This window comes from Puccinia triticina, chromosome 12A, assembly GCF_026914185.1.
Source record: "Puccinia triticina chromosome 12A, complete sequence".
Lineage (NCBI taxonomy): Eukaryota > Fungi > Basidiomycota > Pucciniomycetes > Pucciniales > Pucciniaceae > Puccinia > Puccinia triticina.
In genome coordinates, this window is record NC_070569.1 from 3,688,360 (window position 1) to 3,810,255 (window position 121,896).

The following is a 121,896-nucleotide window of genomic DNA, read 5'->3' on the forward strand; positions in this document are numbered from 1 at the left end:
TCTTTTTTGACCACATGGCACATGATTAATTCACTGCATGAATGCAATTGGAGTTTATCCCTTCTCAGTTTCCCCCCCTGAGGAGCTACAGAAGACACCCCCGGGTGTGCCATATTGCAAAGCAGGATTTTCAATGCATTGGACTTGCAGGTGGGGACAGTGAATAATTGGGTCATGAGAATAGGTCCATAAGTATCTGCACATGAACAGGGTAATGCAGAGGTTGAGCACCAGGAAAAAAAAGTAGTCACTTGATGGCAAGTGACATGACACAGCTTTGTTTTCAGCTCCAACACTGCTCCAATGCTGCTCCTCTCCACCAGCACATCTGGGGCTCACATGATAGGTGTCAGGATCAAAGCACTCAATGTGAAAAAACCAGATGATGCTCATCTTTGGCCCTGGCCCAGCTGATGCTCAGCTTTTACCCTGGCTCAGCTGATGCTCAGTTTTTCCCCTGGCCCAGCTGATGCTCAGCTTTGGAACTGGCCACCTGATTATTGATGCTCAGCCTTGTCCATGGCTCAGCTGATGCTCAGCTTTGGCCCTAGCCTAGCTGATTTTCAGCTCTGGTCCTGTCCAAGCTGATTCCCATCTTTTTTACCTGGCCTGGCTCAGCTGATACTCAGCAAGCTGAGCATCAGCTGGCCAGCTAGCCTAGGACTGGGCCAAAGCTGAGCATCAGCTGGGACAGGGCTAGGAGAAGGCTGAGCAAGGACTGGTACAAAGCTGAGAATCAGCTGCGCCAGGACTAGTACAAAGCTGAGCATCACCTGAGAAAGGAATGGTCAAATGGCTTTATTCCAATTCTGAGAGGAAGCTGCGTGAAAAAGCTGAGTATGAGCTGGGCAGAAAAGCTGAGTATGAGCTGGGTGGCAAAGCTGAGTATCAGCCGGACAGAACTGAGGATCAGTTGGGCTCATCAAAAACTGAACAGGACCTCCTTGGTAAATTTTGGAAGTTGAGGAGATGGTTGGGAGATTGGGGTAGATAGTGGATAGATATTGGATAGATGGTGGGTAGCTGGCTGGAGCTGGTGTAATGTCACTTGTCATCAACTGACTATTTTATTTTCCTGGTGGAGACACCTTCAAGTTGGCATGGATCTGAGCAGGTGAAAACAAGTAACAGTCAATGAAATATTGCCAGAGCCATTAGTGATCACTTGTAGAAATGTTGATATTTTGGAAGCCACATCAAGAAAAGATGGACAGAATGTGGCCAGATAAACCACAGAAGCTTGGGGTATACACTTCAGGAACTGTGTGGTGATGGGTTATAAAGGAGAGGGAGTATGGCAGGCTGACCAGACTTTGAGAACCATCCAAAGAGGTCAGACCACCCAGAGCAGGCAGGGAGTTGTTGCTGTTCTCCATGTTGAATGTTTTTGGGGCTTCTCCAAGAGTTGAAAAGCCTGACAGTGACAGTGAGGCAGACATTATTCACTTCAGACGTTGAGAGAAGAGCATGAGCTGCCTGGCTGTTTGCCTGGCTGTTGCTGTGGAACTCACAAGAGATTCAGATGGTGACAAGTGGAGAAGAGAAAAATTAGTGTCATGCTTGCACCGTTGAAGAGGAGGTGGGCCTTCAATGAAGGTTAACCAATATGGATTTCAGGTTGGGGAAATGATCAAAGACCTGTCGATGATGGGATGTTCTGCAAATGGACCCCTATCATGACAGAGGGTCCTTATTTTCTGAAGGAATGGGTAGAGAATGGTGGCCTTGAATGAAAGAAGCCTGGATGTTGTGAATCAGGCCTGGGAGAAGTGGAATGGGCTACTTTGTTGCTATTCACTTCTTTGGGTTTTCTAAAAATGATTGCTCACAAGTGACTGAAAGATAATGTGAATTAAGGTGTGCAAAAAGCCATCTCTCTGCATGTGTATCATTATGGCATCTGGGCTTTGGTGTGGGTTTTTTCTCACACAGAAGGTTATGTGTTCCCGGATGAATGATGCCAATTTGGTATCCAGATGAAGCGCTTTTCAGGTTGAAGATCAACCACATCTTGGAGACACCAAGAGGGTACAGGTGCCTCCTGTTGATTGACCCGCGGTGACAGTTTATATGGCAGATATGGCTGAATTGGGGGAAGAATATGTACAATTAGATTTTTGGGGGCGGGTTGCTGAATGCAATGTTGCTGGCGCACTGGGCCACACGGGATACAAGTACTGGTTTTCAATTTTTTTGGTGTGGTCAATCATGTGCTTAAAGTTATGTGTTGGATCTGGAAAATTTGTAAACCGCAATGGGTAAGAAGGAATGGTTCCAGGAAGAAAGAATTTCATGGGGATGGAGACCACTGAAGAGATGGGTTGGTGGACGTACAAAAACCACATCTGAACGCCATTGTAAAGGTTCTAGGCATTTCACCAACGGGCACAAGCACTTCTGTGAAATGTGGAGATAATGCTGCCTGAAATACTTCAAAAAGTTAGAGATTTGATTGGGATTGGCATAAACAGTCCATGGAGGGCCTAGAAGAAACAGCTAAGGGGGATGGAGCCGTGAAGATGTTACTGTGATTCATGGGTCCTAAGTAGAACCCAGACACTATATGATTCTGTGCTAGAATGGATGAATGGGAGCTCAGGATGGGTGACCGGTCAGCAGTTTGCATGAAGCTCTTCAAGATCTTTAAACTGGCGAATTTCTGTGGAAAGGAGGCAGAAATGCAATCTGCGCAGGAATCCTGCCACTTGGGAGCGCTTATAGGATCCTAGTTGAGTCTGGGACCATTTGGCAAAGGCTGAACATAGAAAACTTGGAGACTGCGTTTTCAGAGCAGAGTCAAGTGTGAGGCTTGTGAGGAGAGCATTGTGGGCGGGTCCAGGTGAACTGTTGAGGGTGCTGTTGCATCTGATGACACAATATTTCCAATCAACACTGAGAGTAGTTCAGGGCGGGTGGGAAGCTGTAGCCACGGCTGAAGCTGATTACTAAATTCTCAGAGACCTATTTGTGCAAGCAATTGAAGACCAACCTTAGGTGTAGGTGTGAATCTGAGTGGGGTAGAATGCCACCAGAAATCACCGAATGAACAGCTGTGCTGGTTGGGGTGTCTTTTAGGCGAATTTCACCTGAGCTGGGCCAGGAGATAGACTTGTGTGTGATTGTCAGAGTCCACACCAGCATGATTTATTCCCCATCCAATCGGCACACAGGGTCAGAATTGTTTCAGATTGGGATCCGGGGACTGTACTGCTTGCTTGTTATTGATAAGACAAGGAAGGGATCGAAGAGCAATAGGGGGAAGGCACTGCAGAAGTATAGTAGGCTAGCATCGCAAAGAAGCGTGAAGGGCATTGACAGAAATCAGGTGAGCATTGTTGACCGGTTTGGTGAAGTGGGGCTGTCTGATCCTTACAGGAGTTACATGCGCTTTACTGATCATGTTTGGTGGATGGAAGATGATGTTGGATTTGAAATGTGAGTCTGCTTGGCTTCAGAGAGCTGCGGCCCAAATCTTTCATTGCTGTTGCTGTGCTTTTCCACCCTGACGTTCGCGCGAATGTCAGGGTGGACATTTCCGCACAGCAAAATGGTCGCCAGCAGCATACTGTTGATGAGACTGGAAGAGATATCGGCATACATTGTTTCTGTCACAACACATATTTCCGACGAGAGATCCGAGTGGGACCAAACAGTGGTGGCAGGCAATCACTTGTGTTCCGGTAAGCCGTACATCAGTTTGGCGGTAAGGCAGGAACCTGATGTAGGAACATTGGCCGTGTGAAACTGTCTTGAGTGTGTCTGATTTGTCATTGATGTGTTAGTCTGGCGGGCTCAAGCAACACAGTTGGATGAGCTTGCCCATTTGTCATGGGAGTTTTGCCGTTGGCAGGCCAATCTACCCTTACAATATAGTATGCAGACTTGAAACCTACACAAACCAAAGAAGCCCTTCAGCGGCTTGTGCAAGCTGGAGGCAATGAGCCTGTCCTTGGGACTGGGGGAGGTCTAGGGATCCTTGGAGATGCCTGTGCCACTGGGATAGTCACGAGCTGCATTGAGATGATACATGCGTGAGGATGCACCACAACCAAACAGGTAAGCTGCCAGGTCGGATGCGTCCACACAGCAGCTGAAACCCCGCTGAGGTTGGTTGGTAATGTACTGTCATCCTGGTGGATTCTTTTTGCTGCACCTGCCGTACATGACATCTCAGGTCTTGTGTTGCCCTTCAGAAGGCAATATGTAGTTCAATGCACCACTGGCCATTCCCCCAGAGGATGTTGAAAAAGGACCTGGCATACTGGGTGAATTGAGATGTGGGTGGTGGGCTAGCAACCAGAAATGTCTGGGCATCACACAGATTAATGACTGGTCTCAAGGAGAGTACATAATCGCCAAAGCGGGCAGAGGGCAGGCACAGGAAAAACTGATGTCCGCTCCCAATGAAAGGGCAATTGAACGGGGACAGTTTTTTGGCAACAGCCGAAGAGATGCACCTATAGGGCATGCATGAGGTAAAACAGACACACCATTGAGGGCCATGGAATTGAAACAAGGGGCAACAGCCAAATAATTCCACACAGAATGTTGAGAATTTGTGGGGCAATGCTGGGAAGCAGCACAAGGGGACAAAGTTTCCCTTTCTGTGTCTTGTTGAGACCAAGAGCCTGCTCTGAAGACTTTCCGGCTTGGAGGCTCTTCAAACGTGCGGTTGGCGTGTATATGAATGCACTTCAGGTGCCCCTCCTCCCACATGCTTTTTGGCACTTACCTTTGCTCTCGCCTGTCCTATCTAGTGCACCATCAACCCAATGATAGAGGTTTGCGGAAATTTCCATCTTGCCAACGCCATTTCAGGCAATATCTATGGTGACGGTGAAAACATCCATTTGGAGACTTGCATAGCATCTCATCCCTTGCCTCCAGAGATCCCAGCTTCATCTCTCCAACAATATCATATCATCCTCAAGTTGACATCTTCAACCGTTCCCGCAATTCTTCAGGACGCATTCACTCAAGTCTTCTTCTCCGGCCAGCTCTGCCTGCGACCCAACAAAAACTTGACGATCGTTGTTCAGCGGGGCAACTGGCAAATTCACCGTGGCCATTTGCACCTTGCGCTTGAATTCGAGAATAGCCATGCGTTTGGGACCGCGCATGTTGTGAAAATCCACTGGAACGAAGTGGTTGGCTGCGCGCGCTATGTGGAATGTGTTGACCCTGGAATGAAGATGGTGAGCCTCTGACAGTACCAATACGGTTTAGCAATCCGCGAATTTGTCATCTTTGCACGTTAAAATGGCGCCTTAGCTCACATATCTATACTTTACAGTCAAACTGGTGCAGAATCAAACTCACACCAACGCATGGGCAGGCACACGAAACGTTTCAAGATGTGGGACCGGGAGATGTGATCAGGTTTGGGAATTTTGCGGCGAAGGCATCAAATTCAGGAAGTGAATTGGTTGCAATAGTTGTAAGCAGAGATATTGATTCATCGACCAGTGCTTGCTGCGGCTGACATCAAAACCCACTTGAATCACAGGTCGAGTGTGCTGTGAAGCTCTCCAGAAGCGAAAAAACTAGATATGGCTTGAGGAACAACCCACAGGAGCAATTCAACCTCAAGGTGTTGGTGTCAAACTATTGAGGAAAGAAAAAGGGAAGCATGAGGAAAAGTCACTAGGTGCAACACTGGGTTGCTACGCTAACCATAGCGGTTAGCGTAGCGTAGCGCAGCGCAAATGCGCTATTTTTTAGCGTAGCGTTAGCGCAATTGCACGCATATGCGCTAACGCTACGCGCACGCGGTGCGCAGCTATTTTAGCTGATAGCGTAGCGTTAGCGCAGATGCGCGCAATTGCGCTAACGCTACTCATGCAGGGCGCAAAAGAGCGCGCGCTACGCTGAGCTACAGCGCCTTTAGCGGGAAAAAAGGGCTTTTTTTCTGCTAAAAGCGCTGTAGCGCAGCGCAGCGTAGCGACTGTGGCGGCGCGCTAACGCTAACAAAGAATTGGCGCGCTGTTAGCGCAGCGTAGCGGCGCTAACAGCGCGCTAACGCTATGCAAAATAGATGGGCGCTTTTTGCCGCTACGCTAACGCGTAGCGCTGAAATAGCGTAGCGTAGCGTAGCGTAGCGTAGCGACCCAGTGTTGCTAGGTGTACATTAAAAATGGTTTAAGTTAGATCAGTTGTGCAGCAGTTGAACAAGCAACAATCCCTCTCCGCTATCTTATCTCTAAAAAACATTCTGAAATTGATTACATGTTGTGCGGGGAGTGTGATATTCCTACTGTTCATGTTGAGGGGCACGGACTGCTGAAGTCGATGCAAGCAAGACTTTTGGCTTTGCCTGGAAAAATGTCCCACTTGTAATGCTGAACATTCTGAATCAGACTGGGCAATATTGGTCTGAAGAATGAGCATTCCCTTACAAAAGATGGTTGGAGAGGGAAAGATTGAATATTGTAATACCAGCAATAAGCTGTATCAGTTCACAACCGGTCATTGATTGACTATCATGGGAGGCAGGGCAGGCTCATGGGTTGGAAAGGCAATCATTTCCGACAGGTCCGATTGATGGCGCCGGTTGTCTGATTCACAATCCAGCCATATGGATTGGTAAAGTCTGGAGTGCTCTTGTTTGTTGGCTATGTAATTTAATTTCGGATGAAAGGGCTAAGCATGACCTTCACATCAGCCTTTGAGGGTGACACATTTCCCACTCTTCAAGCCCATATAAATTTTAGATACAATTCAGACAGAGATTTCTTTTATGTACAGAAGACTAATGGTTACACGGAGAAGGAACCCCTACGACATGGCTTGAGAATGGATCAGCGTTGAATCAATTCAGGCTGTTGGGTAGAGCGTGGGAGTAGAAAAGGAACGGGCGGGTTTGACGTCTCCCAGTGATGAAGAAAATCAGTGGTGATTGCTTCAGCAATGGCATGACGACTCGGTATATGGATATTGGCCAAGATCCTGTTTGTTGAATGAAAGATGGGTGATAGCAGTTTGACAAGGAGGGTGGATAAATTCCTCCAGATGCTTTCTTTGGGATTGCGGACAGTCGTTGAAGCTTGCGAGATTAACAATATTGCTTGGATAAATGACATACATTCAGTGATTCCGGCAACACGGTAATTCCTTGATGCAATGAAGAGGCCGCGAACTCCTCCAAGAACAAAGTAAACGAGTGGCTGAAGATTCTGCTTCTTTGAATACGTCCGGAGTTGGAGATGGGCATCTGGGGGCCCTTGGGTGATATTTGAAGCGGTGTCGGGAGTTGCCAAGGTCTTCTGAGTTTGGCTGGCTGACCTTGTTTGAAGTGCTCGCTGGTTTGACTTTTTTTTGGCTTGGGACATTGGCGGCTCGCTGTTTGCATGGGTGTGGAGAATCACGTAGGCCATGATGACATCAATGATGACATTCCGAAATTCGTGAAGAACATCAAGGGAATGTGAACGCAGCAAGGTGGGATCTTCTGCGTTGTTGTTGCTGTTGACTTCATCTGCCGTTGTATTGTCAAAGCTTGAGGAGCAACTTTTTTGTTTGTCAAGATACTGGAGAACCTGTACCCCCTGCTTCAATTGGTCATTGGCATTATTAAGAGTGACTGGGGCAGGTTGAAACAGGTTTTCGGCCATGATGTCCACAGATGCGGCGACAAGCTTGGCCCATTTGGTGTAGACGACTGGGGGAAGGTGAAGGAATTGGTGAAGGAAGCGCACCAGGGTAGACTCGGGATGGCTTGTTTTGGTCGCAGTGGGTATAAATGAGCAGGGTGGAAGGGCATTGTCTGCGTTACGAAATGTTGACAAAAGCGGAAAGTCAATAATGTCTGGACAGTTCCACTGTTCATTTTGAGCCGGAGACAAGAACTGGGAAGCTAGTTAGGCTGGAGTGGTTAGTACATTGTTGGGGCGGAGCATACAATATGTGAAACACCCACCAGCCCCACTAATAGATTTGATCCAATTGGCATAGGTACAGGTTGTGCGCTCAAAGCGGAACGGGCTGTTGGCTGGGGGTACTGCCTGCATCGAGCGAGCACATGTCTGAGCCAACGGAGTGAGGGATTTCCAGGTAGCTTGATATTTGTGCCAGTTGGGTTTTGAACCATCGAGTTCCTCGTGAATCTTGACAACCTCTCTTCGTATGTAATCAGACAGGAGTATGGTGAGGGGGCGTTGCCACTGGTGGAGGTCTGGGGGTGGCCGGGAGGGGCCGGGTCTTGTAGGTCAGAAGCAGGCTGAGATTGGTGTTTGTTGGTGTCATTGTGAACCGCGGGGGATTTGTTGGAAGGTGTGATCTGATCAGTTGAGCTTGTTCCTGCCGCAAAGGATGCAGTAGAGCCGGGTGCCGAAGCTGGTTGCATTTCGATTGGATCAGGACAATTGTGAGAGGCAGGTTCGGGGCCTCCGGAAGGCTCAGGGAGAGGTCCAGTCACTGTGATGGTTGGGACGCCATGCATATTGGTTGTGCCGGGTGACGAGAGTGTGGGTCTGTCGGTGTCTGGGGTGGAGGATTTGCTGGTGTAGCCACTGTGGTCTGGATCTCTGGTTTGAGAGATATGGTTGGTTGTGGATTGATCAACGTCACTGCCTGAAGGCGCATTGGGTGTCTTGGCCAGTAGATCAACAGGCTTAATGCAAGCAGACCTCTTTCCATGTTTCCTGGGAGGGTTTTGGTGTGCAGATGAGCGTGAGCTTGAGCTTGACTTTGGTTTTGGAGGCCGGCGGATGCGAATTGCCTCTTCCACAGGCATGACTCCTGTTTCCTCAAATGCTGAAGTTGACCATCAGTTGATGGAGATGATGAACCCTTGAGTGCATTGGTGCTTACCACGTTTGCTGGCGCAAAGCAAAGTTGCAAGATCCTTGGCAAGACGTTTGCAGCTACGTGGGAGTTGGAGGTTAAGGACAATGTTGGCAGCATTGTTGGCGGTAGTAATTGACTGGAGAAACTCTTCAGCTTTTATTTCTTGGATCTCTGTGTCGAGGATGGCTTCTTCGGGTTGGAGAGGAGCAGGTGGCCTAGAATCTCCGGATCGGACGAGAAACTCGGCAAAACTTGGAGCGGGTTGGAAGGGCGGTGGATTGTTTTGATCAAAGGCTTTTTGGGCTGCGTTGGAGGAATTAGTGAGCATTTCAGGTTGGTATCTGGCGACACTCACATATCTCACTTACTAGGGGGTGGGGTGTTGGAGCAGGAGTCATCACTCGGATGGTTGGGATCGCGCGCTGTTGGGGCCGCAGGAAGGCCTGAAGGGTTTGCTACAGGGTTAGGATTCATGACTGGGCTCGCTTTTGGATGGGTGGTTGTCGTTGGTGGAAGTGGGCAAGGGCCAGAGGAGGAGAAGACAAGCTCAGAGGGATTGTTGATGATGGTGGGGGGAATACCTGGATTGGGAACAGTGAAAACGGAGTGTCTTATAAGCCTGTGGCTGGTGTGGGGTCCCTTTCTTGGCTGGTTCCTTTGTGATCAGGGACCATCTTCTGAGGGCTTTGCTGAACTGTTGGTTTGGATAGGTGAAGTCAGCACATGCAAGCTGATCTGCAAGCTAAGCTGATTGCTCTCTGACGCAGCAATCATTTTGCATCAACAACCAAGCAAGCTATGCCTGTGCATGAGTGCCCCAATGCCGTGTGTGTTTATTGCATTGGTGGCATTGAGCGTGTGACTGATTTGTGCCTTGCGCCAAAGTCCGGCAACGGTGGCTAACCAAGACCCCCGGTTGGCGCCACAGTGTCAACCACGGGGGAACCTTCCCAAAAACCCAGCGTGCAGCTGTGTGATGGATGTCCACCCTGACGTTCGCGCGAAAGTCAGGGTGGACATCCATCACACAGAGATCAAAATATTTCTCAACTGGCCCCCTGACCAGTAAAAAGCTCTCAGTTCTTGGGACATATTCCCGGCCAAAACCGTTCCAAGCAGAGCTTCAACTGAGACCACTCTCTCCTTTGGATGCCGGGTGTGAACCATGCACCATGCTCTGCTTCCGGCGTACCTCAGTTTGCTGGAAGGAGGGCATGGTGTACCGGATTTGCAGTCAGATTTCCCTCCTCACAAGCCTTGCCCGGAAAATCGGTGGCATCAGCCCCCACAGTCAGCTCCCCTTTGCCATTGAACTCTCAGGAATCACCAATGAGGGCCAAGGACAGCGCGGCTGATAAATATGTAAACCATTAGACCTGTTAACCCTGCCAGATAGCGTCTGGATCCAGTCGGTGTCTGTAGGAATGCTTGTGGGAGCAGGAGCCGCGGGCCGAGCCAGCAGCATATTCACAGGTCAAGCATAGGACCCTGAGAGGGATGAAAAATCAGGAGCGGTTGAGCTCACAAGGAATCTCTCCCAATTTGACTCGCTGGTGCCTATGAAGGGGTTGCTGGTCGGCTCAACTCCACGTGATCCTCAGACTTCTTGTTCGGATCAAGTGGCAAGCCACAATGGAGACCCCAAAACCTTTTTGTTTATGGAAGTCTCGCATGGAGGGAACCTTCAGTTGGTTAGCTCTCTTGTGATATTGCGCTGGGGCAAGAACAAAATCTTGTGGGTGTGATTGGTGATAATCTGAGGAAGGTCTGTCAAAGTGATCATGATTCACCGGGGGTTTCCAGAGCGAGTGGGATTGCTGGGAAGGTCCTGATTGGGTGTTGTGGTGATGAAGGGAAGGCTGGAGGGGTGTGCAGGAACGCCAGGATGCATGACCGGGTTGTTGCTAATGGGCTGGGATGTTTGGAGCACTTGACAACAGCCACCAAAGGAGCCAACCAGAATTTAGCAATTTAAAAAGGTCAGAAAGATGGGGCTGGGTCAAAAACATATGCTGCGTGTAAAACTGTGACATCTCTGGCAGTAGGCAGAGGCCCCTATTAGGTGAACTCTTCTTGATCAGGGAAGATCTCCATTGATCTTTGCAAGAATGCTGCTGGGGTGAGGACGGGTCATCGCATGCAAGCTGATTGCACTGTGAGACAGCAAGTCTCCATGACAGTTTTGCTTGAGGGGTCAAGTCAGGTCTCCTTGCCACAAGGACGCTCAGACATCGCATGAGTGTTTATGCGTTGAGCGTCTAACACCGTCTTGGCTGGGGATAATGTCCAGGACGTTTGGCAGGCAAAGACACCCTGGTGAGCCAAGACAAGAGGGGTTGGGGGCCACGGGGGAAACACCCCGGAGTTCCCGCAAGCAGCTGTGTGATAGATGTCCACCCTGACGTTCGCGCGAACGTCAGGGTGGACATCACACAGTGTTCATCCACCGTTCAACTCCCATCCCACCCGCACGGTGGATGAGTGACTTGAGACATATCCGGTGCAATACAGCTGGCTCTCCCCGAACCTGGCAGCCCACCATGGTAAGTTCAAGAAACAATCACGCACAGATAATACTACCTTTGCACCAACATATATGCATTGCACGGAAGATCAGCTGCATCAGCCCTCACACCTTTCAGCATCGGTTTGTAAAAACCCAATAATAAATTCCAATCCAGCCCAAAGGAAGGAGTGACCACTGAAACTCATAGCAAGACTAATCTACATGCATTCCTCCGCCAACAGCCTTGTTACCCCTGGCCGTCATACTCCCGCTTGCCGCAGTAGCTCCGTGTCGAGCCAGTGACGCATTCCCAGGCGGAGGATTTGAAGGCGAAGTATAATTACAGAGGCAGAGCTGTTCAAGGCCACGCGCAATCTCTTCAAGGCCGCATGCTGGTGCCTTCGAAATGGTTTGCTGCTCGTATTTACTCAACATTTTCCAATAACTTGGTTTGTAGCAATCAACAGGCAAGCCACGGGGCACACCGAGCAAGCCTTTAGTTCTCTTGAAGTTGCGGGCTGATTGGCCGTAGAGTCGCTCGTTAGTTGAGATTGTCTTGTGATGTTGCGCTTGCACAATGACCATCTTATCAAGGCAGTGGAGGACCAAAGTCAGGTGATTTCTTCGCCAATCCGGGACCAAACTGATAGGGGCATCATTGCCAGGTCCATCCTTGATGTCAGAACCGCACTCCTTCTGTTCCACAGCATGTGCCAATGCCACGTTCTGCTTGAACATTTTGTTGACCATGCCACATCAATTCTCCCTGATCTTGAACATGAGGCCCCAATGTTAATAAACACTCACCAACTGAAGTCATATGTAAATCAGGTGAAAACTGGCAACTTACTCTCTTTCGCCATTGTTGGTATTGCGCCTTGGCGGTGTTCGATGATTTCTTCTTCTTGTAGGATTCAGACCCCAGTTTGTGCAACTCCCAAATCTCGCGCGCCTTTTTCTGAACCCATCGTTTGATTATACTTGGTGCCTGGCCAGCAAGCTCGTCCGAGACCGGCATTGTTCGACGCAGCCATTCAACGGACCTTGCCGCCAGTACATCAATAATCGTGGAGTTCCAAGCGGATGAAGGGCCCCTTTCCCAGTCAAAAGTCACCATGGAAATCCCTGCCAACGCCAGAGCCCTCTCCACATCGGCTTTGGTTTGCAAGTTCAGAGGCTTCAAGCCATTAGGGTTGTTGTCCTTTTGGGAAGCTGGGGTGAATACCGGCAAAACCACATTCTTGCGAATCTCCTTTTCAGCAAGTGAAACGTAGTAATCCTGCTGGGCAATAGTTTTTGAGGACAGAGCCGCCCAAAGACCTTCAAGTTGAGTTATAATAGTGCAAGTCCTCCTTTCAATCCAATACAATTCCTCGAGTTCTTTTGGTGTTGGAGCAGGGGGATAATCTTGAAGCTTTTCCGGACAGCCAAGAAACAACTTCACAAACCCTTGGATACCCCAAGAGTACTTATCGCAATGTTCCGCCAGACCACCTTTCTGAGCAATTCTCGCTGCACGCTGCCGAACTCGCCGCTCGCTCTGCGCCTCTTGCGCAACATTCCTTGCTTTCCTCGCCTCCTCCACCACAAATTTGGGATCCAAGCCAATTTTGTCAGAGTTTTCTGCGGATTTGTTGTTGGTTTGTGCCTGCTCCTCATCTGTGTTGCCCCACGCGTCAGAAAAAATCATACGGGATGAATTTCAGTATGAATCAACTTACCGTCACCATCACCATCAGTCTGCATGCGGTCACCGGCGGCTTGGAATCGCGGAACCAATTGATTGACTAGGCGGGCAATCCATTCCGCATCTTTGTCGGAATTGGACGGTCCGCCGTTGGGGCCAGAAGCAGCCGGAGGGCTTGGACCCGGAGCGTTTGCATTAGGATTTGTCAACATAGGAGACGTTGCTCAAGAAAAAAGATAATGAACTGTGTGTTGAAGCCTTACAAGACTCAGGGGGAACTCCAAGACAGTCAGAGAGGACGAGGGGACCAAGAGGAGTAGAAACTGCAACACAACGGGGGAATTGTTGAAATGTTCTGCAGACAACAAAAGCTCCACCTAAGGTTAAACTCAGGGTGGTACATGGCTGGACCGAGAGAAACGTTTGTCACAGCCTTCATCCCCCCTTCTCCACCAAATCCTCCTCTCCCCTGCACAATCCCCTTTGACAATACAAGTCATTTGTTTTCAGTGAGGCTTTCCCAGCCCTAACTCATTATAAACCAAATCAAGCCCAACATCTCTCTCAGCAATCCAACCAAACAGATCATCACCCCTTTGAACGTGAAACCACTTACTGCAGACCCCAATCCTACTGGACTGATTGTTTCAGTTGCAAATCCAAATGTCCCCGCAATGTTCTTCATCATTGCCGCATGACCTATTATACCTTCACTGTCAATCACAGCGAATGGTTCATGCTTACCCTGAACGAGCCAACAGTTGAGATCAGGATAATTTCTGTACGGATCTTCATTGACCGGTACCTCTTGAAACGGTTTGACCACTATCCAAATTCTGCCTGGGGTGTCATCTGAACGGAAAATCCACTCTATCTCTCCGAATTGCTGACAATTTCCAAGGTAGAACTCAACCAAAGAATTCCCATAGTGATGCTGACTTGAGGAAAACGTCTTCCTATTTAGGGAGATACTTATTACTACGTTCACTTGAGGATTGATCCCATGGTTTGCAGGAGCAACACGCGACTTCCTTTGTGGCCCCGCTTTATGAGCCACGGCACGTTTCCACTTCAAAAACAAAGGCTGATCTAAGCTTGTTTTTGTCGCTTCACTGTCAGATCAATCCTCTGCCAAATGTTTATCAACGGCTGCACCATTCAGTAGGCTTTTGAGTGTTGAGTGCATATGCCATTTGTGAGTCAAAGTCTTTGGTATCTCGTCTATCACATTGGGTGGAAGAGTGAGTAAGTACATGTCATTAAGGTACCACATAGGGAAAAACTAGAGCTCACCCGGATGATGATTTGTAGGAAACTTCTGTAACATCCCATTCACCCGCTCTTTAGCCCGACCGCGGTGGACCAAACCTCCTGATGACCTCAGTGTAATGCTGGGTAAGATGTAAATTTGGCTTACTCAGTTCTGCTGGCCAACCTTCCTGAAGACATTTCCGGTAGAGCAATATCAAATCATCAAGTTCGGAGAGGTCCTTGGTTTTGATCTTGGGTAGCGTCAGGAAATGCGTAATCTGACCTAAAGTGGTGGTTGACTCTAGAAGCTTCAAAATTCGATTTTTGCTTTCCGCTGTCCCTGCCTCCTCAGAAGCTATGACCCACAATGGAATTAGAGCTATTGTATAATAAACTTTGTATAAAATCAGCCATTCTGCTTCCTTCAGGGAACCTTGGCTGGCCGAGCCCAAGTTGCGTGGAACTCAATCAACCCAAGAGGGAACTACTGTGCGAAGAATTGTCCGGTGGACAAAATCAAGTTCTTTGGGTGAAATGCGGGGTTAATCCTTGTCTTGCCCATGGGGGAGAAGTTTCTTTGTGCGGCGGCCACCAGTGATTGTACAGTCACTGCCACCAGGCTCCTCAGACTCGGCAGTTTCCTCGTCTTCACTGTTGGCATACAGTGCTCTCTTGCAGCGGCGTAGGTCGTAGGAGTGCGTGGAAAATGGTTGCAAATCGGACTGAGAGCTTGATCCGGATGGATTCTGATTGGCCGCCAGGATGGGAGGATTAACATTCCTCCGTCTGCGTTTGACACTCATCCCTGGTGCAGAAGTCTCTTGAACCTTGGCAAGTTTTTGTTTCCCTTTCCGCCGTGTTGTGGGCCGGAACACTTCATTGAAAGCAGGCTCCTTGTAGGAGGCGTCGTTCTGCCACTCTTCATCTAATTCTTGCATAGACTTGAGTTGCGCGCCAGCCAACGGTAAGGACATGAATCTGACACTATGATCCTTGAGATCACCAAGCACTAGCGCATGCATCAACTCAATGGAGCAGTGCTCAACCGGCCGCCAGTAGGGTAATTGGTTAAGCACACTCCACCTTGCTCCGTGCTTCTTAGTGTACTTTGTTCTTTCTGTGGCGTTCTGAAGAGTCAACCAATGTGAAGCATGTTGAAGGTGTTCCTCGCTGGTTCGTCTGGGAAACTTGGATGTATCCGTCTCCTCCAAGTTGGTCCTAGGTAACAGACAGAAAGAACAGAAGAAGGTCGCGGCATGACTCCCAAATCCAGCAGTCTTACGGAGGGCTGGAAGGTCTGCAATTAGTGGGAAGATGGCCACTTGGATCTTCCTCCCCGTAGGATGCAGACTTGTTGCTTTGTAGTTTACGCCTTTCCAGAACTCATTCAGCTCATCAACTAAAGGCTGTAAGACATGGTTCAGCTGCTGGAGTTTTGGCTCGGTTGGCCCGGGAATAACCCCAAAAAGAAAGATATTTTCCACCTTGTAACAAGATGTTGCCAGTAGATTCAAGCAAACCATTGTGATTGCTCCCACAGATTTGTGCTTTCCAAGATTCGAGCTACCTTCGGCGTTGAACCAGTCTAGATACAGGCTAAAGACCAAGTTTCCCGAAGTGTGTGTATAGGTCCCGGTACCTTCATTGGCATCTGCGAATTCTCGCCAGACAGAGCCGTGCCACAATGCCCCTACCTTTCACAAAAACTCTATAGGTCAACAATCCCGCTGTGGTCCATAGTTGATAGTACTCTTCACACCAACACATACACATCCTCATTTCCATACCAACAATGCTGTCAGCCACAGAGTACATGTCACAGTACCTTACACGTACCAAGTACCTGCAATTGTTCACATTACATATAGTACATTCCTTTTTACGCCTCTATTACATATGTATATCATTAGATACAAGCTTAAGAATTTACTCCTGTTACACATTACATTACAGATAACCATAGTTAAATACAGTCACCATAATGTACTGTTGTTATGAGAGTTAAGTTACGTGCAACAGTAAGATTACAATACATTGTAATATTACTGTACACGTGAAATACACCAAGACAGGTATCACTCATTTATCCCCTGTTACGCCTCAGTACCTATTTACATAACATATTGGTTATGATATAAATACATAAACAATACATGATGTAATCCAATTCAAAGAGCACTGAATGGAATCAATGATTGGTTATGATCAGCTAGTGTACACAGCTACTGATCCAGGATCAGTACTGATCATTACACTGCCCTGATCATTTCCAATGTTGATCCTCATGAGGATCTGCTTCTCTTGAGCGCTTCCAGTTCCCCCCTGGTCCTGAAGCGCCTCCAAGCGCCTCATGTTCCCTCCTGCTCATTCCCCTCTATATAAACACGCCCCCCAGGACTGTTTATCCCTCAGAATATTATTACAGCAAAGTTTAACCCATACTATAGTTAAACAGTGCTTTCATTCTCACCCATCATTCAATTCAGGAATACTCTCAACTCTTGATTACCCTTACCTTCCTGTAGGTAAAACCACGAACCCAAGTTGAGTTATTCCTTGGATGCCTATTAACACCCTGTGTTGATCTGGATGCGCCTTAATTGAGCAAGCCTCTCAGTCAAGATTACTGATAGAGTGAAACCTTTTACAGGTCTTACCACGAACCCATTGGCCCATCCTAGGCATCTTACACCATCATCTTGATAGTAACAACCCTCTCAGACACGGTTAGTTACCTACAGGCTGACAATTGGGGGTCTGGCCTATTATTTATCCGTGATTCTCACTCCCAAACCGTGATAATCATACTAACATACCTATTTCCTTACCATTTTTACGCCAAAATGTCTTGTTAAAAGACAAATGACAACCATTATCTGTGATTTCAAACCCAACTCCAACCTCCTGAAATTACAGAAATACACGAAGGAAGACCCTAATAACTTTGAAGTCCAAGAACACGTCAGAAAAACCCATACACTGATTGGAGAGGACCAATTCTACACCTGTACCTGGATTACTTACAGTACTCTTTGGATAACTTGTATCTATCATCCTGACGGTACACTTATTGATACTACTGAAGAATCAGAATTTATGTAAGAAGAACAAACTAAACTTGTTAGAAAACCACAACTTACAGCTTTCCCATTTGGATATCCTCCCTTTGACGAGGAATACTGCTCTTATACAGAACATACCTCCTACTCCACGCTTCCCCCCTTCACTTCTGACGGCCCTCCCCCGCAACTTACGCGCAGAAAGAGAAGTCAAATCATTAACTAAATTTCCCGTGATTGTGTCTTAGATTCTCCCTTATTTTCTCATCATTTTCCTAGACTCTTCACCCTGTTTCCTTCTATAAAACCGGAAAAATCCATAAAAAATCATCCTATTGTTGACTATCTCTCTATTTTTTACTGGAAAAATTCTCTTTATTTCGCCAAAACCCATAGAAAGTAAATCATACACACTTGGTTGACTCTACACAGTGAAATTCCAGTGAATTTCATTCATTTTCTCTGCGGAAAACACACCGGAACGCTTGTTCCCCCCAAAAGGAGAATAGATACAAAAATTCTGAGTAGACCAATCGAACCGCAAGGGTCGATTTACACTACTAGGTTTTTTTCGTGAGACTCCAAACTCTACCATTCCTACGGCAGGAAAGCATTTGTACTGCATTCCCACTCGAGAGCGCATTAGGTCGCGGGACTAAGTGGTACTACATACACCGTGCGCATCCTGTGTATACAGGATCTACATAACTCAATTACAGTTCAATTATACTGTACTACTGTATTACCCCGGATCTGCAAGGATCTACAGGGATTTACACGCTAGACGCACTCCACCTAACTCAATTAGAGAGCGCATACAGGCGCATACCTACCGTACATACCCCCCTCGAGCCGCAACCCTCGAGCAGGATCACTTCAACACCTGTAGCTCCTGATCTAGAGCAGCTACAGACGATCTTAGACCGCCGATCAAACCGCGCGAACCTAGCGGATCAGACTAGAAGTGACATACCTAGCCTACAGATCCCAAAAGCGCTGTACAAGCGCATCAATACTTTCCCTCCTCTTGTAGAAACGTTGTTCCAAGAGTTTAAAAGGACCTCCACTCCACGCCGTTTGAGCAATCAACAAACCAAGTTGATACACTTCTGCGCCACCATCTCAGCTTTCATTCAACAAAAATTCAGACCTTTCCATCGACAGGAAAAAATTCCTACACTGATTTTCCGGCAAAATCACTATAACTTTAAAAGTACTCAGAAAATCCAAAATCTGAAAAGTACATCTTTTTCCTTACCCTTTTCCCGTCAGATTGGTATTTTTTTAATACTAATATTTTCGTGTTTTCATTGTGTACAGTGTCCACCAACGTTGACACCCTCACCCCAGAACTTCAATCCCTTGGAGTTACGGACAAAAACACGCAACCCCGTGAGGCTAGAGAGGAAACCACTGATACTAATCAGCGCGCAGATTCCCCAGCCATCTCTGATAAATCTTCAGGTACATTACACCTGAAGAAATTCTCTAAATAAAAACAAAAAATACCTACTGAACCAAATTACTTCTATTATGTCTCCTCCTTCTCTCAGAACTCGAGGTTATAATGGAAGAACCCGCTCATCAGACCCAGGCAGAGGATTTCCACCTGCGTCAGTTCTTCCACCTGCTAAACAACCTGTAGCAGATAAAATTATATACGCTACAAAGAAAGGAAAAACTGAGAATCTATCTTCTCCTAACAGTCTTGACGGAAGAGAAGTTCGAGCGCTACTATTACAGGATGAAAGGCTACAAGACGTGGCTCAAGGACGTGCGCAACCGCAGAAGCCACGCGGCAATAATAGCGCATCTCAAGTATTGCCGGGCGGATTTCCAGGCGATGATAGATCTCAAAGGATTAACATCCACCTTGAAGAGGACGAAGGATTGGAATCCAATGGAGATCAGTTCAGAATCCCTCCTAATCCACCAGCCGTCCCGCAGACGAAACCACTCTCCATTAAGAAGCCCGCCGCGCCGCAGACCAGCTTCAAGACCCCAATCACGCAGGGGGAGAAATGTGAATTCCAGACACCCACGGAATACTGGGCGCAATCAACAATGGCGCAGTCAAATCTACGAAGAAATGATACGCCTGGGCAGATCCCTCCAAGGCACTTATCAACATCTGGAGCAGGGCAAAATAGCCCGCCAAGAGCGTCAGATGGACCTAGATCCTTAAATAGTTCCCACTTTTTTAGTAGTAATAGTAACTCTGGTTCTGAACACGCATCACATGTCCCAGAAATTCTAAATGTTGTTAACAATCCAGATACTCCTTTCAGAACTGCTCTACATGTGTACACAGAGAATCTTAACTTTGTTGTAGAAAGAATTACGCAAAGTAACAAAGAACTGTCATCAGATCTTAAGAAATTGTGCCACAAAGTTACACAGCGTGTAGATGAGCAAGTAAATTCTGAAGATGATGCCTTCACTGTCATCTTGAATAAATTGGAGAGTATGGATAAGAAGCTTGATGAAGCGCCCTCTGCTCTTGAAATATTGAGTACCCAAGTTACTAGATCACTGGCTAGAACTGAAGAACTGGTTGAAGATCAAGAAAATGCCGACCAAGAAATATTACAGAAGTTGAATTTGTTAGAATCACGCTTCAGAACCCTGCAGAATGATACTAAAGATAAAATTACGTCACAATTTACCACATTTGAAGATGTAGTAAACAGGTTTGAGAAACAAACCACGGACACAGCATCAAAACAAGATAAATTGGAAACTATAATTTTACAAGTAATAAATTCTATTAACAATATTGGACACTCATCACCTAATCCCCCGGTGAAAGAGAGCGTGAATAAAGATACCCCACCCCATATGCAGGCCAGCAGCAGTTCAACAAGAGTGAAATCTGACAGAGCACCTAATGTGAACTCCCCACCTCACAAAGCAGAAAATTCAGATTCAGATGATAGTGATGTAGAAATTCCACTACCAACTCCCAACAGAAGAACAACATCTTCTACTCCACGTAATTTTCCAACAAATGAAGAGGACAAAGCCATTCATAAATTAGTATTAGCCAATTTACCCAAAATAAGTGAATGGGCCACATTTTCTGGCAAAGGAGAATATGACCATTACAAATTTATAGAATGGATTGACAGTTTACAGGATGATACAAATGCACCAGATCAAATCATTTGTTCCAAACTTAATTCATTATTTACAGGACCAGCAAACATATGGTACAACAATAGAAAGAAAGAAGTTCAAGGACCAAAAGATTGGGCCTTCTGGAAAGCAGAAATCATTAAGAAATATAGCTCCCCTGAATGGAAAAGAAAAGTTAGAGATGCCTTTAGAAGATCTAAATTTGACGTGTATGGTGAGACTGAACCTTCTGAATGGGTTACCAGCCAAGTTAAAAGGATACAAGCTGTGGAAAGACACTTGGATAACCAATCTATCAATGATAAATTACTGTCTCAACTTGACCCCAAAACTGAGTACAAAATGCGCCTAGCTATCAGAACTAATGATGACACTTCAGAATTCATCAACCAACTTGAAAGTATAGTGAATGTTTGTAAGAAAGACAAAGCTAGAAGCAAAACAAGCAGAAGAGACAATTACAAAGATAAGAGACCTGAGACCAAAGAACCAGCAGCTCCTAAAGAAATTACATGCTATGAATGTGGTAAGACTGGGCATAAGTCTACCAAATGTCCCAAGAAGATCAGCAAGAAGATATCAGTGATTCAGAGTGAAGATAACCAATTACCATCTGACACTATTAGCATTTCCTCAGGAGAATCCCTTCCTAGTGACTCTGATGACTCAGATGATGAATCAGCAAGCAATTCTAATCACGCCATTACATGTAAAGCAGACAGGCTTATATCTAATATTTCCAAGATCCCAGAGGATAAAGCCCCACATAATATTAGGAAGTTACCAGTAGTTAAACCTGACCAAGTAGGTAATATGCACACTACAGGAGGAACCAACACTACTAATATACTATGTAACAAGTATAAACTCAAATGTCTCATTGATGGCGGAGCATTCTGTTCAATAATTAGCCCCAAATTATTAGACACTATTATGCCTGACTGGAAGACCAAGCTATCCCCAGTCAAGAAGGAGAAATTCTACAGCTGCAATAGCAAATTGTCCCCACTAGGTATCATTACTCTAGATATTATTTTCCCTCACACAAGATCTAGTGTACAAATTACAGTTGAGCTAGTAGTAATGGCAGATTTCAAGATGAAATACATTATCCTTGGTAATGATTACATTATTAATTATGGTATTGACGTCATTAACAGTAATGGCAGATACTTTACAATTAATGGAGATCTCTTGACTAAATTTGAACTAGGAATTACAGAAAAATTTACATTAGAGCAACTAGAATGTAATGCTGTGGAAGCCTCAAAATTCTCTAACACCATATCTGACGCCAGAATTTCACCAGATCTGACACCAGAACAAACAGACAAATTAGTCTCATTACTACATAAACATAAATTGGCCTTTGCTACAGCTGATGAACCCTTTGGATGCATTAAAGGACATGAAGTAAGAATCAATCTTAATACTTCCAGACCTTATCCACCAGCTTTGAGAAAAGCCTCCTACCCAGCATCCCCTAGAAGCAGAGAAGCCTTGCAACAACATGTAAATGAATTAGTTAGAGTGAAAGTTCTGCGCAAGGTTGGCGCAAATGAGAATGTGGAAGTTACAACACCTGTAATCATTGCGTGGCATAATGATAAGTCCAGGATGGTTGGTGATTTTAGAGCCCTCAATACCTACACTATTCCTGATAGGTATCCTATGCCCAAGATTAGTGAAGCAATCACGCAACTCAAGAATGCAAAATTTATTACCTGCATGGATGTACTAAAAGGATTTCACCAAAATGTAATTCATGAAGACAGTAGACATTTGTTGTGCATCATATTACATATGGGTATTTATGAATATCTCAGAATGCCCTTTGGAATTAAAAATGCACCATCTCACTTCCAGAGAATGATGGATACTGAATTCCACAGAGAATTACGTGAGGGATGGCTTATAATTTACATTGATGACATTATCATATTCAGCCAAGACTGGGAAGAACACCTCAAGAAGTTGACCATAGTCTTAGAAAGAGTAATTAAAATGAACATGAAAATATCAATGAGTAAATGCCAATTTGGATTTCAAGAACTTAAAGCTCTAGGACATATAGTATCAGGACTCAGTATAGCTATAGACATGAATAAAGTAGCAGCTGTTTTGCTCAAACCTATGCCAACTAACCTGAAGGAAGTACAGTCATTCTTAGGTTTTGCAAGTTACTATAGACAACACATTAAGGATTTTGCAAAAATAAGTGGCCCACTTTACCAACTCAGTAGTCCCAACACTGCCTTTGAGATGACAACTACTAGAGTGGAAGCTTTTAATTTAATGAGAGAAAAACTTACATCAGCACCAATACTGTTCATGCCTGATCCCCATAAACATTACAGATTATATGTAGATGCCAGCATGGAAGGTTTAGGCGCTGCATTACATCAGATACAGGATTTTGAAGTCCCCAGAGAAGGAGTCATATGCTACATTTCACGCACCTTGAAAGACAGTGAGAAAAGATATGGAGCCAGCCAGCTAGAATGTCTTTGTCTGGTATGGGCACTTGAAAAATTGTACTACTATTTGGATGGATGTGACTTTGAAGTCATTACTGATTGCATAGCCCTTAAAAGTCTCTTAGGTATGAAAACTCCCAATAGACATATGCTTATAAGATGGCAAATTGCTATTCAAATCTGGAGAGGAAGCATGACTATTATCCACAGAGCTGGAAATATCCATAAAAATGTGGATGGTCTTAGCAGATGGTCTCTAGAAAATTTACCAGAGAACCCAGCGTGGGACGGAGAAATTGCTGCAAGAATCATGGCTTTATTTCCCCTTGAGAATGATGAAGATAATCCTGCATATGACACTCCTTCAGAAAATTATGATATCCTTGGTTTACATGTATGTGAAATGGAAGAAGAATTCTGGGATGAAATCAGAAAATCCTATGATACCAATAAGAATACTTCTACCATCAAAGAAATACTACAGAGTAAGTATAAGAATATGGATTTAATTAACTCATTAGAAGAACCCTGGGCTACAGCTTTTAGAGAAGACAGATTTTCCCTTCTTGATGGATTACTTTACCATAGAACCAAACATACTAGTGTGGTAGTACTGGTGCAAAGAGAACATATTAATTTATTTCTTAGAGAATGCCATGATAATATCACTGCTAGGCATTTCTCCGTAGAGCACACTACAGAGAGAATAAAGCACATTGCATGGTGGCCAAACTTTAAGAATGAAACCAAGGACTACTGTGAATCTTGTGAAAGGTGCCAAAAAGCCAACAAAGCTACAGGAAAGAGATATGGACTATTACAGGAAATTGAAGAACCTACTGAAAGATGGTCTGTCATTAATATGGATTTTGTTACAGGATTACCTCCTGCAGGACAAGATAACTATAATTCAGTACTAGTGGTAGTAGACAGATTTTCCAAAAGAACCAAATTACTTCCATGTCATAAAGAGAATACAGCCTTTGATATAGCTATGTTGTTTTGGCAAAAGATAATTGCTGATGTAGGATGCCCAAGATACATTATTACAGACAGAGATCCTAAATTTACGTTAGAATTCTGGAGAGGACTTTCTGATCTATGTGGTACACAATTAAAGTTCTCCACAGCTTATCACCCACAGACTGATGGATTAGCTGAAAGGATGATTCAAACTCTTGAAGACATGATCAGAAGATATTGTGCCTATGGATTGGAATTTAAGGACAAAGATAATTATACTCATGATTAGTGCTCACTCTTACCAGCCCTTGAGTTTGCCTACAATTCCAGCAAACACAGCTCTACCAATATTACTCCTTTTGAATTGGAAAGAGGATGGATTCCATGGTTCCCCAAAGACTTAGTTTTATCTAAATCTGTAACAATACATCCTAATGCAGCAGACTTCCATCAAATGATGACTAAGACAGCTAATTACGCAGCAGAATGCATTAAAAAATCCTTTGAATACAACAAAACTAGATGGGACAAGACTCATAAACCTCATCAGTTTAAAGTTGGTGAAGAAGTTCTTATTTCTACATTTAACTTTACCAACCTCACTGGCCCTAAGAAATTGAGAGACTCATTTGTAGGACCATTTGTTATTAAAGCCTTACATGGAAAGAATGCTGTTGAAGTCATACTGACAGGTGAATTAGAAAGAAAACATCCTACTTTTCCTGTTAGTTTAATCAAACCTTACGTGCCTAGTAACAATGAAAATTTCCCTTTAAGGAAAGACAACATTAAAGTTGTAATTCCAAGACTGGAGAAAGAAGTTGTGAAAATAAAGAAGGTTTTACAACACAGAAAAATCAGAAAAAACAATGTGGACATTAAACAATATCTAGTTAGATATAGTGGTTCTAAAGAAGATGAATGGCTCACTACTGACCAAATTCCAGACTCTGAAAAAGTCCTCAGACAATACAGAGCTGATAAAAGAAATCTTTAATTCTTTGATCAGCCTTTTTTGGAGGGAGGAAGTGTCAGCCACAGAGTACATGTCACAGTACCTTACACGTACCAAGTACCTGCAATTGTTCACATTACATATAGTACATTCCTTTTTACGCCTCTATTACATATGTATATCATTAGATACAAGCTTAAGAATTTACTCCTGTTACACATTACATTACAGATAACCATAGTTAAATACAGTCACCATAATGTACTGTTGTTATGAGAGTTAAGTTACGTGCAACAGTAAGATTACAATACATTGTAATATTACTGTACACGTGAAATACACCAAGACAGGTATCACTCATTTATCCCCTGTTACGCCTCAGTACCTATTTACATAACATATTGGTTATGATATAAATACATAAACAATACATGATGTAATCCAATTCAAAGAGCACTGAATGGAATCAATGATTGGTTATGATCAGCTAGTGTACACAGCTACTGATCCAGGATCAGTACTGATCATTACACTGCCCTGATCATTTCCAATGTTGATCCTCATGAGGATCTGCTTCTCTTGAGCGCTTCCAGTTCCCCCCTGGTCCTGAAGCGCCTCCAAGCGCCTCATGTTCCCTCCTGCTCATTCCCCTCTATATAAACACGCCCCCCAGGACTGTTTATCCCTCAGAATATTATTACAGCAAAGTTTAACCCATACTATAGTTAAACAGTGCTTTCATTCTCACCCATCATTCAATTCAGGAATACTCTCAACTCTTGATTACCCTTACCTTCCTGTAGGTAAAACCACGAACCCAAGTTGAGTTATTCCTTGGATGCCTATTAACACCCTGTGTTGATCTGGATGCGCCTTAATTGAGCAAGCCTCTCAGTCAAGATTACTGATAGAGTGAAACCTTTTACAGGTCTTACCACGAACCCATTGGCCCATCCTAGGCATCTTACACCATCATCTTGATAGTAACAACCCTCTCAGACACGGTTAGTTACATACAGGCTGACAAATGCCCCCTGCCCGGATCCAGCTTACTCAGATCCAACTCAAATGGCTACAAGAGATGCAGCAGCTTATTGATAAAGACATGTCAAACGTTGAGTTAGATCCAAAAACCTCGCAGCGCAAGGAGGTTTCCGAATCTGAAGAGTGGGTCAATTGGAATCTTGCGCACAAGTTTCAGGGCCAGCTCATATGCGCCGCGGCTGAGATGAAGATACCTGAAAAGGCTACTCCCGATGTGTTCGCCAGTTGGAATGCAATAAGGAATAGACTTGGGAAAGGTATGCTTTAGTGACCTGCCTTCAAGCATCCTTTCCGTAGAGGTCTAATGGAGAACCGTCCGTTTTTCATTTGCAGGTCCGATCCTCTATGCCAAGCCTCAACAAGGGAGTTCTGACACCGCACGCCCGCAAGAAATATCGTCCGCTGGACCTGGGGGTGCATCCTTATGATCCTGGAGGTACGCTGACTTTGACTGCGCCTCTAGCTCACTTGGCACTGATCCTGACATTCTTTGAGCAAAAGTCAACAGAAACTTTGTTGCACATTCCCAATATTTTCATGTCCTACAACAGCTACAGACCCCCTCACTTCCGAAGTCATTTCTGTTGTGTCTCCTTGTCTCATGTGGTCGTAGCGGTTTGTTGGTTTTGGAGTATCTTGGGCCCGGGACGTAGGCGTATACCACGTTACATACTGCATGATTTGCATAACCTTTGCAATTCATCATGCCTCCACTTCTAAGCTCTGAGCTCCTGCGAGGCTCGTTGATCAGAGGTATGGGTGCGATTGGTGTCACAATGGCCCTGTCAAGCACAAATTGGCCTTGTCACAGCCTTGCACTTCAGATATGCCCACGGATGCACCTCGGGTGGGTCATTGCGCAGCAGCACTTATGTAATTTGGGTACGCAGGTGCCTAGTGATGGCTGTAGAGTGTAGTCTCAGGTCCTCCCGGCAAGGGGTTGAGGTTGTTTGGGAGTGTTATGTGAGAGGCCAGAGGGCTTCATGAAACACTCCAGACAAAAGGCTTACCGACTGCAGTTTGAAATAGCCCTCCTTGCTTACATGATCAAAAATGTCCACCCTGACCTTCGCGCAAACGTCAGGGTGGACATCATGCAGGTGATACACGCATCTCCAGAGCTTCGCTGTTGGGTCCAATTTGGCCCAACAAGACCCCTTTGTAATTTATTTGCTGTACCTCCCCTTCTTTGGGAACCCATTGTTTCCTGCTACAATATTGTTTATTATTGAATACATAAACCTCCATCCTAGTCATCTCACCGCTTGCCTTTCCCCCCTCCTTCCTCTCAGATGCCCTCAATGTCGTCCTCTACAATCCTCTTTGCATCCGGCAAACCGCCATCCACTGTCGCCGGAATCAACAAAATCTATGCAACTCTCCTCCCCGACTCCACATCACCCTGCGCTTGCAGTATCTCCGCCTTTGTCAGAACCCTCCTCCAAATTGACAAAAAAAAAAGGAAGCCCTGTTGGATGTCTGGAAGATTGCTCCCCGCGTACACAACTTCCACATTGGTTCAAACTTACCCAACTCTATCCTCATGCATCCCACAGACCCAATTCCAGATGAAGCCCTTCAAGCCAAATTGGAGAAAGTCCCCCCTGTCTTCCAAGCCATCTTTCTGCAGGACCTCGCCAACTCAAACTTTCCCGGTAGCACCTTCGCCTGGGACCATCCCTGGGATTCCCACTGGAACCAGCTTCTGGCCAAGTTTGTGTTGAAACACTGGAAGCATGCTTATGAGGTGGGAGCTTTGAAGATCTTTTTCGTGGATCCTGCCAAGGCCAACAACCACTCCATTTCCTATGGCCTCATCCATCGTTGGTTTCTTGGTCGGCAAGAGGGGCTTCAAACGGGTCGTTTTGCGCAAGACAGGGACCTGAAAATAAAGGAATCACAAAGGAGAACAAAAATCCAAAGGCAGGTATGTACACATTGGACACTTGTGCTCCCTCTGAACTAACATCCATTAATATTGATGCACTACCTTTCCATTCCAGGTTCAGGCTCACCGTCAAGAAACCCTCTCTACACTTGGTCTGCCCCCTCCACTCGCATCAATTTTTGATAGCATCAAAGCCACCTCCAACACCGAGCACATCCCTCTGCGAACTCTGCTCAAGTCCCCTGTCATGGAGATCGGCATAGTTTGGGTTATTGGCTGAGAAGTTAGATCAGATTTACAAACATAAGAAGACAATAACCAACGGTCGGTGTGGTAGATGGAAAAGTGAAAAATCAAAAGTTTTTTCTCATACCTATATTTACTCACCTTAGGCCTCAAGATACCACCAGAAGGACCTCAGAAATGGATTCTACGGCCAATTTTACCCCTAGTCACCACTGGAAGTGTCACTGGAACCCTGCTGGATTGGAAGTTACACCCTCTTGGACCCTCATGGACACGGCCAGCCCCAGTCATCAACCTGTAACACCCCTCAAGCCACCTTTCCCAGGTATACACATACTCAGCCCAGCCAAACACATACTCTTTTCTATCCCTCTTATCTCTACTGCATATGCAGGGGACCAACCCCATTTCTTCTGTATTTGACATGTCCCCGCTTCATTTATGCACCCCTTGCAGCTGCGTGCAGTCTTCTGACCCCATTCCTGCACTGCTTGCATTAGTCTGACACCACTCATGCACCCCTTGCATGAAGTACCTCTGTATTTGACATTCCCCGCTTTGTTTATGCGCTCCTTGCATTAGTATGACATCATCTTTCATTTCTCACCCCACTTTCTGCCTGTATTTAGTATCTTCCGACACCACTTGTACGCAGCCCACCAGCTATAATCCCTCATCCAGGGTCCCCCTTGTAGCTAAAATCCCTCACATTTGTCTATATAAGGAGCTCTCTCCCCCCCAGTTGTTTTTCCCTCAGCTCAGTATTCCCCAGTTATTTACATACCAACCCTTCACACTTACCATCACCTTCACACATCACTACAACCCTTATATTTGCAAATAAATACTGAACTCACTCTCAAATCTCACATACCTGTCATCAAACAACTTCATCTGGAACTAGACCAGACCTATCACTTGATTAAAACTTGCCAAGCTTAGCTTGGTGGTTCTTGTTATCTGATAGTATAGAAGGGCAGAGTTTGCACCTCCATCATCCCCTTCTCCATTCAGCAAAAGGGTTTCACAACCACTTTTGAGTCTTACAAGGGAGTCCCCAATGTGATAGGATAATCTTGTTTGATCAACAACGTATAACCGATTTCAATCAAAATACCAAAACCTTGTCAACGGATCTCGACTCTGTGCGGCAAAAGGAATCAAATTCATCAACAAATCTATCAAACTCAACAGCATATTCAGTTATTCTGTTGGAAGACTAGTCAACTTTTAGGAACATCCAAAGGACCGATTACAAACCTCTGAAGAGAAAACGTAACCACCAGATCTGAAAAGAGTATCTCAAAGGAAGCAGCCAGTTATAAAACCTCAAGAAGGGCAAGAGTAAGACCTGAAGAATTTGGATAACTAGGATCCTGTTAGAAGGGAACTTCGGAATTGTTTGAAGAAAACAGCTGTTTATAAAACCTCAAGAAGGGCAAGTGTAAGACCTGAAGAATTTGGATAGGCAGAGACTGTTTTAAGAACACTCCCAGAACGGTAAAGTTATTTATATCAATTATTAAAAGAAAACCCCCAATTTGCCCTGGTAAAGAGACCAGAGACCAGATATTATTGTTTCTTTTTCAGAGCATAGTAACAGTTAGCAGCGGACCATCATAATATGAAACTACACGATCAACAAGAATTGACATGAATATAGCATTTGGCGTACCAGATTTTGAAGATACAATTAATTCAAGAACCACTTCGGGGAAAAGACCTTTTACGGGGACTCCGGCCATGATTAGGAATATGAAAACTACAATGTTGGCTCAAACAAAGAAAGAAAGCAAAACAAGATCAGATAATCAATTCAGATATCCGGCTGAAGAAGACTCACCCAACTCAGATGAAACTCAACCAGAAGAAAATACTTCACAAGAAACAATAACACAGTATGGGATCCACAACACTGAAAACATCCAACAACCTAGGTTTCAGCCTCAATATCAACAACAACAACAACCAGAAACCCATCAACAAATACCTTATCAACAACCAATTCATTATTACCAACCACAGCATGCCTATCAACAATCAAATTACCCACCAGGATTTATTGATGACGATGAACTATTCTATGATGGAAATCAATTCTTCACCTTCTTACGGAAATACGAACAGGCAGCAGATTGGTTTGGTTCAACGAAATTTCAAAGAGCCCTTCAGATTGGACGATTCATACGGTCAGAAAAACATGGTTGTGAACTTGAGGATATGGACGGATACAAAGGATGCGACTGGGATACCCTGCAAACTGAAATGATTGAAACCTGGGGTGCATGGGGTGATGAAATGATGTACACCATTGATGATCTTTTTGAGCTGGCGGAACAACAAGCTTAACAAGGAATTATAAACTATCAGCCTTACAGACAATATCTTGAAAAATTCACCACAATCCTCAAGTATTTGGTCAAGAACAAACACATCAACAAAGAAGACGACCCCGGATTATTATTCTTAAGGGCCTTCTCAACTGGGATTCAACAAAGCATCAAGCGTACTCTAGTCAGCAAAGATCAGCTTCCAAAAGCTAAAGATGGAAATAATAAGGCTCCACTATGGGAACATCTGGTTGACGCTGCGGAAACGGAAATGCAACGGATAGAAGAAGGCTGTGAGGAAGAAAACATCCAGGCTTGGGAACTGGCTTCACTGAAACATAGACTGGAAATAACTTCAACCGGTACCTGCAAATATCCACAACCATCCAACCAACTAGAATTTCCAGAAGGTCCAATAACGGAAAATACGGAACCAGAAATTGATTGTGCGGAACCGCCAATAGATTGTGTGGATGCTGTGATGGATTTTATGGAACCTGTTGTGGAAGTCACAGAAACGGATTTGGAAAATCACTCTCAGGAATCAGTTCCCGAAACAACAGCTTTAACAATCCATCTAACAAACCAGAAACCATCAACGTCATACTTCATGGATACCGTAATGGAGCTTAAACACACTGTCATTGAGATACTAGAATTTGACTCCAATGGTGTGAATACGGCTATCAGCGTGAATCAGGAAGAAATCTTGGATCAATCTGTTCAGCAAATCAAAACCTTCAATCATCAACCACATCAACTCAACAACAACTATAAGTCAAAAATTGAAGATTCCCACCTTAGAGAAACAACTCAGCAAGATCCACAATTTCTTTGCTCCCCTGAAATCAGTTGGATTGAACATATTCACAAAATTCAAAGCAAGATTTTCAACAAGCACCTTTTCAAACCTCACTTGGATCAACATGAAGAATTCTTTAACAAACCTTTACCTCAAGAGCCAGGGACCACAGATGCAGACACTGAAGAAAAGGACAACAACCCCATCAGTCTATGCAACCCAAATATCAAGACTCCAGATTTCAAACCAGCAAGTGCACATACTTCAATCAATCCAATTCCAATTCCAATGCCTGCTGAAGAAATTTTCAAGACTCCGCCGGCCCCGGTTCTGCCAGATATTCAATCAAAACCAACTCAGTTGATTAAACTTCAGGAATATAATCTACAAACCAAAGAAGAATTGGAAGAATCAACCAAAAATCTATCTCAACTTCAATCACATAAGAATCAATCTCTTCTTGTATTTTACTTACTCAAGAAGCTCATTTTTCAACCAACTCTCAAGATTCCACCGGATCGCTTTGGACAACTCCAGGAAGCATTCAACCACCCAAGGCTCCTTGTTGGAATTGGTTAAACAATTATCATTTTTTTTCTTTTTCTTTTCTAAATCATAAAAACAAGATATCAGCTCTAAAATTCTCAAAATCTCAGGGCTTAAATCTTTCAAGTTGGTGGAGGAGCCCACATTCTTTCACAACCTACTCTTTCATTACCGTCCTCCCTCCATCACTATCAAAAATCTTACTTGCCCCCCACTCAAAATCTCTTCAATAAATCTATAAAAAAAATAACCCATCAAACAAAATCTACCTCCTAGGCATGAGACTAAACTGTTTAAACAACAAAAAATCTATCATATTAGTCATTTTTTTCAAGTTGGGGGAGGAACTCACTCTTTTATTTATTCATTCTTTTCCCGCCTTCCTCCCTTCACTCTTCTTCTATTTTATTATCATCCTCCATCATTAAGATCAATTCACTCACAATTCAAACTCAAATTCACTTCTTCAGAACTCACACTCTTTTTTTTACCCCCTTTTTTTTCTTGACCTTATACCAACAATGGGAAGTTACTTACGTTACGTTATCCAGCGGGATTTTCGTAACGTAACTTCCCACCGTTACCAGATAACGCGTTATCGTTATCTGGTGAAATATTCCTGCGCTATTTTGGATAACGTAACAGAGGCAAATTTCCGCCTTGATGCCGCAAAAAATAACGCCGATAACGCGCTAACAGCGTTATCTGGCGTAAAAGCACCGTAAAATAGGCAAAAAACTCGCGTTATCCGCACTTTATCCTCCTCAGATTGCGGGGGACAACGTAACAGGTCTAATAAAACAGAAAAAAAATCAAAAAATAACGTAACTAAAACAATGCTGCCGTTAGCACAAGGATAACGGCACCAATTTAGTTACGTTATCCGTTACTTTTTGTTACGGATAACGTAACTTCCCATTGTTGCTTATACTCTGAACTCACTTTCTTGAAGGTTGAGGACAACCTGCTAAGTTGGGGGAGGGGGCTTTCATTTACACATGGGATTCAGATTTTCCAATTTTTTTTCAGCCAGATCAACATAAAACTTGAAGAACAAATATTCTGGTTAATACTATCTACTACAAATATGTGGTCAGGAAACATCTACTCTGGGTTTTCAGTTGCGACTGGGATGGCTCTCTTTTGCAACTCGGATCAGTTTCTATTCACTTGGACGTTGCTTTACTCAAAATTCAATGGACACCAATTTCATAACAGGATACCTGGACCCGGATCAGCTTGGACCTTAATCAGAACGGATCAAACAAAAAGAATCACCAAACTCACCTGCTCGGCGGCGGACAGATTGACTACAAAGTGACAATCTGTATCTGGGAATTGGCGTCGGACTCGACGAGAACGGGAATTCACGGATCATTCGAAGGTATCAATTCAGTGCTTGAAAACGACATACGACACTATAAGCCACCCAGGGACGTACTTGGGTGGTCGCCCCCGCCGTGGAGGCTCTGTTGCGGATCGGGTAGGACGCTAACTTAACTAAGACCCTCTCTTTGTGGAGGGGGGACGCCGTCCCGCAGGGACCCTCCGAAGGAGGGACTTATACACTATGCGCCAGTGCTTGCCCTACTCTTTCTTGTTTTTTTGCTGTTTTCCATTCTATTGCTTGTACCTCCTCAGTTTTGAGGAATAGCATGAAGGTTCCGCTGAGCCAAATGACCCCTTCCTTCTCCTGCATCTTGTAGGATATGTAGCATTATTTTTGGACCTTCTCACCATTTTTTACTGTCATAATAAGACTTTCAAAGTGCTCAGGTTTGATGGCACCACTCCCTGTACTCTGACTGGTGGCTTTACATTACATAAGCAGCCTGCGGATGTATTGCCCATGGAAAACAAGGTAAAAGACCTATTTTGAAGTGAGTGGGACACTTGATTTTTGGCACGCTTGTAGAGAAGAAGCAGGCAGTCATGGCACACTGAACAAGAAAAAAAAAGGTTGAGTGGATCAAATTTGATAGTGTTTCTAAAATAATGCCCTGCCAAATGCCAAAAAGAGTAGGGCGGGTAGGGGGGTATACGGCGCAAGTCCCTCCTTCGGAGGCTCGCTTCGCGAGGGGCGCTCCGCGCCAGCCAGGCTGCACCAGGCCCTCCGAAGAGGGTCTTGTGTTAAATTAGGGTAGGACGCTGGCGCACAGTTCTATGAAAAGGACGGCCGGATTTTTTGTTTTTTTATGAAGATTCAAAGGCTGTAGTACTTAAACAATTGGATATGCGAGAGCGGGTGAGGGGAAAGAAAAGGGACTGGAAAGGGGGATCTTTTATACCTTTCCAGTACCTCAGGGAACCACTCACTCAGACCCCGAACGCGAAACCAAGACTCCTATTCACCCTGACAGCAAGACCCACGGGTCACGGCCAATGATATCGTACAACTACCGAGCTCAGATCGGGCCGAACTGAACCACCTGCAGGGCAAGCGCACGACTCGCCAGCTCAAACGATGGCGTTGGTGGCGGCAAAGCTTAATCTGGCAGCTAAGAAGGCCATACACGACTCGAACCGGTCGTGTATCTCTCCCTGTGACTACCTACTCAACCTGCACAACGGAAACCAAGTTCTCTAATTAAGAGATTGGAGACACTTGGGGCCCAATTATAAACAGGTTTTGGGATAATATTGGGAAAATTTTCAAATAAGTTTGAAAGATCTTTTTGCTAACTTTTTCGGGATTGAAAATCTCAAAACACCCCAAACCACCTCGGGGAGGTGGTTTGGGGAAAAACTGGATTATCAATACTGTTTTGAAAGCGATTACAGCTCAGCAGGCCCGCCATAACACATAAACTTGAGTAAAATGTGTATGGCACATATTTATGTAACGTCTGCCCAGCTGCCCGACCCACATTTTGATCCCCCCAAAGAAAAATCACCGCGATGAATCCTCACAAGGCTCCAATGACCCCTCACGACACACCAAGCAACCCTCCCGACTACAACCGACCCCAGCAGGTTTACCACGAAAATGAAGATGGATCCTGGCCAGTCGCGTTGGATACCCTTCCCCCGCCGCCCAGCCAGTACGGACCAACTCCCCCCCAACAACATTACCCTCGACCTCAGTACCATCAGCCAGGTCCCCAAGCGCAGTTGATCGCAGGCCACCAACCTCAGTACCCGCACCCGCCGGGTTCACATATCCTTCATCCACTCGCTTCCCACCAGCAATATCCCCCTCCTCAACCAGCCCAGGTCCAATATCTTCATCGCGGCCTTGCCTCAAATATGCCGGCGAACGGCCATATCCCACAATTTATGGACATGATACCTGGAAATGGGAATACTCTTCATTCCAGTCTCGCCGCGAATTTCCCGGCTAGCGTTCCGAACCTACGCCCCTCAGTCTTGGGGCAAGTAACCCCCGTTCCACCGCCCGCGACTGCCCCAGCAGCCCTTGAATCGGCGCCCGTTATCTCTGCCGCCCGGGCTCCTAACCAGTACTTGAAGGCGCACGCCAAACGCAAGGCCAACCGCACCGCGGAGGAAGTTAGTCGGGCGGAAGATGCAGCCGCCGTGTAACCCTTGCCCAGAAGATTAAGCAAACGGCCGTCAAGTCGGCCACTGCTGTGAAAAAAGCCGCGCTGAAGCAGGCTCGGGGGGAGTTCCAAGAAGCCCAGTCAGTCGCAAAAAAACCGCGGCACATGTGGTCGGACGCTTCATCCCTTGAGCTCCTACACCTTTACAAGACCATCAAAGATGAGCATACCGAACTCGACAATAAAGTGGCGGGTTTTATGAAATTCGTCAAATATTTTGCGAGTCAAGAATCCGAGAAGCAGCATTTCCCGCTCCTTGCATCTCTAACTCTGGATCAGATGACCTCTCGTTACAAGGCCATCATGGTAATTTACCGGGTAAGCCATTCTCCTCCAGTTGACTGGCTTGTGGTTTTTGCTCTGACACCAAACTGGCTCGCAACACACAGAAAGTCAAAGATATCATTGATCGTTCGGGCAGCGGCGGTTTACATGTGGCCCTGGAATCAGAAGGGCTCGCGGAATCTGTAAGTTAAACATCCTTCCGAATGGGTGACAGATGTGTGTATTTCAAACTGACATGCAACATACGGGTTGATGAAGTTGTGGGACTTTCTGCTGGAAATGCACAGCGGTAATCCAGCCGCCGACGGCTTTGGCCAAGGGGAATTGGGCGACCTCCCGGCTGAGCCCAATTCCGAGACCGGGGATACCGACTGGGATGATGGCAAGGGAGCGCCCATTGCAGAATCGGAAGACGAGGTGGATGTCTTGCCCCCGCCACCAGCTCCAAAGCGCAGGAAACAAGGCAAGAAATTGCGGCCTTCGGACCAACTGACCGCCGCCGAGCAGGCGATGGACTCGGCTACCAGTGATGATGACCTCCGGGATCCCCCAACTGCTACTTCTATGCCGAGGGCGGCGAGTACTACTGCAAAGCCCACATCGACCCCAACCCCGGGCTTGAACCCTAGGAACGGCCGCCCTCCGGCTGAAGGGATTAGCGTGCCGCGCCGCCGGGGCCGGAACGAGGAGGCCCCGAAAAAAACCGACCCCGAGGCGGCCGCCATGAAGGCCATGATGCTCAAGTCTCAGGAAACCGCAAGCACCTGGATGAACGATGAACGGATCCGAATGGAGGCCGCGCGCTTAGAACAGAGGCAGGAGGCCATGGAAGACCGGCGGGCCATGGATGAAAACCGAAGACAAGATCGACGTGACGCCGAAGCGCGGGCAACTCACATGGAGCAGGTCCGCCTCGATGCAATAGAAGAAGCAAAACTAGATCGGAAGGCGGCCGCGGATCTTGCGGAGGCCAAGGAACGTGCAGAGGCGGCAAAGGAACGTTCACGCGAGGCGGAGCGCAAGGCAGATCGAGAGTTGGCCTTGCGGCTCGAGGAGTCCAAAGAACGTCAACGGGAGGCTGACCGCAAGGCCGAGCGAGAAGATGCCAAACTGGAGCGTGCGGAGGACGCCCGGCGGTAGAATGATGATCGGGGACGACAGGAGCAATCACGCCAGGCCTTCGAGGCCACCATGATGGCGGTTATGGGGAACTTGGGTTCAAGGCCCGCCAACTGACTGGGCCAGGACAGTCCTGGATTATCCCTTCACCTTTTTTCTCTCGCTCTTGGTTTTTTTTTTCATCTTGCATCTCGATTGTCTCTAGGTGCAGCCTGATTGTGGCCAATACTATCTAGTGTTTCTGGCAACGGTGGGCCGCTACGCTACACTACGCTACAGGGCCACTTAGCGTTAGCGTAGCGGCAAAAAGCGCCCGCCCATTTTGAGTAGCATTAGCGCGCTGTTAGCGCCGCTACGCTGCGCTACGTTTCAGCGGCGCTAACAGCGCGGCAATCGTTTGTTAGTGTTAGCGCGCCGCTACAGTCACTACGCTACGCTACGCTGCGCTGCGCTACAGCGCTAACGGTGGGCCGCTACGCTACACTACGCTACAGGGCCACTTAGCGTTAGCGTAGCGGCAAAAAGCGCCCGCCCATTTTGAGTAGCGTTAGCGCGCTGTTAGCGCCGCTACGCTGCGCTACGTTTCAGCGGCGCTAACAGCGCGCCAATCGTTTGTTAGTGTTAGCGCGCCGCTACAGTCACTACGCTACGCTACAGCGCTTTTAGCGGAAAAAAAGGCCTTTTTTTCAGCTAAAAGCACTGTGGCGCACCGTAGCGCGCGCTCTTTTGCGCCCTGCATGTGTAGCGTTAGCGCAATTGCGCGCATCTGCGCTAACGCTACGCAAACAGCTAAATTAGCTGCGCACCCTTTGCGTGTAGCGTTAGCGCAGAAAGGCGCAATTCCGCTAACGCTACGCTAAAATTTAGCGGAATTCCGCTACGCTACGGTTAGCGTAGCTGGCCCACCGTTGTTTCTGGGCTTTGATTTACTACTTAGCTTTCTCCTCATGCAAATATTTGTTTGCTTCTTATGAATCCAATTATGATGAAGTATTCACCATGAAAACTTCGATAAAAGTCATTATGCAGTGATCTCTGGGCTCGGACGGCTGATCCATCTGACCCCAGTCTGAATGGCTGGACAGGTTGGATATGCAACAGACGTATGACATGAACCACTTGTTGGCCAATAGATAACACACCCTCAAAAGGGAACTTCCGTGGGCTCCATTGCTCCATCATCCGCAAGACCGGATTCTCACTTCGATATAGCCGCCCCGGGAGCCACTTCTCGCAGCACCAGCAGTTTCATGAGCACGGCGATTGAAAACACAGACCGCCCGGCGGCTTGTTCACCGGTGAGCTTCCCTGGGATAATTCAAGTGTAGTATTATTCTGACTGTCTCGTCATGATGACCATTTGGCCCAACCCCAAGGTAATTTGCCAACAACCACGACGACCAGCATTGGGCCCTGACAACCAAGTCAGACTGGGAGATTGGCGCGTACAAGGAGGTCGTTCAGCCAGCCCGGAGTCCGACTCCACGGAGGACTCACGAGGGAACCGAGTCCTCCATGGCCGTGTTGTTCCAAGGGAGCCAGACCCATATGGTGCGGACGAGGCTTGGCCCGTTGATCCTCATCAGGAACACGAAGGGTTAATACCCCCATTGGATGAAGAGCCAAGTACGTAACATGTTGCTCATCATCATAGGATGATGGCATTGACATCGTGTGGGCCAGCACTGAGCTAATGTGCACCCCTTGTTTGCAGCCGTAGTCAAACGACGTGCACCCAATACCCACCAGGTCGAAGAGATAATGGACTCAATCAGCGAGTTGGCTACTACGGTTGATGAAGACGGTAAGTCTGCTGGGCAGCCGCCTCCTTCCCGCTGGAGACCAATCGATGCGGTTCAGCTGTGAATTTGATACTGATGAGGACGTCTTTTGGCCCCTACGCTTTGCAGGACCTGGACCCAACAAGCGTCCACATGCGCATGCAGCTCAAGAAGTGCCCCCTCAAATACCTGACCGTACGGCTGGCCCCCGCCAGCCAGCGCCCCCTCAAGCCGGCAGGGCCAGGCGCAATGCCCCAGTCAACCAAGCCAGACGTCCAACGGAATATTATGTCAATGGGGTGAGAGTGGCTGAAGGGGATCCCCGCAGGAGAATCAGACCAGGCATGGTTCGGCCGACCAGAGGGCTGACACTGGAAGGGTTCCTCTCGCGCTGTCGGATATGCCCGACCGACTACCACACACGGGCCATACTCAGAGAGAATCGCATTGTAGACTGGCCCTTCTTCCTCCGATCAAATGAGATCTCGCTTTGGGACTTGGGATTGTCCCTTGGTGCCGCCAGGGCCTTATGTCAGGGAGGACTATCATTACGCCGCCAAGCCGCCCGATCCGTGGCTGCTAACGCACCCCAAGCTGCATCTAATCAACATTCCTAGTCTCTTTTGGGAGCTCTCTGATTATAATTACTAAATCTTAAGAGAAATGAAGCACAATGTTGAGAAACCGTGTCTGCACTGATACAATCATTCAGCACAACTCGTCCCTGATCATATCCCTCCGTGTCCACATTGAGGGGATGTGAGTGCCAGGCTCGAGCACTTCGGGCCGAGGATTATCTCGAGGAACGCGTTGTCCATACAAAGCTTCCAGGGCAGTCCGGTCGTCCCAGGCTTGGAGGTAGAGAGCACCGCGGCGGTTGAGTAGGTTGTGTAAAATCATGCAAGCAAAGGTATTGCCCCGCGCGCGAAGTGGCCTTGCTGCTTGGGCAGTTAACAGGATTCTAAATCTGTTTTTCAGTTGTCCAAACAAACATTCAACTACAATCCATGTGGCCGACTGGATATAGTTGAAATCCTGATTTTTTTGAGTCTGTACTGTAGGGTACGGGACTAGGATGCTGACGTTTGCGGGATAGCCCGCATCCCCAATCAACATGGCCCCATCCGGGATCATAGGACCGGCGGGACAGCATGGTAGAAGGCTTTGTCCGAGTTGAGAGCGTCTGAAGACCCGGGTATTGTGCATTGAGCCAGGTCCACCCCCACTGACCTACATGAATCACAAGTATATGTTAGCCACCTGCGCATGCCTGATCAGAGCAAGCATTTTGCTAACGTTACGGAAGTTACCCTCTCCATCTACTACGCACTGGAATACAATCGATGCCCAGCTTTTCCGGTTGATATAGCCTTTCCATTTGTCATGGGGGGGATAGCGAGCGGTATGTGAGTCCCATCAATCGCACCAACAATGTCTGGGATCCCATGTTTGATTCTGAACAATTCCTTGATTGAGTCCCACTGGATGGTGTTGTCCAGGGCCGGCCAGCTATTTAAAAATAAGCAACCAACCAGTAAGCAGGTCATCATTGCTGAAAAGAGGATTTGGAGTACATATCACCACACACCTGACAGACCGATTGCTCAAGACCTTCAGGACTGCGTTGACAAATCTGCTTGATGCCTTGTCCGCGGTCTCTATCCCTATGTTGAAGACGTGTGAGGTGCTGACGTAACTAGCCCCATGTCCGAGCCAATAGAGTCCTACAGCAACTTGGGCTTCAACGGTCAGTGGTTCGCCGCGGCCCAACGGATCTTGCTGCAATTCTCCGCACAGTTCATTGGATAGCCACCAAAAGTCTTCCAAAGAGATTCGAAAGTACTCTACAAAACGGACAGGAGGAATTCGGCCATCGTTCCAAGGCTCCCAGCGTTGAGGTCTCTTAAAAGCGGTGCGCGGGGCTTGGATGTAAATGGATGGATCGGGGGCATGCTGCTGGTGATACCATTGCCAAAGGGCATATATTTGAAGAGGGGTTGAATCAATTGGAGGGGGAATCATTATGTGGTTTGTGGTAGGACGTTGGAGGTTGGTCAGGACAACGGCGCAACCTTTGGTAGTATGAGGCTCAGTTCAGTTGCGCCAGAAATTCAATAGGTGGGTTTATAATTTACACTTGGTTTGAAACAGGTTCAAAACAGTTTTGGCGCCTGTATCTGCACCACCAAGATCATTTTTTTTTATCTCAAACTTATTTGAAAATTTTCCCAATATTATCCCAAAACCTGTTTATAATTGGGCCCCTGATGGGCCCAATTATAAACAAGTTTTGGGATAATATTGGGATTATTTTCAAATAAGTTTGAAAGATCTTTTTGCTAACTTTTTCAGAATTGAAAATCTCAAAACAACCCAAACCACCTCGGGGAGGTGGTTTGGGGAAAACTGGATTACCAATACTGTTTTGAATGTGATTACAGCTCAGCATGCAGATGCCCGCCATACACCTGACCAGTACTTCCCCCCGCCAAAGGCCACAGCATATGTACTCGCGCAAGATACAGCCATCAAGGCTGATTTGCGGGTAATTTAAAAACGGACACCATGGCTGGATAGCCAGGATTCAAGCGCATCTATTGATGCCCGGGACCCCATATTTAGCTCGCAGAATGAGCAAGCTACAGGCTCTTGCACTTGAACCAGTATGTTGCGCGCAAGAATCAGCCTTCAAGGCTGATCCACGGGTATCTATTGACTAGGGAGAGTCGGCAGACACCGGTGGTCAGTTGTCCTGATCCAGGTTGTCCCCCCAAGTTCTTGGGAAGGCTTCTGCCGTCGCTGCCATTGTCTTGGTGCATGCAAGACAGACAACTGTCCAACGGAGAAACCTTTGGTATTGGAGGCTTACGTTCAGTTGCGCCAGAAACTCATCCAGCATGGTGGTGGGTTTATAATTTACACTTGGTTTGAAACAGGTTGGAAACAGTTTTGGCCCCTGTATCTGCACCATTAAGATAACTTTTTTTGATTTCAAACTTATTTGAAAACAATCCCAATATTATCCCAAAACTGGTTTATAATTGGGCCCTCAGGTGTTTGGGTTTGGATCGAACTGCGTAGTGGAGTGTACTGCTAGTGAGTACCCCCCTTGGGGGCTTCAGACAAACGAGCAGTCGCCCAAGGACTAGCTCAACAGGATACAAGATGGTGGCGTCGGTGGCATACAGGCCTGCAGATCAAGGCTTTGTTTGGTTTCAAGTCGGTCAAGGGTCAAGGTCGGCGAAGTCGAGAAGGTGGCGGAAGGTTGACTTATATCCATACCCCCTCCATGGGGTATGGTCGATATCCCGACCCAGAACAAGACATGGCGGGCCAGCGCGGGCAGCGCAGAACACCCGGGCCCAAGGCCCAACCAAGCTTAAGCACTGGGACCCGTCCACAGGCCCCCGATCAAAACTCGAATACCAAAACTTGCGGCTCCAGGCGCGCGCATCCTACCAAAGTGCTGGCGCGACTGCGGCAGCAACTACAGCAGCTCGACGTCGACGGCTGCGGCGCTGCGCGACTGCGCAGCTGCGTACTGCGCACAGCACTTCGACCCCCAGACACTTCAAAAATTTTCCTTCAAGAAAAGTCAGAAAAACAACAAAAAATCAATTTTTTGACCAAAATTCACCCCACTCAGATCCTCAGTCACCGCACCCAGAAGACGTCCGAACGGCCAATTTTGCAAGGATTCCTCATGTCACCCAGTAAAAACTCAAGCCTCAAACTTCCAAACGTCAAGATACAGCACTTTTCCGGTGGAATTGTCTGGGGACAGACAATAAGTTGGGGGAGGATGTGGTAGACAGAAAAGTGAAAAATCAAAAGTTTTTTCTCATACCTATATTTACTCACCTTAGGCCTCAAGATACCACCAGAAGGACCTCAGAAATGGATTCTACGGCCAATTTTACCCCTAGTCACCACTGGAAGTGTCACTGGAACCCTGCTGGATTGGAAGTTACACCCTCTTGGACCCTCATGGACACGGCCAGCCCCAGTCATCAACCTGTAACACCCCTCAAGCCACCTTTCCCAGGTATACACATACTCAGCCCAGCCAAACACATACTCTTTTCTATCCCTCTTATCTCTACTGCATATGCAGGGGACCAACCCCATTTCTTCTGTATTTGACATGTCCCCGCTTCATTTATGCACCCCTTGCAGCTGCATGCAGTCTTCTGACCCCATTCCTGCACTGCTTGCATTAGTCTGACACCACTCATGCACCCCTTGCATGAAGTACCTCTGTATTTGACATTCCCCGCTTTGTTTATGCGCTCCTTGCATTAGTATGACATCATCTTTCATTTCTCACCCCACTTTCTGCCTGTATTTAGTATCTTCCGACACCACTTGTACGCAGCCCACCAGCTATAATCCCTCATCCAGGGTCCCCCTTGTAGCTAAAATCCCTCACATTTGTCTATATAAGGAGCTCTCTCCCCCCCAGTTGTTTTTCCCTCAGCTCAGTATTCCCCAGTTATTTACATACCAACCCTTCACACTTACCATCACCTTCACACATCACTACAACCCTTATATTTGCAAATAACTACTGAACTCACTCTCAAATCTCACATACCTGTCATCAAACAACTTCATCTGGAACTAGACCAGACCTATCACTTGATTAAAACTTGCCAAGCTTAGCTTGGTGGTTCTTGTTATCTGATAGTATAGAAGGGCAGAGTTTGCACCTCCATCATCCCCTTCTCCATTCAGCAAAAGGGTTTCACAACCACTTTTGAGTCTTACATCGGCGGTTTGTACACCAATACAGTCTGGAATCTCGAAGAGCCGATCTTGCCTTGCCCTTGGTGGTCTCATTCAACAATGTTCCACGGAGTCTTCCAATCAACTGCTATGCCACATCATTCTTATCAACATTCAAGGATTCAGAAAGGCAACTTCTCAACCCCCAGGCAGTGGTTGACTTCCATAGTGTAATTGCATGAAAGGTGTGTAATAGTTAATTCCTACTTGAACCATCACATCCCACATGATCCAGCCCACTGCGCATGAGTAGCTGAGCACACTCATATGTCTCGTTTCCTGCAGGTGGCACACTCAACCTACGGTTGCATGAAGTCTGAGAACTCATCAGCAACCTCGCCATAAATGCTGATTGCTGTTTCACTCACATAGCCAATTCACCCTTCCTCCTCTGTACTTGATATATTTTTACCTCCACACTCCCTTGTACATAGTATTGGTACACGTGAACAGGATGCACTTGTCATAATCTGTAGAGGCAATCAATGGCTTGCATCTCACTGGCCGGATTCCAACTGGGTTCCTGCAGAATCAAGCAGTTGTGATTGTCAGCTGCTTACGTGACCTTGTTAGAGAATTTGAGAGTCATACATACCATAATGTACACATTTTGTGCAGACCGTAAATCAATACCTACCCCAGCAGCCTGCAATGATGCCAGAAGAACGTTGCATTGGTCGTCATTTCGAAATCGGTAAAGGTGCTTGTTGCGCCTCTGCAGGGTAAATTCTCCAGTTAGCCAGGTGCAGGGGATGCTTTCTTCTGTCAGAGCTTGTTCAATGCTTGAAATTGAGTGCATCAGCATTGACCAATCGTTTAACGTTGGGGAATCTACTCACATCCGTAGAAAATCCACAAAGCCGGAGAATACTACAGCCTTTGTGCACCAAATACCTTGGACTCCGCTTAGAAACTGGGAAAGATTTTTCACAAGGTGTACAATCTTGCCTGAATCTTGCCACAGCCATGTTGGTTCGCTTGGCATCTCCGATTGGCCAAAAATTGGATGGTTACAAAACTGATGAAGCCGAACTAACTGTTGGAAAAACTCGGCCGGATCCCATCGTTCGCTTGACAACCGTAGCCTGCCGAAATCATCACTAAAGGGTTTATGCAACTCTCAAGCTATTCCCTCCCATTGCGGCGCTTGCTGCACAACGATGGCCCTTTCAATATTAGGTGGCAGACTCAACACTGCGTCCTTTGTTCGCCTCAGGCAGATAGCTTCCATTAGTTTATTTAATGTCTTGATTGCGCCTCAATCCCCAACACTCATAAGCGGAACAAGATGTTGCTTCCACAGCTCTTTTTTGTTCCACGGGGTAATGTTTAACAATTTGATCAAGCTTTGAAGGTTGGTGAGGCGGTTTTGGAATGGTGTTCCGATTAAGCATAGGAAAAACTTAGACCGGAGCTCGTGGATGTACTGGTGCCGTTTTGCGCTCGAGTTCCTGATCAGGCTGACAACATGGGAGCACATAAGTACAATTGAGGTCACATGATGCTCAGCGTATTTGACTCACTGTGCTTCATCCAGAACTATCCGGAACCAACAGAGGTCTAGAGATTCCACTGTGGGCTGGTTCAAATGTAACCTGTTCCCGCTGTCACCAATCATTTTGTAGGTAGTCATCACCACCATAGACGACTGTAGATCTTTTTTGCTGATTTCTGCTCGCTCCCGGCCATGGAATTCTTGGTATGGAATCGCGTTGTGGTGTGCCAAATCTGTTTCAAGTATCAAATTACATAAAGTGATGGTTGAATACATGAGAAGGAGATATATTCTTAGATTTATTATTGCATAATTAGATTCTGAAGGTCATTTAACCCCTAGTCACTCACTTGAACCACTAGGATAGCTCCACTCAGTCAAAACTTATTTTGGTTAAATGGTTTTTCATCCAACATAAGTACATAGTATAGTAGTACATTGGTAGTACATAATATGGTATTAGAGCCAACCACAACTGGGTCATATTTTTTGTGCATATTCAATTAGAGTTAGGGCTAGAACCACAAGTTGGCCATATTTTTATGCATATTCAATTAGACTTAGGGCTAGAACCACAAGTTGGCCGCCTTGTAGATAGACTATATAAGGATCCCTTCCTCCCCCCTCATTTGAATTCAGCATGTGAATAGCAACCACCAACCAACCAGTCACTCATTCATTTAACAGTGTGATCTCAAACATTCACTCACCCAACACCTGTGATCATAATCAGGTTCTTAAATAGCTTGTGTCATTGCACATCATCTGCATTGTTTGATCTAAGTCTGATAGAGACTACTACACATAGTGATCTCTATCAAGGTTTTGCCACAACAATAAATAATTTTTGTTGTCAGAATCCTTGTGACATGTGTAGTACAATAGAGGGAACTGCCACCCGCCCCAAAGGAGTTCTCACATCTGGTGTCCCAACAGTGGCCTACAACCTTCAGAAGATCAACAAGTCAACTGATGAATCCCAGCAACTGACACATAATAGCAACAAACAAGTGAAGGATTCAAATGCGGAGTCTCACCTCAACATAACATTTGAAGATATGATCTCAACTGATGTGATCTTAACAGAGAATGTGATCTCAACCAAGGTGCTCTCAACCAGAATGTGATCTCAACCAAGGTGCTCTCAACCAGAATGTGATCTCAACCAAGGTGCTCTCAACCAGGATGTGCTCTCAACCAAGGTGCTCTCAACCAGAATGTGATCTTAACTAAAGAATGTCAACCGGTACCCCTGGGGCGGTACCTGGTACCGCTTGGCGGGTACCTTTTGCACCCCCCGCGCACCCGCGCAGCGGTCCCGGGTGCGGTACCAGGTACATGGTTTTGGCTTCCAAAGCGGTGTGGTACCCGGATACCGCTCCAAGTACCGCCCAGCTGGTATCAAAGGGGGTGCGGTACCCGGGTACCAAGTACCCCCCAGATCATACCATGGTCCCGCAGCTGGGTAGCCTGTGACATGTGAAATACACAACACTGTCATCAAGCCAGGGCCTGATATCCCTGATCGGTCCATATATCTACATACCTTTCCTTCACCGCTCAACCAATCAGCAACCATGGCGTCCACCCGGAAACGACACAAAACTCAATCCTCGGGGGCATCTTCAGCCCAAGATGATGCGGGAGAAGAAAACGATACAAATCCAGTTAGCACAGAAAACGATACCAATTTATCAACCAGCACCAAGCAACCATCAGTAGAAGCTTCAGGAATCACCGACAAGGAGGAGTTGAGTGAGTGTGACCAAATCTCTTCAATTTATACTAGCGCCCTCTTACAAATGATTCTTTGCATTTAGAACGAGCTCGGAAGGTTGCCAAGAATGGTGTTAGCACGAGCTATAATTCGTACGACGTACCCGTCCTTTCCAATCAATTGGACAAGCACGGCAGGCGCATGATAGCTTATCCTTGCAAAATGTAAGCAATCTGTTTTCATTGGCCATTTTTTGATCTTAATTGACTTTTGGCTTCAGATGTGGAACAAAGATCAATCGTCCGACGTCGGACACCTCTTGCAGCAATCTAAACAAACATGCATCAATCTGCGAACGCAAACTCCGTGAAGCTGAATCCACACAAAAATTGGGTGCTCTAGGAATTAAAGGCACCGGAGACGTGCAACCAAAGGAGGTAAGCTATTTATTTCTTTGTTCTATGTCAGGAAAGTGACTTTCAACATTTCTAGGTTCCCCAACTATGCGCAATATGGTGTGCCGAAGCCGCTCGGCCATTTTCTGCGCTTGTGGATGCTAGCCACAAAGCCATCCTCCATCCAACCGTTGTCAAACATTTACCTTGACCACATGATGTTTCAAGAGATATTCATCTGCTTTACTCGGCAGTACAACACAATTACCGCACTGTTTTGAACGTGAGTTGACTCTTTTTTACTTTTCATTCTTGAGCTTTCTAACATTTTAAATATGTAGGCGCACAAAGGAGCGTTATATCTAGGAGTTGATGTGTGGCAGTCGCCAAACGGATTCGATATCCTGGGCACGGTTATCTACCGATTAACAGAAAGCGATGTTGGTGATATAAAACTTGAGGCTATGCCACTTGATTTTGTTCGCCTTTCTTGTAGCCACACGGGCGAATACTTGGCGAAGACGGTAGCTCTAGTCGTGGAAAAATTTGGGATTCAGGACAAGGTGACCATTTTTCCTTCATCGCCGATGCCTGTTTTTTTTTTGTTTCACTTTATTCAATACTTACAAAACATTTTTATTTTTAGATATGTGGTCTTGTGAGCGACAACGCAAAAAATAACAAAGTCATGGTGAGGGAGCTCAAGAAATTTAAGTGGCCACGGTTTAGAGGCAAGCCGCAATGGGTCCGCTGTTTTGCGCACATCCTCAACTTAATAGTCCAGGCGATTCTGCGGCCGTTTGGAAATAAGAAGCAGAAAAAAACTGGTAATACTGGAGGCTTGTCTCATGCGTATGTTGACTCGGGAGATTCAGAATTGGACGATGATGATGCACAGGCCCAAATCAGAATGTAAGTCTCGCTTTTTTTCCGTGTACTTCCGATTTAACATCTGTTGAATGTTTTCTATGCTACTCTAGTCTCGCCCAGGGCAACTGTGATGATCTTTCTCCCTTAACAGATGAAGCGAGCGATATCGAATCCCTTCATGGACAAGAAGATCCTGAGCATGAGTCACTCAACATTGCCGACATTGAAGAAGCTAGTGAAGAAGATGAAAGTGATACCTATACTACTGATACTTGCAAACTAACACTCGCAAAGGTATAAAAGCTTCACTTTTTTCAATTTCAAACTACATGAATATAAAACTAACTTTTTGGTATAGTTTTGTGCTATTGCTAAGAAATTACGGTTCTCGCCCAATTCAAAAGCCGAGTTTGTCGACACTTGTAAAGAGAAGGAGTGTAAGACTCTGCATAGTGTCGAAAGGGATGTATGTACTCGGTGGAACTCCACATTCTCTCAACTCAACAGCATACTTTGTTGTGAAGCTGCGATGTAAGTACTCTTCTTCGTTCTACTGATGATTTGAATAACTTTTACTGAGTCACTATGATCCTGCATCATCAAAGTATTGAGTGGCAGCGCGATAAGCGACATGGTATTGAGCGTCGATATTACTTGGACCAGTCGGATCTTAACTTAGCGCGTGATTTAGTCCATGTCCTGGGCCTATTCCAGGAATTAACACTTCAAGTATCCACCGCAGGATCGTCTCGCCTCTCAAACATTGTTGTCTACATTGACCAAATTACCGAGCATTTATCAACAGTTATCACTGATCACAATTACCCTCCGGCCCTCAGGAACGCCTGCCGATATGGATTGAAGATCACAAACAAATACTATAGCCTAACTGACTCTTCTCCTCTCTACAGAATATCTATTTGTAAGTAATTTTCTCTTTCTGACTCTCTTTTACTCTGCCTAACAGATCTTTTAAATCTTTACAGTGATGCACCCGTCGTTTAAGGACGAGTACTTCAAGATGGCGAAATGGGAGCCCGAATGGATTTCGGAAGCAATACGCCTGGGCCGGGAGATGTGGGTATCGTTCTACAAGCCCCAACCTCCAACTCCTCCCTCAACTGCTCCAACTTTGACCAAGGTAAGTCAGGTACTTCAATCCAAAAACAATTCTGCACGGCTGATCATTATTTGTTGTATTATTTAGAAGCCCGTGACTAGTATGCTTGCAGGCCTTGGAAGCGCTGCTGCTGCACGAGGGGGAGACTCCTCAACCGATGCATTCGATATGTGGCTCTCTGGAGGACTTATACTGGATGGCAACGAGCCAGTGAATCCTCTCAAGTGGTGGATTGCACAGAAGCGTTCCGGCAACACGCATGGTGGTCTTGTTGATATGGCACTGGATGTTCTGAGTTGTCCAGGTAAGTTGGATATCAGCGAGCTTATTTCGATACAAAAGCTGATTCCTTGATTGTCTTATACATTATAGCAACATCGGTTGATGTTGAACGAGCATTTAGCTTTGGTTGTGATTATGTTGCGGCAAAGCGACACAGACTTACACCCCTCTTGATAAGTACGGGGATGACAGTGGCCTTCTACTCGAAGAAAAATATGATACAAGAAGGTGTCTTGGCCTCGTGGAAACAAGGTATCGGTGAATCAAGGAAGATTGAAAAGAAGTTTAAAAAAAGAAAAGTTATCGTTGTAGATGAGGAATGATGCTTTAAATAAGTAGTTTAGCTATATACAACTTGAATAAGAATTTATGGATGTCTGTGAAGTGAAAAAAAAGACTGGTGGATGCTCACGGAGCAAATACCGGAGGTGGTACCCGCGGTACCGGCTTTAAGTACCGCTGGTACCCACTTTATGTACCGCCGGTACCCGCCAAGCGGTGCCGGGTGCGGTGCCTGGTGCCTTTTTTTTGGGAAAAAGCGGTGCGGTACCCGGGTTCCAACCGGTACCCAGGTCTACTTTGACATTCTTTAATCTTAACCAAGTCACCTTCACCTCCACCTTAAACATCAATGTAACTCCACCTTAACTCCATATTAACCCCATGGGATCATCATCCAGTAAATTTGGTATCAATCATGCTAGACGGATAGATCAAGAGAGCAAGAGTCAATCACACCCATGGGGTCCATCAAGACCTTGAACTGATTCCATAGTTGTGAAGAGGAAAAGGGTCCATCAAGACCTTAAACTGATTCCATAGTTGTGAAGAGGAAAAGGTCCATCATGACCGTAAACTGATTATATAATTGTGTAAAGATTGCCATGTGGACCCGGGTACCCGGGGCGTGTCCGGGTACCTGCACTGTTTTTCTCAGATTTTAGACACCCGTACCCGTACACGGCACCCGTGGGCGGGTACCGGCGGTACTTTTCGCGGGTACCGCGGGTACTTTTTTGCTTTTTTTGATCCAAAACATTTAATTTTCATGTATAACTATCAGAGACCATTGCAGACTATTTATGTTGTAGATACTACCATTTACCTTTGTTTTGTACTGTATATGTATTCTTGAAAACATGATAAGAAAAAAAAGGAGGTGAAATAAGACTTCCACCTCATTGCCACCGCTCACAGTTTAATTTCTTTTTCTTTTTTTCTCTTCCTTAACCCCCTCCTTCCATTTCTTGATGAGACCAGGCTTGATCAAGTTGTTTTTTGAATAGAATGCCACGGACATACCCCTACTGAGGGAGATTGAGTTGAGACGGTGTCGTTTTTGCGATACATAATTGCGGCCAAAAGAAAAAGCACGCTCCACATCCACTGAAGTGGCTAGATCAACAAGGCATGTCAGATTCCAATGATCGTTCCTTAGTAAAGTGAGAGAAAGAAATCACCTGGGCAGCTTAAGACATTGAGGGCCATTTGAAGAAGGCCACCGTGTGTATTACCGGCACGTTTCTGCTGTATCCACCACTCCAGCCCGTCAATTGGAGATCCGTCGTCCAAAATAAGACCCGAAGCTAGCCAGGAATCAAGCGGATCGTTTGTAGATTGGCCTCGGGCCGCCAGCACAGCCCCCAACTGAGCGATGTTTCCAGTCTTTGGCTGGAAGGAAATTTGGTTAGTGAGGCCACACAAAGGTTTAAAAATAAACAAATTAAATCACACCTTTGTTCCTTTGGGTGGGTGAGCCAATGGTACATTTGGCGGAGGCTTGTAATAACTGTTGAACATATCTCGGGTGAGTCTAAGAGCTTCGGTGATCCATTCGTCCTCCCATGCCGCGATCTTGAAGTACTCATCTTTAAAAGATGGGTGAAGGACTAACCCATGAAATACAGTTAGTTGTCATGAATTAAGAAAAGTTAGAAAAGGATTCCTTGTAAGCTTACCCATGGCGATTCTAAACAAGGGAGAACAGTCAGTTAGTGTATAGTATTTGTTGGTCAGCTGCAGGCCAACTCGGCAAGCATTTCTGAGTGCAGGCGGGTAATTGTTGTCGCAGCCTTTGATGGCACTGGAAAGGAGGTCAGTAAACTTGTTGATGAAAACAATGATATGGGTTAATTGGGCCGATCCAGGTGTGGATACTTGAAGTGTTTGTTCATAGAACACCTGGAGTATTGACACCAAGTGCTTTGCTAGCTGAATATCGATGGAGTTGATGTGGTATTTTCGATCCAAGCCGTATTTCTTGTCTTTTTGCCAAGCAAGACTGCCGCAAACCGCACGTTCAGTGTTGAGAATTTGGATGATCGGAGGAGAAGAAACCTACATAGCTTTCTCACATCTGACGATGCTCACCAACTGCATATATGTTGAGTTCCACCTTGTGCAAACGTCTTGCACAATGCTATGGGGCTTTGCACATTCCATCTCTTTGCAGAGCTCGACAAACTCCATCTTCGAGTTCGGGGATTTGCGGAGTTTGCGAGCGACCGCGCGAAACTTGAGACACCAAAAGAAAGATCAGATCAAGAGACAAACCAGTTTGATGGTTGTCAAGGTCAAATTACTCACCTTTGCCAGGGTTTTTTTGCATGATGACGAAGTGTACAGATTGGCATCTTCGTCCTCGTCACTCAAGTCGTGAATGTCTTGAAGGCTGAGCTCTGGCTGGAGGTCATCTGAACCTTCAGCATCATATCTGTCCGTAAAGTCTTGGTCATCTCCATCAGGGGAAACATCGCACACATCGTTCTCATATCTAGGCCAACATTTTGTGGATTAATTGATGATCCAACAAGGGTAGATCATATCTATGACTCACCTGCGGATCTGATCCTCAGCATCTTCCAAGTCGGAATCATCTGATGAGGCTGAAGATTCGTCATCATCTTCAGTTTCAGTTGCAGTTGATCGTTTTTTATTAACAGTGCCGAATGGTCGCAAGATCGACTGGGCAATCAGGTTGAGGATGTGTGCATAGCACCTAATCCAATGCTGATCGCCCTTAAAACGAGCCCACTTGAAGTTTTTCATCTCGGAAACCATCGCCGCGTTGTTGGAGGCATTGTCAGTGACAATGCCACAAATCTGGAATAAATAATGAACAATCTTCAGTGTTTAACATATCAGAAAGTAAACGAAAGACCCACCTTGTCCTGAATGCCAAACTTCTCAACAACTGCTCGGACGGTGTCGGCTAGATATTCTCCAGTATGACTTTTAGCAAGTTGAATAAAATCCAGAGGCACGGCCTCAAGATTGAGAACTCCGGTGTTGAGCTCAACCAATCAATAAAGGACGACGCCAAGGATATCGAATCCATTCGGTGACTGCCATGCGTCAGCCCCAAGATACATCGATCCAGTGTGTTTCTTTAACTCGTCCCGGTAGCTATCTTGAACGGCGGTGTAGAGGATGTGTATCATTCGGGAGATTACCTTATCGGAAGGAAGGTGTTTGATAACCGTGGGATGGAGAATCCTCTTGAGGGACTCGTCGGCCAATGCCGAAAATGGGCGGGCGGATTTGGCGCACCAGATGGCACACAGCTGTGTTACCTACACAAGTGGGGATTGAGAGAGAGATTAATAATTATCAAAAAAAATTCAAAGAGATCGTTACTTACCTCTTGGGGATCAATATCTCCTGTTCCACTCACTCCTAAACATGCCAGCTTGCGGTTGGAAGTCAAATCGCGTTCTTTGACCAGACATGCCGCTGCATGTTTTAAGAGGTTGCTGCAGGAAGAGTCACTTGTCAGCCGGTTGATTCTGGTCCCACATCTGATTGAAAAAAGAATCAGCAAGTCAAAGGCAGAGAAAAATCATAACCAAACGGGAAGCTTACATCTTGCACGGGTAGGCGATCATCCGACGCCCCTTTCTATCGAGCTGTTTTGATAGCTCTGGTTTAAGGTAGCTGCTGTAGGCTGTACTGAAAGCATTTGCAGCTGTTTTCTGTGCTCGAGCTGGAAGATTAAAACTTTGAGCAATAAGAATATCGGCAAGATTTTACCAGGAAAACCAATGGATTCAAACATGATGGGACTTACCTAGTTCCTCCATGTCAGTGAGTTCGCGAGGGCCTGATGTATTAGGCTGGCTGGTGCTAGGGGTTTTGGGCTGGGTGAGACTGGTGTTTTCGTTGATCACAACGATCCGATCAGAGTCTTGATCATCCAAAGGTGGTGGTCCGTTGTTGCTTCGGCGGTTGACCGCAATTGAACGTGACGGAGACTTTTGTCAAGTTCGCTTTGGATTTTGAGGTGTTTGATTCATGGCTGATGGGGGTTGGTGGAGCCTGCGGGAGTCGGAGTGCGGGATTGATATCAAGATATGGCGGATATAATTTGATGATATGGTGTACCCGCACCCCCTACTCTATCTAGTTTGATGCGGCACAGTTGTACAGAGGTGTCGTGTCCCTGCGGCATACACTGTGAGTACCCGGGTACCTGGAGGATCCGCCGGCCGCGGGTATTGTTGGCGGGTATCCGGGTGCCATGAAGACCCGCCTGGCGCGGGTATTTTTGGCGGGTATCCGGGTACCTTGTGCTTTTTTGCCAGAAATCCCGCACCCGGACCCGTACACGGCACCCGCGGGCGGGTACCCGACACTAGGCCGCAGGTACCCGCGCACGGGTGCCAGGTACCCGCCCGCGGGTCCTGACGGCGATCTTTATAATTGTGAAAAGAATGGTCCTGCATTACCATAAAATGCAACTCCAATCAGCTAGGACCTTTATCAACATGAATTGCTGGATCAAAAGGAATAGAAATCAGCAGCTATGCCGAGGACTTACTGGCACAACCAAGACTGAAATGAATGAAGAAGGAAATAATTACGGCTCATACGGGATATCCTATCTCAATCTTCTAGACCAAGGAGTTTATCAAATTGACAGACATGGAAACGTGGAGAGACACCCAAGGAGGTAAAATATTGGACAACATTTGGCCCTTTGTTATATAAAATAGAAGTATAGTTAGGCCTTAAAAGGAATACGATGTGATGGAATGGAATCTGTCAGAAACATCAACCACATTCCTTTTCTTTGGGCCAACAACAGTGGTACGGAGTTACCAGGAGAGCGTTAGGATCCTTTGATTTGGGAGTGGCAGAGGGGGAAAAGGTTTACCTAGGACATACATATACTAGAATTTGAAATAACAGAAGGAGACTAGATCAGAAAATAGAATACCTGTTTAAATTTGAATCAACACCACACCAACAACTTATCTGAGGAACACGAGGAATAGGAGAGAAGGATACAAAATTTGGTAGAAAAAACAAGGATTTACCACAAAATGCATGGACTAGAATTTAAGACAGGCATGACAAGACAGAAGACGGGAGGAAAAATTTATATCATGGAGAAGAACAGAAGACACAACATGGGACATTCATCAATTTCATTTTTGAGGAAGGTAGATTAAGCGGGATTCATACACTAGTAGTTACAGTTAAGATTGGTTTAAGAGTTTGGGGTAGAGATATTGAGTAAAATGGGTATAGCTAGTGGGTTAGTTAGTTCCATAGATTGATTAGTATTGATTTTATTTAGCTACTAGTTATGAATAATGTGCAAGGCTTATAATTCCAATAGTAAAGAGATAGATAAATGATCCATGTTAGGTATAAGAGCTTCAAAGTAGATTTAGATTGAGTACTACCTGTTTTTTTTGAGCCTAGTTAATACTTGAAACAGGAATGCTGCGGACAGCATTAAGTAGGGGGTGGATGTGGTGTGCCAAATCTGTTTCAAGTATCAAATTACATAAAGTGATGGTTGAATACATGAGAAGGAGATATATTCTTAGATTTATTATTGCATAATTAGATTCTGAAGGTCATTTAACCCCTAGTCACTCACTTGAACCACTAGGATAGCTCCACTCAGTCAAAACTTATTTTGGTTAAATGGTTTTTCATCCAACATAAGTACATAGTATAGTAGTACATTGGTAGTACATAATATGGTATTAGAGCCAACCACAACTGGGTCATATTTTTTGTGCATATTCAATTAGAGTTAGGGCTAGAACCACAAGTTGGCCATATTTTTATGCATATTCAATTAGACTTAGGGCTAGAACCACAAGTTGGCCGCCTTGTAGATAGACTATATAAGGATCCCTTCCTCCCCCCTCATTTGAATTCAGCATGTGAATAGCAACCACCAACCAACCAGTCACTCATTCATTTAACAGTGTGATCTCAAACATTCACTCACCCAACACCTGTGATCATAATCAGGTTCTTAAATAGCTTGTGTCATTGCACATCATCTACATTGTTTGATCTAATTCTGATAGAGACTACTACACACACCAGGGAAAATGTGATGACAACTGGTGGCAGGTGACATTGAGTAAAACATGTTCAGACACCTGAGCTACTGTGGCAAGACTCCACTATCAAAACAATGGCCCCTTTGTGGTCATTGAGGAGTCCCACTCAATGGGTTTTGGAGTATGATTGTAGACTGAACAAGAGTCTTCTTCACATCACCTGCCCTCAGGTGACCTCAAGTTTTCCCTGGTGACATAGTGATCTCTATCAAGGTTTTGCCACAACAATAAATAATTTTTGTTGTCAGAATCCTTGTGTAGTACAATAGAGGGAACTGCCACCCGTCCCAAAGGAGTTCTCACAGCGTCCTCTTTAAAGTGAATCTTGATTTCATTCTCCCAATTCAAAAGGGTTGCCAGGGGGCAAATCACCAAAGTTGCTGCTGATTGGTTTGTCCAATCGGCCCATTGAAATTCTATTGTCGAATCACCTGTGGCCACAATGTAGGCTAGTGTTGTCAAAGTTTTGCCCAGGCCCATGTCGTCAGCAAGTATTGATCCTTGGGACTTGCTTGAGTCTTCATCCTTTTCCAAAGCAGACCAGTCAAAAGAATTGTGAAGCCAAGTGTTAACCGGGTGATTCCAGAGGGATGTCAGATTGTTTTCAGAGGCTTCATTCTTCCGCAGGAATTTGAGCGCAGTTAGCTGATGTTGTTGCAACGGAGTGTTGCATAGCCAAAGAGAAGTTGAAAGCCAATTGTCCTTTGGATCGGAAATGTTTCCTTCGGCGCCTTCAAGGACAAAGTGGGGTATGTCAAAGAAATAACTAGGATTGTAGTTCCATATAGGGGTGAGCTCTACCTCACCGTCTTCAAAGGAAGATCAGACTTGGGGAATGTCTTCAGCACGACTAAAGACACATCCTCGGAGCTCAGGCTGCACTTGGTTATTAATCACTACAAACGCACACAACTTGATCATACTGAGTTCGGTGGGCAGGATTTCCCTGGCTGTAACTGGAGTCAAAAAGGTGCCAATTGGACCTAACAACGGCCCAAGGTGTTCACTTGCCGTTTGGTCCAGATCGCCGATCCTCCGGCCAGGTGCAGAATAAACATGTATTTGATGCCAACCTTGTTGAAGAAAGGCAACCTGTGGGTCTCGATTGATTGGGAGCTGATTAGTGGTAGAAATTGGGATGATGAATTGACCTAGACAATAGGTGCTGGTCATTCTGGCAGGAGGAAAGAATCTTCAGTTGTGCTTCTCACCTTGGGGAGCGCAAGCACGTACATTGATCCTTCGCTTGCTTGACTGGCTTTCCAGGAGAAAGCCTTCAAACAATCCGCAAAGTTGTTTACTCTATGTGCAAGTTGGTATCCGGCTTGTTTGGGCACTTCATGACTTTTTGGCATTTGTGCTTTGATGGGGGATATGGTTCCAAACAACCTGGACATGCCAAGCACGTACACTACATGGTGAGATCATCAATCATCAGTTTCACAAACAATCCAAGTAGTACTCACTTGATACACTGAAATCAGGGCCAGCTTGTTTTTGGTGATCACAAAACAGTGTGGTCCAGCTCCAAGAGTGCCTGTGTCCCCTGGATCCAGCGTGGCGGGTGCAGCAATCTTGAGGGAATGTCACCGGTGAAATCCCATTATTTAAGCACATCATGTCCCCATTAATCTTGTCAGGGCACTCTGCATACCAGAGGGTAACAGCTTTACAAACATTAGGTGTGTTGAAAAATTGACAGTCTTTTTAGAATCAGTTTGAGGAGGAATGACCATCTGCACCTGGAGACTTGAAACTAGAAATTCCAAATCCAAAGCATGATTGAAGAATGTTCTCTCCAATCTTGGAGATGATTTAAAGCAACCAACCAGCCACAGTAGTATAAATACAAGGTGGATACGTCCACAAAGATGCCTAATTGAATCTTCCAATATCTTTTTTCAAAAGGAGCTTGGAAAGTGCTTTTTGATTCAATCACAAATCAAGAAGCTGAACTGTGTCTTACCCAAGGGGGCACAGAATTGACCTCATCATTGGTTGAACATGGGAATCTTCATGAAATAAATACATTGTCCTCTCCAGATGATCTCTAATGAAACATTTGATCAACAGATAGTTGTGCATAACTTGGGCTTCAGTGATTGTTGCCATAGGGTAAAAGGTTGTACAAGACTTATGGTTAAATTCAGCATGACATCAGTCCCCCGGTCTGATGGAGTTACAATATGGCACTCTGTGGGAAGTGCCACGGATTCCCCCCTGGTGAGAGCAATTTAATTTTTATAAATTATTGTCTTTATCAACTTGATCCTGCTGTCTTGGACAGCTTGATTCTTGAAAAATTTCTTAACTAGATTTTTGGGGGAGAGATCAAAGTTGCACTTGATGGTCTTGAGGATGATCTTGAGGAGGAACACAATGAAGACCTCAAAGATACCCTCTTTGGTACTGTGATTGGTACTCTTTGCCTTTCTTTGGCCGTCTGTTCAGTATGGCTTTTTGTTGGTGTGTCCTTCTGGTTATCTATTTTCTGGTTTCTCCCTGAAAAATTGTGATCAACAACACCACAATACTCTTACAAAGAGCTTACCAATTTCCAGCAGAGATTTACAGAAATTCATTGGCCCTCTCATGAACAGAGCTTTGGTTTTTGTAACTTCACATTCCAATGGCATTAATTACAATTGGACATTGCATTGGAACAAAAGAGGAGCCCAAAAAAATTTCCTTTTGTCATTAGAAAATCAAGTTTAGCAGATATGGAAAAGCCACACAGTACAAAAATTTCCCATCAGATAAGAAAAGGATTCAATCATTTGAATAGTTAACCAATTTCACTACTTTTTTATACCTGATTTCATGGAGTGGAGGACTTCCCGTTGGCATTTAGAGAGCTCTAAATGCCTCTCTAATTCCTAAATTAAGACACCTACCAAAACCGTGAACAGCACACATGAGAGCGACAAACTACAGGCTTAGGAAAACATTTTCCTTGATCCTGAAAATTAAGAGTTTGGTTGTGTAAATTGAGATCTGGGAGGCTCCCAGACTCGACGGGAAGTCCTCCAGTGATTGGGGTAATTTTGAAATCTTAGGGTCGCCTCACGACAGCGCTCCCGCGCCTCCAATCGAGGGACTTAGCTAAGTTTGAAGCTACAGCCAATCCAAAAAAGCTTGGCTTCTTGGGATGGAATTTCCAGCGGAAATTCCTTCTGGATTTGCCAAAGCTGCGGGAACTGTGCAGATAGTATCTGCACAGTTCCCACAGGTTACGTACGTACGCTAGTCACGCAACAACCCCTGCGCCCTCTATCGCCAGCAAGTGCCAGGCCCCACGATGTGGGTCTCTCCAATGGCGCCATTGCCCTCACCCCAGCCGGCCAAATCTGAACCGGATATTCCCCACGCCCAACATCAATATCGAGGCTAGCGCCCCCCCCCCCCTTGGATTTTTTCCCTCCTCCCACCATCCGCCGATCAAATCAGACCGAGCAGGTAGCCTAGGCCTCCCAGTCAACCCATTCAGCCAGGTTAGTCACACTTTCTTTCCTTGCCTCTCCTCAAAGACCTTGGAGAGCTAAATCTCTCCTTTTGCCCGCCAAAATCCAAACCGCAGCAAATTGAGGATTCGCGGTACCAATGGTTTTTGTCAAGTACGCACCGGAAGTGAAGGCGGTGGCGGTCAAGCTCATCCTCCGAGGAAAACGAAGGGAAGAGGTCAATGACCTATTGGACGCCCAAATCTCGCCTCAATCCTTCCGACGCTGGAAGGAGCTATTCCTCACCACAACCAATGTGGTACGAGACCCAGCTTTGTACCTCCAACAAGGGAGGCCTTTGCAAGTTGATCCCGATCAAAGAGAGTTTATGCTAGACATCCTCGCAACGGACCCAACTCTGTACTTAGACAAAATCCAGAAATGTGTTGAAGATGCGACTGGAATTCGCATCCCTCTGTCAACCATCTACGATGAACTTCGCGCCCGACTTGGACTCACCAAAAAGAAGGTTAGAACGGTCCATCCCGCCCAGTGCAAGATCAAACGGGCCGACTTCATTGGGAAGGTGGCCGATTTACCTCCTGAATTCTTGGTGTTCACAGGTGACCTTTAATCTTATTTCCGCTTTTTGTTGGCCAACTGTAAGCTGACTCTTACACAAATTGCAGATGAGTCTGCAATTTGCGTAGATGAACTACAACGTCGACGTGGCTGGGCCGTCAAAGGGACCCGAACCAAGCAAATCGAACAAAGGCACGACTCCCCAAGGCTCAGTCTTTTGTCTGCGGTCTCCTTGGATGGAGTCCTGGGAGTCATAGCTCAACCGGGCTCAATCCAGCGGATGGATTTTGAGTACTTCCTTGAAGAAGTCCTTGTGAGCATCTCATTCCTTTGTGATGTACTGGCCGGAGCGACTAATTTAGATCAAACACCCCTCAGATGCCTACAATGAACCCTTTCCCAGGTACAAACAGCGTTTTGATCATGGATAATGCTCGCATCCATCACAACGGGCAAATTATGGACATTTGCGACAATCATCAAGTCCTGCTTATATACCTCCCGCCTTACTCGCCTGACTTCAACCCAATTGAAAAAGTGTTTTTGGTCCTCAAGAGCCACCTCCGCCGGGACCTGATTCTCACTGGGGACGAGATGGAAGATGTAGATCTAATCAAGCTTTACATTAATGAACTGGTCACCCCCACCTTGATGGCTGCGGAGTTCCGGTCCTGTGGGTACATGTGACTTTTGTGTTTGGTTCATTTTGTTTGGCTCTTTTTTCTCAATGTCAAACTTGTCCCTCAACTGTGTTGGGTTATTCCTATGTTTTCCTCTTGTTTTGTTCTTTTTGACCTCATTTGTTGTCTTGAATGGTGATTTTTTTAAGTACATACATACATGGTAATTTATGTTGATTAGGAGACTCAAAAAACTGCATGGAAGCGCGGACAACATGACGCGCGCAAAGCTGAAAGCTGGTTTTGGTGGGACTTGGCCAAAACTCTTGCCTGTGAAAAAACTTCAAAGTTTTTGGTGGGACTTAGCCAAAAATCCCGCCTGTGAAGCGCCTTCATTGCTGGACTTGGCCAAAAATCTCGCCTGTGATGCTGGACTTGGCCAAAAATCTCGCCTGTGAAGTGCCTTCAGTGTTTTTGGTGGGACTTGGCCAAAAATCCCACCTGTGAAGCACCTTCATAATTTGCCTGTCAAGCGGCTTCAGGTTATGGTGCGACTTAGAAGTAGATCTGTTTCTTCAATCCTTGCACACACTTGATTTATTCTCGACCACAACACATGAGATTTCTTAACAAGCGCAGATTGCACACACTTCAGTTATTCTTGACCACAAAACATCTGATTTCCTAACAAGCTGACAGTAAAAAGGACCTTTTTTTTGTTTGGATATTTGGAGTGAATTAAGATAAAACAATAGAAAGAATAGATCTGATTCTGAAGGATGGGAACCGGGTGGGAGACCGTCGCAACCTATTCCTCATACAAGTTGTCCTCATCGTCGTCGGGAGACATAGCTCTGATTCCATAGCGCCTAAACAAGCGCGGCACCCCCTCGCAAAGGTAGCGGGCCACTCCTGCGGTAAAACCCAACTGGATGAGCTGCAACTCGGTCGCCGATCTGAAATAAAGCCAGTCCACGATCCCATGGAGCTCCAAGCGGAGGCGGGTGGCGCGGTCGGTAACTGGAATGTTTGCCTCGCAGAGGAACTCTTCCAAGGTGATGCTCTCCAAGGCTGGACATTCAGGGACAAGAGGCGCTGGGGTGTTCGGGAAGGCCAAGAACCGAGTACTGATGGCCGAGGACATGTCTGTACCAAAGGAGCCACTGCGCCCCACTGTTGAAGGGAGAGGAGTCGCTAGATAGGCCGGATTGGTGGTTGGCTCATTTGAGGCCGGATGGGTAATTGGGTTGTGCGGCGCCGGATTGGTGTTGGGGCAGGTTGGAAGAACTTTGATCTCATCTGGCTCACTGATGGTATTGCCAGATGGTGTTTGACTGACACCAACCATGACCAAGGTGGAGGAGATTGAAGAACAGAACAAGGCAACACGCTTTGTGGATTTCCCAACAGCCAGTGTGGACTCCAAACCCCTTTTGCTTGGAGGGGATATCTTCATGCTCGCTTTGAGGGCGCCTGAGGAGTGTTTTTGCGGAGATTTGACGTTCGATCGCCATACAAAGAGGTCCGAAGTTGGGGGGTGGTCGTAGTAAACCCCCACTTCATTATTGACAATGGCCTTCGCCCATGCCCACAACTGCTTGAAGGGCAGGAGCATTGTGCGCGTTGGGTCCTCCGGGCAGGTAAACACAAGCGCCTGGGACTCTTGACCTCCAGCCGTATGAGCTACACACTTCAATCAGATTTTTGCAACCATGGGGTTGATTGGATCTGTATCGGATTTCGGCTGGTAGGGTGATTATCAGCATGCGGAGTTTCTTTCCTCAAGAAATTGAGGAAAGAAAGACTCACATTGGCAGCCAGGCGACGCTGTTTGCGCTCCAGAACTGCGCGTTCCTCCGGTGGCCCATATTTCAATCTCAACGCAGTGTTGATTTGGGCTTCCTGCAGACAGCCCAAACAATCAGTAATGAGTGAGGTGGGCCAAATAATTAGTAAAAAAACAAACCTTTGCGCTATCCTTCTGGTCTTCGCGGGGGTCAACCATTGTAAGTTTGAAACCCACCTTCTTATTGGGGGCAGCAGCTGCTGCCCTGGTGAACTCGGAGAAGTCGCTCGCATTTTTGACCTGAAAGAGGTGGGAGACCCCGTAGGTGGCGTGTCCGTAGATTGATCTGTACCAAGTGATGTCGCCGAGGGTGTTCAAATCGTTTAGAAACTTCGCCAGGTTCTCCTTGTTTCCACAGATGTGGATGATGACCTGGTTTTGGAAGAGGCGCCACGATAACGCCTGGATACTGATCTCCAAGGGGCCAAGAGAGGACTTGCAAACCATCTTCATCCACTGTTTGGCCGGTTGGGCGGTGGTTCGACCCCGACTGGATGGCGGTGGTTGATAGATGGTGTTCTCAACGTAAAGGACATAGTTGATGTGGACCGGGGTAACTTGGCCAGGCGGCGGGGCCTCTTGAGCTCGGTCAGGCAGCGGGGCCTCTTGCGTCTTGGGAATCAACAATGATTCAGGGTTTGGGAGGTCTTCTGGGTGGTGATAATCCATTAATCAGCTACAGGTGCGGGGGGATGAGAAAAAGGCTGCAAAATGCCTTACCCATTTTGCTCTGATTGCTGAATTGACTGGCGGATGGTGGGAGGAGGGAAAAAGTCCAAGGGGGGGGGGCGCTAGCCTCGATATCGACGTTGGGCGTGGGGAATATCCAGTTCGGATTTGGCCGGCTGGGGTGAGGGCGATGGCGCCATCGGAGAGACCCACGTCGTGGGGCCTGGCACTTGCTGGCGATGGAGGGCGCAGACGTTGTTGCGTGACTAGCGTACGTACATAACCTGTGGGAACTGTGCAGATACTATCTGCACAGTTCCCGCAGCTTTGGCAAATCCAGAAGGAATTTCCGTTGGAAATTCCATCCAAAGAAGCCAAGCTTTTTCGCATTGGCTGTAACAGCTGCAAGAAAGCTTCCGCAAAACAAATGATTTCAGCACGAAGAGGCATGCAGGCTACATATATTTGTCTATCCCCAGAGCTAAAAACATATGGAGTACCAGGGAGTCGAATCCTGTACCTCTCGCAGACGATTCCAAGGGATGCTAAGCGAGCGCTCTACCGATGAGCTAGAACCCCAAGCGGACATATGGTAGTGCTGCTGGGACGCCATGACCTCTCATTCCGCCCACCTCCGCCTGTACCACTCAGCATGCACGACACTCTACGCACCGCCTGACGAGCTCAGCACCCCAGCGAAGGAAGGTTTAACCTGGTTTAACACCTACAACGCACGAATGTCTACGTTTTTTGCTCAGGCTGGTCCGAGGGCCATGCGTATCACCTCAGCAGCGCTTCGTTAACTTCTCTCCAACAATGGCGTATATACCAGCCCCTCAGTCGGATCCCGCACAACCACTCAGGCCGGCCTCCTCAACTTCAGGGTCTTATCCTATAAATCCGCCCAGCTTTCTTGGTTTTCGGGCTGTCTTTCATCGCTCAGAGTACTGCAACCGCTTAGCTCATTTTTCGGAGGAAGGGACGTTAGACGTTGGATACATAAATATCATCCTCACACGTCCATTTGCAGCTTGATATAGATATCAGAGCTTGATAAATACAATCGATAGAATTCGCAATTCGTGCAGGAGACTTGTCAACTTAAATACCTTACATAAGATCGTTCAGAGCTTTTCCCGAACGCTTTTTCGCGTTGAACTTTCCCCCTTCATGAGCGTGTCCTTCTCTTCCGGATTTGATACAAAAGCGTCGTTCTTCATCAACTGTGTTGTCACCATAAGGGCCATGATGGACTGGACCCTCGACCCGAGTCCCGCTGTCTACAGTGAAGCTTTAGGCTTAGGCCAAGAAAATATCACCGCGCCAGACTCCTCCAATGTGCCCATCATCCTTCGTTATCCTCCCCATAGCTTGGCCACTCTCAAACATCCCAACATGAATGTGAGTTTTTTTTTTCAGCAGTATCTCTTGATATGTACACGTCAAACACGTCAAAAATCATGAGAGAAAAGAAAGAAAAATAGTTCTGATTATTTGAAGCCGTTCTGGGTATTTGTTATAGGATTTGATTCAGGAAGCCGCCGTCGAGTTCCATCTGGATCCGAGCTCGATATACTTGGCCATAGTTATTAACCAATGTCCGGTCAAAATCAGTCTCTCCCTCTACCGACGAATAGCACCCCTTAGCACGATCCATGTCCAGCTGAACACCCCTTGTGCTATCTTCAGGCCGCTTGCCAGATATTCTGTACCCAACTCTGCCACTGACCCGCCCACAACCACCAGCTGGAACACTCCGGCCACAGGCACTCCTGCAACGACGACCACTCCTGCGACGACCACAAATGGGACTTCCGGCGGCGGCTATGCCGACACCAACCAATTCCCAGCTAATAATAGACAATCGGTTGTTGACCTGTTCAACTTGAACATTGACTCCATGGCAATCAATCCGCCCCAACCTACATCCGTCAATGACTCATCCTCCACTAACGACATCTCACGCACTGGCTCCTCGTCTTCTCCTGGCAGTGGGATCGCCAGTCAGCAGCACAGCCCGATCACCACCATTGGCCCCGAAAGCTCTCAGCTTTCCAGAGAGAAAAACTCCGACCCGCAGCCCATCTCAAACACGACAGGTGGAGCAGCAGCAGCAGCAACTCTGACGCCAGTGGCGGCAGTAGCACCCCCATCCGCCAGTGGCTCGAACGACCAATCGACCAGCAGTAACCCGTCACGGAAGAGGTTCCTGATCCCCAGTCTGGCCAGTGCGAACACGGCCAATCAGCACCAACGGCACTCGCTGGGGCACGAGCTGGACCCCCGTCGGTACAAGTTCCCGTTCCTGGCTAATCGCCAAGGCTCCGCCGACTCCCCCTCGACTAGTGCCCCCATCCCCATCCCCATCGCCGACTCGCCTCCGCCTACCTCCAACAACGAGTCCGACATGTTCTCTTTCGATTCGGGCAATAACCCCTCCTCCTCCTCGTAGTGGCAGCGCCTCATCAACACTCGATTCCCTCAGTGTACCCCCCCCCCCCCCCCCCCCAGTCTTCTGCCCAATCTGTGACCATGTCTACGCCTAACGAGACATCCACACTCGCCGCGCGTTCCTCATTTGTTTGTTTTCATCTTGTTCTTGGCCTTGTTATCTCTTGCTGTAGTTGAATACTCTCGCTTCTGGGCCCGTTTATCTGTCATCATGTTCAAACACAAAAGAGCGATTAAAGAAAAGAAAAAGAAAGAAAGAAAGAATAAACAAAGAAAAAAATGCTCAAGTCTACCTATACGCTCACATGAACATTAAGAAATATATGCAATCAATTTAAAATACAACATAATACAATACGTAATGAAATTAATGAGATGATATATCCATATCCATAGAGGTGGGGAGTACATGATGTGAACATCTTTGTGGATGGGTGAAGCCGATAAAGCTAAGCTTTCAAATGTGTCAGCAATGCTACACGTAAGAAATAAACTAACTCGTATTATCCTGGCTGATGCCAGCCGGCCGGTTTGTGCTGCGATGGGGAATGGTTGCAGTGTTATTAAAAATGGCTGAGTTGTTAGAGGAATAATTCATCCCAATCAACTAGTCATCACGGATCAGGAGGGGGATTCTTTGTCACCTTGCCCAGTAAAATCCGCAGCAAAATTTTGAACGTAATGTTGCCCCTCGGACCCCTCAAAAGAATTTGCTGGTTATAGGCGTGCACAGCTGTAGTGTGTATGTTTTTAGGATTTATTATTGATCAGACCAAGAAAGGATAGCAGACAGTTAGGGAAAAGAAAATTTTATGCAGGAGAGAAGCAACACAAAAAATTGGGCATAGTTGGTTTTGGTCGACTGTTAAAAAGAGACAGAGGAAAGAAGAAGAGGAGGGCAGAATTAAGGTGGTAAATGGTGAAGCAGGTCCAGTTCTTGGGTCAGTCTATCGCCGTCCCAATCTATGTATTGTGGCCCTCGGACTAGATGTCCATCATGCTCCTCCACTGTAGATACCAATCATTTTGATAGGGGAGAGAAATCATGGTGTTTTCAGTTCCTTGTTCACGTTTTTGCTTGGGTGGATCTATGATGGTGAGATCAAACTTACACTAGAATCCCATTGATCGGGATATGGATCTGCGTTGTTTTTATTCACCAGGTTTATTCAAGGTAGTGGAACATGTTTTTTTTTTGGCGATGCAAGTCAATTTGCAGTTTTTTTATCAACAGTTGGCTCTAGCGGAGAAGAATTCAGAGGAGACGGACCAGTTTGACAAAGTATCCAATGAATCCCATGATGGCGAAACCGATGGCAACCGCTCGACAGATCTGAATAAATTCTACACAAAAAAACGACATGGAAATACGGCGAAGCTCAGCTTGTGGGATGCGTATACAAGGTGGAGCTGGTTGAGGTTTGAGTACCCTTTTGATCCGGCTTTGTACATCTGTTCATAAACTGGAATCAAGCGCGAGAGATCTATGTTCAGCAATCCGGCTCGATTCGAGAATACTTTTGGGAATTTGTGTAGTGCTGCTGACCTGGCTTCCCTCCTTGAGAAACTTCTGGGGGATCTCGCTGATTTCCTTGACCTGGTCCATCTAGTTTTTCGAAGGTTAAAATATGCTCGATTCGAGAGATCCGGTTGTCTGTTCTTCGTTGGATGGGAGGCAAGTGTGGTGGAATGTCGATGGGCTGTTTGAGCTCGAAGTCGGGTGTGTCGTCAGTTTCAGCCCGCCCCTTCCACGAGGCTGTCGGTGCACCCCACCCGCTATAAGCATTCCTGCCTCGCCCAAGCATATCCCACTAGGGGGGATCTCTAGCGTCGAGTCGACACCCACCAGCCAGATTTCATCCCTTGTTGATCAAACACTGATGGGGAAGGATACAGCACTGGGTCTTCATTCTAACTTAACACAAGTCCCCCCTGGTGGGAGGCTCGCTGTGTAGCACTGGCTGGCGGCGAAGCCGCCCCTCCCGCAGGGAGGCGCGGGTCCCCCGGACCTCGGTTCGAGTGGCTTTGTTAAGCTAGGTCTTCATTGTGACCAATCATTGCGACAGGGGCAGGGCAAACTCAGGCGTCGGAAGTCCTGACTCGAAGCAGCCATGAGCGTTAACGCACCAGTCTCAAGTCGCTGGGGCACCTCGTGGAGGGCGCTTTCCGCACTGTACATTGGCATGGAGGGGCACTAGAGAGCTGTTTTAACATCATCAGTTTAAATGGTGCATTTTGCATCGTTCCCTGAGGGAAAGAAGCACGTTGCGGGCTGGGGTGATGCGAGCTTGCCAAAGAGATCCATGTCGAAAATTCATGTCGTTCCAACCATGAATTGTAACTATTTAAAACTGTCCAGAAGGACAGAAGCAAATTTTGATCATGTGGACATCTCAATCTCACAGTGTCTGCATATGATTTTGATCATCTAGCTAGTGTTGGGCTGGTAAGCTAGGGATGCTGGGGATCACGTGTGTAGAGGGGGAACCAACAGGGCACATCACGTTTAAAAACAAAATTTACTTTCCTCAGGGCTTGAAAAAGTACACACGCGTGGGTTTGGGGGCAACTCAAAGACTGATAAGTTGACTGAGAGGATAAGGCACACATGCGTGCATCCGTTATACATAGAATATAAGGCACACATGCGTGCATCCGTTATACATAGAATTTTGTGGGACGTGCGCTGTGAGTCTGGGTTCAAAATGGCGATGAAGAAGCCGTCCAAAACCCCTAGTACGCATATATATCCATCGGCCGGCGTAGAATAGCTCTGATTTAGCCAGGTCCGACCTGCGGGCAGAAAGAAAGTTGTACAAAACAATACCAAAATGGTTGGATTAGCCAAACTGAAAAGCCAGATGGGCGCCTCGTCGGCGAAAATGAGCTGGACGTTACCTTTGGGATGTCAAAGTGTTCGGATTGATTCTCTAATCTGGTATTGAAATCGGCGACTCTATCCTTGTGAGTTTTCAACGCTTGTTTCTTAACTTTCTCGAGCAACCTCATTTTTTGGGTTTCCTCGAACTTGATTTCGGCCCTAGTTTTCTCCACTCTGGTGATGTTAACCGACGTAGCGATTGAAGATGAAGTTGATTCTTTCTGTTCTTCCGATGTGGCTCGTCCTTCTTCTCGCAGCTTCTGCTTCTGTAGTGATGAGGATGACTCGATTAATGATTTCGCTAGTTCGGTATAGTTGCTTTTGTCTTTGTCCAGCATCGAGGTCGAAAGGGATGACTTTTTCTTTTTTCTGGCCGTATGTTTGAGCGAATCAGCATCCATCCAATTCTACTAACTCTGTAGCATTTGCGCGGTAAGTTTATCAACACTCACTTCTTTTTTTTACCGAGATCGGCCCCTTTTAGCTTGAGTCCTCCACCTGACACCACCTCTTCATAGTCATCTGCTGCCATCGAGCCCAGTTGTGCTTAGCTGCGATGTTGGGCCTTGAGGAACACAGGAGAATCAAGAGCATGGGAACATCCCCACCGCGAAGACGCACCAGAACCACGCGCGGGCTTCATTTCAATTGAAATATCGGCTGTCACTGGCTGTGACATTTGGTTTGAGACCTGTTAACTCAAGTTGATTCACATGGCACCGGCCCAACAGAGCAGAGACGACTTTCGAGACACGATGGTGAAGATACCCAAGCTGAAGACGAAATCTAAACGCATGGTCAGCTGGCGATTCTATTATAACCCCTCTCGATCGTTGCCAGCCAATTCTTAACGAAACCCATCTGCCTCATCTCATGGACAATTTTACAAATCGTCTCCTGCCTCGTCAATAGATCCCTGCTGGAAATTGCGCACTAGAGTTGTCCGGATTGCTCCAATGTTGGGCCACGACCAGCGACGTTCATTCAATGGGACAATGTGCTGAATCTGCTAAAAACTTGTCTACATGTATGAAGACTGCGAAGGCCGGCAATGCGAAAAAGACCGATTCAATTAACTTTCGTAAGTCGTATAACATCAAAGCGCCTCGCATTATCGGATCTCATATCACAATCAGCTCAATCACATCCTTGGCTCAATTGTGTTTATGACTTTAGATCTGGCTCGTCTCGGCAAAAACTTCCGATGACCTACCCCGACCCGATCTTGGTGTCACCTGAGCTAACCTCTCTGGAGGTGCTGTGGGGGCAGTACTCTCGCAGAGAGACCCATGCGCACAGTCAGATCGTGGGCTGGCAGCATTTCAAAATCCAAAAAAACCCAACCCCCTCTGGCCTCTATTCCAATGCACAGAATCCATGTCTAATTTAATGAGCATTCTTTTTGCTTACTTGCTTCATTGCTACTGTGGACTTTGTGCTTGAGGATTGTGGAGCTTCACCACTTGTGGATTATTATGCTATAGATCAGGCTCATTGCGGAGCACTGAAGGCTAGCAGAACATAGCAGTGCGGAGCCAAGACAACAATAATTACTCCAGCCTGGATAAACATTCCTGAAGAATGCAGATCCAGTCATTTCTAGTATACACTGTGACCATCCTTTATTTCTACAGTGTGTTTCAATTCAAAGGAATGCCTTGTTCATGTGCACACAACTTGTTGCAAAAATGGGCAGTTATGTTGCCAATTACGGTACCACAACGGTAACGTAGCAATTTTTTAGCTGTTATTGTTACTGTTACTTTTAAGGCCAGCACATTATGGTACTGCTGTAATGTAAGAGGAAAATGTTGATCTTTGTTATGTTACTGGCGCCTGCGGACCACCTGATAACAGCCAATAACGGCCTGTTACATGTTATCTGGTGGATAACACTGTGGTATATGGAAATGTGAAAAATCAAAGTTTCTTTCTAATACGTATACATAATTACCCATACTAGGCCTCAAGATCCCACCAATTGTACCCCAGGAATGAAATTCTACAGCCAATTTCACCAACGGCAAAACTGATAACATGTATTTGTATCTGTATTGGCAATACATAGTTTTGGAAAAGTGTGTATTGTATCTGATATCACATACATCACAAATACATGTATATCAATACAATACAGCGTGTATTTCCCCTGATACATGCTGTATCTCCTACAGAGATTTCCCAGTTTTCAAAAAAAAACTCCAGCATTTCGCCTCCTGAAGGCTACCATAATGAGTCTGAAACTCCGGTGCCTTGACCTCCGTCCTGTGCCCAAAATGCTCTATTTATACCCTTCTCTCGCTCCCTAAAACCTCATCTCTCCCAGCACCTTCAGCTTTTGTCTATTCTGTTCTCTTTGTCTCTCACATTTGCTTTGTTCTTGGCGCCATATGAAGCGCTACAATCTCTCCTCTTTGTGTCCATTGTTCAACCTTGAAGTGTACAATCACTTCTCTTGCTCCTCTTTCCTATTGAGAGGGCGGGGGCCCGGTTATAGTGATATGATATATATGTAGGCAGCTGAGAGCGGCTGCAATAAGACTGGTAAGGTAACAAAGACCAATGGCTAAGAGCAGCTAGAAATAATATGAGAGCCCAAGAGCAGGCACGAGAGAGGCCATCAGATGGCTTGTAATAGTAATACGTGAGTGGGCCAGAGGTCCGTGATAAGAAGGATATGGAAAGTTAAAGATAAGCAACAAAGTGGCCAAGAGTGGCAAAGGCAGGGAAAAGGCTGGTGCCTATGTATTCTGGCATACACATGTCAGGTCCAAGACCCGGGAAATTGCACCTCTCAGCTGTCAGGCGCTTTTCATCCGCATCCCCAAATGCGGTAAAAAGTTGGTGCTTTTCACTCGCATGCCCTGCAAACGCAGGAAACAAGCGGTGTTTTTAATATTCTACTGCAAGTTCCTATGCTGCTTGGCAATTTTTGTGCAGCTCAGCTTGTGTATGCTTTCCCCATGCCCAAGAAATTGATACACGTACTCAGGGGAAAAAAATCTGCTCTTCAACAGAATTGATTTCACACTTCATCCTCATATTTTTTATTTCACAGGACATGCTTTCTCTAATCTATGTCAATTTCTGAATATGCTGGTCTTGTTTTTTTGTTTCATTACTGCTTCCTGTAATTTTTATGTTGCTCCCTTCATCTTTTGTTCTGTTTTATAATGATTCTTGCATGCTTGATCCCAATCAGTTTTCAAAACCTGAATCACTTGGTCTTTGATTGGTAGGTACTCCTCCAAATTCTTGGTGAGCCTACATAACCATAGCCAAATAATCAGAACCAAAGTGACTTGCAGCAAGGGGCAGGAAGGACAAAAAAGAGGAGAATCCAATTATCCAAAAAAAGATTAGATATTTGCTTCACAGGCCTATGACAAAGTATCTTGACTAGGAATCACCGCTGAACCGCTTTTACCATAACCAAAAGCTTGGTTCAATTTTCATTAGAGAAAATTATTGGGTGTTGCACTCAATGCCCCAAGGCTGCTCTGGATTTTCCATAATTGGTGATGCATCAGGGGTCAAATAGACTGAATCTGCATGGAAAGTTGGAAACAGGGCAACCTAGCCTTGACCCGGAATGGAACAGAGGGTGTAAAGTTTTTGCTTTGGGCAAAATTTTGTTGGCAATTCTTGTGGAATGCAAGATAATGTTGAATAGCTGAATCTTATTGCTCATACAAAGCCTCCAGCTTTCCTAGCGCATCTGACAGTGGTTTGTTGTACCGGAACTGGGAAACTCCCCCAAGGGGAAAATCATATTGCCATATAGGTATGGTGTTTATAGTATTTACAAGTATGTAATTGGGTTGGTGAGAAACTATGTGAAGGAAAAAACTGGAGCTATGTAAATAAGTGTAAGTAAATAGTATGCAGATATGGAGTAAAGTGATGAGAAATATGTAATAATCTATAAAGCCATAGTCCTGCCACAACATGGTTGGCCTGCTGCGCTTTTTGCTTATTTTTCTAGCAGCAAAAAAACTCTTCAATACCACCGATCAGTAGCACTCTTTTGCTGCGCTAAGCGCTGAAATGGCAAACACCGGCTGCGCTGGGCGCTCAAAAGAGGAAACTCTCCCTGAAACAGTAATATCATTTTGATCAATGGAATGAGCACTAAACAGCGGGGAAATGTGTTGCAATGAGCACTGGAGAGTCTCAGATTCTGCTGAGAAAGCTGGGTTGGATCAAATGGGCCTTTGCTTGTGGTCTGTGGTTGGAATGATGAAAAAAAACTCCGGGCCAATACCGCTACTTCCAGCAATTATGTAGTGACTCAGCGCAAAAGAGCGCAGCAGCCCGCCGGGCTATAGCCACTGTTCACAGCAAAAAGCCGCGAAAAGTGAAGAGATGTGCCGCCAATTGCTGCACGGCTTTTGTTGCATTATTTTACAGCATAAGCGCAATAAAATCACTGCGCTGCGCAAAGTTCAAAGCACACGTCGCGGTTTTCTGCTGTGCAGGCGCTGAAAACAGTGTTTGGCCGCTGCTGCTATTGTACTACCACAAGTTTTTGCATCATTTGTTGCAATGATAATTGCGAACAAAAAAACTGTTGAGTTAGTGTTGTTAGTTATTTCTGAAGCAAGAGGTGCAAGATCTGGTATCTATTTCAGAGGGGTTGTATCCAATTTCGTTTCCCGCGGCTCAGCCGCGAGTTCCCTAGTTGTATTGTATTGGGCACCCAAATACACAGTTTTGGAAAACCATGTATTGTACTTGATAACCAATACATCCAAAATAGATCTATTTCAATACAATACATGCACAATACTGATACTTGTAAATTATCAGTTTCACGGTTGATTTCACCCTTAGTCACCACAAGAGGCATCACTGGAGCCCCGCTGAATTGGAAGTTACACCTCTTTGGACCCCACCAAACACCTATCACATGTTCAACCCACCCAGTCACCAGGCTGTCACCATCCTCAAGTCAAGGATCACAGCATTATGCTTACACATGTCACTAGGCTTTATGGGCGACTCCGCCGCCCTGGGACCAATGGTGTAATATTGATTGACTGCTAAGACAAAAAACATATGTGCAAAGTTCATTATTGGATATGGGGGTTGGGGAAGAGAGAGAATTTGCTAGGGAGGTGGAAGCGGCTAGATAACGGCCTCAGTGTGCCTTGGAGAGAGATCCTATTCCAACAACACCACCAAATTACCAGTTTTGGAAGTTGACCTCAGTTTCCGCACAAAAAGAAAGAAGAAAGAAAAAGGATGTTCAAGTCTACATACAGCTTGGAAACAGCCTTGCCCACAGCCCGCCAACAAAGCACAAGCACACGAGCAAAGAAAGGGAAAGAGGACACGGAAACACGGGGAAAGGATGGCCAAACTTGGAGAAGTCTGGTTGAAGTTTATGTTACTAATATACAGGATTCAAGTAGACAAGATACAAGATGGGTGAGAGCGCCGGTTAGAGTAATAAGGTATATATTTAGGCAGCCGAGAGCGGCTGCTGCGTAGAAAAGCTAGTGTTAGGATAAGACTGATATGGGAGATACATGAAGAGTAATAGCTGAGAGCTGCTAGTAGATGAGAGTCCAAGAGAGGGCAGAAGAGAGGTCATTAAATGGCCTAAAAGAAGGTACTGTAAAAGGGAAGACCGGCGAGTCTTCACAGTGGATTGAGGTGTAGGGCAAAGGTATAAAACCATTCCCACATGGCCTGTACATTGTTGCAGGTCATTGTTTGGCTCTTGCTTGGCACCAATTGCTTAAAGAGCCAAGTGATCCAGGACATTTTGTACCTCTACATAGTTTGTTGGAAAGTTGGAGGGGGAGGAATGCTGCCAAAAAATAAATTGGTTGGCACATGTCAGTCCGCTTAATTTTAAAACGCTAATAACAACAATGTCTCATTTATACAATTATGGTGTTCAAAGTTGGTTTGCATAATTTTATGCATGCCTAAATCATAAAATCATAAAAAAATTGCAGGGGATATGACTGTCTGATTATGTAATACAAAATTTCCTCACCAAAATATTTTTATGATTTTATTGTTTATGCATGTGTAAAATGATGCAAACCAACTTTGAACACCATAAATGATTAAAATAAACGACAAGATCAAATTATCCATTGCCAACAACAATTTTGGTCATCAAGACCAGCCACTTTAGGGAATACATACCATCACAACACACATCAAGAAGGGTTTATAATGTTCCTGATTTTCATTTTCCCATTCCATCACAACAATGTTTGAGAATTGTTTCTAATCCAAATGTTCATTTTACCAAAAAGAGCGCCAAATCAAATGCAATTTCAACAGCACCCACAAAACCCCCAAAATCACCAACTTCAACACATTTTACTTTCCCATCATCAGCAACAATCACAAAGTCCACACCATAAACCCTCCCATCATTGGTGGTCAGTTGCTAAAAATTTACTCAACTTTCAACTGATGATATCTTATGCAAGAAAAAGTTTAAAGGAATTCTGAGTAGGCCAAAATAGTGGTTGAGAGTTGTTTTATGATATAAAACAGCATTTTTATGACTTGGGAATGTATAACATACTTTGAATTCCAGAGTCCCATCAACTTTGCCTCCCATCATTAACAACAATTCCAACATCCACACCATCCACCCTGCCATCATTACCACCAATCATCAATTCCACACTGTCAATCCTCCCATAATTATTAACAATCTCTTCCTCTGCGCAGGGAGAATTAACATTCTCTTTCTCAGCCCCATTATTTTCAAAATGATGAAAATAAAAATCATGGAAACCACACAACCAAGGTTTGTATCATCAACTTGCTCAACTAGCAAAGTGCTTCACCAGTAAATTTACAGAATCTGTTTCCATCTTCTGATAATTTCCCAAAGTTATCCCCTGCGCCAATACCCAACCTGGGATGGCCTGCCTGATATTGATTTGGGAATTATTTAAGAACAAATTGAGGAACAATTATCTCAATCTGGATTGGTTGATCCCCCTTCTAGAAATTTGGTTGAAGATGATTTCACAGACAACTGCTCCCCCAGAAATCTTCACTAACAACATGTAAGCTGTCTGATTGCATGGGACTGAACATGCTGGATTCAGGCCTTATATTTTGAGGGCAGTGATTTTTGTGTACAATCTGCACTCAGGAGAACATTCATATATGACACAGAAAATGATTCCGAAAACTGGAGGTTTCATGGTCAAGATAGACTTCCAGGACTGATGCAAACAAACCAATCAATACTTCACCATTAGAGTCCTCTCATATGCCAGTTTGAATGTGTTGCATCTGAAATCACTGAAGCCATCTAAACAGAAACTGGATGTTGAATGAAGAGAGGTCAAGCTTCAATGTCAACCAAGTTCAAATTGACAATGCAAATCATTTGAAAAATCAGCAAATATCAGCCTTTGATCAGATTGCTAATGCATGTTATGCATAACAGACTGCTTCATTCTTTATTGATGGTCCAGGAGACTCCGGAAAGACTTTCTTATACCACTACTTATTGGCCAATGTAATCCCAAAGAATTGCTATTGTGCGTGCTGGAAGTGGTGAACTCTACTTGTTCTAACCATATGGATATTCAACCTGCCCATTTTAATTTTTAATCCCTCCAAGTCCATGGGAATTGCAGCTATGAACATGCCATATCACAGGGTTGCCAAGCTAAATTTTGCGATTCCTCCAAAGCTTCTGCAAAATTCAGTCTCTTCAATCACAAAACATTCTCAAAACTCAATGGCAGATGTGTTGAGGCAATCAAAGATGATAATTTGGGATGAAGCCCCAATGACACATAGACATGTACTTGAATGGGAGAACTTACACAAGCTATGATTCTGTAGAGGATGATCTCCAAAACCTATATTTGCACAAGTATATCAATGGGTTAAACATCTCAGGTTTCCCACCTCATATTCTGCAATTGAATAATCATGCTCAGGACCTTGATTGGAACATGGGAATTTGTAATAGAACCAGGTTCAAGGTTGATTGTGGAAAACTTGGGTCCAAATGTGATTCACGCAAGAGGAATATCAGGTAACATTGTTAATGATTCTGTGGCCATCCCTTACATTACTTTCATATCTGACCCAAATGAGTCAGGAATGCCTTTTAACCTCATAGGCAAGCAATTTCCTGTCAATGTGGCCTTCTCCTCAATGTCAAACAATTGGAAATGTTGGTATTTTACTTCATGAACATATTTTTAGTCATGGCCAGCTATAGTTGCGTTGTCAAGAAGCAAATCAAGCCAAACTACTAAGGTAGTGGGTAGTGATTCCACAGTGTGAAAGTGGCCGGTGTTCAGAGTTTTTGATTCTCCCTCATCACCATTTTTCCAAATATTTATTTTTTCAGCAACAAATTTTGTGTCTTTTCCAAAAAAACTTGACCTTATTTCATGCAGTTTCACTTGAAATGTTGTTTTCCAACCCATTTTTTTTTTGGTTAAAAGTTGGTTTTCCTTAGACTGAATGCGTAGTCACCCTGGATTTGCATCCTCAAAGTTTTGAAAAACTTAATTCATTTCCTTTCAGCTGTCCCCTTGTCGCCTTTCACACCCCCTGAAACCCCAAGTTTGGGGGCTATGCCCTTGTTGAGAGATAACAGCACTCTTCACGTAAGCTAAACATCAGCAAGATTGAAATAAAGTTTATCCCATTCAGCCAGCCAATTTGGCTGGGAAAGTATGCTGATGTATTGTGTTTTTAATAATGCTTGGACTTTCCAAGGACTTTTGGTAAGGCTGGCACCCGGAAAGTACCACCCGGGTGGAACCACCCGGGTGCGGGTGGTCGGGATGAGGCCAACACCCCACCCGAACCCCCGGGTGGATTCGCAGTACAAAATGGGCGGGCTTAGAGGTTTATTACAGCAAAAAAGCGGGCCTCAGTGCTCCGATGAGGAGAGAAAGCTGTACCTATAAGCAAGGTAGGTATATACAAGAGATTTTGAACGGACAAGCGAGTGTATCGACTGGGTTGAATGAGTGTTTGAGATGAGAAACAAAAAAACAAGGAACTAAATTGGGCTATCAACTAGCTGATACCATTCCTTAAGACATAGTAGCTGTTCTACGCTTGCAGGATCGAGCGATGCACGCTGCCAAGAGACTACCCGACGACCTTTAGAGAAGACTCGCTCTGAGGCTGCGCTTGTAGCGGGAATGGCCAGGTAGCGGCGAGCCATCTTCGATAAGATTGGAAATCTCGATTGTCGCCTAGCCCAGTACTTCAAGATTGGAGTTCCTTCGGGTTCAAGCTCTTCTGCTAGATAACGACGGATCTCTGCTTCGATTGTGTCCAGCTCGGTGGCAGGTTCATATAGTTCCGAGAAGAAGTTGGATGTATTCTTCTTTGGAGCGGGGTTTGAATTTGTCGGCTGAGCGGGATCTAGTGTCTCATTGAAAGTCTTTGCAACCTGGTGAAATGTTCCGATGATTCCGTCAACAGAAATACAATAGTGCTGTTCGATAAAGGCTTCGTTCTTTTTCCAGACGGCCGTCTTGAAGGTCGGGTCAAGGATCATCGCACAAATGTAAATAGGTTTGTTGAGTGCGGAACAAAGGTAGCCTTCGATCTTGTTGACAATTTGGGTTGCAGGTTGAATCAGCTGGGCTTGGTCATATAGACCATGCTGAACTCGCTTCAAGTGCTTCATCAACACTATGTAGATAGGGAGTGCAGTGTTCAACGTTGGGTAGTTCGATCCGCATAGCATGCGAGTTGCTTCGTTGAGAGGTTCTAGCAAGCGCATCAGATTTGCTGCTTGGTCCCATTCGGCCATGGACAAGATGAACAATCGGGTTTCGGAACTCTCATTACAGAAATGGATGCAAGACTGGCGAAGTTGAATCGCACGATTGAACATTTCAAAGGTTGAGTTCCACCGAGTGGTTACATCAATCTCCAGGCAACAAAGCTTGGAGCCTGATTCTTTGAGCTCTGGCTGGGCGAATTCAACAACTTTACGGAATCGTTCACGGCGTTGCGGAGAAAACCTAACGTAAGTACACATTCCGTGAATTCTCTTGAGGATGGTTTTGAGATTTATTCCAATGCCGTCCGGATCGGAAGTCAGATGCGAGATGCGCATGACAGTCTGGACAGATTGGGATGCATCGGGTTCGTTGGCATCCTGGTCATCAACTTTGTCTCCCATGGATATTTCTTCGCCGTTGCGGTCTTCTTTGATGCCGCCCAGAACCGCGAGACCAGCTTTCGCTCCTAGATTTATTACATGGGCGATGCAACCCAATAGGTGGGTGTCAACGTTGAAAGAAGGCATTTGAGTTTTCAATTCTCGAGCCATTTTGCCGTTGGTAGTTGCGTTATCGGCAGTAATCGTATGCAGTTTCTTGAGGAGGCCATAGTCTGTAAGCACATGATGGAAAAGCTTGGCAAAATTTTTTCCAGTATGCTTTCCTGAAGGAATAAAAAAAGGTGAAAATATCATATCAGGATGCGCGCAGAGGTAAGCAATATAAAACAAGAGGACATACCTCGTACATGGGGGACTCCGATGGTCATGTCAATCAGCTCAAACTCTTCATTAATAAAGTGGGCTGTTACACCCATGAAAGCAGTTGAATTCGGCGCAGTCCATGCATCCTGGGTGAAGCAGACAAAATCTTGGCCCCGGAGATATTGAGTCTTCATCTTTTCTTGGGAGTGGAGATATACCCTCGTCAAATGATTCGCCATAGTCTTTCGGTTGATGGGTTCCATCAACGTTGCCGCTTCTTCATTCACCAGTCTAATCAGGTTTTTGAACAAAGGTCTATCCACAACCAAAAATGGGAGATCAGCGTCGGCAATAAAATAAATCAACGCCGTCTTGAGGGATTCTTGGTTCAACTGTAACTGAGAATTTTCCGGGGCCTTCAGCATGTTGATACAAAAAATCAATGCAAAAGATCCTGGAGATTCACCTTTGGGGCCAGAATATTGGTTTTTGTCCATCGTCCAATGTCAGTTTGTGATTTATTGATCTTTTTACTGAGCCTCGGATCAACAAGTCGATGGAGATTTTGAAGGTGTTTGTGGAAGTTTTTTGTGCTTCCACTTCGATCTTTCTTCAACGTCGCGCCACACATCCTGTTATTCTTACCAACAACTTGGCAGATTGCGCTGCCTCCATCTTCGGTTTCTTTGAAATGGGTCCACACCCAACTACGCTTCTTTGATTGACTTTGAGGTTGGCTTGAATTCTCGTCTTCGTTGTCAACTTCAATCTCAATAACATTGGAGCGTTTGGAGGTGGAACTGGTGGAATTCACAGGGCCAGCGGGGGCAGGGTGAGAGGTTTTCTTGCGCTTCATATTGACTGAGGATGCTATAGATCGTTGAGACTGCAAGTGCACGGCCACAACTCCAGCAGTCTCCTCTGCTCAGCTCAGGGGCGAAAAAAAAGCTTAACCACCCGGGTGGATCCCGTTCCACCCGGGTGGTTTCGGATCTGGGGTTCGGGATGAGGCTGACCCCCCGCCCGAACACCCGGGTGCCAGCCTTAACTTTTGGATGGTAAGGTTATGGACTTCAGGGCACAGCACCCGTTTAATCTTTGGGTTTCTGCCATACACAGCCCCGGGGGGATTGCTGTGATTGGATGACTGGCTGAAGGCAGCTGTGCGGTCAGGAGCCGGCGCCCATCATCAATCCCACCGATATCCATCAACACGTATTCCGCCAATCAATAACAACAACCTCCACCAACCAGTACCTCCAATTTTATGTCTTATCGCATGTACGCCCCAAAAATCAAGGTCGCTGTGGTCCGCATGGCGCAACAAGAACTGTGATTGGCCAAAATCTGATTCTTACTGGAGGTTGAGGTATCTCCACAGTTTCTCTGTAGATGGCTTCAAACTTTCCAAGAAACCCGATGCGTTGTGAAGGATCCGACCTTTTGTGAGCGCCACGGCCAACACTTCATGATTGAACTTATCTGCTTGGAACCGGGTCTCTTTCAGCACAAAATAAAAGAGCGTCTCTATGACTCGTCTGGGCTCTTGCTCAGCACCAAGGCCGTTCACTAAAACCTCGTGGAATGTTTGTCAATAACTTGGTAAGTACTTAAGCACTGTGGCTTTTGTTTTCCAAACAACTGACCCTTAATCTCCCTAACTTCTGATCTCATCAAAAGCATTTTCATCTTAACCATATCCACTTGTATTTCAAATCATGACACGTGCAGTCATCTCACAAAAAATTAGCCCTCTGGTTTTATCTCAATACAAGTCGGTGCACCATCAGCATTATTGTCTATAGCATAGTTGTCTTCATTTTTACTTCTGTACTAGTAGCACCATGCCATATAACAAAAGCCTGTGAACCTTTAATCCCTACCAAAATATCAAGTTTTTCAGGATTTTAGAATCAAGATTGGAGAGATTTACTCAGGACTGCCCAAGGGCTTGGATACAATGTACGCGGATGTTAGGATCCGCGTCACGATATCAATGAACAAAAACCCTGGAAGACGAAAAAGAGAGAAATAAGGGGTTGATTTAATTGTCATTTGAGCTTCTTAAATATATTGAGATGAACAAACCCATCAAAAAACTAGCTGATAAACTTTTCAAGTGCGGTTTTCCTCCAAGCACTTGCTTTTCCCATTTCTGCCAGTTTCCGATGAACCCAGTCGCCATGCCTCCACATGCAACCTCTGACAACCCATATTCATACTCTAGCAGACATGAAGACGAATGACCTCCCCTCCAGGGGAACCCACCAGAGTAAATTTGACTGCGATGTGTGATGCTCTCTTGCCTTTCAATCATCCCTTTGTTCCTTGTCCGCACACACCACCACCTCCAAACGGCGTGGATTGAGTCAAAAGGGAGGAAGTTAGCAAACCAGAGGCTTCGCGCCTGCTTGGCCCAGCTAAAAGCCACGTAACCACCGAGCCTGGCGCCCTTGCAGCTCAATCAAGTTCAAAGCCGTTGGTCGGCGCCAGCCTGCATGCGATCAACCTCAGCGCTCCACAGAGCCTGGAAATCAAACAAGTTGGTTTCATTGCCGTCCTGTTCAGCCTGTTTTGCTTTTGAGTGGCTTTCGGAATTGAATATTGACGGAGGAAGGAGCATCACAAGATTTGCTTCAGCCTCTTGCTTTGATTTCATCTGCTTGGGGAACTCAATCAGTTTTTCCGGGCGAAGGGAACCGGGTCTTTTGGTGGGCAAGCCGTCCGCGGATCCGTGGCCGCCAAACCAGGGTGTGCTAGAGGCGGCTAGATAGACGGTCGGGGTAGTCGGAGTGGCGCCACAATTGATGGTCACAGTATGTAACAGTTAGTGATGGATCCAGCCCGAATCAAGACATTGATTGGCAAGGTGGAAATCGGTATCCGTCGAGGGTAGTAAACCAGGAAATGGCGGGGGGGGGGGGATTGATTTGCCGGTTGACCATCCGAGCTGTTGACCATTCGGACAATTGAGCCACAGCCTCATAGGAGTGGTACTGCTGTGGCCCCGATGATTGTTGCAGGATCATGGCTTTCGAAGGAGGATAAAAAATGTGTAACTTAAAATTGAAATGCGAGGATTTTGGCAAACCTTCCTGCCAATCAGTCCAAGCATTCTTGAAAACACAATATATCTCTCACCATGGTCATAGATTTCTTACGTGAACAGTGCTAACAAAGCCTCTCCACCGAGAGCGCTCCGCGCGGACCCTCCGTTCGAGTGGCTTTGTTAAGCTAGCGGGTTTCACGTTTAGAGTCTCCACACCCAGTCCTTCCCTCGACAGTGTGCTGTTGACCGTTCACCACTCCCCAGCCAAACCAAAACAGCAGGCCACCCACCTCAGAACATCTACTTCGTTTGTTGGTCTTGAGACTGATTTTTGACGATATAAACACACTGAACATGAATGATGGCTCAACCTTCGGCCTCATCAAGACCGACCACTACACTTGAACAGCAGCCAACCGATCAGCTTCAGGACAAGCCAAGCCAGCCCAAGTCTAAGCCACCCAAGGACGGAGCGAGGACCCTAGTAGATGCACTAACTGCTTACCAGAGAAGAACTGCCAGGTATGAATTCTTCATCGCTGGTTGCTCAATCTCTATCATCTGGTGTACTCACGAAACCTGCTTGTCCCTCCAGAGCCGAACGTACCGCTGCGCGCAATCAACCGCCTGACTCAAACCCGAGGTCTTCGCACCATTCCAAACCTAACGATATTGATCAAGCCCCAGATGCCAGATTACGACCCCAACTCTCCTCGCGCCGGACTCAAGATGCAAATTTTGAAACGAGAGACTATGTCGATTCCAAACAACAGCCCGCTCAAGGACGCTCTGGGGGATCTCCCTTTCCATCCAAGAAGAACTCATCATCCAATCGGAACTCACCCAGAGGACTCCGAACTCCTAATGAATCCAACTCCAAGCTCTTCGATCCCAAGCTAGATTTATCATTTACCACGTCCAAGAGATCTCCCGAAAAGATTCGCATCGAGGGTCGATCTACCAGGGCAAACAAACTTCAAGCACAGAGTAATCATATGCTCAAAATCCCTGCTGGGACCTCAGATGACCGTGAAAGCTCACATTCCAATCCGTCGCAAGCCTCTCATGGAGTAGCTAAAAACCTTCCAGCTCAAATAAGAACCACCGCCCCACAAGATCGTAGTTGGAAACAGAAAAAAAACCATGTTCGTGGTAATGTTGCCGAACCTCGTCAGCTCTTCGATCCTCGTAAACATGACCCTGTCAAGTTTGCCAGCTCGACTAGCTCGCAACGACCTAGCGAACTCACCAACCCCAAGAATTCAATCCTTACAGGCAGCAATGGCGATCAAGATTCGATGGGCTCTCACTCCTTTCCGGCGAAGGATGATAATGAAGAAGAAGAGAATAAGAATGATTTGATCGCTAACTTGAAACACGCCTATAAACAAATTGTCAGTCTAGAAACCGCTCTGAAGGATGAAGAATGTGCAGCCAAAGCCAAAGAAGAGGAAATACGGGCACGAGAAATCCGAGAAGGTCAACATCGTCTTTCGAATCCTTCGAAAACCTCATCAGCTTCCTTGCTCCGGAACCACGCCCAACAGAAACGTCATCAAGAAGATTATTGGGTCAAGTTAGCGAAGCAGCATCGAGAGTCAGTTATCATTTGTCCCCTACAACTACCGACAGGCTGTAAATTCATATTTTATCCACCACGTGTTGACTAACTGTATAATCGCCTTATCTTTCCTTTTTACCCTTTTTAATCAGATTGGCTGAAACCCACCAACAGTTTTTAGAGATGGCCTTAGACCCCCGTCTACCCGCTTCAATGCACGCTCTACCACAGAAATACAACACCCCTAGTCGACTGTGGCAGATCGGATTTCATCAGCTACTTGAGCGACTTAGACATGCCCTACCTACATCAGTAAACTCGGCCTTCAACGAACAATCTAGTCAGCTGTTACTGGAGCATATGACTGATTTTATATATTTTGCCTACGGATTTTATACGGCCTTACTGGAAGAACAAAGACTGTTACCATTCAAGAGTGTATGGGTTGAGCAGTTGGGCGATCTGGCTCGCTACCGGATGGCTGTTGCTGGCTTGACGAGCAAGTTTTCTGCACCGAACGAGGCACAGTCGAGTGCCAGAAGATCAGAAGTCGGCATCCGGGTCCCTGGTCAGGAAATTGATGCTGAGAATGACAGCGAAAGTGGACGAGAGCGAATCAGACCTAGGGCTCGGCGGCCGCACCGATCCCGAGGGAATGAAGAGAACGTGCCGTCCTTGTCGGAAAGCCAATCCAGCCGACTTGATCTTTCGTCGCAAGACAGTCGTAATCAACTTGCGCCATTGGACCCTAAGATTGCCCCTCCACGAGCAGGGGGTAGTATCGGGCTGGCCGCCTTGGGTGATTGGGATTGTGAAGAGCAAGAGATTTGGAGGGCGACTGCCAAGGATTGGTATGCTAAAGGTCTAGCCGACAATCCTGCCACTGGGAGATTGCATCATCATTTGGCTCTGTTGAGCAAGGGTGACGAACTGAGGACCATTTATCACTACTGCAAGAGGTGAGAGAGTTGTTCATATTCACTTTCATTGGTGGTTGTCTGAGCCTGCTTGAACGGCTGATGCAAGAATATTCATTCATTTTTTCTATCTAGCTTAACAGCCGCCCATCCTTATCTACCAGCCAGAGAGTCGATCTTGCCGTTCTTTGAACAAGAGCATCAATCCAGAAGAAGCAGACCTGAAGTCTCGATTAACGACCTCTTTGTTCACCTGCATGGGATGCTGTTTACAAAGATTCAACTGGATGATTTCGATTCAGAGCTGGCTCGTTTTATGGAAAAGCTCACGGAGGATCGATTTTTATCTGACAAGAATGGTCGCCGAGGGAGTGGTCGACAACCGGGAGATATCATCGCCCGGTCTACGATGACAAATGCCAGTTGGGTGATGATGGGGACTATTAACATCTGTGCTATTTTACAGTATGGTCTTGAAGACGGTGTGATTCGCGCAACCCAACATACCGCCCAGAAGTCTCATGATGTTCATTCGCGGCCTAACAATCACAGGGCAGCAGCCAAAGGCCCAGCTGGAAATTCCAAACAGGCCACTATCGCACCACAGGCCATCTTATTGAGCAATTCAGCCAGTGTCAATCCTCCCATCGAACCTCGTAAGACAACTCGTTCGATCAGCTCGGAAGATGGCATACCTACTGATCAGTTCGACGAAGAGCACAAAGCGATTATGATCAAGAGAACTGAAGTCAATGATGCCGATGAGGAGAGCGATCCGATCGTCTTTGTCTGGGCAGCCAAATTCACCTTTGAAATCTTCAAGGAAGTCTTGCAGCAGAATCCCACCGAAGAAGTTTGTCCATATCTGACGATCATCCTAACCTTCATCGGATCACTGTGTCACAATGGTCGGGCGATGAGAAAATTGGAGAGATTCATCCCATGGGATAGATTGGTGATCTACCTCAATCAGATCCGAACTTCAGTACCAGTTCGAGCTCCATCCACGGTTCCGGCTCGTGAAAGTTCCGGTTCATCTCACTGTCGACTCACCGGCTTCCCCTTGTTAGAGGACTGGTGTTTGAGGGGAATGGATTGGGCTGGAAAAGGGCTGTTTGGGAGAGGCTATTGGAGACAACAGAAGAACAACGTTGGTAACGGTGCGAGCCCGGGAGACTCTATCAGAGAGTCGGGTAGAGCGACACTTATTCCGGGTCATCAGAACGTCGACTCCGAACTGGATGCTTTAGTGTCTTTGAACGGAGAGCTCGAAGGGGGCCAGGTCCGCTCTCGGCTTGGGAGAATCGATTGGGAAGGTGAAGAGGCCAGCCAACCCACTGACGCTCGGTCTCTCTCCTCAACCGATCGCTGGAAACGGGTCGCGATCGTTGCTGACTGGATCGTCAATTCGGTCCCCGGAATCAAGTACGATAAGAATGGTGGACAGACCTTCGCGATATCACAGTCGTTGAGAAACAGGATTGACCGGTGGGAGGCGGAGGCTAAACGCGAGGAAGATGAGCGCCAGTTGGCCAAATCTCGAACTATGAGCGCCTATCATCGCATCGCCGAGTTCGATGAACAAATCGATGGCGAGATCGATGATGATGATGATGATGATGACGATGATCCTGAGGATAGTGAACTCGTGAAATCGTTGAAGGTATTATAGGACGACCTTGACATTATATATGATTTTGCATTTTCTGACCACTTTTTACTTCTTGTGTGATTTTTCTACTCGCAGGCACGGCGACGAGAATTGAAAATGATTTTGAACCAGGCGAAGAATGTTTCGGCCCCCTTAATGGGCTCCAAACCCAAAGGACGGAAATCGCACGCCGGGTTCCAGGCGAGACTTCCGCCCGCCCATTCGAAGGCGCATTCTCGAAACAAGAACCAACCGAAGATTAACGTTCTACCGGGCTATACGACGCTAGTGTTCGATACTAACATCTTAATCGGAATGCTGACGATCGTCAAAGATCTCTTGGAGTCTGAACAGTTTACGATCGTCGTCCCTTTGGTAGTCATTACTGAATTGGATGGGCTCAAGAAACGGGCCAGTGAGCCTGAGCCTCAGGCCAGACGATTAGGCGAGGAAGCCCTCGAAGCCATCAAATATCTGGAGCAGTCGATCAAGAGCTATTCCAAGATGTTGAAGATCCAGACTAGCAAGGGCAACTATCTCAGGGACCTGTCGATCAGAAATGAGCAGATCAACTTCCAAGACTTTGGAGCAACGAGCAATGATGATTCAGCAGGAGGGAACAATAAGACTGACAACGGGTTTATCACCACTAATGCGGCGCGGAACTTAGACGATGTAGTCTTACGAGCCACAACCTGGCAGCTGGAGCACTTCTCGGCACGCCTGCCAACTTCAGCATCATCGAACAGCCATTCGGCGGTCTCAGGCGGAACACAAAACGACAAGGCTGACGACGAGAATGAGCCCGAGAAAGTCGTCCTGCTCACGCTTGACCGTAACCTGAGACTCAAGGCGCGGGCTAGAGGCATCCTTGCTGCCGACGAGAAACAGATCATCAACCTCGTCCACTCCTTCGCTCGTCGCCCCGATCAGACTCAGTCCCATCGGGCTCATCGCAACGCCAATGGCTTACCGTCGAAAACCCTCGTTAGTTGAGACCGGCCGGGACCTTTTTCTTCTCTTCCTTCATTTTGAACCGCAGAGATTAAGAGAAAGAGAGGAAGCAACACAGGGAGAGAGGCGATCATCACTCTCGATCTCTCTTGATTCAAGCTGCGACAATTTTTGTGAGTTGGGTCGCGCTAAGCATGGGATTGCCAAAATGTAGGGAAACATGTTTCCTAGGGTTGGCGGACCTAGATCCTCCCCATTCTCAGTGACAGCCAACTGCGTCAAAGCGGCCTATCTCCTCACGCCGGATGGACTTGATCCTAGACGAGGTGGAGAGACGTTGGAGCTTCTTGGGACACGATCAGAAGTGGTCTTCTTCCTCGCCTTATCTCTTGTCACCTCTCGGCCCTGTCCGATCTTCTTGTTCTCTCTCTCTATCTCTCCTTGCCCTCCCTCCCTTTCCGCCTTCGATCTCCGTCGGTCGGGCGCTTTTTTCAATCCACACCATAGGAAAAGAAAAGAAACCTATGTCCCCCCTGTTTTTCCCCCCTTCTTTTTGACCTAGTATGACCAATCCTGCTTTTTTCGTTATCTCTTCTTTTGTCTTTTCGTTTTGTGGAGGGTAAGTAAACACATCAATCGTGATCAACTAACGATGACATATGAGCGACAAAGAGAACTTTGTCCGATAGTTCCGGCCGATCAATAAAGATGTCTTCTGTATAGGTTAGCAGCATATGAATCACACTGGAGATTCTTTTAGATTGGTTACCATTACCCTACTATGTTTACGCTTATGGCCCTTTGTTTTGGGTCGCAGGGCCTCAGCCTGGCCAAGGAGCTCATAACATTAGAATGACTGTTGCAATCGGTGAAATTGCTGTGGCAAGTTCGAATACTACACCAAACCGTAAAATCATATGGAAACAAGAGTAATAATGATGAAATTGTCAGTGCTGCACAGCCTGTGAGCTCGGGGCAATGCCGAGGCAAAAGAGCCGGGGCTCTTGGGGACATATGTATTATCACTTGTCTAACTTAACACAAGTTCCATCTGGAGGGGTACTTGTTGGGTAGCACTGGCGTTGGCGGCAATGGGACTCAACTTCACAAACAATGCAACTCTGGGTCACATATGTTTTAGTAGAGATGCCACTTTGGCAATAGACTGAGATCTATCTTCCTGGGATCAGCAGATGGGAGCAAATGGATGTTTCGATTCAAGAGGAGCATTAATACTCTACATCACTCATTTACAAGCAGGAAAAACGTTTTTCTGAGCAGACGAGAGACTTTTGAAGAAGTCTGAGCTAACTAAGAACTCTTCTTTTGATTTTTTTAAAGAGAAAAGGAGAATTAAAGAAAAAGCTGATGTGAAAAGGAATCTAGGGTCAAGAGCTGAGCAGTTTAAAGCTTCAGAAAAAAAAAAACTCTGAAGAGGTTCAGTTCGGTCATTTATTTCTCTCTCGTTTTCGTCGTGAACGAACACTGCATAAGTTTGTGAATTTCTGGGGGAGAGCAGAAATGATAAATTTGGAGTAAAATTGGTCTGACTGAATATGTTCATTCCAAAAGTCTTGGTTTTCATTTTTGAGCCAATAGCCGAAGAGAACCAGGGCGGCTTCCAAGTATTTAAAGGTGCTCTCATCGTAGCAAACCTTGAGCAGGAAGAGCTGGACATGGTCGAAATCAGGCGTGCTAGCGGCGTCAACGATGGTCTTCTTGATCGTTCCGAAGAGAGGGAAGAATCGTTCCGTGGCCCCTCCAAACAGCCTCCGAGAGAACCAGTCGAAGAAAGCCTGTGCGGGTGGGACGGCCGAAGGAGCTGGGCGGAGAGAGGAAAGGTTGGAGAGGATTGGGGCCGAGATAGCTTCAATGTGGATCAGCAATCTATCCAGCCTCTTTTTGAACCAACGCGGTTCCAGTAAGTTTGGGTTCCCGTCCGTCGACAAGTGCCGGACACATAACACTCCATCGTTGTGCCGGGTGATCACGACATTCTCCGGTTCGAAGGTTTTGTACCACGTCCGAGTCCCCACCATCGCCTTCGCATAGACCTCGGCAAAGCGATCTATGATAGCCCGCCCGGGACCGACCAATTCCGAGGGTATCTGCCAGACTCGCGCACCAGACATCCAGCTCAGCATTGCTTTCCTTCCCTTCTGATTCGCTCGGTACGGCGGGCCCAGGGTCATGTCAAGAAGTTCAAAGTTTCCTAACTTCAGCTTTGGGTCGTCTTGGTTGACAGAGGTGCTCGAGTCGGTATTTCCGAATCTCATGTAGGTTCTCGCATAGTTTTTGTTGATGATCTTATTTGGCTTGTCCACCTCATTTTCGTCTTGAAAAAGGTTCATAGGATTCTTTCCCTGGATGAACGAAGCAGCTCGGGCCCAAAAATAATCATCCGATCTAAAACTTAATTTCCATTCCTTGGTACAAGTGTTTTTGAGCCAGATTGCGAGGATTCCCAAAGCGGTGTTACAGGCTGTGTCCTGTTCATGGAGGTATTTGGCCATCCAATCCTGCACCGGCCCAAACGTTCTATCAAGCGGTTTGTCAAGAGAGACTCTTCCGAGCACCGGGAGGCCTTGCTTGGGGCTGAAGATTTCCCCCAAAAGCCAGAACTCCAGGTTCCGAAGGTCAGGTTTGGAAGGCGCGTTACTCTCAAATATCTCCCACAGGAGGTCATGGGCGTATATGATCCATTTATGGAGCTCTGTAAATAGCAAGCTGAAGTATTCAATATCGTATAAATCTCCGCTTGAGTCCAAGGGAACAACCAAGGCCATCGACTCCTTGGGGTCCACGGGTCCAATGATCAAACCACCCTCGGGAAAGTCGACTCCTATCCTCGCTTGACCCATCCAGAAGTGTTCACTAAACTGATATTCATCGACTCTCCGGAGAGCCGGTTGAAATTTCTTCGCGTAAACCTCGGCCAGGCGAGCGCATTCCGGCTCTTTTCTGTGATCGATTTGCGCGTCCAATGGGATAACGGGGGGCATGACCCCAACCAAGGGTGAAGGAAGACCCTTTGGCCGATGCCTTCTCAACATCGCATCAAACTCGTCCTTCACAGAGCCCTCTTGGGGCACTTCATGTGCAGGTCTGGTAGGCTGAGAGGATCCGGGGTGTTCCGGTCGGCTTTCTGGGTTCTCTATCGGTGCATCGGCGCCTCTAGGTAGGGAGGAAGCCGGGTCAGTGGTCCCAACCAAAGGTAGACCCGTTGACCGAAACCTTCTCAACAGCGCATCAAACTCATCCTCCGTTGGACCCTCTTGGGGCACAGGTCTGGCGGGCTCAGAGGATCCGGGGTGTTCTGGTTGGCTTTCTGGTTTCTGTACCGGCGCATCGGCGCCTCTAGGTAGGGAAGAAGCCGGGGCCGTGGTCCCAAGCAAGCGTGAAGGAAGGCCCGTTGACCGAACACTTCTCAAGAGCACATCAGCATCATTCTCCATTGGGCCCTCCTGGGGTTCCTGTGCAGGTCTGGTGGCCTGAGAGGATCTGGGATGTTCGGGTCGGCTTTCTGGGTTCTGTACCGGCGCATCGGCGCCTCCAGTTTGGGAAGTAGCCGGGGCAGCGGAGAGTTCGGCCCATACAAACTCCCAATCTGGCTCTGCGATGGAAGAGCTCAAATGAACCGACCCGTGCCCAGAGATCCCAGCTCCAGAGGTCCCAGTCCCAGAGTGGTAGTCTTCCGGTGCTTGGTTCAAAACGGGTTGAAGAAAGCTCTGTAAAGCCCGATCCGGCTGCCAGTTCGGTATTGCAGGACTTTCTCGTGCTCCGTCCGGCCCCCGGTTCGGTTCATCCAAAGGGGCTCGGCTGGGCAGCCCGCTCGCGTCACCGCTTCGGTGATCATCGCTGTCCAAGCACGGGCCTTCCGCTGCTTGGTCCAGAGCAGGTCGTAAAAAGCTCTCCAGAGCTCGGTCCGGCTGCCAGTTTGGGATGAAGCTGTCTGAATCTGGGTCTGACTCCCAGTCGACGGCGCGGTCCAGCCGGGCGCCATCCAGCCGGGCCCGCTTCGGCTCCACCCTCGTTTGCGTCCTTCGGCGACCGCGGCTCTTCGAGGCAGTAGCGGGAGCTTGCTCGAGCTGCCGCCCCTTGCATGAGACTGAGACCTTTCGGGTGTTTCTTCTTGTGGAAGGCCCTTCCGCGGTCGGCTCAGAGACAAAATTGCTGGGAAGATGGAAGTCAGGATCAGATCCGGCGCGCCAGATTCTGCCTTCGTTTTCGGGGATGGGCCGGTAATAGTTCTTGCCACCACCGCTACTGCCTACTCCCAAGAACCGCACCCTGGATGACTTTATCGGTCGGAATGCCGCCTTGATTAGTGGTGGTATGACAGCAATCCCACAGAGCGACAGAACTAAACGGAATATTCCAAAGCGTCTCATCATCAGTGCACAGTGCAAAGAATGGATGCGTTTATGTATAATACGAATTTCTTTCGAGTGATCACTCAGAAGAGCCAGAATATCGCAAGCAATAGGACTCTGGCTAGAGGATGATTGATCTATATAGGCAAGAGTAAGATTCAGAGAAAATCTTGCCTCTCGCACATAGATGTATGATGTGAGGCTGAACTTGCGACTTCGGGCCCCAGGGTAGAGTAAAGAAAATCCTCTCGGAATCCTGGGTAATATTTCTGCTCTCTGGCCGGCGATCCGTTAACATTTAGCTTGAGAGGTCAGACCGACGGGCCATACAAACCGTTAGCCTGGAGACCACTGTGGGAACAAGAGATAGGGGCCATGGGCTGTTTGCGTGTCGGATCATGTATGCACACCACGAAAATTCGACGGGACACGTACGCGACGACGGCCGCAGTCAGCTCGAACTTAATCAAGTCGCTCATAGGCGCGAAGCGGGGGCGGGTGCCCACGCTCAGGAGGGACAGCTAGGTTCGTAGTCAAGCAGCTGTCCATCGGTTTCAGAGACGATTCTCTTTGATTCCCGCTTGCTCGCTGTACATAGCAATACCCGTGATCGAGTGAGCGTTCTCTGCGATCCGTGCTTTAAGTTTCAAGACGGCCAAAAGCAACCGCTGCGAGTATGAGATCATGTTCAACTTCCGAGACCCCTTTCTGCTGGGTGAGTTGGTTTGGCTGTATGCAGCTGCGGTGAGGGGCTTGAGCCGGGTGGGCTGTGAAGCTGGGCAGCCTGGCGAGCGGAGGGGTGCATACATCCCACCCCATCCTGGCCACTCAACTCGAGCCGACTTGACAGACACATACAACATACTCGGCCGGAGGATGGCAGAGAGGTGAAGCGAAACAGGACGGCCGAGAAGGACTACGGAGCCCAGGATGACGACGAGCCTCGAGAACAAGAGCAATGTGACCAGCAGCAAACAGCCCAACGAGCACTACTACCACCAATCCAAGCAGCAGACAACTCAGAATAATAACCACCACCCCCAGCAGCCCTTCATCAACACCTCCCCCGCCTCATCCTCATCCTCCACCTCAAACCACCAGCTCAACAAGAAAACCAAGCCAGAATGCTCAGCCCAAAGGCACCCCCAATTCGACCAGGAGACCCTCAACCAGATCGATCGGGTCGAGCTGCAGAGACTCTGGGGCCCTCATCTAGTCCCACTTCAATTCGTCATCCAACGGAGTATTGCTCAGGTCTTCAGCGAACTTCAGATATTGTCTCAGACGTGCGAACACTTTCCATCACTCCTCTCCCATCTCTGACTCATACCATCACAAAATGGAGAAGAAAAAAACACACCATGTCACCTCACTCACACTCAAACGCGTCTCTTCCTCTTTGAACTCATCAAGCACACCAACTCTAGATGACTACCATCGCAGAAAACACGTCATTGACTTTGTCATCCACAGTCGTCGTCAGCTCATCAAGCTACTCGTTCTCGTCAAATGGTCATCCAACTCTGCCCCTGTCCATAAAATAATGGTATTTTTTTTCTCTCAGTCCTATCTAGAAGACTTGATCGACAGCCGATCACATCAAATTATCACAACTGATTATTTTCGTTTGTTTAATTTTGTTTCATGTAAATATTCGCTCCCTCCAATTCACTTCCGTTGTTCTTTTGCCTGGATGAGTCTCACCATCTTCTCTAGAGTATCGTCGCATTCCTGCAACGTCAAAACAGCCAATTCGAGCGTAATGTGAATATTCTCAAAGCTTCGAAGGAAAATTTTCATTCGGCTAGGTCAGTAGCAAGCAATACCCTTTTCGATTTCTCACCAAAAAAAAAAAAAAAAAAGTCAAGAGATGAATGACAAAATTTGGATCTCATTGGGTCGACTAGAATGCGAAATTATGATCTTCCGACTGCTCTGCAAGTTTTAACAAATGGGTACCCGACCCTCCCAGGACGGCTTATTGACCAATTTGACTCCAAACCGAAATTATCGGATTCTGAAGTCATCAAAATCATGCAAGACTTGAACGAGTTGATCAGATATCGGTTAGCTTCATGCGAGGTCATCCCGAAAGACTTTCGGTCCTATCGAATTTGTTCGTCAAACCATTCCACATCCCCTTTTCATTGACTGACAGCTGCTTTTTGGCGGGCGTGATCATCCGTATCCAAATATATGTCTACAACAGATGATGGCAGAGTCGTCTTTAGAATCGAGAGAATGTTTGAATGTAGCCTTACCCTAGGCGGCGGGGAACTAGATTCCCAATGGTATCTATTACACGTCGAGTTCTTATTCCGAGTCACCGGCCCCCGAGGAAAAGGTTGGCATTTCAACAACTCTGCCATTTATATTCTGCTCTCTGACCATTTACTGAAGAAGAGGAAAAAACCTAAATCTCCTTGTACACAGACTTCATGAGCATTCCCCAAGGCCCAGTCAAAAATCAAATCATCGAGTGTGGAAATAGGACGATGGCTCCCAATACTCTGCCCACAGAGTCGGATCCAGATCCTAAACCCCCTGAACGGCCTATAATGAAACTGTTTGCTTACCTTCGTCAGTCACTGTTTCTTGATTCATTTCCCTAGGTTAGAATAGAAAGCAGGCATTTGCAGCTTTTCGATGCTTACTAGTCAAATTAAAACAAACGATTTAAAACTAGGCGATCTTTGTCTGAATTATCAACTGGAGGCATTGCATTACCAAGCAAGTCAGCTCGGCAGGTCTGCTTGGGCTACCCACACTAGACTCTTGATCTCACCTGATCGGGGTAATCTGACCATAATGTATTGGTTGTGAGTATTATCACGCCATATCAAGCTTTTCACAATCAAATGTTCTGCTGTGGAAATTGACACATTCAAGTTTCTCTCATTGGCCTTCTTTTAGACACGCTCGACCTGTACCCACTATAGTCCCTCGACCTGGTCAGCAGCCTTCCAAGAATCCCCCGCAACCCACCCCACAGGGCACTCTCACTATTAGGCGGCATGTTGAGCGACATAGCCCAAGCCGAACGCGTGCGTTAGATTTCTTAAACGGGTACCCACTGAAAGACAAGCTGTCACCAGATGGACAAGATGGTGACTTTGGCGCCAGTCACACCGAGCGATTACAAGTATTATGGAGGCCAATCGAACTTACAAATCAAGCAGGCTCAGTCACGCAGGAGACCTTGAAGGGCTTGAAGATCCGACAGGGAGATGAGGTGGATTTTTTGAAAAGCGAAGCCGGACTGATCGAGCTCGAATTGACAATGTCCGAACTCTGCTTGGAAAGCATTATTCAACGAGCTGTCCGTGTTCACACAGATTGTACTCTGAGGCGGGCCTTTTCGGACTTGACACGACTAGAGCGGCCAGCAGGCGGTTCTTCAACGCATGCCGTTCCCTACTTTAGCTCAGTACGGCTGATACCTTGGGAGGGTTCTAGCAACTCAGAGCGTTTTGCGAAGTCAATTGAGGTCGGTCTACATGCGCGGCATGCCGTTGAAGTCTTAATCGATCAATTTTCAGGTCGGTTCAGATTGCAATCAGTCACCCATCCTTACCGGCCGAATGAAGATGATAACGACTCGGTACACAGGCTGGGAGGTGGCTGCTTTAGTGGCTATAATCCGTTTAGGCTCAGCCAGTCTGCAAATAAAATCAATCTGAATCCAGGTGGACTGAGGGATGTTCTTGTCCGTTTAAAATCAGATGTCAGTATGCCAGATCGTCTTCCAATCCCATCCATCACCACATCATTAAAAAACACGGCAGAAAATTAGTAAAATAAAGCTAATGCTTCAATTGGATCGGCAATTTCGAACATTATTTCTCTAGATCTTACTCGATCAAATTGAGTTCAAAGCTCGACTATTAGGGATTCGAACAACGCGAAACTTGCCGATTCAACTACAGCTTCTTTCGATGCCTTCATACTTATCATCTCCAACAACGATTCCACAGCATATATTCCAATTAACACTGTATTGTAGATTATCCAATTTTCCGCATCATTATTTGCTGATCATGGTCACCGAGCATGGTATTCGATGTGCCCTGATCATCGTCAATCAGGATCGAGACGCCCAACCTAGCAATAAGGGCGGAAGTAGTATGTTTTGGAATGTCAACTCAGTCTCAGCGGTTGAAGTTCCTACTTTTGTTGACGATCTGGATGAAGACGGCGGGGTGTTGGATCAGTTAAGCCTCTTAGTTTCCCTCCGTCTGGCTTTTTGCCCTCAATCCTAAACCTCCCTTGGTGGATTATATCTCATCTCCTTGACTTCTCTTTGCAGGTTTACACTGAGCCGGACGCAGTTTCAATACGTTTATCACTATTGCCTGTCAGTTTGCTGCCTTGACAAAGCACAATTCAGTTGACTTTCATGCTAATTTATGTTTTTAATATTTTACATCACCCCATAAACTCTCGCAAACAAAACATCACATAACATCACAGAGTTCAAGTCACACTAAGTCAACTCAAGGCTCAGTTGAGGCGGAATGGAATTAGCTATGAACAAATGTTACCGTTAACAACCGAGATAATCAAAAAACAATACCAGGAGCACCGGAATCAGCGATCTAAACTGATAAGAAAACCACCCCCACCATCGATCAAACTGCCCGAATTTCACCCGGCATTCGAAGTGAACGGTTTGTTGAGCATCCCCCTCCAAGGAATCATCAAACCCACGTTCTTCCATAGTGATCATCAACTTGAGCAAAAGGATATCTTCGCTGGTAACAATCTGGCAGTTGCAGTCTTCCTTCAACCAGATTCCCACTTCGGTGTCCAAGTTGAGTGTTTCTCCTTCTTCCGTAATGTCTCGCTGGTTTGTCATAACAGAAAAGGCTGACATGCAATGTGTTTTACGCTGTCGCAAATTGTATTTTTGTTTTACTTTTTGGGAAATCATCAATCCTTTACAGATTGAAGTCCGCTTCAAATTCAATTCCGACAAACTCAAGGCTGATGAACTCGAAAAGATTATCAAATCCAAAGAGAAAACTCTCAACTCAAAAATCGTGTCGGAGTATTTAATGAAGCAATCCAAATCCAAATCCTCAAACTTACGGAATCTTGGACGGCCGCCCCAAGGCAATGAAGATGACGATGACGATGAAGATGAGGAACCGCTATCGAGAAGGACACAGACAACGCGTCCCAAACCCGTCTCGCCAGTAGCGGTGAATCCAGTCGAGCAGTCATCACCAAAGGAATGCCCCGATCTGGAAGAAGATCCCGATGACCAACTCGTCGATTCTGACTCGTGGTCAATCGATCCTCACTCAAGCCAATTTGTCATCCGCTTCCAACACTTCAATCAACGGATCGATCAGATTTATCTGCTCTCAATCCAGAAATTCTTCAAGCTAATCCATTCTTCTGCCACTTCCGTGCCTTGAATACTTCCCCATCTTCGACTCGTCCTTTTTTGTTTGTTGGTTTGGTTGCCCCAAATAAGAACCAATCAAAAACAGAAAACCTGTCATAAACATATGTGCATTAACATATATGTATATAGATAGATAGTTATACATAGATGTGAACTTGCCATGCAATTTCTTTGGTTCCACTTTTAAAGCCCCCCCCCCCCTTTTTTGCACATAGGTAAGAAAAACATATTGTATATATTGCAGTTGTGTTTTTCTTTTTCTGTTCTTCTTTCTCATTGAATTGCGTGTAGTAAGCTTTCCGTCATTATCTTCAATACATATGCACACATATGGATACTGGCGCCTTTGAAGTTGGGTGTGACACAGAAAGAAAGGCTTCAAAGGGTTTTTCTAGCTGGGTTATGCAGCCCAGCTTGTTTTTCAGCATTATTTGTATTGAAATCTCCTGCAGCAAGACAGAAATATTGGTGCAGTGGGTGTGTTGAGAATAAAAATTAAGAAATGTTTCAGTAGTTTTCCATTTTCTTGGTTTTTTTTTTTTTTTCAAAAATACATCTGCAATTGGGGAGGCTGCGGGGAGTTGGTAAGAATGAATGCAAGGGGAAATAATGAAAAATTAGTGCTCTTAAAGTGGAAAACATATAATATTCAAGCCTCATGAGTGCAAGTTCACTGTTGGAAAACTGATATGGACCAATCTTCAGGGGGTAGAGGGATGATAGTAGATCCCATTCCAAAACAAAAACTTCCATATCAACTTTGTGACATTTACTCAAAGAGTATATGATTTATGTCACCCATCTTTGAGAACCTTGAATTTCTTCTATTTTTTTCCTTTCACTATGAAAAAACAACTCAAGAAACTGCTGTCAGTTGACATGCAGCATACTCAAGTTGATATTGAGTTGATACCAGGCTCAGACAAATTAATCCCAGGGCAGTACACACTGGAATGTTTGGAAGTTCCTCAGCTTAAGTCTAGTGCACAACTGGGGTGCAGAGACTGAGCCCTGTCAAGGCTCAGTGCAGATCAGCCCCTCTGGCCCAGTCAGCAAGGGGGTCATAGGCACCCAGGCCAGGATGCATGTAATACCCATCCAGTTGACCTTGAGGAATCTATCCCGGTTGACAAATATACACAGCAACCAGTTGAGTCTTGACCCAGAGGGCTCTCTCCCGGCCAACATGATGATGCAATAGTTGACTGGTCATCAAGTGGGTCTCAGCCCTCTCAAGTGCTGGTCATCAAGAGGATCTCATGTTCTGGTCATAGAAAGGGTTGTGTACCCACTCAATGAATGGTTGTGTGCCGGTCATCAAGAGGGCTGAGACCACTTGATGACTGGTATGTTCAGGTCATTGAAATGGTTGAGACCCACTTGATGACCTGTTCATTGAGAGGGCTCAGACCCTCTTGCTGACTGGTGTTTGCTGGTCATTAGAGCGGGCTGAGACCCTCTTGATGACCAGCACAAGGCTTGCCAAGACCCTCTGGATGACCAGTATGTTTGTTTTGGTCATTGAGAGGGTTGTGTACCCTCTTGATGACCAGTGTGTGCCAGTCATTGTGTAGTTATGTTGGCCAGGAGGAATTGCTCCGGTCAACGTGCTTGTACCCAGTCAAAGTGGGTGGCCTCTTTGCTGGGAGGGATGTGTCCATGAGGCCAAAGGAATCATTATGGGATTGTGCAGTCCATTGGCCAGGCTGAGTTTCTGAGGACACCTGGAGGCACAGTGCTCAAACTTGAGCCCTTAGCTGTGCCTTGTGGCTTAGCACCAGCCCATGCTGAGCTAGGCTGGAAGTACCCTGAAAGAACCCAGGTACTGATCAAAGTACTAGCATGGTAACTGTATGTCAACTGACATCAGTTTCTCAAGTTTTTTTCATAGTGTTTGTAGAAGCTGCTGACCAATCAATCATTGCCAAGTTTTGTGAGGTAGTGGTGGTGTTGGATGTTTTGTAATTGACTGACAATGGGAGGTATGTGTAGTATCATCATGCCTCCCAGGTGAAACTCAGGTGAATCAATGTTGTCACTTGTTTTTACCCAGCAACACAAACTTCAGTGTACCAGCTGTACATAGCAGAATAATACCCCAACGAGGGTGGATTGCTTAATAATGACAGTCTATTAGCCTGGTTCAAGTTGGTTCTTGAACAGCAAAGTTTTGAATTTTAATTAAAACCAGCTCACTTAAGGACATTTTAGCTTAAAAAGTTGATTCCCATAACCATTCTAAGCTCCCTATTTTTTGGACCAGCAAGTGTGATTTCAGTTGGGGACTTAAAATGCCCCAAAGTGAACTGGGCTATTTCATTCATGATTTTATGGGCAAAAAGGTGGCTTGTGTCACTTTTCTAGTGTTTATGGTGTTCAAAGTTGAAATTTATGCGTGTATGAATGTGTAAATCATAAATTCATAACACTTTGTAGGCTGGGAAAGCCCAAGATTACATCATGAATTTCACACCATAATTGCAAGAAACCTTCATGTAATATTCACCTGGAATTGAAGCTGGGAAAAATAAATTATCTCCCAAGAATAATTCACATAGCTGCTCTTAATGACTCAAAACTCAACCCAATTTGTACCATCAATCAGAGACCTTATCATCACACAACAATGAGCTATATTCCATCTCATGTTGTTTCAATTTCTTTCAATTTCTTCAAGGGGCTTGTAGCATCTTTCCAAATTGGGACAATCTAACAGATATTTGCTAAGAAAGTTAGTGCCTGTGATCATGCTCATACCACCTGGTTGTGGCTTCTTCTTTGCTACTGAAAACATGGTCACATTTTTTGTCTCAATTCTCAGTTTCTAATGATATTACTCGCACATAAGGACTTTGACCCATAGAGAATGCGGTGACCTTTTCACAGAGATAATCTACCCTAGCATAACTTCGTTTGAGGGTGAGCTTTCAAACGGATTCCTGTGGAAGAATATCCAATCAGTAAGATATAGACCAGAGGGTTAAATTGGATCGGGCGGAAGCGTACATGAAGAAGAGCGTTCATCTTGTTCACGCGGCTCAAGACACTCAAGTCGATTGTCTTGTCGCCAAAGTCGACAATCAGGCCACCCAAGATGGTAGGCTTAACGACGTTCTTGATTCGGACCGTCTTGGCCTGCTAGACACACATGGTCAGAAGATCATTCTCGCCGATTATGGAATGAGTCAATATAACGGCCTTACCTCAGCGGCAGTGCTTTTCTTCAAGCTGGTTTCCAGGCGACTTTGGAGCGAGGATTCAAGGGGTTGGGCCGAGGTGATTGTGATAGTCATCTCGCCGCGATGAGCACTCATCAAGTTCAAAAAGTCTTCAATGACCTAACAAGAGAGTTCTATTAGAAACTCGACCTTATTCTGGTCCGACAAATCGCAGTCTGTTTCTTTCATAAGTACTCACTTTCTCGGTTTCGTATAAACGACCATTCTCTCCGAGGACATCGAAGAAGTTCTTGGTTAGTTCGGTTGGTTGACCAAGTTTGCTCATCATGTCAGATAACCCTTTCTTGCGGTCGCTTGCTTGAAGGGTAGGGTTGTGGAGGAACTGCTTGATGGCCGATCCTAAAGATGTTTGATAAATGAAATGTGTCAGAAAGATGGACCTAGCGTAGGACGATCTGTTGAAGAGAATTTCATGGGGCATCAAGGCGGACCATCTTTGCTAGAAAGCACCCGCTGGATGGACGAAAGGTCTTTCTCGACGGTGCTCAAGGTCTTTTCATCCTTCTTGATTGCGGCCGAGTATAATGCGCTTGCGTATTTCCCCGAGAGTCCTTGCAACTGAATCGGTGGCTGGCGTGAGTCACAACATCAATGACGTCAGTTGGCGGTCCGTTCTGCATGATGCTCATGTACTGGATTCCATCCCAGGCAAAATGAACCCGGGAGACTGGTCCGATAGGGTGGACTGACCTGTTTGGAGGCGGCGGTTGCATATCCACGGGTGCATTTCAAGGCACGGTAGACTGGGCCGGATGCCATGACTTGTCGCTCTCTTTCGATGATCGGTCGGGTGGGAGTGGTGCCGTGGGCTCGGTGCTTGGTTGGTGGTGCGGTGTTGCTGCTGCCCGGTGGCTGGCTTCCAATCTTACCCGAGGGGGACCCACTCGACTGAAGCATACACTCGCTATTCGCATACATCACACCTTATTGTGCTCGCTGCGTACATACATATAACATGAACTTCATTTCTCTCTGAAATGTATTTTTCCAAGTCTATAAATTTACAACTGGCGGCTTGGTATTCACTCGACGTGTTCTGCAGCCATGATGATTGTACGAGTTCAAGCTTGAAGAATCCATGGCTGCTGACCGAGTGTTTGGACTTTTTGAAGAATGGATACCAAAGTTAACGTTCTCCAAGCATCGCTCGATAATCATGGTCTCACTGATCTTAAATTTAACAGTGTTGATAAGCTTGATGAAATCTTTCATGCAATCATGAATCTTAACAATCCCCCAAATTCGGTGCTACAAGAACGATGTGTGTCAAGTAGAAAGAAATTATGCGGTACAACAATGAGAGTATGGAACAAGGATTGAATACGGTAGGTGTTTGGAGAAGTCTTGAAAAGAAAGTGGAATGGCAGAGTTGAATTTGCCGTAGGTCCATGTAGAAGAGTGCTGGAGGAGAGGTCTATGTAAAAGAGTGCTGGAGGGTCATAAATTTCAACCCCAGTTTGTCAAGCAGCTTCAATGCGTTCTGACTTGGAACCAAGATTTGCACACGCGAGCGTCAGTTAGTTAGCCCATTCAGCGTAGTCCTGGGTAACGCGAAAGTAATAATAAGAGTAATAATGTGTTAGTATATTAGGTTGATTCTCGTGCAACTGGGCAATTATGGATCTCAAGAACGAGAAGGAGATTGCAGAGATGACTTACGGAGCCTAATACAGCTGAAATTTTCACAGCTTCAGATCTCACAGTGCCCATTTGGCGCTTTTGGGTCGATGAACCGGGGCCATAATTACCATATTCTTGGTAAGTAACGTGTTCATTTCGAGGTTCTGACCCTTCATTCCAAGGAATCCATCCCAGGGGATTGACGATGTTGCTCAGGAAAGAATTCTGGAAAACCACGGCTGCGTATGGTGACCACGGGCGACCGAAGTATACTGACCCGGGTTGGGTGGTTTGGCTGGATGGCAGTACTTTGGATTTGTTGATCACAAACATCGTGTTTCCTCCTTGACTTCTTCGCTGGGCAGTAATGCTATTTTTGAAGAACATGGGACGGAAAATCAAGTATGAAACTTGAGTGTCAGATTGTGGGTTACTTCATTCTGTCCTATCACCACACGTACGTTGCATAGTGCTTAGGGGGTTTGACAACTATTTCGGACATCTCAAACCAAGCGGTTCCGGGGCCGAAGATGAAATCTGATTTGTGGGAAAAACAGGCACAGGCAGCATTAGCACCATTTTTCTTTTATTCTGATGGGCCCAATATTCAGAAGGAATTGCTTACCGACGGCTCCTTCAACTCGACATCCATAGAAGTATGAAGAAAGGGTTTTGACCAAAAGAGTGTCCTGGTAGCTGCTGAAAGTACAATATTTATAGACTGAGATTGTTTGAATTTCGTCAGTTTGAGCTCTGGCTTGATGTTTTCAATACATCTCAAGGATAAAAAGAGAAAAACTAGGCAAAGTTTGATAAAAACTGACTGACCATGTTTCTGTCCCTCGGCTGTTAATGCCACTGCTTGGGTATCAGTCCCTGTCCCGAATGAATTTATGGCATTCCTATTTTTTGGAAAGTAGATTGATTAGTTCATACTGTGTGTATTAAACCCCGGCGAAGTTGCCTGCTAGTGCTACTTTGGCTTGTATGAGAGTTGTGAAAAATGGTTGGGATTGTCACTCACACGTTGCGCATCTCGAAACTGCATAGTGCAACCGGGGGATCATTGCAAAGTGATGAAGGGCCAATCAGCCGAATTCTACTGGTTTTGAAGCCTTCTGAAGGCTGAACAGCAGCACTCAAGCTTGCATGACATACCGGGGGCTTTGCACCCAAATGGCTGAACTTGGGGCATTTTCACCACCGCGACTTGCTGCGCTGACTGCCACCTGTACCGTGACTTGATTGCTAGCAAGCGAGGTGGGATCAGACGAGTATCCTTGAATCCGTAGAGGCTATTCCCCCGATGAACCGATGGAGATTTGCATTTTCATCAGCCTTGTGCCGCTTCTCTCTTTCTCGTGACTGTGATAATATTGCAATCGCATTTGGAGGATTGTAACTTACGTATTTGTACTTGATGTGGACTTGTTCATGGTATGTACCTACAACAAAAACCGTCAATGTGTCAGCCCGCGAACCGGGCAAGTTGTCATTTTTCCTAGGAAGCCCATTCCTCGTGCTATGGCATTGGGAGCTTACCAGCGGTGATGAAAATGATCTGCGGGCCTTTTAATGTCTTCAACGCGTTTACTGCGGCAGTGATAGTGCTATCAACAACAAGATAAGATCGAGGGGATGTCAGCTGAGTGTGCTTTTTGGGACAAATGGCGCCGTTCAGACTGAGTACTTACTTGAACTCTCCATGGTGGGCATTGTTTTGCCGCACGACCAAACTGCCGGGTGGCGGGTCTGTGGAGCTGAAGGAGTTTTCTTGACCTCGTTTTTGGTGAAGAGCTGCTGAAGGAATGTAACTGCTCACGCAGATTTGTGACGTGTATAACAGTGAAAAAAGAATGTAGATGACAATTGCAGATGCCATTCTGTTAGTATAATAATGATTGTATGGTGCAAGGATGCGAAGTAGTGACTATTGAGATAAGGAATGAAAGTGATGGGGGTATAGGAGAGGTACCCCGAGTCGACAGCTTATGAAGTAATCTGCTCAGCGACTGGCTCCCGTAGGATCCCACTGACACGACGCTTCTAGCCTCTAGGGACATATATTCGGATGAAACACATCTGATGGTCTCGAGGGTCATTGGTCAAATCATCCCAGAAGCCTCCATCTCCATGACTTTCTCTGCACTGCACTCAGCTGGGAAAATTACAATACGCGGCCGGAGAATGTCCTGACCAGTTCATACTCTCGCATACATCAGCATACATACTCGTACAGAACACAATCTTCTTCCACGTGGCAACTGCGTTGCGTTGCCATCCTATAAGCACTGATTTATAATTTTTTAAAACGAACCCCTAGGAGAATGCTCCAGTTTTCTTATTTATGTAGTGAAACACTAACGACCTTACGTGCAAACAAGGTTGCTGATCTACTGTCTAAAGGGTTCATGCACATACAAGTAGGCCGCCACTAGCCGGCGTCACCGTGTCGACGAGGATTCGCGGAACACAGAACTTCGGCGACTGAATTCTGAAGATCCCTAAAGCGTTATGTGTATGTATGCGTCGACGAAAGATTTTGCCGCAGCTATGGGGGCAAATTTTTTGCTCAAAATTCTTTGAGCTCTTGCGCTTCGCGCATGAGCAAGAAGATCCGGATTTTAAAAAAATGTTAAGGATGTAGCTTTTTGACTTAAATGACCAGACATGTACAGATTGCTGGCGAGTTTTTGGCACAAAGCTGCGGGGGAAATATTAAGTAAATACATTCTTCAACTGTTAAGTTCAACAGTGATTCGCACTTGTTCAACAAGATTTTATGTTTCTAATTTACATATCTGCCACTTTCCTTTCTGCATCATGAACAACTTTACCATATGATTATAAAGATACGCTGTATTCACGCAGGCTCCCTTATGTCAGGATGCGCTAACGGATCAAGAAATAGAAATGTAAATGTTGATGTGGTGCTTCAGAGAGTTTCTGAATATGTTTCGACACTTGGAGGATGGTATTGATATCTTGCTTCATCGACGTAGTCTTATCCTTGCTGTGCGGACACATCGAATGATCAACTAGATTATTCCCATCCTACCAGGCTTTGGTCCCAGATTGTTTATCGGTGTTGTTTCTACTGATCCAGCTGGCATTACAGTTGAAAACATTTGAAACAGGATAAGAAGGATTGAGGATCAATTGCTTCAGACAAAATTTGGGTGTACAAGCTGGATAAAGATTGAGGCGTGGACACAAAGATTCCAGGGCGGCAAAAACACCCTCAAGTCCCAGTCCAGTTGAATGGAATCCGCGTCCGCAGCGGCCTTTAGTTCAGTGAACCCTCCCAGGTTTGGTCTAGGATGTCTTTTGAGAGCTTTTGGAACTTGTCTTCGGAGTCGGCGCGTTCGAAGAAGCTGATTTCGCTTTGGGGGTTCTACGTCTGGTTGTGGCGGATGATTTTTTCTTCTTGACGCTCAATGGATTGGGACCACCTGATCTTCGTTTTTTGTTCTTCAGCAGTTTATTTTCCAGTTTATGGGCTGAGTGAGTTTGACCGGTAGATAGTGTTTGTGGCTGTGTTGGTTGCGGATTCGTGGCGGATGAAGATTGAATGAGCTGAACCGGGACGCCTGAGTCGAGTCCAGTCTCTGCCGATTTCAATTGCTCAAGCTCTTCGAGGGGAACGTGTAGTTTCTCTTCTTGCAGCTACGAAGAAAAAAGAGTAAAATGAGATGATGCACAAGCTTCCTGCGAATTTGATGCCTTACCTGTTTGCGCCTCAACTCGGTTGCCGGCCCTTCGTCTTCGAGAAGGAGGGTGCCACTCCGATTAACGTAGATAATAGGTACACCAATTATCTTTTCCCGTAGATATGTGCGAAAGGTAGGATCTTGGGTGCAAATTATGTAGCGTAATCGATTCTCCGTGTCGCCCAGAATTCCTTTGATACACTCAACCGAGCTTGTCTTAGTTTGCCAGTGGTTGCACTTTCGTCGCTCGCAAAGATTGCGAGTAAGGTCTACTGCTTCTTGAGCCACCTGACTTCCATCGGACGCCAAGTTGATTAAATGCGAAATTGAACATTGTGTAATCACTGTAGACAGAACGGAAGTCGATTCACATCAGCCCTAAGAGTGATTTATTTCAAGCCGGTAGATTATCGGATTAGTAAAGGACAGAGGATCAATTGACAAACGGGCTCAATACGAACTTGGTTTAACAGTTCCTCCAAGGACGGCGGCTAAGCGACTTTGAACCTCCATCTTTTGAGTAATCGCTGTGACAGCAAAATCGGCATCAACTACAGGATTCGGAAAAATAAATCTGTCAACTTCCCACACTGATTCGTATGTTTCAGAAGCGGACTAACGAACAAAGCACTTGATAAGGTTCCCGAAATTTGAAAATTGAGTTGTAGATTGACATGGTCCTTCGGTTAGCTTTGTTTCGTTTGGTTTTCATCTTTGGGAGATATCAGCGGTCCTGGTGGAGGCCGGAAGAGTGCTTGAAAGTAGCCTTTGCCGGAATAAGATGTGGGTAACGATGTGGCTGTTTCAACTGCTGAGACCTTGCTTCAAGCTGCCCATCGTCCCCGCGGCAGGAAATTGCATATTTATGTACTTACTCTGATTTTGAATATTCAAACGACTCAGGGGGGTAGGCGAGGTAGGCGGTGCCTACACCCGGGGAGTCCTGCAACAAGGATATCCCGAGGAATCCTCGTGGATTCCCCGTCCTGCGCAAGGTTGGACCAGCGGCTTCTGGTCCACACGTTCACGTGCTCTCCACCAAGTGGATCACGGGGGCACCTCGTGATGGCCCCAAGGATTCAACGGATATTTACAGTGTATTGCACTGCAAAAAAAACTGTGTCAACTGTGAGCAGTTGACATGCGGCAACTCTGAGGAAGCTTGTGGTGTTACACCAGCCTTACTCAAGGTTTGACTCAACCCAAGCTTCAATGCACAGTCACTGTGCACCTTGCACAGTGACTGTGCCAACAAAGGCACTTCTGCATTCATGTGGAGTTACAATGGCAGCTTGGCTTGAGTATCCTGCATGTCAACTGCAAGCAGTTGACCAAGTTATTTTTGCAGTGTTGTCTTTTCCGTAAAGCTTGGACCTGCTTGGAAAATTTCTCAAAATTTCTTGTTTTGTTGACCGAGGGAAATGCCATATTTTTCATATCCCTCCGCATGCGGCATCTTGACAGATGTCAGATAAGGCCCAAGGCCAAATACACCCCCGGAGCCAACATCCTAGGTGGTCTACATGCGCGTTGGGTTAGAGAAAAACCGAGTTCATATTCTGAACCGGAGTGCCTTTCTTACCCCATCAGCCAGTGCCCCTGACAATGGAGGACTTCCTGTCAATCTGGGAACTCAGATTTTTCTAGATTTTGCAGGGAAATCTGGGCTCGATCGTCCCAAATCCTAGATCTGCCTAGATTTCCCTGCAAAATCTGGGAAAATCTGGGTTTCCAGATCGGCGGGAAGTCCTCCAATTGGCCGCTGCCCTCTGCCAGTATGGGGGCCAGTGAGGGGCCGACAGAGGGTGGGTTGTCATCCCAGGCAGAAGTAAATCTCAAAGTTTCATTTAAAGTTGGATGATGTTTTTTTTGTGCATGTGCTTAAATAACCTTGAATGCAAGGTTTACCCAAAGTTTGGTGCAAACTGTGATTTTAGGTTAAGTGCATAACAAAACCAGAATTTGTGGAAAAAATCCAAGCATTCTAGAAAAGACAATATGTACCCGTGGAATCCACGTGGCCATGTAGGCGGGCCTTAAAAATTCAGCGGGAGAACAGCCCGTTGTAAACTATCACTAGTGGGACTCCAACTCACAGCCAGGCAGGGAACATAGATGTGAGGGAGTGCCACACAACTCAGCCATTTCACACTGTTGTGCCCCACTGTTTTACACTATATCAACCCCCCAAACAATGGTTTGCAATTGGTTTTTTCATTTTTTTTTCCTCTCTTCAAAATCAAGTTTTCTTGGACTTTCAAAACCTCAGGACCAGCCTGAGGTGGTCCTGGCTGGAAGTAAAAAAAAAAGAAAATGCTGTAGAACCAATGTGAGCAACAAGCTGATGTGGTCTCCACACGTGCCAGGAAGGCACATCATGGAACCAAGGGGGAAAAGTGTGAAGCCCATTGGTTCCACGTGGAAAAAAACTGTTTCGTGGAACCGACGAGCTTACCAAGGGGTTACCAAGCTGATCCTTGTTGGTTCCACGGATTAACCTCCTGTTGTCAGTTCCACAAACGGGTGTGGCAGGAAGTACCCCCGCTGTGTAAAGTAAGTAAATATGTATCTCCCTCCGGGAGGGACTTTGGCATGCCTTATTGGCAAAACTTGCCTGAGAGAAATGCCAATGGTCCTTCCTTTTTTATGCTAAGGCCCCTGCATGGTGCTGTCTTTGTGTAATCGCCCTCTATCTTTAAACTTAAACTCATCAGAAGCCTGGCTATCTCCTGCTACCTTCATGTGAATTTTTTTCCCTCCCAAACTCAAGATACAAGGCATGTAGTAAAAAAATCCTCATGCTGGCTAAAAAGTTGCGGCATCATTGTTTTTGGAATTGACTCCCTCAGGATTTGGATTGAACTGGGGCAAATGAATTTTCCCACAAGCATCCTGCCCCTTTAGGCACCTTTTCTCTTTTCTGTCATTTTTTTCTCAAGGCAAGTTATGCATTTGCACCAGAGATGTATATTAAGCAGCTCAGGGTTGAATTTTGTAGTCCACCATCTTCAAGATGGTATTCTGAGCAAAGCAGGAGGACCTATGTTGATTTGAGTGCATTGATTATCAAGAAATATTGATGGATTCATGGGAGGTTGCAGAGCTATAGCAACATTTGTGGGGCATGATGGTTTTGGGCATTGCTCTCAGTCCTAAATCATCAATACCACATAAGTCCCTCCAATGGAGGCACTTTGCGCCTCCACCTTTGGATTTGTTAAGTTTGAGGCAGGGCACCTGACTGGTCCCCATAAACCCTCCTCAAAGCATATGCAGAGCCCGTGCAGGTAGGAGCCTTGAGGGGTGTATGATACACCCCTACATCATTTGTGTAAAAATTTTATACAGGGGTTGCGGTCCATGGGTTACATGTTGTGTAACAATGTTATAGGGGGGTTGTGGTGCCCGGGTTACATGTTGTGTAACAATGTTATACAGGGGTTGCAGTGCCTGCGGAGAAATCCCAAAGAGGCCATCTGCAACGGGCCTTTTGGGTGGACAACTCCCATTCCTTGGCAAAAGAAATAATAATAATAATAATAATATAAGATATGAGTATTGATGAGTCCCAAATCAAAAACTTATTTGGGAGAACAAATCTCAAATCACCAGGGGGGGATGTGTGGCACTCTCTAGAGAGTGCCAAGCCGTAATTTTATGAGTCAAATGGTCTGATGTGAGGTTAATATCAGCTGCAACTCTTTGTTTAACTTTCTTCCCAACATAAGGGTAACTGTAGGTGAAGTTCTTGTGAAATGATCTTTCACTCAATGCCAACAGATGCACATGTCTCTGTTTGAATTGTAATTTTGGTTCATATTGATCACAACACTGGATGTGAACTTCAATTCACAATATTTTTTTTGAAAAATTTAACTATAATTATGCTCAAAAATATCCTGAGCAAGTGACAAGGAATAATTTGCAGAGCTGATTTTTTTATTCAAAACACACACAAATTAACATATTGAAACAAAATTATAAAATATACCAACTGCAATGGCTCAGCCAGGTATATAAGATCGACCATTGCGGTAAATTTCTGCAATGTCTATTTCCATGATAAATTGGGAGCAAAGCGGTGTGAAATCAAATGCCTATTCTTCATGTACCAAGCAGCACTAAAGCTGGGAAAATCTGTGTAACTTGTAATTTTCCTCCCTGCAATTTGGGAGGTGAACAATACTAGATACTGTTTTCCCTACCATATTTACAAAAGGACAGACCATTTATGAAGGGTGAATTTTGAAGTGACATCAGATTTTCAGTTGGTATCATGCACCATATATGTGAATACATACTGCACAATTTCCATAACTTTACACCCACCTGAATGAAAAGATGTGGGGGCTGGAGGCAAAAATAAATAAATTTCTCCAAGATGATGGTGTATGTTGGTGGATATCAACAGGTTCGTCCATATTTCAGTGATCCTGGAACCAGAAGAGAGGATATTTCAGAAGCTGGTCTGAGAACTGTGAGTTGAGCAGTCAATTTTAGAATGCCTGTGCAAATTCCAGCATGTGTTGCAACTTTTGTCATGTAAATTGATCATCTTCACTCATTTTCCCTGAATTTTTCCATCAATTTTATCCTACAGGTAGCATGTCTTCATCACAGGTACCATTGTTTCCATGTGCATTGTGCAACAACATGGTTTGATTGCTTTTATTACATGGTAATTAGTACCACTGGGTGTCAGATAAGACTGATCCACTTGGGACCTGCTGTACCCAGACCAATCAAAACAATGAGCACTGGAGTAGCACAAGTGGAATTTATATGTGGTGGAAAGCACAAAAAAAGACTTGTGTCCAGCGAGTTTCAAGCTGGGCACAATTTAACCACTGTGAAAAAAACTCAAGAAATTGGTGTCAGTTGACATGCGATAACTTTGATATTACTTTGATTTGAACCTGGGTTCTTCCCTGTTCATTCCATGAGTCTTCCAGACTAGATATTTTCCATGTTCATTCCATCATTAACAGATGTAGTGCATACACCTATGAATGGGTTATGCTTGCATGAAAGGGGTATTTCCACATGAAAGGAATAACATCAAAATTGTATTCACACATGAAAGGGATATGTACGCATGAAAGGGGAATGTGAAAAGGTGTATTTACACATAAAACGGATATTTTCACATGATGAAAGGGGTATGTGCACATGTAAGGGGTATTCATGAAAGGGATATGTATACATCAACGGGGTATGTGAAAATGAAAGGGTTATGTACACATCATGAAAGGGGTTTGTACACATCAAAGGGGCATGTAAAAATGAAAGAGGTATTCATGCATGATGAAAGGGGTGCATGCACAGGAAAGGTGTGAATATGAAAGGGGTGTGCAAATGAAAGGGATATATACACATGAAATGGGTATTTGCACACAAAAGGGATATGTGCACATGAAAGCAATATGTGATGAAAGGGGTACGTGCACATGTAAGGGGTATTCATGAAAGGGATATGTATACATCAAAGGGTTATGTGAAACAAAGGGTTACGTACACATGATAAAAGGAGTTTGTACACATCAAAGGGGCATGTGAAAATGAAAGAGTTATGCATGCATGATGAAAGGGGTGCATGCACAGCAAAGGTGTGAATATGAAAGGGGTGTGCACATGAAAGGGATATATACACATGAAATGGGTATTTGCACACAAAAGGGATATGTGCACATGAAATCAGTATGTGCACTTGAAAGGGATAGGGGAACATGAAAGGGGGATTGCACAGGTCTCAACTGAGTATCTTGAAACCTGTGCTAAGTTTTTTGTAGTTCATAACTAGTTTGCATAAATTAGGCAATGTGCAAAGATTGCAGGGTAGAAGAAAATTGGCACTCATGGGTATGATCCTTGTTCTAATTGAGGATTAACTTGAGTATGCTGGATGTCAACTGACAGCAGTTTCTTGAGTTTTTTTCATAGTGCAACTACAATGGCAGGGGGGAAACAGGGATCAGACTTGTATCCCCGGGTGTCCCCGGGAAGCGGGATTTATTTTTGCAATGTCCCCCGTGATGTTTGGCCAAACATCAGGGTGGACATTGGAATGCGGCTGATCTACCCAGCCTCAATGAGCACTGTGTGCTATCATTGAGCTGGGAAATCCTTCACACCATGAACATCATAATACACACTGGTCATTGAGCTTAGATTTTCCAGGCTCAATTACCAGTATGTACTGCCTGTTGAGCTCGGAACGGCTAAGATCAACGCTGCAACTGATATGATCCATGTATTGTATATGCATATACATTGGATTGTATTGGTTTCTCAATACACCAGATCTGGAAATTGTGGATCACATTGAACAGGCAACCCAATACCAATCCAATGTATTGGTTTCCCCAATAGAAGCTGGGCAAAAAATATGTATAGGATTGAGAATCCAATTCTATAGGATCAAGAATCCAATCCTATAGGATCAAGAATCCAATCCTGTATAAAGATGGCAATTGGTACCCGTGTACCGCTAGCGGTACCCGGGTACCGCCTGTTTTTAGCTGTTTTTTGGACTCAGATGAACACCAGGTACCGCATCCGGCACCGCCTGGCGGGTGCCAGCGGGTGCGGGCGGTATTTGAGGGGGGTAACAGCGGTACCCGGGAGTTTGCAGTGAAGCCAATGCGTCTCATCCCAGCCATCCTCATCCTCTTCTCTCCCCCTCTACCATGCCACACCTCCCTCGCTACCGGCGGCTCCTCCGCCAGCTCGCAACCACCCGGCTTGCCGGAGGACGACCAGCGCTGCAGGGTGTGCCCGGCAGCAGTTCAGCCGGCGCTTGGCTTGGCTTGTAAGACTTGTGTCGCTTGCGGGTGGATCCCATGGTCAAGGAGTGGGCTGGTGAGGTGGTGATTGGAAGGGCCCGGAGGGCAGTGATCGGATATGGGTGAGCAAAGAAGGGGAAAACCCCCGGCTCGAGGCCCCCTAGCTCCCTGGGTATAAGGCGGGTACCGCTAGCGGTACCCGGGTACCCGCTGGTTTTGGAGACAAAACAGACACCAGACACCGCACCCGGCACCGCCCGGCGGGTGTCTGGCTGGTGCAAGCGGTACCCGCCCGCGGGTGCCGGGTACTCCCAAACGGGTACCGAATGCCATCTGTAATCCTGTATCGGGGTATTGGGTGATTTCATCAATTATAATGATTTTATTTCTACTAAATAGTCAAATCGTGTATATAGGGGGAGGGGGATCAATCAAGCAACTGCAGATCACTACTTAGTCATATGTTGTATATATTTTGAATTTCTACTTTGTCAGATCATGTATATTTATTATTCAAGCAACTGGAGGCGGTAGGGGGATAATCAAGCAATTGCTGATCACACTGGAATGTTAATATAGAAAGAAAGGGAAAGGGATTTACTTCTGTTATGGCCTGGTGTATACCTCTCTGGGGGAGAGTTGACGCCCGCTACAATCGTGTAGTCGGGTGGTACCTTTTCTTCCTTCCCCGGGGTTTTTACAGGTTATGAGCCCAGCGTTACCTCTGTCGCGTGTTCAATTCCCATTGCCTGCATCTCGCACATGTCACATCTCCCCAGCTTGTAACCCTCACATAACATGACATAACTGTGTTAGCTACTCCTAGTCTTACATACAAGCATATTATTGATTATTGGTTTAGGAGTGTGGTTGCCTTAAAATAGTTCCACGGTTCATGGGTGCCAAAAGTCCCATTTTAAGATAAATCATAGTATAGTCTTTAAAAAATAGCATTAGTATAGTAGCCAGTATGCGTGAAAGTTGACAGTTAACAAGTCTGTCGGGGAGTAACACTTAGATTTGTATGTAGTTTCACACCAGTCCATTTGGTGTCCAATCCAATATCACCTCTGTTATCAGTGATATTGGCTTGCGGGGGAGTGTTATGGCCTGGTGTATACCTCTCTGGGGGAGAGTTGACGCCCGCTACAATCGTGTAGTCGGGTGGTACCTTTTCTTCCTTCCCCGGGGTTTTTACAACTTCTCCGAGGGCGCCTTGGACGCCACAGAAGTTGAGGTGGTAGCTTTGGTTGCAGCCAAAGTCGAGGCGGTAGCTTGCTTGGGTTTTGCTTGTGCCGCTTCTTCCAAGGCATGGTTGATAATTCCCTGAGCCGCCGCAAAGTCGCCATTGGCCTGGAAAACCTGTCTCAACCATTGATGAGAGCTTACACATCTCTCTATGGTTCTGATGGCCAAGCTTCCTCGATTGTGTGCAGATATTGGCTGCTGCTGAGAAACATCATTCAACGCTTGCCGAGGTGGCCGAGCATGCCATTTAGCTCTTTGTTATCATTGATAATATTGGAAATTCTTGATGATGATCCTAATCAAGCACAAACCCATTTATTTACGGTCAGTAGATGACTAATTGATTGAACAACCAATTGACTTACGTTCCACCAAGCAAGGCACTGGTCTGCGCTGTCAGTTGGAAGTTTATACTTCCCAGAAAGGTACATTGCTAACTCATCCTCATCTTTGGCCTCGGTTGCATCCGGGAAGAAATCAATCTCTCGTACTCTTCAGCAATGTTTAGAAGGTTGCTGACTTGAAATTGTTGCAACGCTGGGCCGCTACGCTACACTACGCTACAGGGCCACTTAGTGTTAGCGTAGCGGCGCTAGCAGGAGGCCAGTTTTCCTGTAGTTTTAGCGGGATTTTACGCCGCTAACACCAAGCATTAGCGTAGCTTTTTTTAGTGATAGCGCAAAAACAAATCTGCTACGCCAACGGTTAGCGTAACGGAATAGGCGCTAACGGATTTTCGCTCCCCCGGTAGCGTAGCGCAATGAATTCCCGCTACGCTAGGGCGGCAGAAACTGGGCAGAAATGACATGCTAGTTTTTTTCCTGTATTTGTGTGACTGCAGGAAAAAAATGGAGTGTTATTTCTGCCCAGTTTCATCTCTGTAGTTGCGCGGGGACAAAATCGGGCTGTTTCTGCCCAGTTTTTTCCTCAGGCGGCGCTAGCGTACACAAAATCTACGTTAAAAGTTAGTGTAGCTTTCTTCTAAGCTAACACCGCTACGCTAACGCTATCCAGACGAAATTGTAGCGTTAGCGGCTGTAAAAAAACAACTGCTAACGCTACGATAGCGCTACACAAGCGCTTTCTTCTATCTTGTTAGTGTTAGCGGGAAAATCCGGCCGCTAACACTAGCGCCACCGTAGCGTAGCTTATAAAAGCTAACACTAGCGCCACCGTAGCGTAGCTTATAAAAGCTAACACTACGCTACGCTAGCGCTAATGTTAGCGTAGCTGGCCCACTGTTGATTGTTGGCACGTTTTCCTTTGAACCCAAGTTTTCTATGAAATTTTGCTCCTGCTCTTCTTCAACCTCTTGCTTTTGGTCATTTTAATGCTTCTGAAGCAGGTCCTTGGCGTAGTCAAAATTAGCCGGGAAACACACCTGGAAGATTGAGAGTAGATACAAGGGGTGAAGCATGGTTGCAAGGAGAATAGTGTCGCAAAGGAGAGCCTCGCCAAGATAGTCATCCGCCTTTTGAATCATCTTGCGGATCATGGTTTTGAATTCAGGTACAATTCCGGATTTGAGCCGTTCTTTGAGAAAGTCTTTGATGTACTTGTATTTGGCCAACATCAGGCCGGCTGACGAGTGGTTGCCCTCCATCCTTTTAGTAATGAAGTAGAATTCCTATGTATCAATCATTGGTCAGTAATTTGTTCATTTCTCACAGATAATGGGGTCGGAAAAGTGAGACTCACACTTAGTATGTCATTCAGTCTCTTCACAAGATCCCAGTCTTCTCTAGTTATAATAAATCCCTGATAAAAGTTCTTTCCTCCTTCCCACTCTTATCAATCTCTCTCATTTTCAATAAGTTGGGTTATAACGCTACGGGCCTGGTATGCACGGCCGCGGCTTTGCCACTCAACATTCCAACAAATGCCGTACCCAGCGATCAGAGTTGGTCCATCATAATCCATCTTACTTGCCCAGACTGCAAATTCCAACCATTTGGCTGCCAAAGAAGTGATGCGTTGGATCACAAAGTCTACCTTCTTGAGGGCCTCAGACACACCATTCTTCTTCATTTCCTTGGGAGTCTCAACAATTGATTCAGCATTTGATTTGTCAGCATTCGGATCAATATCTGAACCATCTTCGTCTAAGTCTGGGTCAAACTGATTGGCCTCCTCAGTTGGGAGGTTTTTTCCTTCAATCTCCTTGCCAATAGTCTCCAGCCCAGGAACAAATCCAAGGGTCCCATGTTTGGCCTTGACCAACCCCTTGGATTCCTGATCAATTGCCTTCAGGCCACCCAACAAGATTAGAGCAATCTTGTGGCAGAAGCAACAAATATGGTTGCTGGCAAGGTTGAGATGGATGCTGTTCTTTTTGGAAAGAATTCGGTCGACCTTGGCAGTCATGGTACTGTTGTTTGGGCTATGGTTTAGTTATTCAAAAGATTGATACAAGATTAGATTGGATCATCATGACATACGACAGAGAAATAGTCACTTATCTTATTATGAAGTCCCGACTTGGTAATCATGTTTGCAAACGGGACTGCCAGATATTCACCTTTGTGGGTCCAAGAGATGTACTTGATACCCAAGTGACAAATCCAAAAGCTCCAATTGACTGAAATGTAAGCGGCAGCAATTCACATGAATGCATGGTGGTTCCCTTTTGTAGTCCAGATGTCATGGATTATCATAATTTTTGATTTTAGTTTCTGTTAAGTAGACTCAGAAGTCAAATCAGTTAGGACTTGATGGTATAAGAAAGAGACTGGTTTACCTTTAAATTGGAGATTAATTTCTTCTGCAAATTTATTTACAGCTTGTGGGCCTCAAGGGCAGCCCAAGTGCAAGAAAAGAGCTTGATACCCTGGCAAGCATAGTTGAAAGCTATCTCAAGGAGAAAATCTTTGATTCAGATCCATGGAAGTGAAGTCGGGATGAGCCACATGACCAGGATGTGGTTGAGGGTTTGGTTGTCGTAAGATGATTTTCCAAGATACTTGCCCATGAAGCCGGACTGCTTCTTAATCTTCTCTGCTTTGATATCCTTCAACGTCATAGGTAGTTTTGCCCCTGCCTGAATGGCTTCAGCTCTGGCCACACAAGCGGCGCGACCAACAGCGCCATCGCGATGCTTCATCAGGTTGCTTCAGGTATGTTGGCCTTTTTTGTAAGTGTTCAAGCACCATCAGCATTTGTAATAAAGCTTTGGCCCTTCTGTCTGTCAAAAGCAGATCCCAATCAGTATCAAAGATCTGGAATGGATGAATGAGATGAAAGAAGATATACTTACCTCTCCTTTGCCACGGACAGGGGGAAAGAAATACAGACCAACGTTGTCAAACTTGGAAACAGAGGGGCCTTGGGTGTTTTTCTTCTGGGTAACCTTTGCGTTCTCGGAGTCGGAATTCTGGGCAAGGTTCATGGTATCAATGGCTGGGTCTTTCTTGGATTTGGATTCATTGTCAGATGGGTTGTCTGAATCACTTTTGTCGCAGGAATTGGTGTTGGTTATGATGATTTTCTTTTGCTTTTTCTTCTTGTTTTTTGCGGGCTTTGCAGATGCAGATGCAGTCGATATCTTCTGTTTTTTGGGAGCGGATGCCATTTGTTTTGAAGAAGCAACAGAAGATGGGGGTGGTTTTCTTTTATTTTGATTGGACAAGTGGGGGGTTTTGTGGGAGCGTGCCGCCTTGGACTCAGATTCAGAGGCACCGGGCTGAGGGGCTTTCACAAGGGATCGGCGAGTATCATCGTCCGGTTGGACGTAGTTTCCGTGAGTCTTGACCGGAGTTGCTATTTGGTTAGACTGACGGGACGGAGGCTGGGATGTGCTTCTGTGTGGTGAGGGAGAATTCCGTCCTGGAGTCGGACGGGAACGCATTGAATTTGCAGTTGGATCTTGGGAATTTGATTGAAGTTGGAGTTTCCGGCCTGGACTCATTGACATATGATATTGGACATCCGGGATTGGAGGACTTCCCGCCGATCTGGAAACCCAGATTTTCCCAGATTTTGCAGGGAAATCTAGGCAGATCTAGGATTTGAGAAGATCAAGCCCAGATTTCCCCGCAAAATCTGGAAAAATCTGGGCTCACAGATTGACGGTGTAAGACTCAAAAGTGTTCCAGAGAACCTTTTGGCTGAATGGAGAAGGGGATGATGGAGGTGCAAACTCTGCCCTTCTATGCTATCAGTCAACAAGACCCACCAAGCTATGCTTGGCAAGTTTTAATCAAGTGATAGGTCTGGTCTAGTTCCAGATGAAGCTGTTTGACGACAGGTATGTGAGAGTTGAGAATGAGTTCAGTGGTTATTTGCAAATATGAGGGTTGTGGTGAGGTATAGATGTGATGGTAAGTGTGAAGGTGGTATGTAAATAACTGGGGAGTACTGAGCTGAGGAGCTGACAACTGGGGAGGAGAGAGCTCCTTATATAGACAGAAGTGGAGCCCCAGAGGGCTTGTGGGTTAGGGTTTCAGCTGATCTGGACAACAGGGTGAGGGATTTTAGCTGGTGAGAGTAGATACAAATGATGTCATAATGTGTCAGGGGTACATAAATGATGTCATAAGAATGCAGTAGGGCTGCATGAAGGCTGCGTAAAGTGACAGTAGACTGCATTAGTTGACAGGTGGATGCAGGGGGTGCATAAATGAAGTCTGAGGCTGCAGAGTCAGTATGTGATGACATCATAATATGGAAATAGAAGAGTACTTGATAATATGTAATGACTGTAGTCTGATGGGGAGATGTATGTTTGTATCCTGTGATGTGTATAAGCATAATGCTGTGATCCTTGACTTGAGGCTTGTGACAGGTTGGTGATTTGGTATGTTGAACGTGTGATGGGTGTCCAGCATCCAAGGGCGTGTAGGTTCCAATCCAGAGGGGCTCCCGTGACGCTTCCAGTGGTGAATAGGGGTAAAATTGGCCGTAGAATCCATTTCTGGGGTCCATTTGATGGTATCTCAAGGCTTATTGTGAGTAAATATGTATATGAGAAAAACTTTTGATTTTTCACTTTTCCGTCTACCACAACCGGAAGTCCTCCATTAAGCCAGTATAACCCCATAGTAGGGTTATGTTGGGGATATTTGGCCAAAATCCATGGGTATATCCCATATGCCCCCTAACCCAATACAACCCAATAGGATTGGGTATAGGTACTGTATAGGATTGGGAAACCCTATACACAATACCAAAATACAATGTATTGGATTGAAAGACTCAATACAGTATTCCCAAAAAAAAGGGATTGGAGCGCTGCTGCGCTCCAATACAGATCCGCGGATTGCCCGATCTTTTCTGCTGCGCTATTGCCCAATACAACTACATGGATCATATTGGTTGCAGCGTCGCTGTTAGCGTAGCGTTAGCGCAGATGCGAGCAATTGCGCTAACACTACACACAGAGGGCGCCAAGGAGCGCGCGCTACATAGCGTAGCGGCCCACCGTTGCAACTTGCATGCACTTTTGCAAGTTGGTGTTAAAGTTCTTTCTTGAACACCAAGTTGCAAAAGTGCATGCAAGCCACACTGTACTACACCCTCTAAGCCTGCTTGAATTTTTTTTTGAAATTTGGTGTTCAATAAAAGCCTTGAACACCAGCTTGCAAAATTGCATGCAAGTCGTGCATGGCTGACTTTGAATCCCCCTAATATGCACCCCTAGTGATATGCCCCTCAAGGCTGCTTTCTGCCTATGCTTCGAGGAGCATTTATGGGGATCAGTCAGGTGAGGCGGGGGGTGGACCCATCAAGGATTCACAACGACATTGGTGACTGAGGCAGGCCTCAATTGTCTTACCAAAACCACACTAATTGGCTTCCCCATTGGACAAAAATATTAGCTCTTTCCACAGAGATAAGTTTAAATTTGGGCTACACAGGTCAGCACTTCTCTGCTGGAAATTTTTTTAAGATTTTTGACTTAAGCGGAAATGTCAGAAACAACTGAATCTTGAAGTGTGAAGGATTTGATGAAACTTTTTTCATCAGCATCAGTTAGCTGATGTTCATAAAATAACAATAAGCATCACACTATCCATACTGATCTTTGCAGTCGTTTCCTATCTCCAGCGCTATGAAGAGAAAAAATGGCATTTGTCCCTCACCAACCAAATTCATATAACAAGTCTAAGAACAAATTTTCAAAAATTCTGAAAACAAGTTTTTCATCAAGCCTAGTAAAAATTCATATCTGATGGCTCCAGACGTTGTCAGGGGGATAGTCTGATGAAAGGGACTTGGAAACTAAAACGTAATCAAGCACATATGTAACAGAAAAGCATCTACAGTCTACAGTACATCTACCACGTGTATTTTCAAAACAGTTGCGCATTTTCCCGAGGTTCCGAACTGTTGCGGATGGAGTAGTTGGATTTAAAAAAAAGAGTTTGGGATTCAGTCAAGTGCTTGTCCAAGGTGCAGAGATTTGGGATAGTGGGCCGTATCCGAGTTTTGTTTGTAATGGGTGGTGGGAGATGGTACGCAGATACACTTGTTGGGGACGGGTGCGGAGAAGCATCGGTCAGAGAACTATTCGTCGTCACCCCTTCAGATGGGGGAACCGGACTGAGGATGATTGGATGAGAAAGCGCAACATCTCGCTCTCCATCCTCGAAATCGGATACCTCACAGGAATCATTATTAACCTCCGATTCCACTGCAAAACTTTGTGTGCTGCTGCGGTCCACATCACTGAAGCGCTTGGGTTGAGCTTTATTTACTGCATTCCGGGCCTGCTGGGCTTCCTTAAATTGCTGCAAATACCTGCGATGTTGCTCGTACTTGTAACCAGAAGCAGAAGTTAGTAATATTTCGAAATCCAAAAAGATTTCAATAGAAAATGAGCAGATGCCTACCTCTCGGGTTCTCTTGTAAGCGAGCATTGACTTGGTCCAGCGATCTTTTTGCTCTGATGCTTCCCGTTCAAATGCCTGGGAGTTGATGTTAGTAGAAGCCAGTGTGATCCTTAGAACATGGTTCAGATGTACATACCTCCTTAGTACTTGGATCCAAAGTCTTCCAGCGATCACCAACGGTTCTGGCTCTGATGTCAAGAGATACAAGGTAAGTTAAGCTCAGCCAGACGATTATTGTGACGAAGAAACGGGCAAACATACATGTCTGTAAAGGAAATTTGTTGGCCCTTTAACTGTTCACGAACGGTATTGCTGAACATGACGTAAGCGGAGAGTGGTCTTTTCTGCAACGAGTGATGACAATTTATAGATCAGACGAGTCTTGAATTTGCATCAATCTGCCATAACTTACAGGTGCATTTAGGCTATCCATTTGTTGCGAGACAAGGATGGTGAAACATCAGACAGGTTCCTCTTTACTTCGTTGACAAAAAAAGTGATAGACGCACTCGGCCTTCGGATGACGACGGTACCGCCTCTTGGGTTTTGTTGGCAGGAAGAATTTTATCGGGGACTCTAGGAGTGACGCTGAAACATTACACAGGCGTGATGAAGTTAGGAATCAAAGGGTGATTACAAAGACTTACGCGACTGCAGCAAAAATTTTCCACCAGTCTGATTCATATTATGTCTTACGCAATTATGTATGCTGGCTTGGGACATGAAAATGGGACATTGCTTACTAGATCGACTCTGAACGTTTGTGCCGAAGGCAGCTTGTGATGGGCTGAGGTTCGAGTCTACACCCGCGAAAAGGGAAGATCCTGATTGTGAAGACTCATGATCCCAGGAACGGCTCCGCTCTCTGTGTGACCCATGAAGATGCCCCTCCGCCGAGAAAGAAGGAGCTGCAGAAATGATAGGAATTAGCCACGGCCAAGAGACTGGTCCAGGAAGCTATGTGGTGTGGCCTACAGGAAATCGACGCTATGAATGAACTGCCAGGTTCCAGGCGGTGTGGTATTGTTGAATGTGGACCAACCAGTCCATTGGCTGATGATGGTTTGCCTAGGGCCCTCTGAAGAATTCGACGATGTCCGCGCTTGACTTGCATTTGCTCGAGGTCTTCCTCTGTAATCTCTTGGATGGCTCTGAAAATACAGACGTGACATCAAAAATTGGCATTAATACTACTACAAAAAGATGGTATCCAAAAGGAAGGAAGACTTTACCGGATAGTGTCGAACCCCTCAGATAAGAATCTACAATCCAAGTGAGAAGGGAAATCATATTCAGAAACCACTCAGAACGTAGGTTGATGATGGAAAACAAGTGGAGTCCCGTGTTAAATATGGCGCCAACATTTGCAAATAATCCCCCAATCCAAGGCCACCTAAGAAGCCCCCCACAGATAATTCCTCGGATACCATCTTGCCTTGGTCAAAGTGAGGTTGAGAGAAAGAGTGTAAAGGCAAATCGTTTGAGTTGGAGATGAGTAGCAATGCACGGTGAGTCCGTGACGGGGAGAGGCAGCTGGAAGTGCAAGAGTGAGAGGGTGGAACTATCTCTGCATATATGTAGATTTACAAAAGGGAAGTGCTACGCTATCTCGAAAAGGCGATTGATATATGTATACAGGTGTGCCCAATGGTATCAAATCACCCGGCGAAAAGGAGAGAACAAAGTGTAACAGATAAAGAGATCGACAACTGCAAGTTGGTGATGCGGATAGGGGTTGGCTGTGAAGCGGGACCGCACACATCAACTTGCATTAAAAGCCCTCAAAAGGACATCCTCTGAGTTCGGCTCAGAGCAGAATTATCCCCTCGCCACTGGTCGCTCCGAAAGTGGGAATCCTGAGCGCTGTCAAGCACAATTTGTAAAATTGGCAATGTGTTTATTCCATGGCGAACCTTCTTTTTCCTACGAGCATGTTCTTTTTATTCAGACTGTTACCTATCCATCAATCATTGCCTACGTATTTCTTTCTCCCAGCCAAGACATCGGCTTGGGCCGTGAGCACAGGGCATTGGCGACTCAGCCCCTGGGACCGCGGTTGATGTTGGTTGAAGACTTTGCAGAAATGGGCTGGGGACCAGAGGGTCAGCCCCCTCTAAATAAACACAAGCATATTATTTACCAAACGTAATCTGATGCTTA

The 121,896-nt window shown here is 46.0% G+C and overlaps 16 protein-coding genes across 16 annotated transcripts; 7 read left to right on the top strand and 9 right to left on the bottom strand.

The window, feature by feature from the left end:
* Window positions 1-8,279: 8,279 nt before the first annotated feature.
* Window positions 8,280-13,189, bottom strand: PtA15_12A334 (uncharacterized protein; the record flags this gene model as incomplete). Its single annotated transcript, XM_053161932.1, has 4 exons — window positions 8,280-8,331; window positions 8,457-8,639; window positions 10,575-10,713; window positions 13,012-13,189. 4 exons carry the CDS (start codon window positions 13,187-13,189, stop codon window positions 8,280-8,282), a joined length of 552 nt encoding a protein of 183 aa, XP_053025900.1.
* Window positions 13,190-34,571: 21,382 nt separating this feature from the next.
* PtA15_12A335 (uncharacterized protein) lies at window positions 34,572-36,655 on the top strand (the record flags this gene model as incomplete). Its single annotated transcript, XM_053161933.1, has 4 exons — window positions 34,572-35,180; window positions 35,225-35,548; window positions 35,620-35,697; window positions 35,774-36,655. 4 exons carry the CDS (start codon window positions 34,572-34,574, stop codon window positions 36,653-36,655), a joined length of 1,893 nt encoding a protein of 630 aa, XP_053025901.1.
* Window positions 36,656-53,267: 16,612 nt separating this feature from the next.
* On the bottom strand, window positions 53,268-53,526 carry PtA15_12A336 (uncharacterized protein; the record flags this gene model as incomplete). The annotated part of the gene is made up of 2 exons (XM_053161934.1): window positions 53,268-53,393; window positions 53,473-53,526. The coding sequence occupies 2 exons, from the start codon at window positions 53,524-53,526 to the stop codon at window positions 53,268-53,270; spliced, it is 180 nt and encodes a 59-aa protein (XP_053025902.1).
* Window positions 53,527-63,212: 9,686 nt separating this feature from the next.
* On the top strand, window positions 63,213-63,404 carry PtA15_12A337 (uncharacterized protein; the record flags this gene model as incomplete). Its single annotated transcript, XM_053161935.1, has 1 exon — window positions 63,213-63,404. One exon carries the CDS (start codon window positions 63,213-63,215, stop codon window positions 63,402-63,404), a length of 192 nt encoding a protein of 63 aa, XP_053025903.1.
* A 367-nt stretch (window positions 63,405-63,771) lies between these two features.
* On the top strand, window positions 63,772-65,053 carry PtA15_12A338 (uncharacterized protein; the record flags this gene model as incomplete). Its single annotated transcript, XM_053161936.1, has 2 exons — window positions 63,772-64,002; window positions 64,124-65,053. The coding sequence occupies 2 exons, from the start codon at window positions 63,772-63,774 to the stop codon at window positions 65,051-65,053; spliced, it is 1,161 nt and encodes a 386-aa protein (XP_053025904.1).
* A 1,254-nt stretch (window positions 65,054-66,307) lies between these two features.
* Window positions 66,308-66,658, bottom strand: PtA15_12A339 (uncharacterized protein; the record flags this gene model as incomplete). The annotated part of the gene is made up of 3 exons (XM_053161937.1): window positions 66,308-66,396; window positions 66,482-66,515; window positions 66,599-66,658. 3 exons carry the CDS (start codon window positions 66,656-66,658, stop codon window positions 66,308-66,310), a joined length of 183 nt encoding a protein of 60 aa, XP_053025905.1.
* Window positions 66,659-67,830: 1,172 nt separating this feature from the next.
* Window positions 67,831-68,465, bottom strand: PtA15_12A340 (uncharacterized protein; the record flags this gene model as incomplete). The annotated part of the gene is made up of 2 exons (XM_053161939.1): window positions 67,831-68,302; window positions 68,386-68,465. 2 exons carry the CDS (start codon window positions 68,463-68,465, stop codon window positions 67,831-67,833), a joined length of 552 nt encoding a protein of 183 aa, XP_053025906.1.
* A 181-nt stretch (window positions 68,466-68,646) lies between these two features.
* Window positions 68,647-69,141, top strand: PtA15_12A341 (uncharacterized protein; the record flags this gene model as incomplete). Its single annotated transcript, XM_053161940.1, has 3 exons — window positions 68,647-68,730; window positions 68,846-69,014; window positions 69,110-69,141. 3 exons carry the CDS (start codon window positions 68,647-68,649, stop codon window positions 69,139-69,141), a joined length of 285 nt encoding a protein of 94 aa, XP_053025907.1.
* A 12,661-nt stretch (window positions 69,142-81,802) lies between these two features.
* On the top strand, window positions 81,803-86,569 carry PtA15_12A342 (uncharacterized protein; the record flags this gene model as incomplete). The annotated part of the gene is made up of 5 exons (XM_053161941.1): window positions 81,803-81,966; window positions 82,040-83,041; window positions 83,158-83,964; window positions 84,058-85,585; window positions 85,670-86,569. 5 exons carry the CDS (start codon window positions 81,803-81,805, stop codon window positions 86,567-86,569), a joined length of 4,401 nt encoding a protein of 1,466 aa, XP_053025908.1.
* A 178-nt stretch (window positions 86,570-86,747) lies between these two features.
* Window positions 86,748-87,089, top strand: PtA15_12A343 (uncharacterized protein; the record flags this gene model as incomplete). The annotated part of the gene is made up of 1 exon (XM_053161942.1): window positions 86,748-87,089. One exon carries the CDS (start codon window positions 86,748-86,750, stop codon window positions 87,087-87,089), a length of 342 nt encoding a protein of 113 aa, XP_053025909.1.
* An 886-nt stretch (window positions 87,090-87,975) lies between these two features.
* PtA15_12A344 (uncharacterized protein) lies at window positions 87,976-91,379 on the bottom strand (the record flags this gene model as incomplete). Its single annotated transcript, XM_053161943.1, has 3 exons — window positions 87,976-91,037; window positions 91,109-91,202; window positions 91,311-91,379. 3 exons carry the CDS (start codon window positions 91,377-91,379, stop codon window positions 87,976-87,978), a joined length of 3,225 nt encoding a protein of 1,074 aa, XP_053025910.1.
* A 451-nt stretch (window positions 91,380-91,830) lies between these two features.
* On the top strand, window positions 91,831-96,320 carry PtA15_12A345 (uncharacterized protein; the record flags this gene model as incomplete). The annotated part of the gene is made up of 12 exons (XM_053161944.1): window positions 91,831-92,186; window positions 92,314-92,446; window positions 92,617-92,708; window positions 92,808-93,016; window positions 93,110-93,244; window positions 93,334-93,480; window positions 93,587-93,719; window positions 93,814-94,624; window positions 94,749-95,110; window positions 95,207-95,254; window positions 95,371-95,710; window positions 95,844-96,320. The coding sequence occupies 12 exons, from the start codon at window positions 91,831-91,833 to the stop codon at window positions 96,318-96,320; spliced, it is 3,243 nt and encodes a 1,080-aa protein (XP_053025911.1).
* A 2,917-nt stretch (window positions 96,321-99,237) lies between these two features.
* Window positions 99,238-100,467, bottom strand: PtA15_12A346 (uncharacterized protein; the record flags this gene model as incomplete). Its single annotated transcript, XM_053161945.1, has 6 exons — window positions 99,238-99,249; window positions 99,317-99,445; window positions 99,514-99,648; window positions 99,728-99,888; window positions 99,981-100,119; window positions 100,240-100,467. The coding sequence occupies 6 exons, from the start codon at window positions 100,465-100,467 to the stop codon at window positions 99,238-99,240; spliced, it is 804 nt and encodes a 267-aa protein (XP_053025912.1).
* A 599-nt stretch (window positions 100,468-101,066) lies between these two features.
* Window positions 101,067-103,051, bottom strand: PtA15_12A347 (uncharacterized protein; the record flags this gene model as incomplete). The annotated part of the gene is made up of 10 exons (XM_053161946.1): window positions 101,067-101,090; window positions 101,209-101,539; window positions 101,631-101,706; window positions 101,795-101,890; window positions 101,998-102,071; window positions 102,194-102,211; window positions 102,328-102,464; window positions 102,577-102,614; window positions 102,712-102,779; window positions 102,864-103,051. The coding sequence occupies 10 exons, from the start codon at window positions 103,049-103,051 to the stop codon at window positions 101,067-101,069; spliced, it is 1,050 nt and encodes a 349-aa protein (XP_053025913.1).
* A 1,433-nt stretch (window positions 103,052-104,484) lies between these two features.
* PtA15_12A348 (uncharacterized protein) lies at window positions 104,485-116,477 on the bottom strand (the record flags this gene model as incomplete). The annotated part of the gene is made up of 5 exons (XM_053161947.1): window positions 104,485-104,835; window positions 104,898-105,223; window positions 105,341-105,430; window positions 105,504-105,591; window positions 116,163-116,477. The coding sequence occupies 5 exons, from the start codon at window positions 116,475-116,477 to the stop codon at window positions 104,485-104,487; spliced, it is 1,170 nt and encodes a 389-aa protein (XP_053025914.1).
* A 2,719-nt stretch (window positions 116,478-119,196) lies between these two features.
* PtA15_12A349 (uncharacterized protein) lies at window positions 119,197-121,166 on the bottom strand (the record flags this gene model as incomplete). The annotated part of the gene is made up of 10 exons (XM_053161948.1): window positions 119,197-119,661; window positions 119,737-119,811; window positions 119,873-119,924; window positions 119,998-120,080; window positions 120,149-120,161; window positions 120,246-120,324; window positions 120,480-120,644; window positions 120,712-120,887; window positions 120,969-120,998; window positions 121,099-121,166. 10 exons carry the CDS (start codon window positions 121,164-121,166, stop codon window positions 119,197-119,199), a joined length of 1,206 nt encoding a protein of 401 aa, XP_053025915.1.
* Between the last annotated feature and the right edge of the window lie 730 nt (window positions 121,167-121,896).